The sequence below is a fragment of the Schistocerca nitens genome, chromosome 11 (assembly GCF_023898315.1).
Source record: "Schistocerca nitens isolate TAMUIC-IGC-003100 chromosome 11, iqSchNite1.1, whole genome shotgun sequence".
NCBI classification, from domain to species: domain Eukaryota; kingdom Metazoa; phylum Arthropoda; class Insecta; order Orthoptera; family Acrididae; genus Schistocerca; species Schistocerca nitens.
In genome coordinates, this window is record NC_064624.1 from 141222073 (window position 1) to 141343968 (window position 121896).

At 42.8% G+C, this 121896-nt stretch overlaps 1 protein-coding gene across 2 annotated transcripts; it reads right to left on the reverse strand.

Annotated features, from left to right (window-relative positions):
- Nucleotides 1-55406: 55406 nt before the first annotated feature.
- Nucleotides 55407-109064, reverse strand: LOC126212803 (ankyrin-3-like). Of its 2 annotated transcripts, none has more exons than XM_049940210.1 (6): nucleotides 108918-109064; nucleotides 95085-95219; nucleotides 94915-94962; nucleotides 79122-79683; nucleotides 73736-73885; nucleotides 55407-56069 (listed from the first exon to the last, which is right to left on the reverse strand). In XM_049940210.1, the coding sequence occupies exons 2-6, from the start codon at nucleotides 95170-95172 to the stop codon at nucleotides 55583-55585; spliced, it is 1335 nt and encodes a 444-aa protein (XP_049796167.1). In that variant the 5' UTR covers nucleotides 95173-95219; nucleotides 108918-109064; the 3' UTR covers nucleotides 55407-55582. The 2 variants fall into 2 exon arrangements, with proteins under 2 accessions (XP_049796167.1, XP_049796168.1); XM_049940211.1 differs by lacking the exon at nucleotides 108918-109064 and adding an exon at nucleotides 107019-107126.
- Between the last annotated feature and the right edge of the window lie 12832 nt (nucleotides 109065-121896).

Below are 121896 nucleotides of genomic sequence, written 5' to 3' on the forward strand. Positions count from 1 at the left end.
ATGTGAAAATTAATCAAGTTCTGTTTAAAGTTGGTCACCATCAATCTGCTACTCTAAGCGTGCAAGTGACATTTCTATCGTCTAACCTAACGGCAGAGGATAAACACGCCACGATAAGACCATGAGACATATTGCTGACACTCTCCATCTTCGTTAGAGCGACAAGTCAAATAATCTGATGGTGTGTGTACCGGAGGTCTTACAGTACGCACACCACACTAACTGACAATAGCAACTCCTGTTGGCTTTGAAACTGACTGCCAATTGACAACGTGTGGCCCTCTTATTGGGTCCCTGTCAATTAGGACCTTGTTACGAGCACTGTCCTTGCGCCGCAATGCGTGGCTGCGTGTAGTGTACCATTCCCCTTGGATATCTATGTACAAATGAACCAGCTTCATTCAACATACGGACAGAGGCAAGTACAAACACGATAGGACCTTTTTGCCAATTTATCACATCCCGACACGACCTACCGCCTTGTGCTCATTCCATACAAACGGCTGCCTCTACTGAAGTTACGTTTTCCAGCATTTCTCAGCAATCCAGACTGATATTTCCCGACGTGGCCTTCTCGTCAGGAGATAATTCATGTCATATCTTGGAGCCGTGCTGATGGTTCCATAGTATTCACACCATCACCTGCTTTCTTTAGTATTGCATTTACTGCATTATTTCCGAAGTCTGAGGTAGAGTAATTTGGTCATACCTGGCTCTCCCACGCGCCTCAATAATTCAGAAGCAATGTACGTCTACGCCATGGTCATTCTTTCGATTTAGGACTTCCACAGAACTGCCAAATTGTTATCCCAGTATAATATCTCTTATCAAATCTCCTCCTACTTCTCCTAGTCTTTCTGAAATTTTTTTCCCATTATATTCATTTGCTTATCCGCCATCTTTTTACCAAGCTACGTGTTAATCTACCTCCACTACAAACTCTGTGCACTCGTAATTCCACCTTCCACGTACGCCTGTACTCAGGTACATTTATAAACGTAGGCTTTCGCGGCCATGGTCACATTCAACAAAATTTTTTGGTGGGTTCGTGACCGCATTGTCAATATATATAAAACTACCGACGTTTCCGTTCCTGTTGCAAGCCACCTTCTTCAGGGTGTTTAAGTTTACTGCTGAATCAGAAAACATTGTTTGTTATATACCAGCAGACATCGTTGTTATATAATTCTGATAGGCTGTCCGGTTTCCACCAATGAAAAGAAATAATAAAAACATCAATGGTGACTTCTAACATCCCTCCCCTTCATCCTAAAACTGTGGGAAAAGAAAGTTCTGAAGCGTATCGAGATATGTGCTTCAGTTAACAGTGTTCTCGGCAAAGAAAGATGGACGGTACACATTTTCCTGTGAAACAACACAAAACACATCAAATTTTGGAGAATTACTCTCATGTTGTACAATACAACTTCATGTGGTTGTTCCGTACCCCATATTCAGACGACTCCATTTACCAACAGGATGGGGCACTGCCACACTGGCATCTTGATGTGCGGGAATTTTTAAATCAAAGAATCACCGAACGATGGATTGGTAGCGATGGACCGTATAATTCAGCCATACATTACAGCCCTCCAAGGTCACCGAACCTGATTGTATGTGATATTTCTCCGGCGGGCTTATAAAAGACTCTATGTGCCTCGGTTATCAGCAACAATATACTGAGACATCGCATAACAGCATCTGTGGAAGCTGTAATTCATGACTTGCTCACTTTAGTGTGGAAGAATTTGAATACCCGATTGACTATGCCATTCACCTAAGGGGTGTATAATGAACACCTAAGAAAAGGCATGAAAAAAGACTTTCTGAGTTTCCTGTTAATCAAAAAAGAATATTCATTGTAACAGTGTAGCTCAGTAAGTAACGCCGCACATTATTTTAATAAGCCATTAATATACACAAACAAATGTCCTTGTTCCTGCATTACATTTTATGTTTGTTCAGTGTGCGAAGAAGTAGCGGCAGATGTCACACCCTTAGTACAGCGTTTAAATTGCGTCTACATACGACTCACGTTACAAGCAGCATGCTTTTATTGAATTCTTGTGTGCAGAAAAACAAACCGTTGTTAACATCCATAAACGTTTGTGTGCAGTGTATGGCGATGCTGCAGTTGATAGGAGTACAGCTGGGCGATGTGTAAATAAAGTTACAGCCCCAGGAAATGCAGAAACAGAGCTCCACGGTCAGCCACGCTCGGCACGTCCTGTCACAGCCACTGCTCCAGACATGCTGAATCGTGAGGATGCCATTATTCGTGCCGACCGGCGCAACACAACTCGACAATTGGCTCTACAGTTGTTCGTCAGCATTGGAAGTGCGTCTGCAGTGATCGACGCTCTGCGATATTGAAATGGGCGCTCACGATGGGTTCCACGAGTGCTCACAGCGGACCACAAGATTCAAACCAAGGTCGTTTCACCTGCATTGTTGGAGCGTTTTGAGACAGACGGAGAGGCCTTCGGATCGTTACTGGGGTCGAAGGCTGGGTGCGCCAGAAACAAGAAGGCAGTCCATGGAGTGGCATCATGCTCGTTCACCGCAAAAGGAGAAATTGAGGACAACGCCATCTTCCAGAAAAGTCATGGTGACACTCTTCAGGAATTGTAATGGCGTCATGCTCATGGATGAGATGCCTAGAGGGTCAACCATCAATTCAGGGGCGTACGTAAAGACTCTGAATAAGCTCGCGAACCGTTTCCGACGTGTTCGATCAGACAAGAAGCCAGCAGAAACCTTGCACCAACACGATAATGCACACCGACACAAAAGGCAGAGAACCTGGGAACACATGGCAGAATTAGATTGGACATCATTGTATCATCCAGACTACAGTCCAGACGTGACACCCTCTGACTTCCACCTCTTTGGGCCACTTGAAGATTCTCTATGGGGAACACACTTCGAAGATGACGAGAGTGTCAATGATGCAGTGAAAACATGGATTCGTCTACAGGTCAAGAGCTTTTACCAGCAGGGATTACATGCTCTTCCACAACGTTGGCGTGTGGCCATTAATCGGCATGGAGGCTACGTAGAAACATAGGACATGGACAATATTGATGTATTGTGTCACCTAAATGTTCAAATGTATGTGAAATCTTATGGGACTTAACTGCTAAGGTCATCAGTCCTTAAGCTTACACACTACTTAACCTAAATTATCCTAAGGACAAACACACACACCCATGCCCGAGGGCGGACTCAAACCTCCGCCGGCACCAGCCGCACAGTCTATGACTTCAGCGCCCGAGACCGCTCGGCTAATCCCGCGCTGCTTGTCACCTAATTCTGGCTCTTAACAATAAGTATGTTCGGAGGCAAAAAATGTAGGGCATTATTTATTGAACGACTCTCGTATATGTATATTAGTTTCGAAAATGTTGTTCTTGTTGTGGTCTTCAGTCCAGAGACTGGTTGGATGCAGTCCTCCATTCTACTATATACTGCACAAGCTTCTTCAAGTAACTACTGCAAAATACATTCTTATGAATCTGATTAGTGTATTTATGTCTTTGTTATTCTCTATGGTTTTTGTCCTCCACGCTGCCTTCCGACACTACACTCGTGATTCCTTGATGCTTCAGAACATGTCCCATTGACCGATCCCTTGTTTTAGTCGAGTTGTGCCACAAATTCCTCTTCTCCCCAGTTGTGTTCAGTACTTCCTCATTACGTAGGTGATCTACCCATCTAATCTTCAGCATTCTTCTGTGGCACCACATTTCCAAAGCTTCTGTTCTCTTCTTGTCTAAAATAGTTATCGTCCATATTTCACTTCCATACATGGCTACACTCCATACAAATACTCTCAGAAACGACTTCCTGACACTTAAATCTATACTCGATGTTAACAAATCTCTCTTCTTCAGAAACGCTTTCCTTGCCAGATCCAGTATGCATTTTACATGCTCTGTAATTCTACCATCATGAGTTTTTTACTGCCCAAATAGCAGTACATATCTATCACATTGTGTCTCATTCATAGTCTAATTCCCTCAACATTATCTGATTCAATTCGACAACATTCCATTATCCTCGTTTTGCTGTTCCTCCTTTCAAGACACTGTCCATTTCGTTAAACTACTGTTCCTCATCCTTTGCTGCCTCTGACAGAATTACAGTGTCATCGGAAAACCGAGAGGTTTTTATCTCTGCTCTATGGATTTTAATTCCAACTCCAAATTTTTCGTTTGCTTCCCAACCTGTTCCTCAATATACAGATTGAATAACATCGGGGACAGGCTACAAGCCTGTCTCACTCCCTTCTCAAACCTTTGCTTTCCTTTTATGCCACTTAACTCTTATAGTTGCCATCTGGTTTCTGTAAAAATTGTAAATAGCCTTTCGCTCCCTGTATTTGGCCCCTGCCACCTTCAGAATTTGAAGGAGAGAATTACAGCAATACTGTCAAAAGCTTTCTCTAAGTCTACAAATGCTAGAAATGTGGATTTGCCTGTCCTTGACCTACCTTCTAAGGTAAGTCATAGGGTCAGTAATCAAAAATGTAGAGTTACCAAATCGGATTATTCTTTCTGATACAGCTTGTATAAGTAAAACGGTGAAATACGAGGGCTATTCGGAAAGTAAGGTCCGATCGGTCGCGAAATGGAAACGACTATGAAAATCCGATAAAGCTTTGCACAGATGTGTTGGGTAGTGTCTCTAGTATAACCCCAGTTAGCATCACGTCGCTCTTCTCATTTCTGAGCTCGCAGTGAGTGCGTAAAGATGTCTAGAAAATAGTGTCTGCCGCCAAGTACGAGGGCCTGGTGAGAAATTTCGCCTGAAGCTATGCAGCTAACATTACATAACTGTCGTGCTGTTTCTTCTTCAAGACAATTCTCAGCCTCATTCTGCAGGGGCAATGAAGATGCTCCTGCATCGTTTCAATTGGAAATGTTTGGTTACCCACAATACAGCCCGTAATTGTCTCCCTCTGAGTTTCATCTCTGCTCACACGAACCGCTGGCTATGAAGACAAGATTTTGGCACAAGACAACGAGCCGTAGGCCAGCGTAGAGAATAGGCGGAGAGCACTGGCGGCTGCCTTCTATAGCGAGGGTATTGGAAAGGTGGTACAACGCTACGATACACGTCTAAGTCGGATCGGCGACTATGGAGATAAGTAGCTGTAAGGTGTATCTAACTGTTGCAAATAAAACATTTTTGATTTTTACCGTGGTTTCCATTTCGCAACCTATCGGACCTTACTTTCCGAATAGCCCTCGTAATTTTATGTGAACCTGTGTATTGAACATATCATAAATTATGCAAACAAAGGGCCTCTTTACTTCCTTTTCCTCCTCCGCAGACCCGTTGGAAGAACAGTCAACAAATCATTGGGCCGCAGTTACGCTGTTTGTTGCTCAACTGTGCTGGTGGGTAATTACTTCTCACGAAAAAATAAATAAATAAACGTTGATAGCGACTGTTAGCGGTCTGAGGCGCTGGTTCGCTAGCGATATGGGGCGCCTCGGCTTCCTTAAATCGACGGCTTCCTACGTCACACCGATAAGGCGGACGCGTCCGCAGTGCACCGGAGAGGCTGCTCCAGTTCGCAGAGGCGCAGCATGTCGAGCGCGGCAGGAACGTAGCGGCTCCTTCGTCTCGTACTGTACTCGTTTCTTCTTTTTGTTTGCCAGCCCCAGGTCGACGATATTTCCCAACTGGTGCAAAAACTTGATAGTGGCATCTACCCTCCCCTCAACCCATCGTCTGTTTGCGATAGGACACAAAAAATTAAAAAAAAAACGATTTTTAAACATTGTAAGACGTTTATATTTCTATTGTCTATTGTCAAATCACAATTTATGAAAGATGTTTATATTTTATTAATAGAATTAAGTAGGAATAATTATTATTTGTCATGTTGGAAATAATTGTGGTAGCAGGTAATATCTGCACTAAAGTATTATTGATATAATTTGAAAAAGGGAGGGAGAAACCGCGTATGGATACATTTTAAGAAAAGAGCGGGAAAGACCGTGCATTGATACCTTTTGTAATGGTAGCAGGGATTGCACCTGAAAGCATTGTTGGCAGGAGAGACCGCACTTTAGCGTTCATAGGAAGTCAGTAGTAAGTGAGATGTGAAGCGAGTCGGTAGCAGGTCTGAAGCGAGAGGTTGAGAGGAGCGGTGTGCCTGCCAGCCACCAGCTATGATTTACAAGAGATCATAAACAGATGCACAGAGACATCAGCTAACTATTATAATAAGAGGAACTAATATTATTGAATTAATTCTTTGCGAAACTCAAGACTAGTGAAGGTATGTTTGCGCAATGCTAGTTGTAAGATTATTGTAAAAAGTATGTCCCATTTGAACGTTTGTAAAATCATTTCATTACCAACAGTAAATATTAGGAGCGTTTCCATAATATAATTAATTTTTGCCAGCAATGTTGCATTACTGATTACAATCCATCCCAAAAACCATCGACATAAAACTTTGCAATAATTTTATTGGTGTCAAGAAAAAGTGTAACTATGAATTACGTAACTTCAGTCAAATTAATTAAAGAATAACGTCAGCTTTGCTATTAAATAATAACGTCAGCTTTGGTAATAAACACAGCCACTTATTATGACAGCCTACCAGCAGCTAATAGAGTATAGTAAACCAGAGTAAGTATATTCATGTCGCAGTTCGATGTAGCAGTCAGGTAGCGGTCCAGTAACAGTAAAAAAGGTAAGGAACAGTTTTGGGTTATTGCAGATAACGACTGAGGGCCACGACGACGACACATTCTATGTTTCGTCGAAATAATCAGAAAATCACTTTTAATAAGCAACAATTAAATTTGTATGCGAAGATTGAGAAAGAGAATAAATTTCATAGGGAAGATTTCATTTGTTATTATTAAGCAAGAGATAGAAATCCTAAGGGAAGGTTACATAGGTTATTGTAAAAGGGAAGGTTATCATTAACAAAAGAGGTATAGAGGAGACGGGAAGGTTTCAACATGTGTTCATTTTTCAGCGCGCATCTTTCTGATGAGTTCGAAATATGAAAGATATACGTTCGAGGATATGTAAGACATGTTATTCGGTCTTAAGTCTGCCAAAGTGCAGTCTCCTCCCGCACGACGCTGTATTCCGCTCTATGCTATTCAAATTTGTATATTTTGTATTGGAAGCCATGAAGCGTATATTCAGGACAGTGGAAGTTGAAAAGTCCTGTGGTGCCTCTCCTGCCCACAGTCGACCTATATGACATCCTAACCCTCTTGGAAAATAAATCCCAATTAATACTTGGTTGCGTTATTTGTGACGTGGAGAATAAGAACTCTGTTGGCCGGAGTGACCGTGCGGTTCTAGGCGCTGCTGTCTGGAGCCGAGAGACCGCTACGGTCGCAGGTTCGAATCCTGCCTCGTGGATATGTGTGCTGTCCATAGGTTAGTTAGGTTTAATTCGTTCTAAGTTCTAGCCGACTGATGACCTCAGAAGTTAAGTCGCATAGTGCTCAGAGCCATTTGAACCAATAAGAACTCTTCAGAAAATCTGCACTCTTTATTGCCTAAATCTACATCTTCGTGATTAGTCTGCTAATCTCACTACATTGCCTGGCAGAAGGTGCCACCTTCAAGCTGTCTCTCTATCGTTCCACTCTCGAACAGCGCGCGAGAAAAACGAGATTTTTCCGTACGAGCCCTGATTTATCTTATTTTATCGTGATGACCATTTTTCCCTTTGTAGGTGGGCGCCAACAGAATGTTTTGTATCGGGGGGAGAAAACTGGTGATTGAAATTTCAGGAGAAGGTCCCGTAGCAAGAGAAACGCCTTTGTTTTAATGATTAATATTCCCATTCACGTATCATGTCTGTGACACAATCTCCCCTATTTCACGGTAGTACAAAACGAGTTGACGTTCTTTGTACTTTTTCGATGTCGTCCGTCAGTCCCACCTCATGCGGATCCCACATCGCAAAGCAATATTCCCGAATATGGCGGACAAGTGTAAGCAGTCTCTTCAGTACACCTGTTTCCCCTTCTGAGCGTTCCGTCAATGAATCGCAGTCTTTGGTTTGCTCTACCTACAACATTTGTAAGTAGGCTGTTTATGTTTTCTTATTGGCAACTTTACGTAGCGCTCTGTATAAAAATCACTGGCTGTGCTGTGTGCAGTATGTGGCTAGTTTGCATTGTTGTCTGCCATTGTAGTGTTGGGCAGCTGGATGTTAACAGCGCGTAGCGTTGCGCAGTTGAAGGTGAGCCGCCAGCAGTGGTGGATGTGGGGAGATAAATGGCGGAGTTTTGAAATTTGTAAGACTGGATGTCATGAACTGCTATGTATATTATGATTTTTCAACATTATTAAGGTAAATCCATTGTTTGTTCTCTATTAAAATCTTTCATTGGCTAACTATGCCTATCAGTAGTTAGTGCCTTCCGTAGTTTGAATCTTTTATTTAGCTAGCAGTAGTGGCGCTCGCTGAATTGCAGTAGTTAGAGTAACGAAGATTTTGTGAGGTAAGTGATTTGTGAAAAGTATAGGTTAATGTTAGTCAGGGCAATTCTTTTGTAGGGATTTTTGAAAGTCAGATTGCGTTGCGCTAAAAATATTGTGTGTCGGTTTAAGCAGTCATGTGCAATTGTTCAAAGGGGACGTTTCACATTATCTACATGATCGGTCCTATTTAGGTTATTTGTTATTCTAATTCCTCGGTATTTAGTTGAATTTAAAATCTTCAGATTTGAGTGACTTATCGCCCACGGAATTTAGCAGATTTCCTTTAGTACTCATGTGAGTAACTACACATTTTTCTTTACTCAGGATCAATTGCCACTTTTCGCACCATACGGATATCTTATCTAAATCATTTTACAATTCGTTTGGGTCCTCTGATGACTTTACAAGACGGTAAATGCCAGCATTCATCTCCAAACAATCTACTAGTTAATAACTTTCACATTTGTGTTACACAAAGTTACATATAGGAAACGTAAAACCAGTAAAAACAAGAAGCAATCGAGACAGTACACATTTCTTCGAATGTCCTAGCACTTCTTTTTTTGACTCCAATCTCGCTACAGCTTTACACGGCGTGATTGCATTTCTGCGAAACAATCCATTACCTCACCAAAGTCCGTCAAACGTTTTGCTACATGAAAAATCAAAATGTTCCTGTCTGATACTGAAAAAGCTGTGTTAACACAAATAGTACCCAAGACCGGTGTGGTTTCTCGATTTGATTACGTCTATTTCGCCACTGTCTACTAGATAAAAGGAAATGTACCTTTCTAATATTGCAACATTTGTAACACACACCAGATAAGTGACACTGTTTTTGCATAAATGGTCATTTCTGTGTACTTCATTTAAATAAATAACACAGCAGAAGATAACTCATGAATTACTAATATAAAATGCCTATTGTGGGCTACTACAAGCAAAAAGTCTTATATTAAGAAATAGTTTCACATTTCGTTCATAGACTCCATCTCCTCAAGCATGAGATCGACAAGTAGTAGTACGGAATTTTTGATGCAATTATGGAATCGTCAAATTCTTCCTTATAATTTGTGAGGTCTCCCCGTTTCTTCTCCTTCCTCGTTCTAACACACAATCTTTTCATCACAACTATTGCTGCCATTGCCAAAACTTATTCTCTGGTTAATTTCAGTAACCCTGCCAGCAGCGCAGGTTCAGTTATCCCGCTTTTAGTCAAGGATTAGGCGTCATTACGTGTTCGTACGGCGCGTTTTCCGCACTTTACCGAGTACAGAACTTAATGTGGCTACTAACTGGACAATAACAACTGGTATTGTAGCGCTTTCGCAAACACTTTCTGTCAAAATTTCCTTTTCTTGGATACACCCACAACATAATATGTGATCTTTCTTACCTGGTAGTCCGACTTTATGGATTTCGCTAGTAATAACAACAACGCTGCTCATTCGCACACCCAATCAACCACATAAACTCAGAAATTGTTCAAAAATGTTCAAGAAACAACTCGTATGCGTTTCAGAATCATATGAATGATCGATAAACAACATGCGGTGGATGATTTTTTTCAAGAATATGGCTGGGCGCCCAGTGAAATTGCGATCTCTCCTAGATCCAGGCCTGAAATTTTCTCGTCCAGCCGTTTTAAACTGCGTGCAACATTATGTTGATAATTTTCACGTTAGATCGATCATATTCAAGTGAAACAACGAGTTTTATCAGGTCATACGCCATTATCCTGTTTTAAACGGCGTTGTCGTTGGTAGGGTTTGGGGAAGATGTTCCAAATGTCTTCCTGTTTTAGGTTTGGATATGTCCTTCTCCTTCCTTACATTCGAATTTTTTCGCTAGATCAGAACTGACTATCTGAAGGTTCCCTTGCCTCATGTTATCTTTTGAAGTTAACACGGAGCAAACGAGTGTTCATACTGTCAGTGGCGTGCTGTTGAAAGTTCCAATGGCAGGAAGATGAAAAACAGCGCTGAAACCTGAACAAGGACGAGCTGTTTATCGTAGGTCGCATGGAGCAACGAAGAGTAGCAAGCGACTGAAAAGAAGCGCAGGGCATTTTCATTTCGAAGAAGGATCATGAGACCGAGGTAAATATGATACGCCTGTATCGTTGACATCAACCAAGAATTATGGAATATGTATTACGCTCACAGAAACCTGCTATATAAAAATCAACATGGATTCCATATATAGAGATCCTGCAATACTCAGCTCGCTGTGTTCTTCCGTGAGGCCCAGGACGGTGTATACACCGGTGGCCAGGTTGCTGACGTTTTCCTTGACTTCAGGGAGGCATCCGACACAGCCCCACACTGTCGTCAGTGGAAAAGCAAAATCGAGGCTGTTATGGAGGGAGACCAAAGACTTCCTATTTGAAACTCTGCACGAGCGTCTTCATAGCAGCTGTAGTGTGCTGATGAGCATTCTCATGAAAAGGAACATTGCCTAAAGACAGCGTTCCTCTTCGCTTCTTCTGAACTGTCCCTTACGGACAATTTTCTCGAACCGCCTTATCCAATCAGTGAACAAGAGCATCAGCTGACATTCGCTTCTTTCCCTGACCACCTGCATCATGAACATCCTGCTTCAAATATCTCGCATGACTGCCACTCCTTGATATCACACGTCACGGCTGTTTCTCATGGGCCGCATGAAATCAGGCTGAATCCCTCAGCATAATGAAATCAAATTACAGCACACACTCCTCACTTGGAGCGTGTGTCTGTTGTTTTAGCCATCAGTACGTGTTCGTTTTGTGCTCGGAACTGGAAAGCGCGACGAGGCGCGATATATCGGGATACGAGAGACACTGCACAACACGTCTGAGCAAACTTTTCATAAGTCCATTTGACGATAAAATCCAAGAAATCACCACCATTTCTCCGGAAATATGTGCAACCACCGGCTGTGCAGAGAACGATAAAAAGGATAAAAAGAAGCAGGTGCAGAAAAATCGTCCAAATCAACCTTAAAGTGATTGTGTCCAAGTTTCAATTAATACTGTTTACATTGATCAAAATTATGTGCATTTAAACGTTGCGCAATTAATAGAACGCAAGTACAGAATCTGATATCTGTCCCATCACTATGTCCAGATATTACCAATAGATTCTTGCAGCCTTTTCTTCTAGATTTACGGCAGCATAAGGCCTAGAATGTCTGGTTGCTGTTTCGTCCGCACATTGGCCGTGAAACACGCTCTCCCACATTCGTTCACACTTGTCACATTTCTTTTCAATACATCTCGGAACGCACAAATTGTTATTATACTTTTGCCAGTGTGATCAAATCTGCCTCAGTTGCGCTTTCAGTGAGGGAGAAAATATCTGCGAAAGTACAAGGAACGAGGCAAACTGGTATCTTGAATCCTGATTTCAAATCCATGAGCAGAAGTACAGGGCTGTTCGTCCCGCGCATCTGCTGCTATTCTGTCCTTGAAAAGTGACACCAACTGACTGCCATATGAGGATTCCACCAAAGGATATGCCGAACTGTACGACGTGGCCGATGCTCGAGGCAGTCGTTTGTTTGCTTTCTCCAGTAGAGCCCATGTGATTTTGGTTCAGGTGGAATGAAAGTAACAAGATGATTTAGTGTAATGATTATTAAAAAAATTGATCCTGTTGTCACTTATATTGGTGTAATGAGCTGTTTTCAATCACACTAAACCTGTAGCTTATAATTTGTTTGTATGAAATTATATTTGTAGAAATTAAGCCTACCATAAGTCTGCTGGACAAATGTGTGTATTTTGTAACATGGAGACAATTCCACGGAAAATATTCAAAATCGCTATAAAATAACAGATTTGTGTAATATAAATTTAAGTACTAAAAATTGAATGGACTTAATAAAATGAAAGCGGGGAGAATTGCTAGCCTTGTAATACAGATGCTGGAGAAGTGATTTTTTTAAAGATTTTCTCCTCGTTCAGGGATTCTTTGCTTTTCGTAGAAGAGGGAAAATCTTTCACCCGCAGATGCAGAGTCTGAGTCAAAGCAATTCGCGAACTTCATTGGTGAGTGACTTCCTCTGAGGAAAAGATAAAGACGCTGATTTTCCGGGTCACGGATCGGGGACGCTGGGTCGCCAGTGATAGGACGGGCTTCGCCTGCAGTGAAGCGGCGTTTTGAAATACAGCACTGCGTGAAGTAAGCGATGGCTCTGGAAGGCAGTCTCAGCCCGCGAGCACAGCAGGGGTGTCTGGCGACAGGTGGCTGCCTTGCACGAGGCGGCCCTGTGCGTCCTGTACTGATCTCGTTTTCTCTTTAATTTCAGATGCTATGTTTCCCTCATTGGCGTGTGATATTATGTTGGCAATTTTCACATTACGGAACCGAATAAAACTAATTTTACCAAGATATTCTCATTTCGCCATTACAGGGTGTTTCAAAAAGAATATATTTACTTCGAGTGCATGTATTTATTAAACCTTACGAAATACAAATATGAAATTTACACTCATATTTACAAACCTCTCAAGTTCAGATTAAATAAGTTCAATATGTCCTCCATGAGTGACACGAACAGTAACACATCGATACTCAAATTCCTCCCATATTTGGGCAAGCATGTCCTTCGTCACTGATGTTACAGCAGTACGGATTCGGTTCTTCAACTTTTCCATGATCTGTTGGAGTGGTCGTAGATACACGTTGTCTTTAACGAAACCCCACAGGAAGAGGTCAGAGGGTGTCGAGTGCAGTCACCGTGGAGCCCAGCTGAGGCATGCCAACTCGCCCGCTCCTTGATGTCCAATCCGACGGTTCGGTAGAATTTCATTCAGATATTCACGTACTTGGCGACTCCAGCCAGTGGATGCCCTGTGTTGTTGAAAAGTGAAGTTGTCCTCGTGCAGTCTCAGAAACAACCAGTTTTGTAACATAGTGACATACTACTGACCGTTAACCGTGTTTCCATCACAGAAGAACTGGCCGTAAACAGATGATCGGCATATCACATGAAACACATTGACTTTGGGCGAATCTCGTTCAGTGGCTGCATGCGGGTTCTATGGCCGCAATTTCGAACACTCTCTTTGTTTACCTGACCACTAACATGGAAGGTCGCTTAATCTCTGAACACGATTCGTTGTGCGAAAGTGTTATCATTGTCAATAGTGTCGAGAATCTCGTTACAAAATGCCACACGTTTGCGTTAGTCAACAGGACGCAGAGCTTGTAACAGCTGTAACTTGTACCGCTTCATAACCAACTGAAGTCTCAAAACACGCCAAATTGTTATTGTACGCAGTTGTAGCTTCCGACTGGCACGACGAGTTGATTTTGAGAGACTGCGTTGGAAAACAGATTGAATTCGTGCAACATTTTCTTCAGGAACACGAGGCCGGACGGGACTCTTTCCTTCACACACACATCCCGTATCTAGAAACTGTCGATACCATCTGCATCAATTTGTTACCTCAACCTGAAACGTCTTTGCACTGTAACCACGGAACTGCAATTCGCAAACTCTAGAACTCAAAATGATTTCAGCTGTGGGGTAGCCATTTAAACATATCACGCTTACCAAAGAAAACAGGAGACCACTGACATGTAGCGGCTATTAATATGAACTAGACTATGTATTCGTTTCTGCAATAGCTGAACCAAGGCGCAGTGATCGATAGTTTGGACAACATAATACTTTGTAATACATATATTCTTTTCGGAAAATCCTGTACTTTTTAAAACGCTTCGTCAGTGGCGATGTTCATGGATGCTGCTATTCTTGTGTCCGGGCTTGGGGCATATTTGCTTTCTCCCGTTAGAATTTTGAGTAGCAAAGGACTGATAATATGAACAATCGTTTACTCCGTGCTATGTTTCCCAACAGGGTAGCTCTTATTTCAACACACTTTCCGCAAACGTGACGTCATGTTGAGGTCACACGCAATATCGACGAACGCATGATCGGCTATCAGCTTTCGGTAGCCTTCGGTACGGGCCACTGACAAGAGTTAATGTGCAAGCACTGAAGAATTTCAAAACCACGTCATTCTTGGATAGATATATTATAATTACTGCAATCATAAAATGTTACGTAATGATTTATCGATGGTTAATGCCTTCATATAAAAGTGCTCTCTCAGATGTGAGTTATTATCGTCAATAATTTCCAGTTTAAGTATGAAACACGTTTGTTTTATAATTTGTAGTATGTAGTTCTAAGTTAGCAGAGCGCTCATAATTTATTACAAACACGTCATCATTATCGTATAATGCAACTTAAGAACGCACCAACGATGTATACATTCAGGAGAAAATATGATTACCTGGGACAAACTTCACATGATTAACTGTTAGTGTAATAGATAACGGAGGGGTCCCTGGAGTCGAAAATTGTGGGTTCCCATCACATGACATGCAAATATTTTTGTCATGTTATCTTTGGTAGCACATTCTCCGACTCTCTTGCCAATGTAATAGAAGTAACTTGCGCAATAAAAGATGTTATTTACATTTTGTGTGAAGACGAAATAAATAGCAATTTCCGAGTGCGTGGCTATGCAGGAACATGTGCGAGCTCAAATTGCTGCGAGTGAAGCAAGTAACCATAACAATCATATTCCTTCTTCTCGTAAATATTTTTGACTCTCTGTTTCCGAATAAGTGCCGTGTTTCGAGTATGAGGTTAGGCTGGAACCTAAGAGGAAAGTTTAAACTGCTGCGAGGGAATCGACGTGCAATACCATTCATATCCTTCCTTGTCACAAAATCGATAGCCGATCATGTGGTCGTCCATATAGTGACTGACTTCAAACTGAGGTCACGTTTGCGGGAAATTCGTGAAACGAGTTTTACCCTTTCAAACATGCACATAAAGCACACACAAATCTTGCCACCGATTATTCCTTTCAAAAAATAAAAATGATATGTGTATAGCCTGACAAAGTGCATTTCTTTCGTTACCTAATGCTCCATTTGGAAATCTCCACGACCAATGGTAATTTAAATTTATCAAACACCCATATGCGAAAAGCCACACCTCCCTGGAATTTCTTCAGTATTACTAAATGTTACCAACGATGAAACTATGATCACTGCAAAAACCCGCCATGCCAGTCCTCGTTCTCCTACCATTTTTCTTCCTCTTCCTCTAATAGAATTCCACTCCTGCATCACAACTAAATTTTCGTCGCCATTAACCACTTCAATAATTTATTTCAACATACACTGTCTCACTCTCTCCACCAACTGCTGAGCTAGCAGGCTTATGAACTTGTACTCCTTTGAGGAGTGTTACATTCGTACATACCTTTTCCTCAGATGATTCATTTGCTATGCTTCTGGTAGTAGGTTACATACATTCAAATCCTCTTATTGATTATTAGACCTGTTCTTGCATTAGCTCTATTTCATTTAGTGCTGGTAATCCCATACTGAGCAAGCATCTCGTGGTCGTGCGGTAGCGTTCTCGCTTCCCACGCCCGGGTTCCCGGGTTCGATTCCCGGCGGGGTCAGGGATTTTCTCTGCCTCGTGATGGCTGGGTGTTGTGTGCTGTCCTTAGGATAGTTAGGTTTAAGTAGTTCCAAGTTCTAGGGGACTTATGACCACAGCAGTTGAGTCCCATAGTGCTCAGAGCCATTTGAACCATTTTTTTGAATCCCATACTGACCTGACTAGAAGTCTTGATCTTCATGCTACCGAATTTCACTTCTATCACTATATCTAACTTGAACGTATCCATCTCTCTTCTTAAATTATCTAACCTACCTACCTACTTGAGGGCACTAACGCTTCGTACTCCAACCTGTAGAATTCCAGTTTCGTTCTTCTGATTACGTCACACTTTAGAGTAGTCCCAGCCTGGAGATCGGTATGGGCTATTATTTTACGTCCGTAATATTTGGTCTGAGACCGTACCATCACCATTTAACGATGCAGCAGATTTACATCTTCTTGGGAAAATATAGCGGTTGTAGTTTCCTCTCGTTTTGAGACATTCGCAGTAGCAACACAACAAGGCCCTGTTGGCTGATATTACAAATACGAGCAAGACATTCCACCTTGGGAAACCGACGGCCCATATCACCTACAGATTTAATCATTTATGTTTCGTACCATGCTGTATACGGACAGTAAGTAATATTTTGTTAAATGCCATTCTTCGTTGTGTTTCCATTTTAGTGGACAGCAGCATATTTAGCAAAGGAGCAGCCGCGTGAGATGTGACGAACCTCGTTAGGTAGGGGTGCATCTTACTGCTATGCCTCGAGCATGTGTTCCACTTATAAGGCTAAAAGTACACTAAAGCAGGAACAAGATACTGATAAGTCCTAGAGCTAAAGAGGGAGCTCTGTCTAATTCCGTGGGCAGGCTGTTGGGTAGAAATTCAGTAATCGTGCTGGGCTGCAAAACCCTCGAGTCCCCAATAGCAAGTCGAACGACGCGCGAGTATCAGATCAGGCACAGTTTACGCCTGCGACAGTCATTCGTGCAAAAATTACTGTCTTCGTTTAATGCGGGAGGTTAATTTTTCTGAAGTACTGTAGAATTTTTCAGATTGTAAAGGTGATTCTTGTGAACGAAGTTTGAACTGGATGCGTCGGGCAGTTAACTGATGACTGCGATGTGAAGTTGCCACTGTATCAGTTGCTTCGGTAAATGAGCAGAAAAAGAGTCGCACTGTTTTTAAACATTTTAGTTTGAAGGATTTGGCATCCGAACAGATGAAATCTGAATGACGTCAAGTCCGAGGGACTCAGCACAGCGTGTACTGCCAGGAGCAGAGCTGCAGGCGGAGCGCGCTTTGGACACTTAGCGACCTCAGCAGAGCAGGAGACGGCGACGACACCCGTCATGTCGCAACACACAGTGGCTGACACGGGGTGATTTTCGACCGAGAATACAATGCAGTGTCGGGTAATGTTCAAAAATATCAACGCGCAGGAATTTTTCCCCACATCAAAGACGAAAAAGCTCTCAAAACATAGGACATGGGCCTTTCAAGTGTGCAACTGGAGGCTGAAACCATTGTGTTAGCTGATACTAAGTTGAGCAATATACATAAAAGGCAGTGGCAGATCAATTGCTTTGCCAGTCATAGTTTTCTCTTTTCACTTCTTTTGCTGGGCACTAAGGATTGACCATTTAGTGAATGAAACTATGTTCTGTTGCGCTGAAACATACGAAACTGAGTCACATGCGACGTCAAAATATTTTAGCGTAACGGAATATAATTTCATTTACCGCAAGATCAATCGGTAGGGCCCACAGAAAAGCGAAAACTACAGTTCGCAATAAAATTACTTTAATACATTTTAACCACAAGTGCATATCGCACAATGATTCGGATGGGACATGTGGAACCAACTCAGATTACCACCACTACATGAAATACAAGAAATTCAGGGACAGGTCTAATGATAAATAAAAAAATTCGAATGTGGGTAAGCTACTAGCAGGAGCACAGCGAATTAATCACCATGGATAAGGTATGTACGAATGTAACACTCACCAAATGAAAACAACTTCATAAGCCCGATATCTCAACAGTTGTTGAAGAGACTTAGGCGGTGTATGTTGAGATAAATTATTCAAGTGGTTAATGGGGACCAAAGTGTAATTCTCATGCAGGACTGGAATTCTATTAGAGGAAGAGAAAGAAAAATATTAGGAGAACATGGAGTGGCCTGGTGGGTTTTTCCTGTGAGCATAGTTTAATCATTGGTAACACTTACTAATACTGAAGAAATTGTAGGAAGGTGTGGATTTTCACATATGGGTGTTTGATAAATTTTAAGTACCATTGGTCGTGGAAATTTTTAAATGGAGCGTTAGGTAACGGTTGACTGAAACGAGAAGAAATGAACTTTTATTTTCTGAAACGAATAATCGGTGGCAAGATTTGAGGATGGTGCATGTGGATGTTTGAAAGGGTAAATCTCGTTCGCGAACTTCTCGCAATCGTGACGTCATTTTGACGTTACTCCCAATAGCAACAGCTACATGATCGGCTATCGATTTGGTGACAAGGGAGGATATGAATTTCATAGCACCTAGATTCACTAGCAGCAGTTTAAGCTGTCTTTTTTACAAAGATTCCAGCTTCGCCTAATACTCGAAACACGGCACTTATTCGAAAATAGAGAGTCAAATATTTACGAGAAGGAAGAATATGGATTTTATTGTTAGTTGCTTCAGTCGCTGAAATTTAAGCTGTCCTCTTAATTTCCGACCTAACCACGCACTCGCAAATCGCTATTTAATCCATCCTCCGTTCACAAATCTGACACTATGTAAATAACATCGTTTATTGCGCAACATACTTGTATTACATTGATAAGATGGTCGCAGAACGTGTTAGCAACGATAACATGACACAATTATTTGCATGTCATGGGATGGGATGGAAACCCACAACTTTCGACTCGACAAACACCACAGTTATCTATTACGCTAACACTTAATCATGTAAAGTTCGTCTCGTTTCCCGATCTCCATATTCTCTCTTGAATGTATACATGTGTAAGGGTCTACGGGTTGCACGCAGCTGTACGGTACGTAACACGTGCTCGCCAGCCGACCTATGAGGAGTGCCGACAATCTGCTCGGTCAGTGCTGGTGCGTCCGGCCGCCGTGCGACGCAGGGAGTAAGCCACTGGCCGCCGACTGCAGCGCGCCCTATTAAGTAGCGCGGCCTCGGGTGTAAATATGTCTCTCTTTCTTAGCTCACCATGGAGACTTGCAATACAACCATAATTATGTCAGACACAGTGATGTGGTGCGCCTAGAGTGCGCGTTTTATAATCAGCCTTTGTTAATAAAACTGTTTAAACTTACTTCTCGGCGTTCGCGTATTGCCGCAACTCAAGGACCCACTGCTCACAAACCCTGACAAATATTTCGTCTAATTATCATCTGGAACAACAACACAAACAACCCCCTTATGGAAGCGGTGCCAGAAGTGGGATTATTACGGAAAATCCACTGTCCTGAAGAGGTGCAAAATGGTTCAAATGGCTCTGAGCACTATGGGACTTAACATCTATGGTCATCAGTCCCCTAGAACTTAGAACTACTTAAACCTAACTAACCTAAGGACATCACACAACACCCAGTCATCACGAGGCAGAGAAAATCCCTGACCCCGCCGGGAATCGAACCCGGGACCCCGTGCTCGGGAAGCGAGAACGCTACCGCGAGACCACGAGTTGCGGACAAAGAGGTGGAGCACAACGTGAACTTCGACCAGTGGCAGCAGCATGAACATCTTCCGACTACGCGGGGACATCCAACGCTGGAATTCAGGTTGGTCTACTCCAGTTTGGCTACAATACGAAAGGCAGTGTTGGATTTTTATTTTACATTTCAGTGACTCATTGGCGTTAAAATAGCCGAACTGACGCAGCCAGAGTAACGTCGTCGATCTAAAACTGTTATTACTGAACTGCAAGAAGAGATTCGGCAGTTAAAAGCAGAAAAAAAAACAAGCGTAACATTCCGAGAGACTTGTCAAATGATAGTTCATGCAGTACAAGTACAACTACAATAAATAATTTTTCATTATCGCCATCAGGACCAGTTTTTAGCGGGAAACCTGAAGATGATGTGAAGCTGTTTTTTCGTAAACTTGAAGGTGCCGCCCTGTTAGGATCATGGACAGATTCCGAGAAGCTAGTGGTTGCCAAATTAAGAATGCAGGGAGCAGCACAAGATTTCATTAGTGCAGAACCTACTTGCGTGAAAACAGAAGATTACAACGAGTTTAGAACGATTGTTGTTCAGAGACGCGATCGGATTTAACGGAGAGCAGCTTTACAGTTTGCGAATGTGACGAGGCGAATCTATCGAGCAGTTTGCCGAAAGAATTCGAAACATCAACGCTCAAACGTACAAGTTAGTAGAAGATGAAAATCGCGTTCAGTTGTTCAAAGCCGACCAGAGAGCCATGGACACATTCATTCATGGGTTGCACAGAGAGGAAGTAAGCAAAGCTGTTAGATTGGCATGATGTAAAACGTTTCAGGAAGCAGTAGAATCAGCTGTTGGTTTCGTTGAAGCACTAAGACGACCGAATGGGATGCAGAAACAAGAACGCAGAGTTTACAACACAACAGTACAATGCTGCAAAATCACGGTCACAAGCGTTAGGATTGTAAAAAGAATCGAATCTGCTATCATTGCGGTATGCAGGATTATGTTTCGAGAGATTGACGCAACAAGAGGAAAGGTAATGCGAACAACAGACAATCGGCCAGATCTTTAAACGAGTAGTCGGCCCCCTGCTAGAGACAGTGATTCCTGTTAGTTCCAGCGAAAATCAGACCGAAAATGACTTCGTGATAGGTGCCGTATATCGTGGGAGAAACAGACCTCATTAATGTGGTGTGACATAGATAAAGAGGATAAATTGAAACCACCGCTATTAAAAGTGCGAGGGTTAAACAGAGGAAAACTACGTAACTATGGAGAAGTTGGCGTTGGATTAATTCTAGGCCAAGGCTAAGATGAAGGTGAAAATAAAGATAAAGATAATTACACAGCAATGGTGCAAGTAGTTTCAAATAACGAATCGCGTTACGACGGTGATTTTCTGTCCGCTAAAGAGGCAGAGATATTTGTCACAGAAAGAAAGATCAGACAAGGCGGTAACAACTACAATCTAGAAAATCGTTCTTCAGATCTTACTCAAATTAGCAGCTATATTGACGCTTTGGTAATGCACCACCCAAACGATGCATCATTTCAAACCGTCCAAGTCAATGTTCAAACTGATCAGGCTCAGCTAATTCCCAAGGGAACAGGAAAGACAATCTGTGGTGTCACCGCCAGACACCACACTTGCTAGGTGGTAGCTTTAAATAGCCGCGGTCCATTAGTACATGTCGGACCCGCGTGTCGCCACTGTCAGTGATCGTAGACCGAGCGCCACCACACGGCAGGTCTCGAGAGACTGACTAGCACTCGCCCCAGTTGTACGGACGACGTCGCTAGCGATGCACACTGATGAAGCCTCGCTCAGTTGCGGAGCAGATAGTTAGAATAGCCTTCAGCTAAGTCAATGGCTTCGACCTAGCAAGGCGCCATTTGTAACATTGCATGTATCTAAAGAGTCTCACTTGTATCGTCAAGAGCGATGTACCACAAGGATGGATTAAAGTATTACAGAAGCTACGTACTTTTCTTTATAGCATTCATTACGTATCCTGTTTCAGACTTCACGCCATCCTTCGTGAGCTTATAGCGTGCATTTCGGCCCCCTCAAACACACTGTGTCGGCACTCTTGTCGACACATCACAATCTACGTTGATCTACGTTGAAGTTAAGTCACTCTGAGGCAAGGAAGGAACTTTGTAATTAATTGAGCGATCCGAGAAAAGTGAGTTACTGGATAAAATACATTGTTATGTTGCTAGAAGTGTAGGTGTCGGTACTATGGTGAGACAGGATGTCGCAAAAGTCCCGGTTACAATAACGAATATGAGCAATGGGGATGTTGTTTTGCCACGAGGAACAAAAGTTGCTGAAGTGTCGAGTGTAAGGAAAAGTGACGTAATACAGATTCCAGATGAGGTAACAAGTGCTGCAGTTATAAACATAGATGTTTGTAGCAGTACCGTAAAATTATAATAAGGAGGCAAAGTTAATAATGAACTGAAGCCCAAGATTTGGAAGAAGATAGAACATTTGACACCTGATAAAGAGAATATTTTGGCGCCTGTTTTGTTGGAGTATGCAGATTTATTCCGAGAACGTGCAAATTTACCTGTCACTCATGCAGTTCAGCATCGTATTCATACAGGGAATGCAGCCCCAATCACACAGAAATCTTACCGAATACCATTCAGTCAATGAGAGTCGGTAGAAGACATGGTTGAAGAACAATTAGAAGCTGGAATTATAAAACCACGAGATCACCCACCGTAGTGTTCACCTGTTGTAATTGTAAATAAGAAATCAATTTCTGGAGAACCACAGTTCCGTTTTTCTGTTGATTACCGATCTTTGAATGCTGTGACCACAACCGATATTTACCCCTTACCAAATTTAGTGGAAACCTTGAATTACTTGGGCAGATGTCAAATTTTTTCAGTATGTGATTTGACAAATGGTTATCACCAATTATCAGTGCATCCAGATGTTCACACAAATACTTCATTTGTAACAGCAATAGGAGTATGCAAGTATCTTCATATGACATTTCGACTTCGTAATGCTCCAGCTAAATTTCAAAGCCTGATATATTCAATTTTACCAGGGCTCACCCCAACACAAGCACTTGTTTACTGTGATGATGTAATAATTTTTGGTGAAAACATGAAGCAGTGTACTTAGAGACTACAAGCTGTTTTGAGCCTATAAGAATCGCAAACCTGTCTTTATCAGTAGATAAATGGCATTTTGCACAAAGTAAAGTTAACTATCTTGGTCATGTTATAACCAGTGAAAGTGTTCAACCTGATGAAAAATTAATTGAAGATGTAAAGAATTTTCCTGAATCACAGAATTTGAGAGAACTACAATCTTTCTTGGGATTGTCAAATTTCTACAGACAATTTATTGCCAGTTATGCGAATACAGCACGTCCAATGACACAGCGACTGAAGAAAAGAGCCACATTTAATTGGTCATCAGAGTGCAAAAAGGCAATGGATGAACTTAAAATTGCTCTAACCACAGCCCCAGTGTTAGCCTATCAAGATATCAGTAAACCTTATATTCTTTTAACTGATGCATCCAATTTTGTCCTAGGTGCAATTTTGTCTCAAGACGCTCATGGTCATGAACACCCAACAAAGCAGAATGTAATTATACTACTACTGAGAAGGAGCCTTGTGCTTTGTTTTTTGGTACAACACATAACAGATGTTTCTTAACGGGAAGAGAATTTACAGTTATTGCAGATCATGCCGCACTGAAATGGTTATTGACCTTAAAGGGTCCAAGTTCCACATTAACAAGATGAGCATTAAGACTAAGTGAGTACCAATTTAAGGTTATATGCCGACCTGTGAATGCTGATGCAATGAGTGGAAAAGTCAATGTTTGTGTTACAATAAGTCGAGAAGAAGAGTTAAAGGCAGCTCAAGAATTTTGTCGAAATAGATAGATTATTGTAGAAAACCACTAGTCAAGGAAACGTAGATATTCCAGAAAGCATTAAAGAGCAGATCATGAGAGAACAACATGATTATTTATTACCACGACATTGTGGTAAAAAAGCAACAAACATTAAAATAGTTAAAATGTTTTGGTGGCTGAGCCGCAAAAGCTGACTTTTCAGGTTTGTTTCACAATGTGATTCCTGTAACAAACGGAATAATGTAGTAAAAAGTAGAGCACCGTGCAAGAAGTGCGAGAGACAAGCAAACCATTTGAATGAGTAGGACTAGACGTCATAGGACCATTGCCTATGACTAAAGATGGAAACAAATACTTATTGTCAATGTTAGATCATTTCTCTAGATACCTTCTCACTATACCAATACCTCATCAGAGCGCTGAGACTATAGCTACAGTTTTTGTAAGCAAATGGATTCTTAACTTTGGATCACCATTAAGTAAATCTAGTGACCAAGGAACGAATTTTATGAGTGGATTACTTAAACAGATTTGTAAGCTCATGCAAATAACTGAGTTAAGGACTACACAGCCTGAAGGAAATGGAAGAGTTGAGCGAGCCCACAGAACAATCATTAAAATGGTTAGCCATTGTGTGATCAGCAAACACTACAACTGGCATGTCTGGTAAGTTGTTACAATGGCAAAATGCACAGCTCAACTGGTCTAAGTGCATGTGAGATCGTCTGTGGAAGAAGAATGCATCCACCCTTGGACATTGCGAGATAGACTGCCGGAATCAGCAATAAACATGTAAGGGATCTAGCATGCAAGCTAAAGAAGCATGGAGGGGAGTGAAACAGCAAAATCATCAATCCTTTCTTCAGCAAGCAAGACAACGACCACCAAGCAGCAGTGCCACAGTATCGAGTTGGAGATCTTGTGTATCTGAGCAATGTGGTGTTAAAGAAAAGTCAAATAAAAAAGTTAAGAAGTTCTGGAAAGGACCATATCCAATCTTGGAGGAGTTGTCGCCAGTCACTCTTAAGCCCCAACAGCCCTTTGGTTCGATTGTCGTTCATGTCAATCGTGTAAAGCAATTTCTGGGTAGATTTCTTGTAGTATTTCAAGATGACGAGGACAGGCCGAGAGGCAGATCTGCTCTTCTTAAACCCAGGAAACGAGAATCGCGGGGTAACGGTCTAGAATTCGAGACCGAGGCATCACCAAGTCCCGAGCGATCCTGTTCCAGAGACCTCTGCAATCTGCATAAACGTGTGTAGGTGTGAGAGTGCAATGCATATGTTGATTTCAGCCATGTGCTTATGTGAATATGTTGTGAAAATTTTGTACTGAAGCTATTACAACAGTGCACAAGTGAAACTAAACCTTTTATTCCACCGGTTACCACAAGAAACTCATTTAATTTATGTTCATTGTTTAGTATTTAGACTTAATTAACCATTGTTCATTTTTATTCTAATGTTTCCTATGATAGTGTATTCTACTTATGCTGTAGTCGTAGTACCACAGAGTGCAGGTGTTTTGTTTGAAGCACTATCAAACATGGTAGTTTCAACAAGTAATTCAAAAGTTGTCGTCAAGTACAGTCTGAGTGAAATCCAGCAACAGTTCAGTTCTGTAAAGAAGCAAATTGATCTAATTCGTTCTGTTAAGGGTAATGATACAATTTTGGAAATGGGTACATCTTCGTATAATAACTGGGTCACAGCCAGAATGCAGGCAGAGTCTACATTTACTAATTATGAACAAGAGTTTTACTGTTTTTTAAAGCCTTTGTCACACAAAACTTTAATTAGACATAAACGTGTCTGGTTTGATTTTGGAGGGAGTATTCTTCATACCATCATTGGTACTTTAACTAGTCGAGATCTACTGGAAGCTAAAAGCAAAGTATTAGCTCTTGCACAACAGTCCAGTACAAATTCAACTAACATCTCTAATGAAATTACCTAATTAAAGAATATGCAAAGAACTATTACTAACTACACAGTTTTCATTGAACAGATTGTAAAGCATTTTATCTCACATTTCCACGTAGTTCCTAATGAAATGAAAGCAAAAATCCTAGAACTATTCCAAGGATTAAATTCTGTGAGTGCACACTTAAATTTAAACACACTTTTGTTAAGGATTACAAATATTTTATCAAATGCTAGAACTGATGCCCTTAACTTAAGAACAGCCTTAGAAAGTAGTTGAAATGATTGTTTGAGCAGTGTACTACTGCATCCGGAACAATTTTTACAGATCCTACTATCAATTGAGCGAGAGGTAGATGTAACCTATACTATGATTTACCCTGTTAACTATTACAATTTATACAATTACTATAAGTAAACCAGTTCACACTCTTTAAAGATTGAATATGAATTAACTGTCATTGCTTCTATACCCACTGCTAGATCAAAGAATAATTTTGAAATGTATAAGATTTATACTTACCTTGTGAAATGGAGACAGGCAGGGATTCAAGTAAGATATGTACTGAATAAATTATCTACTGATCAGCGTGCGTCGAAGATATTTTGTCAGTAAATGAAAATGATTTGCGTATGTGTAAACGTAGTCATAAGTTAATTTGCGCTGAATCAGAAGTATTCTTAGATAGTAGAGTGTATAGCTGTTAGAAAGATGTGTTTATGAATCATTCTCCAAGAGATGATTGCCCTAGAATTTTAACGCATCTTTATCATCCATTTCTTAAATGATGTTTGGAAGGTGTAATTGTCTCATTTAACTCCAACCTTGATGTCACATTTACATGTAAAAGTTATGATACAACTGAGCTACCCTTTACACTCAAATTGAATAATAGTGGATTAATCTTGAATGCGACACATTGTGATTTATCATGTGAACTATTTTATATGCCTAGTATATTGCCTACTACATTTCATTCAACTGGGCATTTGCCATTAATGAGAATGTTATCTGCTTATTACGATGATTCATACATATTAACACATGGAAAGCATTTCTTATCAAGGTTTTCCAACTGCAGTAATTTAATTAAGGATATCCATGGAAATGTGATTTCTTCCAATAATGAGTTAAGCTTCATTGAAGCAGCAAACAGAATTAAGTCTTTCGATTCATTCAGTAATGTTAATGTATACTTGCTTGTCAGTATTGTGTTTTTATTGCTTTTATTAAATTGTTTTTTTGTCAACAGCATTTGTCATGTATGAAATTGTCATCCTGAAGGCACGCTTCTCTGTACCGAAAGTTACTGTGTCTGCAAATGAAATACATGTTGCAATGCCTTCTGATGCCACAAATGGCGAAATAGATTCATAACGCCCAGGAAGTCGTTTTGAGCCACCTATGGTTGCTCTTCTTCTCTGGGGAGAGTGATGTACGGGTCAACCGGTTGCACGCAGACATACGGTACGTAACACGCGCTCGCCAGCCGACCTATCTGGAGTGCTCACATCTGCTCGGTCAGTACACGTGCATCCGGCCGCAGTGCGACGCAGGGAGTAAGCCACTGGCCGCCATCCGCAGCGTGGCCTCAGGTGCAAATATGTCTCTTTTTCTTAGCTCACCATGGAACCTTTCGACACGACCATAATTACGATGTCAGACACAGTGGTGATGGGTGCACGTAGGATGCATGTTTTATGATCAGCCTTTGTCAATAAAACTGTTTAAACTTTCTTCTCGGCGTTCACATAGTGCCACACCTAAAGGACCCACTGGTAACAAATCCTAACAACTATTTCGTCTAATTATCACCCAGGGCAACAAGGCAAACAAACCCTTATACACTGTTGATGCATTACTAAGTGACATTTAACGATAATGATCACACTTCTGTAATAAATTTTCAGTACTCTGATGGCTTGAAACGGCATACTACTAATTATAAAACAAACGTGTTTCATGTTTAATTTGCAAATTATTGATGATAATAACTCACTTCTGAGAGAGCACTCTTATGTGAAGCCATTAACCATCGATAAATCATTATATAACATTTTATTATTGCAGTAAGTATAAGGCACAGGTTCCGAGTTCGAGTCTCGGTCGGGCACACAGTTTTAATCTGCCAGGAAGTTTCATAATATATCATTCCAAGAACGTCGTGTTTTTGTAAATATCCAGTGTGTGCGCATTAAGTCTTGTCAGGGGTCTGTATCGAAAGCTAACGAAAGTCGATAGCCGATCATGCGGTCGTAGATGTTTCATGTGACGTCAAGATGACGTCACGTTTGTGGAGAGTGTGGTGAAACGAGCGTTAATCTGTTTGGAAACATAGCCATAGTAAATGAATGTTCATATCCTCAGTGCTTTGCTACTGAAAATTCGACTGGCTATTAGCAAAACTACTCTAGCAGCATTCCTAAACCTTGTCACTGGCGGAGCGTTTTAAAAAATAATAGCGAATTGAGAATGGCTTGGTAAAATTAGTTGTAATGGGTTCCGTGATGTGAAAATTACCAACATAATATTACACGCAACTGAGGAAAACAGGCCATCTAAAATTTAATAAGAAAGGAGATCAGTCACAGACGAACAGAGCTGCCTCGTGGGAGGCCATCACCTGCCATTAAAGCCTCCTGCTGTGCCCGCTACGTTGCACTTTTGCTGGCTGAGACTGCCTTTCAAATGCATCGCTTACTTCACGCGATGCTGTATTTCAAAACACGCCGCTTCAACGTAGCCCGTCTTATCACTGGCGACCCAGCGTCCACGATCCGTGACCCGGAAAATCAGCGTCTTTGTTTTTTCCTCAGAGTAAATCACTCACCAATGGAGCTCGAGAATGATTTTGATACAGACCCTGCGTCTGCGGGTGAAAGATTGTCGTTCTTCTTCGAAAGGAAAGATTGTCGTTCTTCTTCGAAAGGAAAGAAGCTCTGAACGAGGATAAAATCGTAAAAAAAAACACATCTCCTGTATATGTATTACAATGGTATCAATTCTCGCCTCTTTCATTCTACGAAGGTCACTCCAAAAGAAATGCACACTATTTTTGTAAAAATACAGTTTTCATTCTGCATGTGTGAAAGTTTTACAGTGTGTATAAACATCCTTCCTGCTTGTGTTCAAACTTAGTTCCACCTGTTCCAGTGCGTAGCACCGTCACAGCGTGTCTACAAGATGGCTGCTACACTTGACGTTCGTCAGAAGTGACGTGATGTCATAGAATTCCTGTGCTGTGAAAACGAGACAGTGGGAAACATCCACAAGAGGTTGGAAAAGGTGTACGGAGGTGCTGCTGTCGACCGCAGTACAGTTAGTCGGTGGGCGAGCAGGTTGCGTAAAGAAAGCGGGCACGGCAATATTGAGGATTGTGCTCGCAGCGGCAGGCCTCGTACTGCACACACTCCAGACAATGTGCAGGGAGTTAACGAATTGGTGACTGCTGACAGACGCATCACAGTGAACGAATTGTCACGCTACGTTGCGCTGTGGAAAGAAAGGGTTTGCAGAATGCTGAAAGTGTTGGCGTTAAAAAAGGTTTGTGCCAGGTGGCTACCCAGGATGTTGACAGTGGCTCACAAAGAAACAAGGAAAACGGTATACAGCGAACTTTTGGAACAGTATGAGAATGGTGGAGATGAATATTTTGGAAGAATTGTGACAGGTGATGAAACATGGCTCCATCATTTTTCACCAGAGACGAAGAGGAAATCAATGGAGAGGCATCATGCAAATTCACCCAAGGAAAAAAAAAAAATCAAAACGACACCTTCTGCTGAAAAAGTTACAGCTACTGAGTTTATCGATTCCGAAGGACTCTTGCTTGGGCACATCGCGCCAAGTGGAACCACCATACATTCTGATGTATATGTGACGACACTGAAGATACTTCAAGCTCGACTGAGTCATGTTCGACCACATCGGCAAAAGCAGGATGTTTTGCTGTTGCACGACAATCCACAGCCACGTGTCAGTCAAAAAACCGTGGAAGCGATCACAAAACTCGGATGAACAATACTGAAACACCCGCCTTACAGTCCTGACCTGGCTCCATGTGACTATCATCTCTTTGGGAAACTGAAAGACTCTCTTCGTGGAACAAGGTTTGAAGATGATGACTCCCTTGTGCACGCTGCCAAACAGTGGCTCCAACAGGTTGGTCCTGAATTTTACCGTGCGGGTATACAGGCGCTGGTTCCAAGATGGCGTAAGGCAGTTGAGAGGGATGGAAATTATGTGGAGAAACGAAAATATTATTCCTAAAGGATGTATCTACACACTGTAAAACTTTCAAACATGTAGAATAAAATATGGATTTAAAAAAAAATAGTGTGCATTTCTTTTGGAGTAACCCTCGTATTAAGTCCATTCATTTCGTAAAAATTAAATTCATATTACTTAAAAGTGGTATATTACAGTGATTTTGCATATTGTCTCTCGAACTTTCTCCATATATTGGAATGTTCAGCTTTTCATGTTACTAAATATACAATTCCTGCAAAATTATGAAAATCTTAATTTCTACAAGTATAATTTCATACAAACGAATTATGAGCGTGATTGGAAACTGATGACTACATGGATATAAGCGACAAGAGACTCAATTTTTTTAATAATGATTATATAACATATACTGAACTATTTAACAAACGTACATAAGCGAGCATACAGTGTTGAGTCCTGCCTGGTCGTCTAAGAAACCTGCTTTCTCGTATCGCCAGACAACAATTACGGCAAATCGTATTACTGTGTTTTATTAAAAAAGGAAAAAAGACAATACTTAACTTTATGTTACACAGATGTGTGGCATGCAAAGGGCGGCATCCAAAATAAGGAATGTTCTTCGGTATAACAGTTCCCATGTCCGTGTTACATAGACTGCACGTGGAAAGTAACTAGCGTCCATGCTGCTACAGACCCCGCTCATCTTGAAGCTACTGTCCAGTTGGGCCGTGGCCAGTCGGGCGTGGCGTGCATAGAGGCCGCTGCTGTCGCGTTGTCGTCCTGGAGAGGGGTCGGCCAGGCTGCGGTTCGCTGACGTCTTTTCCACAAAGCTCTCTGCTCCGTCGTTCCCGACTCTCGTGCCGGCGCTTGACTTCAAGTCGACGAGCGATCTCGCGTCGCGCCCACCGCCGTCTGCTGCCGCTAAAGAAACCCTGAGAAACACAGGCAGCACCGAGTGGCGTGAAGCGCTGCCTGCGGCCTTCCTGCGGCGCCGGCTGCCGAGGAGGGCGGAGCAGGTGGAGGGCGTGGCAAGCAGTGCCCTTAGGAGCGGTGTCCCTCACACATGATCTGCAAACAAAATCTGATGATCATAGAACAACATTAAGTGTATTTACGTAATTTGATTAGTTTAAGTAATATTTGAACAAACAGTGAGAAATCAGTTGCACGTGGGGCAGAACGTGGCAAACAGGTTGTGAAAAGCAGCTAAAAATGACACCATTAGCTGACAGTAAGCTACTAATCGAGCTTCTCTGACTGACACCTGCGTGGAACGGAAAGAAACTTCTTAGCGTAGCAGGGGTCCACATGGCCGCTCTGAGAGGACCAATACACGGAATTTGCATTTGCGAGAAATATTAAATCGCAAAAATGAAGTGAAGAGTGGGGCACAGACGACGGGAGAACACATATAGAAAGAAAAAACCGGAGGCCGCCGACAGCTTCTCGGAAAGGAATGCTTTCAGAATGACAACGGGAGGTCTTTGACAAGCACGAAAAACATTGTCCCTGTGTTTCTTTTTTTCAGGATGGAAAACAGACCGGAGGAGAGCACCGCTATTTTTAACAAGTACTCGCATATCACGTGATGAAGGAGTGGACAACACGAGGTTCGATGTGAACAGGTCGTTTATGGGCGGATTCTGAGAGGACAGGAACGAAACATGAATCCTATAGGCCAGAAGGAAAGTAGTTTCCACCCTCCAATACGCTTCTCAAGCTTCATTCCGCCAAGAAACGACGCAAGTCGGCACCACAGTCAGCACTGGCCGCTACTACCTGTGGTAGGGGATGAACACAGGGTACAGTGGGGGAGAACGAAGTAGGTATACAGATCGGGACCCTGGGTAGGAGGAGAGCGCTCTTCAGATCAGGGCCACGTGTAGACGGAACACTTACTGTTCTGTAAGCCTAAAAAAGTTTTTTAGTGAACACTTGTGTTCCCAGGGTTCGAAAATCTCGTAACATGTCCGGAGTCGAGATTACAGATTTCGACCCGAGTTAGTCACGTTCTGCGGAACAGTTAAGAGGGCAGAGCTGTACACGCCGCTAAGCCAGGGCGAGTGGACATTGCCATTGGTTTAGCCTCACGAAAACTCGGGGTAGGTTTCGGACTGCTGACACAACTGGGGCCAGAACAGTGTCGAGGTTCAGACGTCCGCACAGCGGCGACGCGCCGCCGCCATCAGACGCGACTGCCGGCCACAGCAGCCGCCGACAGAGCGCGCTGGATGTCGTCTTTCTCTGGCGCTCAGTAAGGCAGTCACTAACGTGTGCGTGCACGGCCGTTCTACTGGAGATTCGAGTTGTGTTACGTATTTTCTTCTCGTTCCCCTGCGTCGATGTTAGCCACGTATCGTGTGTGTCTTCATAGGGCTTAAAAGTCGAGAAAGGTATCGGTAAATATATGTTATTGCCCAGCTAAAATAGCATAGACAATAGGGCAATAATGAAGTGTTGTGACTGTAATACTTTGAAGGGTTTATTGTTTTGTGATCCTTGTATTTTAAGTTACGCTAGGGGTTCTTTTCTCATGCAGAAACGCTTTTGAAAGGTGGCTATGTGTTCATGTATCACGATTAATTTCATTCGTGAATTCGTTGTCAGAATCTTCCTAATTATGGAGGATTTACCAATGCCACCAAGTACATACCTGAACCCAATGTTTATGCTGATTCTATAATAAAAATATTTAGTAAAGGTAACAGTTGTTTGTGTGTTCTACAGCAGAAAGTAACCCTTCCTCACTGAAATATTTTAGGACATGTATGATGTCTGTTATTCTGATGTTTAATCGCGATCCAGATCTCCTTACCTTGCAGGGCCTGTGTTCACAGTCACATTAGTTCTGTCACATATCTCCGTGTGTAGCAAGTGGCAAGGACCGGGGAAGTACGTTAGAACACAACACGTTTCTAGGCACTCTAGCACACTCTATGTGAATCCGGACAAGTGGGCAGCAAGAGGCTATCGTTGTAGGCGGAATTACTGTGGAAGGTAACGACAGGGTAGTAGCAGCTTTCCCAAAACCAACAAATATGTTAGATCATCAAATATTCTACAGAACTAGAGAAGCTACCGTTGGTGGTATATCTCTGGATGCTTTTGAACAGTTATTAGGAATTATTGGCAGAGAGTTCGCTATGTACATACAATGAAATACTCGGATCAATATTTCCTAGAGATTGTATTGACATTCTGGCAGTTCTTATCCCAAAGTACTACAACAGCTACTGCAAGATTGTAGGTTGATAATATGACTTAATACTGATTGTAAATGCTGTTACAAAAAGATTCAGTGTATGTTGACTCTGATGCTATATATTATGCTTCTCTTGCTGCACTTGTGACGACGTTGAGCACAGTGCTACAGTTCATGTCACCACACCAAATCCATTTGGAATATCTCATCGAAATACATAGAAGGACAACAGAGCGTGGTCTGTAATAATGCTTCAGACATAATAAAGATAGTTCTGACTCTATAAATGATCATTTTGCTCAACATTATTACAACACAAAACTATGTATGCTTCTACATTTATATACGAAGCTAGTATGGGATTCAATCAGATGGTTTCCTTGCCTGAAATGCTTGTCAATAATATAGTAGAAAATCTTGTACTCTTTCAGTCACTATAAGCAAGAATTATACGAGGTTCACGTCACCCTATACAGGGTGTTTTTGTAAGAGCATGCAAAGATATAACAGGGCATAGAGAATGTTCCACTGAACAATTTGAGGTATGGAACCTGGGGTGGAGCAAGCCATCTCAAGGACGTATGGAAGCAAACCTGTGTACAGCTTTGTACAGCAATACTGTCTTTCAGCTTATTTAAATCTGACATACCTACCAGTTTACACGTACTGTGCTCCTTATATACATGTACATTCTTTCGCTCTTGCAAGGAAACAAGGACGACGAAGCTGATTACTAGGAAGTCATGATGCAGGTTTCGTTTACTTTACCTGCCCATAAGGTGTCTGTTGTACCGTACATACGTTGTCCCATGACAGAATGTGCGCCGGCCGGTGTGGCCGAGCCGTTCTAGGCGCTTCAGTCTGGAACCGCGCGACCGCTATGGTCGCAGGCTCGAATCCTGCCTCGGGCATGGATGTGGGTGATGTCCTTAGGTTAGTTAGGTTTAAGTAGTTCTAAGTTCTAGGGGACTGATGACCTCAGAACAGAATGTGCTATGAATCAACGACACAACCATTCATTACTCAGTGATATTCAGAGACGTACTGACGAGCACCTCGTGTATGGGGAAGTAGGTTGCAATGCTATCGCTGCTGAATGATTGTAAGCGGAACGATTCCCTAATAGGCATCATCCGTCACGATGACTGTTTGTTTCTCTCCATCGACGAATACTGGAGACAGGTTCATTGGAAATCAGGAATGAGGGATCTGGCAACATGAGGATCACACCAAGGATATTTGCCAGGGTGCGTCATAAGTTCGTCCCCCGATGTCATGCTTGCGTTGATGTTGATAGCCGTCAGTTTCAGCACATTTTGTAAGGTACAGTAAAAACGGTACGTTCATTGTGTCAGCAACGGAATTTGCAGTTAACAGTAACTAATCTAAATAAAAAAGTACGCAGTAATGTGATTTTATGCGTATTATCTCCTTAAGCTGACTTTCCAGATCCCAGCTTCGCTACATCTAATTGTTCTGTGGAGCATCCTCTATGTCCTGTTAAATTCTTGCACGCTCGTACGGAAACACGCTGCATAATAGACTGAATATTTTATGGAGTTTCTGTCACTAAATCAAAATGAATACACAAAGAATTGAAGCACGTTGTTCAACTGGTTTAGACTGGTCATAGTAAGTCACTATTTTAAGAGATAGGAAGAATAATGACAGTCATACTTCAGAAATAAAGAACTGGTTTGACGTCTAAAGGCGTTATGTCGAGTGACCCTGGAGGGCAGGCAGGTGGATCATGACGCCAAATTCACCTGTCAGGGAATGTCTCGTTAGCAAATTTACTAACATGCAATCCTCAATGCGGTGGAGCACCATATCGTTGGAAAACGTCAGGCGCAAGTCTCTGAGAAGCGATTTAGCAAACTGATCTAGCAATTCGGGGTGGATCGTAGCTGTTACTTTTGGACAAAACAGGTAGGACCGGTAACTTTGTTGTGGATTCAACCATGCCAAACATTAATTTTAATGGAATCCCTAACATGATATAAGGCAATGTGTGGAATTTCAGAACCGCATATCCTCACTCTATGGTTGTTAACTCCACTTAATATGTGGAAAGTAGTCTCACCCAAAAAAAAAAGAATTCATTGAAGATTATCATTGCTAGTGTCGATTCGGTCCAAAATCTTAGTTGCAAATGTTTCTCGACAAGTTCCATCCTCTGGTGTAAGTCGTGTCTAATATGGACCTTATATGCCTGAAGGTGTAATCTGCTGTATAGAATTGTTCACACTGTGCTGCTAGGAAAGTCTGATACATGGGATGTGCATCGAATTGATCTGGAAGGGCTTCTCACTGACAGAAGGCTGCCCTCTTCACAGAAAATCCAATACACTGCTCTTCTGTTTAAACTTAATGTACCATTCATCAATACTCGTTCCATTCGGTGCTTCTCTTTCGTATTGTTTTCGAGAATATTGCTGCTCAGTAATTGGATATTTCGCTCGTGATACCACAGAATACACTGTGCCTTCTCTTCATGTGTCGTCATTTAATTACAACAGCTCTCCACTTAGTTTCTGCCTGCAGTAAAGGTATGCGAACAATATATTATATTCTTTCACCACAAGCTACAAATTTCTATGTTCTATATTTTTCTAAAACAAATGTTGATAACTGTATAAAGATTTCTGACCGACTATCTGTGTTAAGTATAACAAATTTGTTTGTCGATTTGACATTTCTCTGATAAAACCGTAAGTTTCATGTGTCACTTGTTCGTAGATACAGCAATGCAAAAACGTCAGCGCAACGCGTAATATGTGCAGGCAGGTCGCTCACATCGGCCGTTCGATACGCACAGTTCATGACAGGTGCGTGGATCATCGCCGTTATACGGGGCTACAACTGTCGGAAAAATCGGCCGTAGCATAACATTCCATAAACGAGGGGCAATGTATGAAATCTGACGAAACTGTAATGGTTGCCAAAGCTTTTATTGGTTTTTGGAGCAGTGTCTATAAGGAGGCCATAGAAATTAGGCCTGCGGATAATTTGATTAATAGAGACAATGGGTTTCCTCTTAGCAGGACGTGGAACCCTGTACTATCCCATTTACATCTACGAGGTTACTCTGCTAATCACAATAAAGTGCCTCGCAGAAGGTTCAATGAACCACCTTCAAGCTGTCTCTCTACAGTTCCATTCTCGAACGGCACGCGAGAAAAACTAGCACTTACATTCTTTCTGTGCGAGCCCTGATTTCTCTTATTTTATGGTATTGATCATTTCTCCCTATCTAGGTGGGTGCCAACAGAATGTTTTCGCAATTGGAGGAGAAAACTGGCGATTGAAATTTAATAAGAAGGTGCCGTCGCAACGAAAAACGCCTTTGTTTTAATCATTGCCACTCCAATTCTCATATCGTATCTGTGGCACTATCTCCACTATTTCACGATAATAAAAAAACGAGCTGCCATTCTTTGAATCTTTTCGATGTCATTCGTCAGTCTCACCTGATGTGGATCCCACACCACACAGAAATACTCCAGAATAGGGCGGACAGTCGTGGTGTAAGCAGTGTCTTCAGTAGACCTGTTGCACCTTCTGCCAGTGAATCACAGTCTTTGGTTTACTCTACCCACAACATTATCTACGTGATCGTTCCAAATTAGGTTATTTGTAGTTGTAATACCTAAATATTTAGTTGCATTTGCAGCCTTCAAGATTGTGTGACTTATCGCGTAATCGAAATTTAGTGGATTTCTTTTTGTAATCACGTGAATAACTTCGCACTTTTCTTTATTTAGGGTCAATCGCCACTTTTCGCACCATACAGCTTTCTTATCGAAATCATTTTGGAATTCGTTTTGGTCATCTGGTAACTTCACAAGATGGTAAATGACAGCATCATCTGCAAACAATGTAATACGGCAAGAGGGCTAAATTCAGATTGACTCCTATGTCGTTAATATACACTCCTGGAAATTGAAATAAGAACACCGTGAATTCATTGTCCCAGGAAGGGGAAACTTTATTGACACATTCCTGGGGTCAGATACATCACATGATCACACTGACAGAACCACAGGCACATAGACACAGGCAACAGAGCATGCACAATGTCGGCACTAGTACAGTGTATATCCACCTTTCGCAGCAATGCAGGCTGCTATTCTCCCATGGAGACGATCGTAGAGATGCTGGATGTAGTCCTGTGGAACGGCTTGCCATGCCATTTCCACCTGGCGCCTCAGTTGGACCAGCGTTCGTGCTGGACGTGCAGACCGCGTGAGACGACGCTTCATCCAGTCCCAAACATACTCAATGGGGGACAGATCCGGAGATCTTGCTGGCCAGGGTAGTTGACTTACACCTTCTAGAGCACGTTGGGTGGCACGGGATACATGCGGACGTGCATTGTCCTGTTGGAACAGCACGTTCCCTTGCCGGTCTAGGAATGGTAGAACGATGGGTTCGATGACGGTTTGGATGTACCGTGCACTATTCAGTGTCCCCTCGACGATCACCAGTGGTGTACGGCCAGTGTAGGAGATCGCTCCCCACACCATGATGCCGGGTGTTGGCCCTGTGTGCCTCGGTCGTATGCAGTCCTGATTGTGGCGCTCACCTGCACGGCGCCAAACGCGCATACGACCATCATTGGCACCAAGGCAGAAGCGACTCTCATCGCTGAAGACGACACGTCTCCATTCGTCCCTCCATTCACGCCTGTCGCGACACCACTGGAGGCGGGCTGCACGATGTTGAGGCGTGAGCGGAAGACGGCCTAACGGTGTGCGGGACCGTAGCCCAGCTTCATGGAGACGGTTGCGAATGGTCCTCGCCGATACCCCAGGAGCAACAGTGTCCCTAATTTGCTGGGAAGTGGCGGTGCGGTCCCCTACGGCACTGCGTAGGATCCTACGGTCTTGGCGTGCATCCGTGCGTCGCTGCGGTCCGGTCCCAGGTCGACGGGCACGTGCACCTTCCGCCGACCACTGGCGACAACATCGATGTACTGTGGAGACCTCACGCCCCACGTGTTGATCAATTCGGCGGTACGTCCACCCGGCCTCCCGCATGCCCACTATACGCCCTCGCTCAAAGTCCGTCAACTGCACATACGGTTCACGTCCACGCTGTCGCGGTATGCTACCAGTGTTAAAGACTGCGATGGAGCTCCGTATGCCACGGCAAACTGGCTGACACTGACGGCGGCGGTGCACAAATGCTGCGCAGCTAGCGCCATTCGACGGCCAACACCGCGGTTCCTGGTGTGTCCGCTGTGCCTTGCGTGTGATCATTGCTTGTACAGCCCTCTCGCAGTGTCCGGAGCAAGTATGGTGGATCTGACACACCGGTGTCAATGTGTTCTTTTTTCCATTTCCAGGAGTGTAGATCAGGAACTATAGGGGGCCTATAACACTTCCTTGGGGAACGCCGGATATTATTTCTGTTTTACTACTACGAATTGTGACCTTTCTGACAAGAAAACACGAATCCAGCGGCACAACTGAGGCGATGTTCCTTACGCATCCAGTTTGGGTAGAAGACGCTTGTGATGAAATGTGTCGAAAGCATTCTGAAAATCTAAAAATATGGAATCAATTTGATATCCCCTGTCTATACCACTCATTACTTCATGAGTATAGAGAGCTACTTGTGTTTCACAAGAACGATATTTTCTGAGTCCGCTATGGAGTATGAACGCACGAGGATTCTGGTACAGACGTCGAGATACGGGGACAGCGTTATTAGAGAGGCCATCGAAATTCGCACCGATGACGACCTCATAAACCGTGACTGTGGCTAAAATCTTAGCAAGGCTTGGGAACCAGCGATTGGGTTAATCAAGAGTAAATCGAGCAAATGTAGTGACGACCACGGCGGACAGAGCCATCACACCGACCTCATCTCAGACGCCGTCGCAATCTGTTCCACCGCGCGACCGTGGCGCGGGAGCGGACGGCGGAGTGAGCGCGCCGCGGGCGGAGGGTATTTAAATCGGCCGCCGCCGCGACCCAACCCAGTTCCCCCTGAGCAGCCATAGTGTACGGATCTCCGTGCCGGCACGTTCACAGGAGCTCAGTCCGTCAGTTCACCTGATGATGGCGACATGTATGATCGCCGAAATATTGTGCCCGTTGGACACTGTAGACCGGCAGTACACCCGTGGATATTTTGATAGCCGTGGGGAAAGTCTACACCCCTGTCTTACATCCGTTTCGGTTAGAACGCTTCGCTCTTGTTCGTCCACTCTTATTTTTCCCTCTTGGCTCTATTGTATATTACCCGTCTCTCCCTATACCTTACCCCAAGTTTTCTCAGAATTTCGAACATCTTGCACCATTTTACATTGTCGAACGCTTTTTATAGGTCGACAAATCCTGTGAATGTGTCTTGATATTCCTTTAATCTTCCTTCCAGAATCAATCGCAATGTCAGAATTGCGTGTCATTTGCCTTTACCTTTTCCAAGGCCAGATAGATCGTTATTTAGCACATGCTCAGTTTTATTTTCCATTCTTCTATGTACTATCCTTGTTAGCAACTTGGATGCATGAGCTGTTAGGCTGATCGTGCGATAATTCTCACACTTTTCAGCTCTTGCTGCCTTCGAAATTATGTGCATGATGTTTTTCCGAAAGTCAGATGGCATGTTCCCACAATCATACGTTCTGCACCCCAACGTCAAGAGCTGAAACATCCCTGTATCACACATTCTTTTCCAAGTATACCGTCTCCTCCTGTGGTTCCTGGACATAATATTCGCTATTACTACCTGAAATTTAATACGGAACGCAGTTAGTCTTCCCACTCGCTCATTTTTTGTCCCAAGTCCGTATTCTCCTGTAACCTTTCCTTCTACTCCTTCCCCTACGACCGCGTTCCAGTCCCTCATGACTATTAGATTCTCATCGCTTTTTAAATACTGTATTACAATTTAAGTATCTTCATATCTTTCTCTATCTTTATCTTCAGCTTGTGATGTCGGCATGTATACCTCAACTATCGTTGTCATTGTTCGTTTGCTATCGATTCTGGTAAGAACAGCCCTATCACTGATATGTTGATCATAACACACTCTTTCCCATACCTTCCTACTCATAACGGATCCTACTCCCGTTATACCATTCCCTGCTGCTGGTAATATTACTCTTTACCCATCTGACCAGATATCCTTGTCTTCTTTCCACTTAACTTCACTGATACCTTCTATATCTACATTGAGACTTTATATTTCCCTTTTCTGATTTTCTAGCTTTCTACCACATTAAAGCTCCTGGCATTCCTTTCCCAGCCTCGTGGAACGTTATCGTTTACTTGCTTATTCAGTATTTCCCTCATAGTCACCTCCCCCTTGGCAGTCCGCCCCCCCTCCCCTCCATTTTGCCAATGGAGAGATCATCACGACACTTTTTCAATTACAGTTCACAAGTTCTATACCTTCTGCATCCTCATGCCGTTGATCATTGCTGACTGTTCCACCTTTAGGGACAGTTTCCCATATCCTGCGCCCTCTTTGACAAGGCCGTTGGCAGAATGAGGTTGACTTCTTATGCCAGAAGTCTTCGGCCGCCAATGCTGATTATTAATCAAAACTAGAGTGATGGCGTGTTTCTAACCAGGGACCGAGGACGTTTTGATTACTAATCATAGATGCTATCCCAAGAGCACTGGTGCATCAGTATAAATACTGAATCTCTTTCCATAACTTGTCTGATATCCTCATCACATGGTCTGTTCTCTTTTTCTGTCGACAGCAATACCTCATCAAACATATCATTTGTACTCAGCGGACCCTTTCTTTTATTCACATTGTCAGTGTCCATTCTTCTGCCTCGTGTGTCACAATATTTTGTACAATAAATGGTACAGCCACTTCCTTGAAATTTTGGATGTATTTTCACTTCCCACCTTTCAAATTTTTACAGTCATCAAAACTGTGACACTACTGTGGGCTGGAAATTAATGTCACACTATCTGTTATCAACTTCGTCATTGCATACACACCATGGGGCGTGGGTCGATTACATTTGTTTGGAAGGTTCCTTCAAAGTGTTGTGCATAGCAATAATAATTCGCATACAACAGACTATTGCAACCTATCCGGCCGATGTGGCCGAGCGGTTCTAGGCGCTTCAGTGTGGAACCGCACTGCTGCTATGGTCGCAGGTTCGAATCCAGCCTCAAGCATGGATGTGTGTGACGTCCTTAGGTTAGTTAGATTCAAGTAGTTCTAAGTCTAGGGGACTGATGACCTCAGATGTTATGTCCCATAGTGCTTAGAGCCATTTGAACTATTTGAACTACAACTTACTCGTATTCTAGAGCAGTGAACCACTGTTTGCAGTCATTATCAGGCAGACGTGTCGGTATGCAGGAAACGAGTTGTAGGGAAGTTCGACGGGACTATTTGTAAAAAAAAAAAAAAAAAAAAAAAAAAAAAAAAAAAAAAAAAAAACCGCAGTTCTTGGTGTTAACGTTGCTGTCTTTGGATCACGGAGCCTTGGGTTCGGTTCCCAGCCAGGTCGGGGATTTTCTTTGGGCCGGGACTGGGTGTTTGTGTAGTCCTCATCATTCCATCATCATCCGGGAAATAGCGAGACCAAACAGTAAAAAGATTGGGCGCTCATAACTACGCCGTTGAGAATCTCACAACACAAATTTTCTGTAAACCCAATTTGGATAAATATAAAAACCGGTATTGAAGGTAAATTGTGCTACACTTCATGTGGCTGCTTTCTTTATCAGTGCAAAGATCTCTGGAATACGATAGTGGGACTATTTTCTTTTTGCTGTCCACTCATGATACCAGTAGTAAAGGCTACTGCAGTTACTGTTGTGGTTGGCAGGAGAGCCAACACCGTGTTACTAGAGGAGGCCGAAAGGCACGCGTTTTAGCTCACGCAGGCTGGCGTGAGGTCTGGAACAGGACAAGGAAATTAGCTGGTGGAATACTTAACTTTAATCCATTAATGACAAACGTCGCTCTTGACGGTACATGATTCATAATATCAAAAGTAAGTGATAATGGCGCCTTGCTAGGTCGTAGCAAATGACGTAGCTGAAGGCTATGCTAACTATCGTCTCGGCAAATGAGAGCGTATGTTGTCAGTGAACCATCGCTAGCAAAGTCTGTTGTACAACTGGGGCGAGTGCTAGGAAGTCTCTCTAGACCTGCCGTGTGGCGGCGCTCGGTCTGCAATCACTGATAGTGGCGACACGCGGGTCCGACGTATACTACCGGACCGCGGCCGATTTAAAGGCTACAGCCTAGCAAGTGTGGTGTCTGGCGGTGACACCACAGTTACAGCATTATAAACTGATTCTAACCATACAATAGCGCTGGTACGTCTGCTAAATATGCTGTCAGATAATTGTTACTCAGAAGAAATGGAAGAGGCTCTGAGCACAATGGGACTCAACTGCTGAGGTCATTAGTCCCCTAGAACTAGTTAAACCTAACTAACCTAAGGACATCACAAACATCCATGCCCGAGGCAGGATTCGAACCTGCGACCGTAGCGGTCTTGCGGTTCCAGACTGCCGCGCCTTTAACCACACGGCCACTTCGGCCGGCTATGGAAGACAATTTGAAAATTACGTCAGATAATAATTCATATCTAGTACAACCGACCGGTATTACTCCAAGAGCACTAATGGAATATAATTAAAACCAAGAGACAGTGATAGATATACGATAACTTATGGTTGTCAAACCTATCTGATGTATGTAAAAAAATAATAATGTATTCTAGTTAATATTTACCTGTTATTCTAGGAGCATTGTACCAAAATTATGTACCAAGTACTTGCAGATAACGACAGCTATTTATCATAGCAGACCTATTGTAACAAATAAAACGATTTTCTGTAGCATCGCTTTTAGAAATGTAATTACATATTGTCCTTGAATGACATACTCAATGCAGCAGGTACAAAAGACTATAAATTGAATCAGTACTTGTATGGAGTATACTCGGTGTTTTACTATACATTGTGCATTTGGGCTTATCAACATTTCTCCAGCAATATCCGCACTCTAAAAAGTGTTGAACCACATGGCAGTATATGCTTCCCATTGTACGACGTTGTGCGGCCGTTAATCCATTGCTGTCGGGGTATTCTGGGAGAAATGCGTGATGGAAATCCGTTCTGGTTGCCATGTATGAGGTCTTAATTCGTTGATAATCATTCAATGAGAATACACTGAGGCGACAAGTGTCATGGGATAGCGATATGCACATATACAGGTGGCGGTAGTATCGCGTACACAAAGTACACTATGTGATCAAAAGTATCCGGACACCTAGCTGCAAATGACTTAAAAGTTCGTGGATCCCTCCATCGGTAATGCTGGAATTCAATATTGTATTACCCCAACCTTAGCCTTGATGACACCTTCCACTGTCGCAGGCATACGTTCAATCAGGTACTCGAAGGTTACTTCGGGAATGGTAGCCTATTCTTCATGGAGTGCTGCACTGAGCAGAGGTCGGTGGGTGAGGGCTGGCACGAAGTCGGCTTTCCAAACCATCCCAATGGTGTTCTATAGGGTTCAGGTCAGGACTCTGTGCAGGCCACTCAATTACAGGGATGTTTCGTGGTGTAATCACTCCGACACAGGCCGTGCGTTATGAACAGGTGCTCGATCGTGTTGAAAGCTGCAGTCACCATCCCCGAATTTCTCTTTAACAGTGGGAAGCAAGAAGGTACTTAAAACACCAATGTGGAAAAGTGCTATGGTAGTGCCACGCAAAATAAGAAGGTGTGCAAACGCCATCCATGAAATACACGACCACACTATATCAGCACCACCTACAAATTTTACTGTTGGCACTACAGATGATGCAGATGTTTACCGGGGCATCCGCCATACCCACACCTTGCCATCGGACCGCGACATTGTGTAACATGATTCGTCACTGCACACAATGTTTTTCCACTGTTCAATCATCCAATGTTTTGGCTCCTTGCACCAAGCGAGGCGTCGTTTTTTATATACTGGCGTGATGTATGGCTTATGAGTAGCCGCTCGACCATGAAATCCAAGTTTTCTCACCTCCCCCCTAACTGTCATAGTACTTGCAGTGGATCCTGATACAGTTTGGAATTCCTGTGTGATGGTCTGGACCGATGTCTGCCTTTTACACATTACGACCCTCTTCAACTGTTGGCAGTCTCTGTCAGTCAAGAGCTTGGTCGGCCTGTACGCTTTTGTGCTGCATGTGTCCCTCCACGTTTCCACGTCACTATCACATCGGAAAAAGTGGACCTAGGGATAATTGGGAATGTGAAAATCCAGCTTACAGACGTATGACACAAGTGACAGCCAATCACCTGGCCAAGTTCGAAGTCTGTGAGTTTCGCGGAGCGCCCCATTCTGCTCTCTCACGATATCTATTGACTATTGAGGTCGCTGATATGGAATACCTGGCAGCAGGTGGCAGCACAATGCACCTAATATGAAAAACGATTGGTTTTGGGGGTGTCCGGACACATATGATCACACAGTGTATGACAGGACAGCGCATTGTCAGAGCTGTCTTTTATACTCAGGTGATTCATGTGAAAAGGTTATTGTCGCGATTGGCCCCACGGCGTTAATTAACAGACTTTGAATGCGGAATAGTAGTTGCAGCTAGAGTCGTGGCACATTATATTTCGGAAATCGTTAGGGGATTCAATATGGCGAAATCCAAATCGTCAAGACTGGGCCGAGAACACCAAATTTTAGGCATCATCTCTCACCACGGACAACGCAGTGGTCGCGGCCTTCACTTAACAACCAAGAACAACAGCGTTTGCGTAGAGTTGTCAGTATTATCAGACAAGCTAACCTGCGTTAAACGACTGCAGAAATCATTGTGAGACGTACGATGAACGTATCTGTTAGGGACGGCTCCACAATGTTGTGGGTTGTGTTTGCATAGAGCGTATTGGCTGCTCTCGTCCAACTGAGCCGATCGTTGCCTGGAAACTGCTATGTTGTGCTGTTTGGAGACCATTTACAGCCATTCACGAACTTCATGTTGCCAAACAACAACGGAATTTTTATGGATGACGGTGTACCATGTCACCGGGGCACAAAAGTTCACGACTGGTTTTAAGAATTTTCTGCACAGTTCGCGCGAATAACTGCCCTCCCAAATCGGCCGACATGAATGGAAAAATATGGGACATAATCGAGACGTCACTTTGTCATAAAACCTTCCAATGGCAACATTTCCGCTGTTTGTAACGTATATTCAACAAATATATGTAACGTAGCTACAGCCAAAATTGCCTATCTCGTCTGTGAAACTGGACTTGGTAAGCAACGTGAGCTGTCAGTAAGCGGAATCTAACCTTCATTACGCTGTGTGCGTGTTGTATGAGTGTCATATTCACTGTCATTTCAGCCCTCAGCAGATCGTTACATGAAAACCTTAAAACTAACATTTGGATAAGCTATCTGTATGCGTATTTTAATATGAAAAACTACAGAAACAAATGAATCTGAAACAGTACCCAAATTATCTGATTGCGTTTTTGAACCAGAATTTACAGGTGATACAGAGTCTGACTTGTGCAACGGAACTCACTGGATTAGAGTACATGACATGTTGTGGTGAGTCAGTGTCTCTGTTTTGGCCCTAAGTTCGGCACTCACCTCTTTAGACTCTTTAGATGACTGCCTTTTTCCATGTAGTTTACAGCAATTCGCAGCAGTATGGAGCAGCAGCGGCTAAAGCTTATTGTGGCTAAGAGTAAATTTAATAAGAAGTAGTTTGCTCGGGCCCTGTTAACTACTAAATAACTTGTGAGAACGGATTTTATCAATTAAGTCTATTGTAAACTTCAGAATCATCATGAACAAGTATTAATAATGACAATGACAAATGACGTATGTGTCAATAATGGCTGAGTGCCAGATTAACAAATTATTTCAGTTTCAGAATTGCGTTAACATTTAGTAACCACATCATACTATTTAGATGTGGAGAATATTTATTATTATTTGGAAGATAAGGAGCCTTCTCTCACTGACAAGCGAAACATGGGATTATTGCAAACTCGGACTACCAATCACGAGTCTAACCTTGCAATTGCTTTTGCGCTATGCTTGCGAATTTTACCTGGAATTCCATCTCCAAGCGTAGTTAAGCCATCTAAATCTCTCCTGGCTGTATAAATGACATCAGGCCTCGAGTGTGGTGAGATCTGCCGCCACAGCCGTGAGGGCAGCGCGACACGTCTTCTGTCTCAGAGCTCTCGATCGACATCACTGCTTCCACTCACGCAGACACACCGCGTCTCACAACAATGCGCTCCCATTATTCGCCCTCATGTTGTTACTACCGATATCTGAGTGCTTACACAATGGAAAGAATAGCGTTGAGTTGGATATATTGTTTCATGTAGTGGAGAGTTCTGACACACTCTTTACAAGTCAGTGGCGGCTGTAGAGGGAGCATGGTTCAGTATTTCGGCAGGGGCCTTCCAGCGACTTGTTGAGTCAATGCGACGTCGAGTTGCTACGCGCCGGCGAGCAAATGGTGGTCTCACACGGTATTAGGAGGTATCTCAAGACTTTTGTCACCTCATTGTGTTAAATGGTGAAAAAGTGTACGTTCTGTCCTAGTGACATATCACCTGTACACTGTACATACAAAATATGGGATGTAGAACGTAAGCCATTAAGAGGTTAAGCCTTAGGTCTGTTCAGTCCGGGCAACTTATGCCTACATATCAGACTGATGAGCTGTCTATGACCGTGGCCCTTGTGATCGGCATACAGCCAATAACTCCATCTGCTACTGCCACAGATGAATCCTGATGGTATCACCAGTTCTTTATTCGAGGAGCTACTCCACTGGCCTCAAGGACTGGGTGGACCCTTTTCCAGACTTCCTGGCCTCACAGAAACACTGAGGTGGTTCCAGGATTCGAACTCTCTTCCCTCTGCACTGAAGGCAATGACGATAACCATTCGGCTATGCTGGCAGCAAGAAAATAGTAACTCATATATATATTATTATTATTATTGGTGTTTTGCCCTTAAAGAGCGCATTTGGACTAAACTACATGGCCAGTTCCTTTTGCTGCCTTCCTTACTGCCCAAACTTCCCTCATTCGCTCGCTGTGTTTCTGTTTCCGGTCCTATGTCCATGCTTCTCGTCGGCTTTGTGTCTTCGGCTTCATCTTGATTGCCTTTTTGGTTGCCCATATTTCTTTCATCTTCTGGCTGTGATCTTGCTTGCGTTCTTCGGTCCATTTTATGCCTGTTCGTTTGTCGCATTGTATCTCATGTAGTTTACTTTTCTTAATGATGTTTCTGAACTTTATTCTGTCATTTATTGTGTCTGCTGTTATGTTGAGCTGGTTCAGGTCTTTTTCTACCTCTGCCACCCATTTGTTGTTTCTAGTGGTTACCCAGTCAAAGATCTGTTTGGTCAGCCTGTGTGATGGCATTCTGTATAGGTGTCCATAGAATTGTAGTCTGCGTTTTCTAATCTTTTCTGTGATTGACTCCGTATGTTTGTACAGTTCCTCTGTAGGTTTCTTGATCCATATTCCATTGTTGTTAGTTGCGCCAAATATTTTCCTAAGTATTTTCCGTTCTACTTTTTCTAATTGTCTGATACGTGTATGCCCTAGGATTAGTGTGGTCTCTGCTGCATATAGTGCCTCGGGGAGCACCACCGTGTCGTAATGGCGTAATTTGGCTTTTTGTGAGATAGACTTCTTGTTGTAATGATTCCACACTACTTTGTATGCCTTGTCCAGTTTAGTCTTTCTTTCTTCGTTTGAGTCTCTGTTATGTCCACTCATTTGTAGTGTTTCACCGAGGTATTTGAAGTTTGCTGTTTTGTAAATCGTGCCATACTTTGTGTTCAGAGATGAGAGTTTCTTTGTGCTCATAAACTGTGTCTTTTCGTAAGAGATCTGTAGTCCAGTTTTGGCAGCGATTTCGTGCAGTTTTTCAATAGCGTCTTTTGTTTCCTTTATACCTTTCGTGACAATCGCCAAATCGTCTGCAAAAGCCAGGCATTTAATCTGTAGGTTTCCTAAGGTTATCCCCTGTTGTGATGTTTCCCATTCTTTTATGACCTTATCTAACACCAGATTGAAAAGGAGAGGTGAGAGGCCATCGCCTTGTCGGACACCTGTGCGAATTTCAAAGGACTCTGATAGTTCCCCACAGAACTTTACTTTGGAGGTCGTGTTGGTTAAAGTTTGCTCTATGATAGCCCGTGTTTTGTTGTCTACTTTGTATTCTGCTAGAATTTTGTAGAGAGTTTTCCGGTCGATAGAGTCGTACGCCTTCTTGAAGTCAACAAAGGTAATGATCAGGTTCTGTTTGTGTTGTAAAATCATTTTCAGGTTCCAAATTTGTTCCGCACAAGACCGCCCTTTACGGAAGCCTGCTTGGTATTCCCCAATCAAGTGGTCGGTTTGGCATTCTAGTCTGTTCAGTAAAGCTTTAGAGAGGATCTTGTATGTGACCGGTAGTAAGGATATTCCTCTGTAGTTGTTCGGGTTAGTCTTGTCACCTTTTTTGTGTAGTGGGTGTATCAGGGCAGTTTTCCAGTCGTCAGGAATTTTGATGGTCTTCCAGATGTCTTCCAAGATCCTGTGGATGTCTTTGGTGAGTTCTGGGTCTTGTAACTTCCAGATTTCCGCGATGATGCCATCTTCTCCTGGTGCTCTACGATTCTTGAGTGACTTTATTATTTCTTTAACTTCTTCTAGAGTTGGAGGTTCACTATCTGGATTGTATGTGCTCGTTTCTGTCATCATTTCTTTCATGGGGGGGTCCGTGTTGAGCAGTTTTTCAAAGTACTTTGCCAGAATGTCACAATTGTTTTTGGCATTGGTTTCTAGGGTTCCATCCGGTCTTCTGAATATATATATATATATATATATATATATATATATATATATATATATATATATATATATACATATATATATATATATATGTTTTAAATGAAAACGCACTGAGGATTGAATATGCAGCAGGATTTTGGAACATGTATTGTATTCGAGCATTATGAATTACCTCGAAGCAAAGAGTCTATTGACACACAGTCAACAATGATTTACAAAACATCGTTCTTGTGAAACACAACTAGCCCTTTATAGGCATGAAGAGTTGAGTGCTATTCACAAGGGATTTGAGATTGATTCCCTATTTCTGGATTTCCGGAAGGATTTTGACAATGTACCACGCAAGCGGCTCGTAGTGAAATTGCGTGCTTATGGAATATCGTCTCAGTAATGTGACTGTATTTGTGATTTCCTGTCATAGAGGTCACAGTTCGCAGTAATTTGATGAAAAGTCATCGAGGAAAATAGATGCTATTTCTGGCGTTCCCCAAGGTAGTGTTATAGACCCTTCGCTGTTCCTTATCTATATAGACAATTTGGGAGATAATCAGAGCAGGCATCTTAGGTTGTTTGCAGATGACGCTGTCGTTTATCGACTAATAAAGTCATCCGAAGATAAACACAAATCGCAAAGCGGTTTAGAAGAAATATCTGAATGCTTCGAAAATTGGCAGTTGACCCTAAATAACGAAAAGTGGGAAGTTATCCACATGAGTGCTAGAAGAAATCCGATAAACTTAGGTTACACGATAAATCAGTGAAATCTAAAGGCCGTAAATTCAGCTAAATATCTAGGAATTACAATTACGAAAAACTTAAATTGGAAGGAACACACAGAAATTATTGTGGGGAAGGCTAACCGAAGACTGCGTTTTATTGGCAGGACACTTAGAAAATGTAACAGATCTACTAAGGAGACGGTCTACACTACACTTGTCCGTCCCCTTTTAGAACACTGCTGCACGGTGTTGGATCCTTACCAGATAGGATTGACGGAGTACATCGAAACAATTGAAAGAAGGACAGCACGTATTATATTATCTCGAGATATGGGAGAGAGTGTCACTGAAATGATACAGGATTTGGGCTGGACATCATTGAAACAAGGGCGTTTTTCTATGCGACGGAATATTCTAACAAAATTTCAGTCACCAACTTTTCCTCCGAATGCGAAAATATTTTGTTGAGACAGACCTGCATAGGGAGAAACGATGATCTCGACAAAATAAGGGAACGGAGAGCTCGTACAGAGAGATACAGGCGCTTGTTCGTTGCACGTTATACGAGGTTGGAATAATAGAGAATTGTGAAGGTGGCTCGATGAACCCTCTGCCAGGCACTTAAATGTGATTTGCAGAGAATCCGTGTAGATGTATATGTTGTTGATACTCCCCAAGTGAAGGTCAATAGCTGTGCAGCTGAAGTATGAATTCCTCATTATCTATAGGTATTGATAGCTTAACTTTTACAAACGTTTGATAGACATATTACGCTTTATCATTCACTGAGATTCAAAGAAGCTGTTTAATTTCCATCAATATGGATATCAGCAACTCAGCTGACGGATCACTAACTTAATCACAATTATTTACTTGAATTATGGAAAAAGTATCAAATTATTCCCTGTACTTCTGTTATTACCGCCTCAGTTGCACCATTCTGCCTAGGGTGGTTCAATTTCATGTCTATCTTTGTGAAATTTGTTTGACTGTCTTGTGTTCATAGGTCACAGTTTCACTTTTGCCTGAATGGGAACTTCTACCGTTTAGACAACTTTATTTGGATGATGAAATGTGTGCATGATGAAATGAAGATGGTATCAGTTTCATTTTTGATGTGTAATATATTCCATTTCCCATCCACGGACCATAGACCTTGCCGTTGGCGCGGAGGTTTGCTTGCCTCAGCGATACAGATAGCTGTACCGTAGTTGCCACCACGATGGAGGGGTATCTGTTGAGAGGCCAGACAAACGTGTGGTTCCTGAAGACGGGCAGCAGCTTTTTCAGTAGTTGCACGGGCAGCAGTCTGGATGATTGACTGACCTGGCCTTTTAACATTAACCACAACGGCCTTGTTGCTCTGGCACTACGAACAGCTGGAAGCAAGGGGAAACTACAGCCGTAATTTTTCCGAGGGCACCGCTTTACTGTATGGTTAAATGATTATGGCGCCCTCTTGGGTAAAATATTCTGTAGGTAAAAAAGTCCTCAGTTCGGATCTCTAGGTAGGAACTACTTAGGAGGACATAATTATGGCCTGATGTAGTGGGAATTAGCGACGTTCTTTGGCAGGAGAAGCAAAACTTCTGGTAAGGTGAATACAGGGTTATAGAGGTAATGCAGGAGTAGGATTAATGATGATTTAAAAAATAGGAGTGCGGGTAAGCAACTACGAAAAGCATATTGAATTCATTATTGTAGCCAAGATATACACAAAGCCCTCGCAGTGGTTGAGAAGGGAGTGAGACAGGGTTGTAGCCTATCCCAAATGTTATTCAATCTGCATATTGAACAAGCGGTACATTTTCTGCAGTTCATCACACTGCTGACTAGGGCAGCTGCACCCGCCCTGCCAGAGTTGCGGCACCTGCAGGCGCTCTGCCGATGTGACGCCTGGTGCAGGGAGATGCACAGACGACGGATGGAAGGCAAAAATTGAAAAAGGGAAAATATGCTGCAGCACCCTGCAATGTCACCGTGAAGGTCTATTTTACCCCACACATCGTAATGTGTTGTGGAACTACAGTTTTACAGCTCTGTTGGGACACGTGTTACTAACGGTTTTCTACAATTCGTTGTAAATAAACGTAAACCTATTATATTGTTTCATATCATGCGCAAACGATATGGTGCAAATATTGGTACTAACGCCATGCTATGAACACACTAGCTTTCAAACCATCTCTACTGCTGACACATGAGTAAATTTAGTCTGGGATCAGAACTAAGTGGTGTGAATATTGCTATTAATGTCATATTATAACAGAGGTCACCAATTAATGCATCGTCTGCACACACAGAAGCAGTCTTAGATTTGAAGTGAAAATGCATTCTAACCATAGAGTGCATATGCCAGTAATATGGATGTGCCACACACGTGTTCTGTTTTCTTGGTACCAGTGTGTATCAGTAGCTCACGCGCACTCTTTGGTTCCAGCGAAGCTAAGAGTTCCTAGCTCCGCTGGTCAGCTGTAGGTGCCCGAGCACAGGGTATTTTGGGCACATGAAGGACAATTTTACATGACCGACGGAGAATTTCGTGGTCAGAGTCATGGACACTGAGGGGGACCTATTATTGCTGTATTTGCTGTTGTTGGACTTTGCAGAGTCTTGGATTGTAGATGACCAATGGAGCTGTGTGATTAATACATCAGGCCTTAGGCGGAATGAAAATGGTTTGGACTGCCCGATACTGCGATTCTTCTAATTAACTGTGACACTTGATATGTCTCACCAAGTACTGGTTTCACATCGCAGTAATCCATCGCATTCTGGTTCCACCTCTATCTTTGTTCAGTTAATGTTCTCCTCTATGATTTTGCTGGCGCCTTTACCTGGTCAATTTGTACAAAGTTTAGCAGTTATATATTGCATGCAGTGGTGGAACTTCAGATACATTTCTGTGTGGTCAATTCATGGGCTGTGAGAGTAACTGATCTTCGGTGTTAACTGCAGATTTCGTTAGTTGTGATTGATTTGTGTTAGTATTCCGCGCTTCTCTTACAGACCTATGCTCTGGTTTACAATATGTTTTAGAGTGAGCCAACTGATGGACTGTTCTGAGAAAACTACTGATTTGGCTGCTTGTTATTTATTTTTGTTGTTGTGTACTAATTCCTACTATTCTTGCCAGTGACTTAAGATCTAGTATAAATGTCCATTATTAAATAAAAATACGAATAGTACAGGCCTAAGCCAGGTTTTATGACCAAGGTTATTACTTGTCTTAAAGAGGAGTCTGGCTAACTTCAGAATTGTACTAATCCACGTAACACTGTTTATCCACCGTCACTCATTCTTTGTTGGTATCGTAATTGAGGTATTTGGATATGTTACGTTTCCTTTAATAGTAACCGTAGGCCAGTGTGTATTAATTGCATAGTGAGCTTATTTACTCTTCCTCGTCAGCCTCCTACAGGTATCCAGCGTAGTGTTAACTTTACTCTGTTTGTAACCTGTGGAACGCTGTTGGCTGTTGGGCACTACTCTGCCCAACAAGACTTCTGCTAAGTCGTTCCAGTTAGAGCAATTGGTTACTTAAGTTTATTCTCGTCTTCTTTTTATATACTAGTTTCACACAATAGGTAGAAGTTTATGTCAAATTATATGTATGGTCACATTTGACCGACATATATGAAGTTCCTTTTCATACATTCATTTATTTACAGAGAGAAGTTAAGCAAGAGCGCCTTATCTGATGCCTCTTGACCAGCTAAAACGCACACATCAAGAAAAGCTTTGCATCAACTCGGTTTCGGAGAGTTTCGGAATATGTACAGAATGTGGAATAGAGCTCAACATAAACATCATTTCCTCCCTTTTTATTGCCCATAAAAACCACACACTGCATGTTGAACCACCATAGAGCGAAACGTTCAGAGATGGTGATCCAGATTGCTGTACACACCGGTACCTCTCACCCCCAGTAGCACGTCCTCTTGCATTGATGCGTGCCTGTATTCGTCGTGGCACACTACCCACAAGTTCATCAAGGCACTGTTGCTCCAGATTGTCCCACTCCTCAATGGCGATTCGGCGTAGATGCCTCAGAGTGGTTGAAGGGTCACGTCGTCCATAAACCGCACTACCTATCCCAGGCATGAGCGATTGGGTTCATGTCTGGAGAACATGCTGGCCACTCTAGTCAAGCGATGTCGTTATGCTGAAGGAAATCGTTACAAGAGGTGCACGATGGGAGCGCAAATTATGGTCCATGAAGACGAATGCCTCGCTAATATGCTGCCAATATAGTTGCACTATCGATTGGAGGATGGAATTCACGTATCGTGCAGCCATTATGGCCCCTTCCAAGACCACCAGTGGCGTACGTCGGCCCCACGTAATGCCACCCCAAAAGAGGAGGGAACTTCCATCTTGCTGCTCTCGCTGGGCAGTGTATCTAATGCATTCATCCTGACTGGGTCACCTCCAAACACATCTCTGACAGTTGTCTGACTGAAGGCATATACGACTGTTATCAGTGAAGAGAACGTGATGCCAGTCCTGAGGGATGCATTCACATATTGTTGGGCCAAACTGTACCGCACTGCATGGTGTCGTGGTTGCAAAGATGGACCTCACCATCGACATCTGGAGTGGAGTTGTGCATCATGCAGCCTATTCCACACAGTTTGAGTTGTAACACGACGTCCTGTGGCTGCACGAAAAGCATTATGCAACATGGTGGCGTTGCTGTCAGGGTTACTCCGAGCCATAATCCGTGGGAAGCGATCATCCACTGCAATACTAGCCCTTGGGCAGCCTGAGCGAGGGATGTCATCGACAGTTCCTCTCTCTCTTTATATCCTCCATGTCTGAACAACATCACTTTCATTCACTCTGAGACGCATGGACACTTCCCTTCTTGAGAGCCATTCGTGACACAAAGAAAAAATGCGAACGCAATCAGACCGCAGTACTGACCGTCTAGGCAGGGTTGAACTACAGACAACACTAGCCATGTACCTCCTTCTTGGTGGAATGACTGGAACTGATCAGCTGTCGGACTCCGTCCGTCTAATAGGCGCTGCTCATACATGGTTGTTTACATCTTTGGGCGGGTATAGACAACTCTGAACAGTAAAATAGACTGTGTCTGTGATACAGTAGCCGAAATTAACATCTATCTTCACGAGTTCTGGAAACTGGGGTGATGCAAAACTGTTTTTCATGTATGTAATTGGCTTAGAATAACATGTAAACATAATCTTAAATTACTCTAGATGGGATACAGCTCTGAGCATTGTTTGATATATTGTTACATTGTCTCTTAAGGTCAGATTAATAATATTTTACCTTTTATTTCTTACGGTTTGCACTTTGTGCAGCATACTACATGGAAGAACCAATCAGTAATTGTTTTACCAAAGATGATTTATTTTCATGATGTGGACTCCTTCAATGAAAATTTCTGTGGGTGTATGCCTTATCATGAATTTTGGAAATTGTTGCATTGTGAACACATTTTCATCTCCACAAGACATGGATATAATTAGTGAGTGTGTTTTTCTCTTGTAAATGCTTGTCTTGGCAAATAAGAAAATTCTTGATGTTTTTAAGAAGTGCTGTAATATCTTTATGGTATTGTAAGAGCAATGGTTTGTTTTGAGTAATCATTGTTATTTTTTCCACAGCAACTGTGATACTGTATTACAGTATTCTGAGGCACAAACTAAGCCTCTGGGGTTTCCTTGGGGATGACTGATGTTCCTGCTCAATACAACATGCTCTTTTTCTGTTCAGACGACTGTCTTTGGACTTTCATCATAACTGTTTACTTAAAGTCATACTTGGCCGACCTGCACTGGCAGTGTTTACAAACTGCACAGTTGGCTCAATAAATGAATTGTTCTTGATTAAATTAAAGATTTATTGTTACTGTGGTCCAACAACTTACCGCAACAGTACAGCGCCTTACTGCCACACTGGAGGTGGTGTTATTTGTAATAGCATATTCTTACCAATTACTTTACAATAATGAATTTAGTTAAAAACATGTTTATTATTAATGATATACGTTTCGATTATTGTTGAGTTTTCATGGAAGGAAACTCGCTTCTTGCTACACACATTAGTTTATATGAATGTCACATTGTCGCTACTGTTGTGATTTTGGTAGACTAGCGTTGTTTTTACTTCAGAGGTGTGTATTGTACTGCTAGCCTCGTCTTATCCTGTCTATCCAGTGTTGGTGGTTGAACTGCCTGGCGCGGTCCACTGGGGTTTTCCCCTTGTGATTCCTGGCCCCGCTGTCAGCCCCTGCATCGAGTAGTGCAATCGCCTCCTCTGTGCGGCCATGCTCTGCCGCGAAGTGCAGCGGCGTGTCCCCGTCCACATTCCTGGCATTGGGGTCTGCAGAGGCCTCCTCCAGCAGCCGCACCACGGCCGGCCGGCCGCCCCATGCAGCCCAGTGCAGCGGCGTGTTCTGGACCCAGTTCCCGGCGTCCACCTCCGCGCCAGCCCCCACCAGACAGCTCGCCGCTTCCACGTGACCCTGCCAGGCTGCCCAGTGCAGCGCAGTATTCTTGTTCCCATCCGTCGCGCCCACATCAGCCCCAGCTGCCAGCAGCATCTGCAGCTCTTGCACTGCCCCATCGCTAGCTGCCTTCATCAGCCTCCTTCCTTTCTCCGCTGCCGAGAGGGTCCTACACAAAACACAGAAATTCTCGTACTTTTGTTCAAACACACACTTCTGATGAAGAAACGTATCAGAGTGGTACAACTGTAACCAATTCTGTAACTCAACCCTCTGACAACTGATAAATCTCCCTTCTGTGATACAGAACACTGAGAAAGTTGTTTTATATTAACATACAGATGCACAGTTACGTCATCCTCTCAAATTCTTCATGCACTCTCCACAAAAAATTCCTACACTCCAACTCTCAAGATACAAAGTTATCACATTTTGTCACTTTAATTCGTGATCGTTAGTTTTTTGACCTTAGAATTCAGTCGTTATAGAAGTTGTTGCCTTCCACTTCGTTCAGCCATTACTACGTCTCTGTGTGCAGCAGTCCTCTCTGACACTTGCAAATGTGACAAATAATGCTAATGACGTCTCCTGCTATTTAAAGAGAAGTTTCTGTTATTACAGGAACAAAAGTAAACCCAATTATCAACAAGTTTCTTGACACAAACTCGTCAAACAGAGAAAGCTACTGTTAACCAGGAAACCATTTAGTAGTTAGGTTTCGGATACAGCAATAATACCAAACTGGACTCCTCTACCACTACACACAATCACACTCATTGACAGATGCAAATACACACAGGAACTAACAGAAACAAACAAACACACACACACACACACACACACACACAGAAACATACACATAGAGAGAGAAAGAGAGAGAGAGACAAAGAGAGAGAGAGAGAGAGAAACTTTCGTCTTATATTCCTCTGGCTGTGATGCGCCTTAAGGCGACAGCGAGATCATGAGAGTAAATTAAAGTTTAATGAACTTGTCTCGATATGACAACCGTTGGAAAGTAAACCTTGTTTCCTGGAAAGTGCTGAAGTATGTAATTTACATGCGACAATCTCGCTAGGACGGGTCTAAACGAAAATACCTACATGCTGATACTACGCACTGTGCGGCATGTGCTCAGGGGAAGAATTTAGTAACATTTTTTGAAACTAAAGTCAATTAAGAAGTAATTATTTCCATTATTCTGGTAAATGATGTATTAAAATAATGAATCCAATATCCGCTGATCGATAAAATACATAATTCCTTTTTCTAGAAATATTTTGGGCAGACAGATTTGCAAATGTTGCTGATTCTATTGAAAATCATACAGTTGACATACTCAAAACTCATTTTATAGTTCTGATAACTGCATCAGATAATAATGGATGTTTTCTATATAGAGAGAAACAGACGTGAATCCTGAATGACTGTACAGGAACGAACAGCTCTGAAGCCCTTTTGACTCCCACAGTGCTTAACTTGGTGTGGTCCTGGTGAAGGCAGTGTATTTATGTTTGCCTCGCACACATGTTTGAGTGTGTGTGTGTGTGTGTGTGTGTGTGTGTGTGTGTGTGTATGTGTGTGTGTAGTCTGGTGAAGGTGTACCCACGGTGTGACACTGAATGTTTGAAGTAGTGCTACTTTGTTTTTAAATGCACAGATCACTGACAGACGTCAAAGTCACATCTCCAGATTCAAAAAACTCCTACAGATGAGAGCCAGACTCTGAGCTGTTTGGGCAATTTAATACGGAGCTGTGGAAGCTGCTTCACAAACAGGCGTTAATCTATCATTACTGGTACTTTAATGGTAATCATTTATAACCTGACTAGAATCAGTGACGATTTAAGACACTTAATCTACTACGGTTTCTCATTACTACAGAACATTTTATGGAACCCCCACTTTAATTACAGCTCGTTGCCTCATGAGTACACCCAGTGCATGATCCCCTCTCCTCCAATCCAACAGATTTTCTGGGTGGACAAGATGCTGCAATTCTATATTCTGTTAGATCAGTCTTGTCTTTGCCTTTCATATGTGTGGTTATTGGGGCTGGTAGTGGTACCACGCAGCATGGGCGTGCCTCAGCTATGAACCGATGATAGCCACCTATACTCGAGTGATCTCTGATGGGGTGTGGTGTAGCAGGCAATTTGTTGAGTGGTGTTTCTAGCACTGATGTACAATGGATATGGTGGAGACCTGCCAACCATGCCCAAAATTGCATGCATGAAAATGACAACTACACGTCATAAGCTTTCCTAGCATTTTCTCTCACATTTTTGACAAATATTACATACATATAAACTTTGTTAGTAATAATGAGTCACTCCCAATTCTTTCAGTATTTAGCAGCGGTCCTTCCACTGCCCAAAAAATTTCCTAACAGAACACAGCCAGTGGTGTGTCACTTTCTATGTAATGACAGCATCTTCAAGACTGCCTTTAGTGTCACAATGCTACAGTACATGCAGATGTAGGATCTCAAACCATGGGACTGACTGTGCTCCCATAAATTAAAAGTTTGCTCTCTGCATACGGATTACTGTACATAGAATACTAACAGGAAATGGGTTAACTTATGATCCACTCTGAAATGTATGAATGACTTTATAAAAAATTTGTTATACTTAACGGACTTTTAGCTGAATGATTCTCAAAACAGTGTTTTTCATTTATAATTTTGGCACACAGTTTTTCCTCTCTAGTGATGAAAAATAATGTTTCGCCTCATGAAAGTAGCAGGAACACAAACCTACTATAAAAGTATAATTCAGTTATAGTAAGTAGTTTTGAGAGGCACCTGGCTGGGGCGGCCGAGCGGTTCTAGGCGCTACAGTCTGGAACCGCGCGACCGCTACTGTCGCAGGTTCGAATCCTGCCATGGGCATGGATATGTGTGATGTCCTTAGGTTAGATTGGTTTAAGTAGTTCTAAGTTATAGGGGACTGATGACCTTAGAAGTTAAGTCCCATAGTGCTCCAAGCCACTTGAACCATTTGAGAGACAGTATGTGCCATAAGCAATAATTGAAGTGAAATTAATCTAATGCACTAAGAAAGAAGAAGCCAATCACACTGAAAACAATGAACATGCACTGAAGTGAAATGATATCCTGGAAAACCACTCAGAAAAGTTGAACTTGCAAAGTAATGTAATGAACATTAGTGACAGTTTAAATTTTGTTTCACATCACGACCTTAAGTTAGATTTCCTGCTTAGCATGAACAGACACTTTAACAGATTTTTTAATCTTTCACTTTGAGAGACAGTTAATAGGATTTCTTTTCTTTAAAACAGTGATTTAGTGCATTAGTGATCAGTATATTTCGGTTTAGGAATGCACTTGAATTCCGTGTGTTTGTAAGTTGCTCTGTTGGTGAACATGTTTTTTCCACCATGCAGCTCCATTCATCGTTTGTCTACTATTCAGAATTGCAGGCAAAGTAAACTTGGAGGGATAGGAAACTGTATAATTTATCTGTGACGGGAACATTATCACAAATTACCTCCTACCTGCTGGCTCTGAGTTTTGTGGTCAGCAAGGGATAATTTAGATTATTCCCTTAAAAAAAAAAAAAAAAAAAAAAAAAAAAAAAACCTGTGTCCAACTAATACTCAGAAACAGAATCTAGCTTGTGATTTATTAGGTCTACATTGATCGAAGTGTATCTGCTAGATGCTTCATATGGAATGAGAATGCATTTGGACATAGCAATAATTTCTTGTCTTTCGTGACGTTCAGTTCCATGGCTTGAAATCCAACATTTGCATGTCCTGTAGCATTGTGACACTAAAGATGGTCTTGAAGGTGCTGTCATTACACATGAAAGGATACACCACTGCCTTTGTTCTGTTTGGAAATATTGTGGACAGTAGAAATACTACTGCTAAATACTTTTACCAATGGTATAAGTCTTCATGAAAGTTACCACTTATATCTTATAAGTAATTTTTGTGTCACAGACGTCTACCCTTTCAAGCACTGACATACGGTTATGTTCCTAACTAACTCAAAGCATATTGTAAATTGTGGGAAAATACATAAGATCCGCAAGCATCCTCTCGTCTGTTACATTTATGAAGATGATATTTTGGCTAGTTTTATGAGCTGGAACTGTTTCGTAGTCAGTTACTGGTCTTGCTGTTCAACGTGTGCAGTTTTCTGCAAATTTTAGTTCCTGTTGAACTGCAAACTGATTTATGAGCATTTTCCTTACATATCTTCTTCATCTTGGAAACCTGAAGTCCTTGTCATATTACGAGATGTGATTTAAAATCAGTAGCATGTGATGTTGCTGGCAGCAGACATCCCATACTAATCTGGGTATAGTGGTGTCACAAGATGCTGACTAACGATGACTGTGGATGCCTCGTTAATTATAACACTGTATATCATGTTACTCACTCATCTGTTAAATCGCATTTTGCCCACAGTCATATTAAAAATTGTTTTTCACTCAGTCATATGCATTGTCAAACCCAACTATCATTTTCGCTGGATGTGATTTACAAGCTGAGGTCTGATATAAAATATATATGTACATTCTGGCAATAGATCTGACATGTTCCTAGCTATAGTACTACGAAAACTGCATTGAGCTCGATTCTTTATGAGAAGCAGTTTTAGTTGGTTGGTTGGTGTGGGGAGTAAAGGGGTCAAACTACGCTGTCATCTGTCCCTTTCCCAACATTCAAACAGCTCTCGGGTTAAAAACATTACCAAAACGATTTCGGGAAAGTAAAAGGAGAAAGACTGACTCGAAACTACACTGAAGAAGAAAACAAAAAAGGCTAACAAAAGGGGAAAACGTAAACTAAAAGAAAAAACAGTGGATGGTATCAGAATAACATAGCAGATGGCCAGGACTGGGTGATCACGACAGAAATAAAGGATGAGCGAGCCACTCTGCAACACACTAAAACCTCCAGCCTTAAAGACAAGGCTAGACGAACTTGGACAGGGAAAATACGAACACCAAGGCTAAAAAACAGCAAAGAAAGAGTGGGGAAGAGTTAAAATAAAGGTAGATTGTGTGATAAAAATTCCCCTCACAAATAAAACGTAAAACGATGTCAACCGTTAAGACATTGTCTCCCAACACCGTTAACAGTGTGATGGGAAGGTTAAAAGTCCACTGCAGAGCAACTAAACTAGGGCAGTCCAGTGAGGTGAGGACGACAGTCAAGTGGGACCTACAGCAACACTGAGGTACGTCCTAGCGACGGAGGAGGTGTCTATGAGTCAGCCAGGTGCGGCCGATGTGGGGTTAGCAAAGGACAACAGACTCCCTGCGAGTAGCTTGCATGGATGATTATCACAGATTCGTATTCTCCTTGACAACACATAGTTTATTTGGTGTACTGACCGTGTGTCATTCAGCATCCCAGATCCTGAAAACTTAACAGCATAAGACCAACTGGAGATCAGTCTCCAGTGGGAAGATCTCCAGAGTTGGTTTACTGGTAGCATGTTTGGTCAACCTGACAGCAAGTTCACTGCCCAGGATCCCAGCATGTCCTGGGGTCCTAATGTAGGTCACTGAACGTCCGCTGTCGCCGAGGGCACAAAGAGACTGCTGGATAGTTAACAGCAAAGGGTGGTGAGGGAAGCACTGATTGAGAGCTTGTATGCTACTTAAAAAGTCACTACAGATGACGAAGGACTCACCTGTGCAGGAATGGATATGCTGAAGAGTGCAAGAGATAGCTACCAACTGTGCAGTGAAAACACTGAAGCAATCCAGCTAGGAGCTCTGTTCAGCATGTCCAACGTGAGCATAAACGAAGCCAACAAGAGCCATTGAGCCATCTGTGTAGACTGTTTCTGATTCCTGGAACTCACCAAGAATAGAGAAAAACTGCCATGGAGGCCATAGGTGGAACTGAGCCTTTTGGGCTTTGCGATAGGTCCAGACGAACCAGTGGCTGTAGTACGGACCACGAAGTGAACACATAGAAAAGTGATAGAAGGAAAGTGTCGAGATCAGTAAGAAGCAAACACAAACTGCAACTGGCATCCCCAATCTGCGCTGCTGTTGTCAGGGATGGGTAGCCATATTAGGGAAAGGAGATCATAATTTGAATGGTAAGGCGAATAACGAATATGGGCAGTATAGTTCGCAAGCAACTGCTGTCACCTAATTCGCAATGGAGGAACACCAGCCTTTATTAGGACGCTGGTTTAGGAAGCTCCTGTCGCACAGTGGTGTATAGAGTCCAGCAGTTGGAATGCTGAGGGCAAAGCAGAACCACACACCAGGCATCCATAGGAAAGAAGGGACTGCAAAGTGCTTTGCACAGCTGCAGCAGTGTAGGGCGATCAGCACCCAATTCGTTGTGGTGCAGGCATTGAATAACATTAACATGCTGCCACCACATTTTCTTAAGCTGACGAAGATGGGGAAGCCAAGTTAAAAAAGTATCAAAGACCAGTCCCAAAAAGCAGAACGTCTCCACTACATTAAGTAGTTTGTCATCAAAAACAGAAGGGCATGACACAAGTCTTGGCAGCTGAAAACTGAAACCTGTGAGTGAGGACCCACTGCTACACCTTTTGTATGACTTCCAGCAGTCGACGTTCAGCCACCAACAGAAGAGGAGCAAAGGGAAATACAAAAATCATCAGCATATAGGTGGGGAGATATTGAGGACCATTAACGATGATTAAAAAGATTGGAACGCTCAGGAGAGAGCCATTTGGGACCCCATTCTCTTGGATGTGAGGCGAACAGTGTGAGGCACCAGCTCGAGCTCTGAAATGCGTAGCGATAAAAAGTTCCGTATAAAAATCGGGAGCGGGCCCCAAAGACACCACTCATGCAGAGTAGAGAGGATGTGGTGTCGCCAAGTGATATTGTAAGCTTTCGTCAGACCAAAAAAGGCGGAAATCAGGTGCTGACGCCAGGAGAAGGCCATTCAGATGGCAGTCTCCGGGTAGAGTAAGTTGTCAGTGGTGGAGCGAACTCGCCAAAAACCGCCCTGGGAGGGAGCCAGAAGACGCTGAGACTTGAGGAGCCAACACAACGGCCAGCTCACCATACATTCAAGCAGCTTGCACAGAACGTTGGTGAGGCTGATAGGACGATAACAGTCCAAATCTAGCAGGTTCTTACCAGGCTTTAGCACTGGGATGATCATACTTAACTGGCACTGCGATGGGGAGTCGCCATCGCTCAAGATTCAGTTGATGATGGCAAGGAAGTGGCGCTGATAATCCACTCACAGACATTTAAGCTTTCAGGAATGGATATAGTCTGCCCCAAGGGGTTGAGTCAGGAGAATCGGCAAGGGCCCTGAGCAATTCCCACTCACTGAAGGGAGCACTATATGTCTCGGATTGGTGTGGAGCGAGAGATAGGAATTGTCGTTTCACCACGATTTAATTGTCAGATGCAGAGATGCGAAGATAATGATCCACAAGACATTCTGCAATTACATGTGGATCGGCATATACAGCTCCATCTGTCGAAATTCCATGTATACCTGAAGGAGTCTCATATCCGTAAAGGCATCTGAGCTTGGTCCAGACCTGGGAAGGAGAGGTTTTTGTGCCAGTGGTGGAGATGTATCGTTCCCAATAGTCCCATCATTCAATGAGCCGACAGACCTGGACACAATGCAGTTTGAGGGCAATGAGGTGCTCTAGAATGGCGCTTATGATGTTGAAGGGCCCACCTACAGTCTCTAATGGCCACAGCGATTTTGAGTGACCACCAAGGCACTGACTACCACTGGGACAACCTGAGGAACTAGGGATTCAAGATTCAGCTTGGGCAACAATGGTAGTAATGGTAGTCCCATGCAAAGGAGATTCAACAGTTGTAGTGCCCTTGAAAGCATCCCATTCAGCCTTGGTAAGAGTCCATATGGGCAAGTGTCCAGGCGATGCTGGGGTAGGGACAGAAAGAGTGGAAAGTGGTCACTACCACACAAGTTGCCATGAGATCTCCAGTGGATATAAAGGAGCGGACCAGGACTGCAATCCAAGGGATCAATGGCTCAGTATCTGTCAGATGCCACACTAAAGTGAATGGGGGCACCTGTAATGAGGAGGCAAAAGCCGAGGTGAGTTGGTAGATCCTCGACAGCCTTACCACAGCAGCAATCTTGGTTCCACCCCAAACAAGGTTGTTGTTGTTGTGGTCTTCAGTCCTGAGACTGGTTTGATGCAGCTCTCCATGCTACTCTATCCTGTGCAAGCTTCTTCATCTCCCAGTACCTACTGCAACCTACATCCTTCTGAATCTGCTTAGTGTATTCATCTCTTGGTCTCCCTGTACGATTTTTACCCTCCACGCTGCCTTCCAATGCTAAATTTGTGATCCCTTGATGCCTCAAAACATGTCCTACCAACCGATCCCTTCTTCTAGTTGTGCCACAAACTTCTCTTCTCCCCAATCCTATTCAATACCTCCTCATTAGTTATGTGATCTACCCACCTTCTCTTCAGCATTCTTCTGTAGCACCACATTTCGAAAGCTTCTATTCTCTTCTTGTCCAAAATAGTTATCGTCCATGTTTCACTTCCATACATGGCTACACTCCATACAAATACTTTCAGAAACGACTTCCTGACAGATCTATACACGATGTTAACAAATTTCTCTTCTTCAGAAACGATTTCCTTGCCATTGCCAGTCTACATTTTATATCCTCTCTACTTCGACCATCATCAGTTATTTTACTCCCTAAATAGCAAAACTCGTTTACTACTTTAAGTGTCTCATTTCCTAATCTAATTCCCTCAGCCTCACCCGATTTAATTTGACTACATTCCATTATCCTCGTTTTGCTTTTGTTGATGTTCATCTTATATCCTCCTTTCAAGACACTGTCAATTCCGTTCAACTGCATTTCCAAGTCCTCTGCTGTCTCTGACAGAATTACAATGTCATCGGCGAACCTCAAAGTTTTTACTTCTTCTCCATGAATTTTAATACCTACTCCGAATTTTTCTTTTGTTTCCTTTACTGCTTGCTCAATATACAGATTGAATAACATCGGGGAGAGGCTACAACCCTGTCTCACTCATTTCCCAACCATCTGGTTTCTGTATATATTGTAAATAGCCTTTCGCTCCTTGTATTTTACCCCTGTCACCTTCAGAATTTGAAAGAGTATTCCAGTTAACTTTGTCAAAAGCTTTCTCTAAGTCTACAAATGCTAGAAACGTAGGTTTGCCTTTTCTTAATCTTTCTCCTAAGATAAGTCTTAAGGTTAGTATTCCCTCACGTGTTCCAACATTTCTACGGAATCCAAACTGATCTTCCCCGAGGTCGGCTTCTACCAGTTTTTCCATTCGTCTGTAAAGAATTCGCGTTAGTATTTTGCAGCTGTGACTTATTAAACTGATAGTTCGGTAATTTTCACATCTGTCAACACCTGCTTTCTTTGGGATTGGAATTATTATAATCTTCTTGAAATCTGAGGGTATTTCACCTGTCTCATACATCTTGCTCACCAGATGGTAGAGTTTTGTCATGACTGGCTCTCCCAAGGCCATCAGTAGTTCTAATGGAATGTTATCTACTTCCGGGGCCTTGTTTCGACTCAGGTCCTTCAGTGCTCTGTCAAACTCTTCACGCAGTATCTTATCTCCCATTTCGTCTTCATCTACATCCTCTTCCATTTCCATAATATTGTCCTCAAGTACATCGTCCTTGTATAAACCCTCTATATACTCCTTCCACCTTTCTGCCTTCCCTTCTTTGCTTAGAACTGGGTTGCCGTCTGAGCTCTTGATATTCATACAAGTGGCTCTCTTCTCTCCAACGGTCTCTTTAATTTTCCTGTAGGCAGTATCTATCTTACCCCTAGTGAGACAGGCCTCTACATCCTTACATTTGTCCTCTAGCCATCCCTGCTTAGCCATTTTGCACTTCCTGTCGATCTCATTTTTGATACGTTTGTATTTATTTTTGCCTGCTTCATTTACTGCATTTTTATATTTTCTCCTTTCATCAATTAAATTCAATATCTCTTCTGTTACCCAAGGATTTCTATTAGCCCACGTCTTTTTACCTACTTGATCGTCTGCTGCCTTCACTACTTCATCCCTCAGAGCTACCCATTCTTCTTCTACTGTATTTCTTTCCCCCATTCCTGTCAATTGTTCCCTTATGCTCTCCCTGAAACTCTGTACAACCTCTGGTTCTTTCAGTTTATCCAGGTCCCATCTCCTTAAATTCCCACCTTTTTGCAGTTTCTTCAGTTTCAATCTGCAGTTCATAACCAATAGATTGTGGTCAGAATCCACATGTGCCCCTGGAAATGTCTTACAATTTAAAACCTGGTTCCTAAATCTCTGTCTTACCATTATATAATCTATCTGATACCTTTTAGTATCTCCAGGATTCTTCCAGGTATACAACCTTCTTTTATGATTCTTGAACCAAGTGTTAGCTATGATTAAGTTGTGCTCTGTGCAAAATTCTACAAGGCGGCTTCCTCTTTCATTTCTTCCCCCCAATCCATATTCACCTACTATGTTTCCTTCTCTCCCTTTTCCTACTGACGAGTTCCAGTCACCCATGACTATTAAATTTTCGTCTCCCTTCACTACCTGAATAATTTCTTTTATCTCGTCATACATTTCATCAATTTCTTCACCATCTGCAGAGCTAGTTGGCAGATAAACTTGTACTACTGTAGTAGGCATGGGCTTTGTGTCTATCTTGGCCACAATAATGCGTTCACTATGCTGTTTGTAGTAGCTAACCCGCACTCCTATTTTTTATTCATTATTAAACCTACTCCTGCATTACCCCTATTTGATTTTGTATTTATAACCCTGTAATCACCTGACCAAAAGTCTTGTTCCTCCTACCACCGAACTTCACTAATTCCCACTATATATAACTTTAACCTATCCATTTCCCTTTTTAAATTTTCTAATCTACCTGCCCGATTAAGGGATCTGACTTTCCACACTCCGATCCGTAGAACGCCAGTTTTCTTCCTCCTGATAACGACGTCCTCTTGAGTAGTCCCTGCCCGGAGATCCGAATTGGGGACTATTTTACCTCCGGAATATTTTACCCAAGAGGACGCCATCATCAAACAAAGTTAGGGGCATTAAAATCACCCAGAAGTAGGAAAAGTGGGGGTGGAGGCGAGAGATGAGAAATTAGTGCAGCTAATACATGGTGCAACACTTCACCGTCTGGAGGGACTTATATCTTGCTGATGGTAATTTCCTGCATTGTCCTCACAGTTTCCAAAAGTGTTTCAAGGGGGAATAGGTTCGCTACAGACATAGACATAGATGCAGACTCCACCTCGCAGTCTGTCACAGTCAGTACAATTTTTGTAGTACCCCTGTCAGGCACAAAGAGCTGGGGTCCACATCACAGGAAACAACGTTTCTTGAAAAGCAATGCAAAACGCAAGTCTAGTGCTTAAAAGTTGTCATAATTCAGCGAGGTGGGAGAAAAAACCGCCACAGTTCCACTGGAGCAATAGGTTGTCAGTCATTTGGGAACACATGAAGGGATCAAGGAGACAGTTTATGCCTCAGTGTGACCATGAGTGCTGGTATCCAGGACTTGCGTCTGAAGCGTCAGCACGATATAGGACCTTGAGCGATTCTACAATCTGCACCTCGTCCTCAGACCTGGAACTGCTAGGGACTGGTGGTGTTAGGACCACTGGTGACCTATGGTAAAGTTAGCTTTGAAAAGCGCGCCACAGCACGTAGCGTCAAGCAGTTCCCCTCCGTTTTCTGGCGGTGGCGCCGTTGTCGCAATTGAAGGCTTCGGTGTCTCCCTCTAGAGGGAAAGGGGAAAAGTGGGCTGTTCGCGTGGGTTTAAGATGTGGCTGTATGGGCTCTTGTGGAGAGTTGGCAGTTGTGGCATGAAGAAGCACTGTGAGACTTAACATCTGAGATCAATCCCCTAGAACGTAGAACTACTTAAACCTAACTAAGGACATCACACACATCCATGCCCGAGGCAGGATTCGAGCCTGCGATCATAGCAGTCGCGCGGTTCCGGACTGAAGTGCCAAGTACCGTTCGGCCACCGCGGCCGGCCACCTGCGGGTTTATTCGACTGTTAGCCTCTGCTATGTGTGAAAGTCTAAGGCACCAATGGTTGTACTGTTTAAAATGCAGGGCACTAAGACCTGATTCATTTTCTCGCCTGCCATAACTGGTATTACTAGACTGACATGTAAAAGGTACTCTAAGAAAGAAGAAAAAATTCCTTTTTCCTCGTGGTAAGAACTAGTTAATTGCATAAGGAATTCCTGCTCATCTGGAAGCTCTGACTTACGTAAATTTGTGTTTTTATATAGATATATGGCTATAATCAATCAAGGTTGTTAATGAAACTTCCTGGCAGATTAAAACTGTGTGCCGGACCGAGACTCGAACTCGGGACCTTTGCCTTTCGCGGGCAAGTGCTCTACCAACTGAACTACCCGAGCATGACTCACGCCCCGTCCTCAAAGCTTTGCTTCTACCAGTACCTCGTCTCCTACCTTCCAAACTTTACAGAAGCTCTTCTGCGAACCTTGCAGAAGATTCAGTATAACTGTCACCCTTATTTAGCCTTCCTGTGCATAATTCTGATTAAATTTATGTGTGTGTTATCTCTACATTTACACAACACTGTGCTCTCGAAAATTATGGACTATTGTTTTGTAAGAGTGGAAGTGCCGTCTGATAGCGGGCCAGATGTGTTCCATCAGGTTGACACCATGCAAATTATGTGGACGAGACAAGTCGAGTTCAGTATCATTCTCCTCCAGTCACTGTACCACAATCCTGTCTTCGTGACAGGGTCATCGTCATTGAGGAAGACACAAAGCGTGAAAATGTACAGGTTATCTGCATTAGTGTACAGGTAATCCTCAGCTGTCATGGTGGCATCGGTTACAGATGCCATGTAAGCCCAGATGATTACACCCACCACATAGTCCAGCTCTCACTGTCCAGCATATATGTTGTGCATCTTTTGGGTAACTATTCACCTGGATGATGGCATGTCTGGAGATTGCCATCAGCATAATGTAACCAAAAGAACATGATTCATCCTACTAGACCATACGTTTCTAGTGATCCACTGTCCAGTCTCGATGAGCCTGCTCCCACTACAGTGGTAATGACTGTTCTGGTGTAACCACTGGCGCCAGAACGAAGACAAAGAACGCAAGACCAGAGAAGGCAGTGAAACGACATGGGCCAATGGTGCACAGATTAGGACCGCACCATGACTGGAGTGACAACTGCAAGAAATGAATATAGGCGCCGCTCCTGCCAGCCTCGGCCAGACATTAGTGGACAGCATTAGCATGGCCTAGCAGAGACTGCTACGAGAACTGATATTTGTGATCAACAAACTGAGAGACATACTTGCCTGAACATTGCATATCGCACTAGACTAATTTATATTGCATTCCGCCCATCGCTTGCGACTCCTTTTTACATTAAAGTTAAGTATTGTCAATCTGCTTTAACGAAGTAAAACTATTAAAGTTATTTGCTTGAATTGTTGTATAGCATTCTGAGAACGAAGCATCCATTAGGCACCCTACACAAGACGAGAGGACAAGATCCAACAATGATGCTTTAATTCTGTCCACATGCAAACTTGTTTCAGGTCATGTAGTATGAATATTCACATTCAACAACTTGTGTCAAACTTTGTCCTGCGAACCACTTGTACCGGCACCAGAATTATACTGTGTCGCCAGATCTGCAACAAATCACCACTCGCCCTGCTGTACAAACCTCTGACCTCAGTGTTCTGAGATGAGTTGTGGGCGCTCAACACACCAATATCTGCTCGTGGTTTCACTGGTCTCCAGCCACTTTCTCTAGATGCCGACAACGCTGGCACGTTCGAAGCCGCTCCGTTTCTGAGGTTATCATTCGTAGGCACTTAGTCTTTCATAGCTTGTGATCTTTTATGTAAGGTGTTTTACGCGTTCGCACAGCTGTCAGCGAGAAAGGTCTTAACTTTCTTCTACCTGTACATTATTGGAACCATGCATAACAAAAGTCTTTCTCGACACACGTTCTGCTCTCTTCTTGATATACTTACTAACACAATTCTCGACCATTCTTTTAAATTCTGTCGTAATTTGCTTTGTGTTCTGTTTTAACATTTGTTTCCTTCTCCAGTAGTTCCCTCATCGCTTTTTGATATTTTATTGGGACTGCGTCCCTCAAGTTTTCGTAACTCTATAAATTGGTATAATTCCTTTTCTGTTACGTACTTTACCGAGATTCCACTAATTTTGAATATACTACATACAATATATTTTTAAGTATTTCCTCGACAGTATGTACACTGTGTTTAACAATATCGTATGTTTTGCGGTGTGCATGTTTGCTTGTCATCTCAAGCAGAGAGGTACGTGGCATTTCTACAGATTCTCGCTGTGGTCTGTCTCTTTAATAATTTTTTCGATTCTTTCTTCTCGTTGGCTGTTAGCATGCACCTCTTTTTGTGTTACATCACCTGCATTATTTTTATGCACGACATTTGGCAAATGCTTGTCAGTTTCCAGTTCGTGATGTAACTTCAGAATAAGTGTTCTGTCTTCCATGATTAGGTATTACTGTTTGTGAATTGTATAGTCCACCTATGGTGTACGAGGCTTTTAAATGTAAATTGGATCCACAGTTTATGCATGCCCATGGCTGACCGTCCTGGTTCACCAAAGCACGAAGTACTGGAATCTCTGTGGAGCAGGCGTTGTGTTTCCTTAAATTCACTTATGGACTTTGTACCGAAATATAAACTTTACGATACTTCTTTCGCTCCCATATATTCCCTTGAGTAATAAAGAAATTCTTATGTCACACAATACCTTATTGTATTACACCTTAATTATATTAAGAAGGCATGTTGAACACTGTCATTGTTGCTAATTGTGGGCATGTATACGCATTGTTCACGTGCAAAATACATTGTCTTTGACTTTAACAGTAAGTGCATTGGCAATGAAATCAGTATATGGCCCTGTGCATGCGCTACAAACATGACACAGCTCTCTTGGAAGCCTTATTATGCTTCGCAACAGGTGCATAAACACACTGCCTGTGTCCAGTGGCCTATGGAAGCACAGTGAGGCTACGACAGAGGAGCATGCTACTCAGAATGCTGCGTGCTTTTGGCACCACGTCAGTAGAAGCCTTGTGTGTGGATCTGGGGTCTTGCCGCATTGACGTCATTATCTACCACAGAGCGGTGGTGTGCTGGGTCAAGAGGGGTACACACTACAAGATTCCAGTAATAACAGGGGAAAACATTGTAGACATGAGTCAATTAAATAACTGCCACCTTGACACCTGAAAAGTGAACTGGGAGATGACCGACAAAGGCCATCGTATTTTCTCCTTCTTCCACAATTTACAGGTACAGGTTCATCACAAGCATACGGACCCAAGCCGTGCCATTGCTCACATTGCGACTGGGCTTAAATGGAGTGGGCCTTAGCTACAGAACTACACGCACGTGTGGGGCATATGGGTCTCCTGAACATTACATTCAACACCCTCACACATATAAGATCTGTAACAGAGCATAACGACATCAAAGAAATGCTACGAGACCCAAATAGTGTGATCTAAGCAACACAACTGTTAATGTTTCAAGAACACTGCACGAAATCTACAGACGAGGAAACTCATATGGCAGATCTCAGACAAGCACATAACAACCACAACAACACGATCCTTGCGAGAACACAAACTCAGACACACCACAGACATTGTTGTAGATGCAGGCACAGAAAATGACACAAGCACAGCAACAACATCAGACAAAGACTCATATTATAAGAGGTTCAATACCTAAAATAGACAAAAAAATATAACTATAAGAAAGGAGGCATCACATGCGATTTTTTCATTTACCTGATGTGCATTTTCAATACAACAGTTAAAAATGGGAAGGAAAACGACTAACTGAAGAACTGAGACACTCATTACATCTAAGGAATATGCTATATGGTGAGGCGAATCTTAAAGTTTAAGTTCTGTGGTTCCACTCCAGCCTATGACACTGCTTAAAGATAAAAACATCATGCTCAGAGACATACAAGATAACAGCACACATACGACATGTATATGGGTAACTACATCAAGCCATTGCAACACAAATAGTGCAATAGTGTGCCCTAGATAAGATATAATAAGTATCACTAGTCCATAGACAGTATAAACAAATACACTCGGAGTCACTCATGATGTATTTCATTTAGTAACGTTTCTGCCAAGGCCCTCCGACATGGAATGGCATCACACAAATCATAATTTATATGTTATATTTTGTTTTAACAGTAAAATAATATTTGGAGATCATTCCTTTCCTAAGTTTCTATTTTCTGTTCTAAATTACTATCATTTATTAATACTCTATTTCCTGCAACTAATTCATTGTTATTGCCATCCTTTTATAGCTCAAAACTAACTTTACTAGTGATGTAGAACAATGCAGTATTATATGTAAAATTGCATAATGCAAAACATGCTTTTTAAAATGTCAGGTAACAGGTCTTTAAATATGCAACAAATGTAATGCAATGTGCACTCACAGTTTTTCGTGAAGTCAACTACCATTATCTGCTACCATCGACAATCGATTTACATAAATATAAGTCGATATCAGGATCCATTTACGCTGAAATTTCCCCATGCTGAGTCAAGATCTGTACCCACAACACCTGTGACACACTGTCAATTGCAGGGATTTGTTTACAGAAGACGCCGCACGCCAATACACACGACTCGACCTGACCACACGTGCAGCAGGATTGCCTGATTAACGTGAGCAGCCATCTTGACCATTATGTAGTGACCACCGAAAATTTGTCCCATACTGGGTGTCGAATACGTATTTCTCGCTCATCACAAGCAGTCGCCTTTACTACTAGGCTGCCTCACCACACGACTGCACATGTGACTTCCAGTTTCATTTAGGCTGATGTTCCAACAAATGATTTCCAACAGCTACTGCCAGACGACCTCATATTCAGCTCTCGTGGCAGACTGAACCTCCGTCTCTTACAGACGCCATACATTCAATGGAGCTATTTCGGCTCATCCTGTGAAACGCAATTAGAGTGTCTGCAAAACAAACATGGAAATAAAACTGACAGCTGAAAGTTTGAGCCAAGTGAGGTCGTTTGATAGGATGACCTACTAGTTAAGGCTACTGCTTGTTGCAAATGTTAAACAGGTATTTTACACCCAGTATGGTGCAAATTTGCAGTTGTTACTAAATACTGACACGTCAAAAAATAATTTGAAGGAAAAAATACAGGAAATCACATAAAAATTAAACTTCATTCTACAACAGTCCATAACTGTATTCTGCTAATGGATATTATTTTTACGTCTTTTCCTTCATAATGACCCATCATCATTTCCTTTTGACGACCATAACGAACTTGCAGATAATTATTTATTCTCATTAAAGTAATATTTGTAGTTACAATGCATAAATGTAGCTGTAACACCAATTTTATACAAATTTACTTTAGGAGATGGGAAACCACCACTGAAACGATAACTTTCACCCGACACACCTATTCATTCACTACATTTGGAGAGTAAAAGTTGTTTATAGTACCTTTGCCAAATAACTGTGGTCTGAACGGGTTGTAATTCACACTCTGTTGCCAGAGAAATATCTCGAGATACACTATGATACATGCTTACACAAACATCAAAAATTAACAAATAAAATACCGTTTCTTGACAATTATAACTTCTATTTTATCGAAAAATACAATTGAAATTCTGTTTTTGGAAAAGATCACTTGGCTAACGCACTCATAAGTGGTAAGGTGAATGTGGAAATGGTGCATAGCGACAGTACTCACCGCAGGAAAGAGACGGAAGCATCATCAAATGTGGGTGTGGGGCAGGTAGCTGTGTGCTTTGCAACTGGAACAGGAGCCCTGCTGCAGTTTTTGTGGCCCATGTGCAGCTGACTGGTGGGGGTGACCTCGCTGTCTCCAGTGGCTGGAGTGCTGTGCAGAGACACAGGGTGTAGTCACACGGAGGACAGAGGGCAGCAATGCTGCTGAGAACTTGTCCAGACACAACTAATAGAACACACACTTTCAACATCAGTAGTGGGTCCTCTGAGATGAAGGACTTACCCCTGTGCTAATCGGTTTAGCCCCCACACTAGTAGCATCGCTTAGCAAACAACAGGCTGAATAAATTAAAGTACAAATAAAAGGTACATGCTAAGGTCAACATTTAGGTTGAACTGATACGACAACTAGTCATCAGCGTAGTTTAAATACATAAAAACAACATTCCCACAGAAATAAAAATGGAAATAATCTTTACATGTACAACTTGTACCATTATCATCAGATTGTATCGGTAGCTGTTAGGGACTTGGCTGTAGGATGCACAGCTGGTAAATTACAGAAGAGCAGATTCTGAACTGTGCACCAAAAGAAATTTAGAGAAGCAAGGGATACAGATGTGTGATACTGTGCAGCTATTCCCTTAATACGTTTAACTGTCACCAAAATAGGCAAGTAAATATATTTGTTTCACATTGGCCAACGAGCACTCTCAATAAACTAGCGAACAATGAGCAATGAGTAAGATAAAAAAGGCAAACAGAAGCATTCTACACATACACTTATGCGTGATATGTAGTCAGAAGTTGTTATTCGAATGAAAATAGAAATTATGTTTAACTCTTATATTCTATATATACAGTTCTATCAGACTGTGATAAGATTTCCTGTAGAACGAAGGAAAGAGTTGGATTTAAATTAAGGAGACATCGGTTACATAACACAGGAGACATTGTAATGTTGTGTAAATACACATTAAATCATTGTTGTTGTTGTTGTGGTCTTCAGTCCTGAGACTGGTTTGATGCAGCTCTCCATGCTACTCTATCCTGTGCAAGCTCCTTCATCTCCCAGTACCTACTGCAACCCACATCCTTCTGAATCTGCTTAGTGTATTCATCTCTTGGTCTACCTCTACGATTTATACCCTCCACACTGCCCTCCAATGCTAAATTTGTGATCCCTTGATGCCTCAAAACATGTCCTACCAACCGATCCCTTCTTCTAGTCAAGTTGTGCCACAAACTTCTCTTCTCCCCAATCCTATTCAATACCTCCTCATTAGTTATGTGATCTACCCACCTTATCTTCAGCATTCTTCTGTAGCACCACATTTCGAAAGCTTCTATTCTCTTCTTGTCCAAACTAGTTATCGTCCATGTTTCACTTCCATACATGGCTACACTCCATACAAATACTTTCAGAAACGACTTCCTGACACTTAAATCTATACCCGATGTTAACAAATTTCTCTTCTTCAGAAACGATTTCCTTGCCATTGCCAGTCTACATTTTATATCCTCTCTACTTCGACCATCATCAGTTATTTTACTCCCTAAATAGCAAAACTCCTTTACTACTTTAAGTGTCTCATTTCCTAATCTAATTCCCTCAGCATCACCCGATTTAATTTGACTACATTCCATTATCCTCGTTTTGCTTTTGTTGATGTTCATCTTATATCCTCCTTTCAAGACACTGTCCATTCCGTTCAACTGCTCTTCCAAGTCCTTTGCTGTCTCTGACAGAATTACAATGTCATCGGCGAACCTCAAAGTTTTTACTTCTTCTCCATGAATTTTAATACCTACTCCGAATTTTTCTTTTGTTTCCTTTACTGCTTGTTCAATATACAGATTGAATAACATCATTATCAGTCATTAAATGTGACTAAAGTAAGCTGTGGTTGCTACAAGTGAGGAGAAGATACAGGTCGATGAGTGGAAACTCTATCAGTGATGGAAGCATACATAGGGTGTTTGGAAATTCTCTTTACAAACTACTAGGACTTGTAGAGGGTGGAGAGAACGTAATATGTTGAACAGGAACTCCGTCTGGAAATGTACTGTATGCATTCTACGACAGTTTGAGTTCACGTGTTTAAATCATTCACTTCTGCTTCAAGAAGTGAATTAGGCATGATGTAATACAGTTATTAGGTAACAGTCCGAAAGTAAACACAGCTAAGCATCCATTTATCAGTTCCACACATCTGTTTGCATTAACACTTAAACATTACCTTCTGCATGTACAGTATGCTAGCTTGATCTTTTGTTTTGGAGTAATGTGAACACGTAATGTTTAAGTGATAATACAAACAAGGAGGCTTAGCTGATAAAGGAATCTTTCGTTGTGTTTCTTTCGAATTGTTATCTAGTAACTGTACTGCATCACACCTAACTCAGCTGCTCAAGCAGAAGTGGATGAGTTAAACATCTGAACTGAAACCGTCGTAGGAGGGAAACGGTTTGTTTCTGGACATGGATTCCAGTACTCACTCCCCTCTACAAATCATATAAGTCTCTAAAGGAAATTTCTGAACCTACTGTACACACACACACACACACACACACACACACACACACACACACACACACACACACACACAAAACATCTGCAAAAAGCAAATATGTGTGAACTATTGGGCATTAGGATTTTATGGTGCATTTGTTAAGTGATACAGCATATAGAAAATGATAGTGAGACAAAAGGTCTTATGAATACTCATATTGTGGGAGATGTATCAGTAATTGCAATGTATAGGGTAGGGAATGTCCTAACACTGTGAAGTTCTTTGGGCAGAATTTAGAAACAGCATAGAGAACCACAAACAAGGTTGCCAGGTTGGTAGACAACTGACAGATGTTCCACCAAGAAGCACATACAGTGTTTTGACTAATAAAACCACCTCTCCTAATGTGCTAGAGAATGGGAATGTCCAAATTACAGCACATATACTTTGGAACAACGGAACACAAGGCGAAAGGAAATGGGAAGCGTTGTGTGGATGTGCGCATTTTGTGGATCTTTCAGGGTTGCGGAGACTGGCCTGTTGTCTCCTGAAGTGGCCGCAGACTGTTTGAGGAGTAAGTACCTACAGCTTCCTGCAGACGTACTTGTGTCACGTCCTGAAACGGATGTCTTCCTCATGATTCGATTCAGCACCGCACCCGTCTTCTTGGATTCTAGCATACATCTTAAGACCTGTATCTAATAACACTCTACTAATTGGGGAGAATAAACAAAGTTTGTTCTGTGAACCGTAGGTATATTTCAGAAATGAACATAGAAAGTGAAGGAGAAACATAGAAATCAAACTGCAGTAGTGATGTGGAAATAGCGATCAGTGTGACCGTCTTCTGTACAGCACCTATTTTTTTCCAAGGTTTAATTTTTATGTCATGACAACATCAGAGATGGAAAGTTTTAAATTCTTTTCTGATCTCTTTGAACTGCGCTGCAGAGTTCCTGGTGTTAACGCCGGACTACACGCTTGTTGATCAACGCCATCCTTCCTTTATGCAGCATATGTCGGTTGTAAGTATCTCATCGTGAACACCAGAAGAGACAGCAGACAACAATATATGTAATATTGAGTAAAGAGATTTTGGTGAATTGCACAGCACACAGAATAAAGCCTGCAGGTCGCTGCCATGGCTGCTGACACTACACATCGTTGTGTCTGGTGTACATCTGTTGTGAGCAGCACATCACTGTGTCCACCCCACTGCTGATACAGCTCCTACCCTCTTCACAGCAATATACCGCTTATTTAGATACTTTACACCAGAACCTATAAGGCAGCACATCTAATGGCCGCAAATAATGATAAAACCATTTATAAATCTACGAATAATTAAGTTCTCCAGTGATTTTTTAAACCTAACCTATCCGGTAATAAACCCAGTTTGATCTAGTACTTCTTTAATTCTAACAGGTGTGAATATTACTGAACTATCAGTTTAACAGGTAACAGCAGAATAATAATAAACACGAATTCTTTACAGACGAATGGAAATGGTAGAAAGCGAGCATGGGGAAGACCAGTTTGGATTCAATAGAAATGTTGCAAGATGTGAGGCAATACTGACCCTACAACTTATAAGATAGATTAACGGTAGGTAAACCTACGTTTGTAACATTAGCGGACATAGAGAAAGCTATTGAGAATGTTGACTGGAATACTCTTTTTCTAATTTTGAAGGTGGCAGGGGTCAAATAGAGGGAGCGAAAGGCTATTTACAATTAGTACAGAAACCAGATGGCAGCTATAACAATAGTCAGGCTTGACAGGAAAGCAGTGTTTGGGAAGGGACTGAGACAGGGCCGTAGCGTATCCCTGATGTTATTCAGTCTATATATAGAGCAAGCAGTAAAGGAAAAAAAAAAGAAAAATTAAGAGTAGGAATTAAAATCCATGGAGATGAAATAAAGACTCTGAGGTTTGGCGACGACATTGCAATTCTGTCACAGACAGCAAAGGACCTGGAAGAGCAGTTGAAAGAAAAGGACAGTGTCTTGAAAGGAGGATATAAGATGGACATCAACAAAAGCAAAAGGCGGATAATGAAATGTAGTTCAATTAAATCAGGTGATGCTGAGGGAATTAGATCAGGAAATGACGAACTTAAAGTAGTAGATGAGTTTTGCTATTTGGGGAGCAAAGTAGCTGATGATGGTCGAAGTAGAGGGCATATAAAATGTAGACCAGCAGCGGCAAGGAAAGCGTTTCTGAAGAAGAGATATTTGTTAACATCGAGTATAGATTCAAGCGTCAGGAAGCCTTTTCTGAACGTATTTGTATGGAGTGTAGCCATGTATGGAAGTGAAAGATGGGTGATAAATAGTTTATACAAGAAAAGAATAGAAGCTTTCGAAATGTGGTGCTACAGAAAAATGCTGGAGATTAGATTGGTAGATCACAGAAATAATGAGGATATACTGAATAGAATTGGGGAGAAGAGGAATTTGTAGCACTTGACTGAAGGAAGGGATCCGTTGGTTGGACATATTCTGAGGCATCAAGGGGTCACTGATTTAGTATTGCAGGGCAGCGTGGGGGGTTAAAACTGTGGAGGGAGACCCAGACATGAATATATTAAGCTGGTTCAGAAGGATGTTGGTTGCAGTAGGTACTGGGAGATGAAAAAGTTTGCACAGGATAGAGTAGCATGGAGAGCTCCTTCGAACCAGTCTCTGGACTGAAGACCACAACAACAACATTAAACTGAGAAATCAATGAAAGCATCGCGAGATATCAGAAAATGTCTGTCAGTGATGATGTATTTTGCTGCACAGATACACGTAAATGAGCTGGAAATACACGCACACACACAGAACTACACAGGACTGGTCAACATAGACATGTAGCTTCTCTTGTATTTACCTGGTTTCTGCCGGTGGCTCAGACAGCAGCTTCAGCACTTCAATCAGATCTTCAGGCTGACAATGTAGCGCATCTGCCCAGCCCTTCGTGGCCATCACGTGTAAAATATGAGTCTTTATGAAGGCGGCGGCGGCCTTCTTAAGGGTGCTATAGGAGTTCCGAATAGCGAGAACAGCTGTGGCCACCGCAGTCTCAACAGACAGCTGTGCAGCCAACTGCTGCTCGCACTGTGCCTTCAGGCCTGACAAGCCGTACATATCAGCCGCGACCAGCAGCTGGGGGTCCATTCTGGCCAGCTGCGGGGCCTGCAGGGTATACATGTAGGCCACGAGGTGGCGCAGCAGCGGGCCCCCCACGTCTGGGACTGCGGCCTCCAGCGTGCCGTGGCTGAAAATAGCGGCGAACACGGGACTCCTGGCGGCCAGGACGGCCCTGTGCGCTGCCAGACGGGTGTCGCCCGCCACCAGAGTCACCACGGCGCTGCCTCCAGCGTCCAGCAGGGTGCCCAGGTCCACAACTGCAGCCTCTTTCACCTCCTGGACCTGTCCTGCTGTGGGCGATTCTGAAACACAGCGTCACTGAGTAGACCCTCCCCCTTGCACAGCACCCTCCGTGTGAGAACATGCTTGAGCCACAACTGGATCTGCGTCAACCATCACTTCCTAACACTAAAAGAACCAGACTTCGCCAAACCCCTGGTGGGTCATTTTTGACCCGCAGTAGAAAACCACCATTTTGTTCGTATTTGGGTGGTATTTTAAGCGTCTTCATGTTGACAATACGTCTCTAAAATGAACAGTACATGGTCAAATATAAATTTTCTCTAAGTAAACTTTTTTTTTTATTTTAAATGTTACAGAAGAAATTCCACAATCTTTCGTAAATTTGGTAAAGCAATGTTGTAATGTTTTTCTTTATAAAAAGATTGAAACAGAATCAAAACATATTGTTTATGTGAGTATTAATAGTATTTTTCCTTTTATAGAAGAATAAGATAAGCACCAAATATTTGTGAAACATTCTGAAAAGCAGTAGGTGACTAAAATGCTCTGCATTTTTTGTAGTTATTGCAATGAAGGAAATAAAACATAAGAACAAATAACTTCAGCCTATAATTATAGATATTTAAGTATATTTAAGAAAAAGGACGTGACAGAATTGCCTACTCAGCGATTCAGAAAGCCGACAACAGTTTTTGCTCGGCATCTTTTGCACACGTACTTGTTGCACTTGACGTTTTATTTCCCTTTGTTGTTTTGTTGTCTGCAGGAAACCTGAATTTGAGAAGACCTTCTAATTCCTTATTGGCCATTGGCAGTATCGAGTGGCTGTAAGGGGAGACTGCAGTGTGTAAGAGGCAGCGAGGTCATCTGCTACTCTGAGGATAAGGTCCCGACCTGAAATCTTCTGAGAGGTACATAACTTAAAAATTGTGCGAGCGTTAATCATGGCGAGGTCAAGGAAAAGACACTTACAGAGCATCGTTGTGTAACAACTCGGAGACTGTAGTATCTAGCGATTTGGTCAAAAACATCGACTCCATCCTTAGTGTCATTATAAAACTTCACTGTTTCTGGAAGTTACTTCTCAGAATTCTCATTCTTCTGACATCCAGCATGCATGTTACTCAGGACACGGATATCTTTTACGTTTTCCCATCGTAATCTGTGAGAAGATGGTCGCCTGACTTGTGAGTGTGTTGCATACAGTGTGTCGTCTCCACTTCAGCGCTCATCTGCCTGTTTAATGGAGGTGAGGAAGCTGTCAGTCGTGACGTTCCATAAGGGCGACGCGACTGACATCTGCTGTAGTGTAAGAGAACTGTTAGCAGTGCTCCAGACAGTAGTGTAGGAGGGGCGTTGGGATTCTGCACTGTATAATATGTTGTCTCGAATGAAAAACAGCCCACAGTTGCACTAAATTTTGTTTCTTTTAAATCTGGACCGTGGTTTCTGCTATAATAATATAGCCTTCTTCAGAACTCATACACACAAATAAATGAATAATCTCTTAGACCAGCAGCTGTGTCAAGACCAATAAAATAGTTTCAAGAGGCATAAGCCTGTTTCGAATATAAATAAAATTACATATGGCAACGTATGTCCTCCGCCACTACCTCTGTTATACTGTCACTGCCACGATGAAAATAATGAAGTATAATATGTCACATGTTATTTTGTAGTTTTGCAGTGTTACTTCGCGTAGGTCTGCACGTCGCCAGTCCATAGAAAACGGAAAGCCTCGCTGATATAAAGTATCATTCGACAACCGAATAATTTGTATTTAACGTTCTTTTTGGCCCAAAGTATAATGTACCCTAACAGCTCGCGAATAACGTCGAGGCGTGCCCAGATCATATTTAGTGACAGAAAACCGGTATTACTGATATCAAACTGTGCGTTAAATAGGTATGGGTCAAAAATGACCCACATCGTACTACTGGTATAATAGATAAATTTTTCGTACTTCTAGGTGAGTGAGCTAGGGGGGATGAAATTTTGGTAAGTTGTACAATCCCATAAATGATTGAAAGTCACGGGAGCGTTTGGTCGTGCGATGATTATAGAGGCGGGTAACGTGGGTCAAAAATGACCCACATAGTACTCCTAGTAGGAATATTGCTCTTCACAAGTCAGCACAACAATACGACATTCTTCCTGTGTCAAAATAATGAGTCACGTGAATACCCACATATCCTTAACGACACCATTTGATCCAGCACATCTTAGATTCCACCTTAAATGAGGTGGACAAAGTCATGACGAAACTGTATTACTAATGGTTTGTGACAAAACGACGACAAATCAGCGTCCGAGTACCTGTCGTGGGTGGTCACGTACTCTGACACCTTGTTGCTTATTTAGGAAATAAAATCGCTGGAGGTGTAACGAGCGAGGAAAAAGTAAGAATCAGAACAAAACCTGGAAAAAAGATGTTAGCCTCTAAAACTGACTGGTAACACACCAGAAAAATGCTTCCAAAAGCGTGTTTGTAGTGTTTCATCTTGTAAATGTGAGACCTGGACTCCTTGATGTAAGGAACTGTAAAACGTAATACTTTTGAAATGTGCTGTTAAAGGCACACCGTGAAAAGTCAAAGGGACTAATAAGATAACAAACAACGAAATCAATAAAATAATGCTGGCTAGAAGGGGTTTGTTGATTATCTGTTTAGGTGCAATGGACATTTATATATCATCAGAAAAATACCAGAGGAAGTCCACGGTTGAAGTTCGAGAATCAAAGTACGAGAGATGCCTGCTGCCACATCCACACAGAGGTAGGAAAATCATGGGATAGCGGTATGCACTTTCACATATGGCGGTAGTCCGGCATACAAAAGGTATGAAGCGGCAGTTTATTGGCCGAGCTGTCGATTGTATTCAGGTGATTCACATGAAAAGGTTTCCAGCTTGATTATAGCCGCACTACGGGTATAAATAAACTTTGAACGCTGATTAGAAGGTGGAGGTAGACAAATGGGACATTCCATTTCGGAAATCGTCAGACAATTCAACATTTGGAGATCCACGGCGTCAAGAGTATGCCGAGAGTACCTCTCACCACAAACAAGGCAGTGGCCGACGGCGTTCATTTAGGGGCCGAGAGCAGCGGCGTTTGTCAGAGGCAAGGAACACTACGCGAAACAACCGCAAAAATCAATGTGAGACATACGATAAACGCATCTCTTAGGACAGTGCAGCGAAATTACGTTAATGGGCTATGACAACAGGTGACCAACGTGAGTGCATTTGCATAACAGCACGACTTTCTCTGTAGCCCCTCTCCTGTGCTCGTGATCACATTGGTTGGACCCTAGACGACTGGAAGACGGTGGTCTGATTGGATGAGTCCCGTTTAAAGTTGGTAAGATCTGATTGTAGAGTTCGAGGATGGTGCAGACCCCGACGAAGTCAACAAGACATTGTGCAAGCTGGTGCTAGCTCTATACTGGTCTGGACTGTGTTTACATGGAGTAGATTGGGTCCTCTGGTCCAATTGAGCCGATCATTGACTGGAAATAGTAATGTTTGGCTGCGTGGAGACAATACACGATTGGGCTCTAACTATGAGATAAGTATTTGATCGCTAAGTATCAAAACATTTGATTACCACATGAAGCTACAACAATTCCAAAACTTTTCTGTGCCTAAGGCAATTTATATATTACCCCTCACTTTGCAAATTTGCCAATATTGTACATTCAACTTTATTTAGTATACTCTGCCAAAGAGGACGGTGTCTTCTGTAAGTACTGTTTGTTTTTCGCTATGACAAATCTGGTTACAAATCTGTTACAGCCCTGGAAAACTCCAAGTTTCTGGTGTGGAAGCATGATCAATATTTCAACATCCAGGCGTGCAGTACTTACTATATAGCTACTCTAATCCATGGTCAAAATTTTGTTCACATGATGATGAACAAGGCAAAAGATATGAAACATCGCCAGGACCAAGGCTTGGTGGAGCAGGTGGGAAGGAAACAGAAAAGGGCTAGACCCTCTCATCGATGTGGTGATTATCTGTGGATGTCAGGAGGTTGCATTAAGGCCCCCTTAATGACTTAGATCCTACTGAAGTTGACAAACAAGATGACAAGTACAAGGGTAACTTTCGTGCAATTATAAAGCATGTTTCAGAGGACAGGCCTATGACTGTGCTGCATCTACGTGGGGGAATTCCTGTGGGGTTTATGCATTCATACAACAGAACTACCCTTTAGCTGTTTATTCTCACTGTGGAGCTCATAATTTCTGCAAAATCCATCTCTTTTTCGTTATTGAGTATCCCAGTTGAAGCAAAAAATTTTCTTAGTTTCATTATTGTCCGTTCGAAAGGCAAATTAACTGTTTGTCACAATTTATAATTACAATCTGACTATACCTCCTCTGCGTTTCCGAACAAAATTCAACTCTGTGGATTTGGCTCCACCTAAATCCCTGGAGCCGGAACTAAACATTGAAATGACCAACACTCGGTGAGAGCTGTTTTCCAAATCAGAAGCCTACTTCTCGCCGCTGCATTGTCGTCATCGATGGCGTATAGACAATAGCATGAATCAGCCAACTCCCGTCGATGGGTACTGTCCACAGTGATCCCTGGGTTTCCTTAAATAGTTATTCTCCAGGAAGAACCGTGCTGTCCCGTTCTAACTCGTGACCGGATACGGGCACGGTCTTGCGATAAGGCCAGCGACCTCTTACTTTTGCCTGTCGAGATATCTATTGGTCTGTAGTTCTTAGTGCGCCTTCTGAAAATCTTGCGTGGCAGCTATGGACTGTATGAGCGTTACATTCTGTGACATACATGGTACAACCGTAATTCATGTTGCCGCTGCCCGCCCTTCTCCCCCAAAAGTGCATCTAGGCCACAGCAGGCCCTGGAGGCCTCGACCGTGTTGGAGCATTCACCATTCTGGGGAAGGGGGGGGGGGACTGGATCCACTTCTATTCATATGGGATGAGAGCGTGACGAATTGTGGCTGCACACAGGAGGTCTTGGGTGGGGGAAATGGTAGATGGCGCAAAGAGAGTCGCATTACAGGCGTCTGGAGTGCAAGAAGGAGTTATGGCACCCATTAGTGGTTTGGATCCATGATGGGCCCATACTTCATGGATATGCCAGCAGCGACAGCCTCTTCGCAGCAACTGAAATTCAAACATTGCCTGCCCAATCAAATGGAGAATAAAGGGAGGGTGTCCACAGCTGCACTGGATCCTGCAAATAAAACCTACACCATCCATTGATCCAAGAAGGTATGGGGCTGTTCTGATTCTAGGGAAAATGGTGATTTATGAGGTTGACCATGTGGACTGATGAAACTAAATTGAACAGCAAGAAACAGAATTCTGCTGATGATAATTGGGGCCATTGTCAGTGACCAAGGCTTGTGGGACACCTTTAAGGGCGAACAACCATGCAACAATTTGGATCGTCTTCACTGAGGTTGTGAATGGCATGAAAAACACAAAGGAGAACCCACTGCTCACATTCAAATTCAGACGCCACACAGATCCAAGGAATGGGCCAGCAAAGTCCAAATGAAGACAGGACCAATGAGTCACCATAGGAGGCGATGGAAAATACTGACAGGGGGGCACAGCTTGCTTGTTTTGACATGTGAGGCACTCTTTCACCATTCTCGCATTGTCTCCATACCCTTCCAGTGGATGTATTGCTAGGAGAGTAAAAATGACTTCCCAATGCGATAGGGTTCTGGGAATGAGGACCTGAGCGTGGCCCATCGCGACCTTTATCAGCGCAACGTGATGCAAGGATAAAGACTTTTGCAGCGTGCTACAGAAGGCTTGGAGGTCTGGGTACATGAGACATTACTTTGTCTGCAGGCTGTCTTTCTGTTGTATAATGCAAAACCTCCTGGAGGACATGGCCTGTCACTGTGTGTTATCCCACAAGGCGTGCATCAATTGGAAGATAGGTCTTTGGTGATGGCAGTCTCACTGTCCTCATGAAAACAGACTTCTGGACCCTCATGAAATTCTGGGTTCTGGCTGACATGAAATCGCGATAGGATATTGGCATTGGCGGCATTACGGTGATACTGGATACCATAGGCATATCCTGAGAGAAACAGAGCCCACAGTGGAAAGTTGCTGAATACTTGAAGAGTCTCATTAGAGGCTTATGATCTGTCATGAGTGTGAAACGGCGGCTATAGATGTAGGCATGGAAGCGTTTGCTGCCAAAGATGATGACCAAAGCCCCCTTTTCTATGTGGTTCCTCTGTCCTGCTGTAAGTGTCTTGGATACAAATGCTGTGGGTCGCTCCATGCCATTCTCAATATGGGACAAAAGTGTGCCAGTCAGCATCAGCCACTAATACCAATGCTTTCGTTGGATTGTATACCATGAGACAAGTCGGTCGAAGAGGGCCTTCTTCAGGTTTTGCAACACCTTATTACATTAGGATGGCCACTTCCAGGGAACTCTGTTACAGAGTGATTGGTGCCAGAATCGCTGAAGCATGAGGCATGAATGGTCTATAGCAGTTTGGCTGACTTAGACTTCGGCTGGAATGCATCTATCGAGGCCAGTAATTTTTCGATGGCAGGCACACAATGTGGTGTAAGCCATATGCCTGATGTCCTGAAGATGTGTCCTAAATATTCGACCTGGTGGATGGAAAAAGAACATTTGCCAAGATAACAACGAAGGTAAGCTTCTGTGAATGGGGAGAAGACCAACATCAGCTGTATACTTTCCAACAACCAGAAAATTGTCAAGGTAGCTCACGGTCCCTGAGACGTCCTTTAAGTGTTGCTCATCCCCGCCCCCCTGTAAACCATGGACCTTGCTGTTGGTAGGGAGGCTTGCGGGCCTCAGCAATACAGATGGCCATACCATACGTGCAAACACAATGGAGGGGTATCTGTTGAGAGGCCAGACAAATGTGTAGTTCCTGAAGAGGGGCAGCAGCCTTTTCAGTACTTGCAGGGGCAACAGTCTGGATGACTGACTGATCTGGCCTTGTAACACTAACCAAAACGGCCTTGCTGTGCTGGTACCGTGAACAGCTGAAAGCAATGGGAAACTAGAGCTGTAATTTTGCCCGAGGGCATGCAGCTTTACTGTATGGTTAACTGATGATGGCGTCCTCTTGGGTAAAATATTCCAGAGGTAAAATAGTCCCCCATTCAGATCTCCGAGCAGGGACTACTCAAGAGGACGTCGTTATCAGAAGAAGGAAAATTGGCGTTCTACAGATCGGAGTGCGGAATGTCAGATCCCTTAATAGGGCAGGCTGATTAGAGAATTTAAACAGGGAAATGGATAGGTTAAAGTTAGATATAGTGGGAATTAGTGAAGTTAGGTGGCAGGAGGATCAAGACTTTTGGTCAGGTGAATTCAGGGTTATAAGTACAAAATCAAAGAGGGGTAATGCAGGAGTTGGTTTAATAATGAATAAAAAAAATAGAAGTGCAGGTAAGCTACTACAAACAGCGTAGTGAAAGCATTATTGTGGCCAAGATAGACATGCAGCCCATGCCTACTACAGTAGTACAAGTTTATATGCCAACTAGCTCTGCAGATGATGGAGATATTGATGAAATGTATGATGAGATAAAAGAAATTATTGAGGTAGTGAAGGGAGACTAAAATTTAATAGTCACAGGTGAATGGTATTCGAGAATAGGAAAAGGGAGAGAAGGTAACATAGAAGGTGAATGTGAATTGGGGATTGGAAATGAAAGAGGAAGCTGTCTGGTAGAATTTTGCACAGAGCACAACTTAATCATAGCTAACACTTGGTTCAAGAATCATAAAAGAAGGTTAGATACATGGAATAATCCTGGAGGTGCTAGGAGGTATCAGATAGGTTATATAATGGCAAGACAGAGATTTAGGAACCAGGTTTTAAATTGTAATACATTTCCAGGGGAGGATATGGACTGACTACAATCTATACGTTATAAACTGTAGATTGAAACTGAAGAAACTGCAAAAAGGAGGGAATTTAAGGAGATGGGACCTGGATAAACCGACTAAACCAGAGTTTGTACAGAACTTCAGGGACGGCATAAGGGAATAATTGACGGAAATGGGGGAAAGAAATACAGTAGAAGAAGAATGGGCAGCTCTGAGGGACGAAGTAGTGAAGCCAGCAGAGAATCAAGTAGGTAAAAAGACGAGGGCTAGTAGAAATCCTTGGGCAACAGAAGACATATTCAATTTAATAGATGAAAGGAGAAAATATAAAAATGCAGTAAATGCAGCAGGCAAAAAGGAATACAAACGTCTCAAAAATGAGATCGACAGGAAGCGCAAAATGGCTAAGCAGGGATGGCTAGAGGACAAACGTAAGGATGTAGAGGCTTATCTCACTAGGGGTAAGACAGATACTGCCTACAGGAAAATTAAAGAGACCTTTGGAGAAAAGAGAGCCACTTGTATGAATATCAAGAGCTCAGATGGAAATCCAGTTCTAGGCAGAGAAGAGAAAGCAGAAAGGTGGAAGGAGTATATAGAGGGTCTATATAAGGGCGATGTACTTGAGGACAATATTATGGAAATGGAAGAGGATGTAGATGAAGATGAAATGAGAGGCACGATACTGCGTGAAGAGTTTCACAGAGCACTGAAAGACCTGGGGTCGAAACAAGGCCCCCTGAGTAGACAACATTCCATTAGAACTACTGACAGCCTTGGGAGAGCCAGTCCTTACAAAACTCTACCATCTGGTGAGCAAGATGTATGAGACAGGCTAAATACCCTCAGACTTCAAGAAGAATATAATAATTCCAATCCCAAAGAAAGCAGGTGTTGACAGATGTGAAAATTACCGAACTATCAGTTTAATAAGTCACAGCTGCAAAATACTAACACGAATTCTTTACAGGCGAATGGGAAAACTGGTAGAAGCCGATCTCGGGGAAGATCAGTTGGGATTCCATAGAAATGTTGGAACATGTGAGGCAATACTGACCTTATGACTTATCTTAGAAGAAAGGCAAACCTACGTTTCTAGCATTTGTGGACTTACAGAAAGCTTTTGACAATGTTAACTGGAATACTCTCTATCAAATTCTAAAGGTGGCAGGGGTAAAATACAGGGAGCGAAAGGCTGTACAATTTGTACAGGAACCAGAAGGCTGTTATAAGAGTCGAGGGGCACAAAAGGGAAGCAGTTGTTGGGAAGGGAGTGAGACATGTTTGTAGCCTCTTCGTGATGTTATTAAATCTGTATATTGAGCAAGCAGTAAAGGAAACAAAAGAAAAATTCGGAGTAGGTATTAAAATCCATGGAGAAGAAATAAAAACTTCGAGGTTCGCCGATGACGTTGTAATTCTGTCAGAGACAGCAAAGGATTTGGAAGAGCAGTTGAACGGAATGGACAGTGTCTTGAAAGGAGGATATAAGATGAACATCAACAAAAGCAAATCGAGGATAATTGAATTTAGTCGAATTCAGTCGGGTGATGCTGAGGGAATTAGAATAGGAAATGAGACGCTTAAAGTAGTAAAGGAGTTTTACTATTTGGGGAGAAAAATAACTGATGATGGTCGAAGTAGAGAGGATATAAAATGTAGACTGGCAATGGCAAGGAAAGCGTTTGTGAAGAAGAGAAATTTGTTAACATCGATAATTGATATAAGTGTCAGGAAGTCGTTTCTGAAAGTATTTGTATGGAGTGTAGCCATGTATGGAATTGAAACATGGACGATAAATAGTTTGGACAAGAAGAGAATAGAAGTTTTCGATATGTAGTGCTACAGAAGAATGCTGAACATGGGAAGATCACATAACTAATGAGAAAGTATTGAACAGAATTGGGGAGAAGACGAGTTTGTGGCACAACTTGACAAGAAGAAAGGACTGGTTGGTAGGACATGTTCTGTGGCATCAGGAGATCACAAATTTAGCATTGGAGGGCAGTGTGGAGGGTAAAAATCGTAGAGGGAGACGAAGAGATGAATACACGAAGCAGATTCAGAAGGATGGAGGTTGCAGTAAGTACTGGGAGATGAAGAAGCTTGCACATGGTAGAGTAGCATGGAGAGATGCATCAAACCAGTCTCAGGACTGAAGACCACAACAACGACATAGTACCTCCAAAAAATTGATGTAACTTCGGCGATGTCAAACGGAAGGTATGTGTATTGGAGCAATCCAAAAGGAGTGGCTATGATGGTTATGATTACAGTCTCCTGGGAGCCGTTACGCAGTGTGAGGTGGAGATAAGCATCATGATGTTAATTTTTGGCAAATAAGCATAATGAAGGTCATTTTTGGCAAATACCATAGACCCAGCGAGATGTAAACAGTGTCCTGAAGCATGGGAGTGGTATATCTGACGACTACAGACTGGGCATTCACAGTGTCCTGGAAGTCACCACAAATGCAGCCAGCGCCTGATGGTTTCTCCACAGTGAAATTGGAAGGGCCCATTGGCTGTGTGTTACTGGGATGAAGATGCCCTCATCCTGAAGATGTTGCAAGTCCTGTTGATGCTTATCCTGGTATGCAAACTCGACGCTACAGACCTTAAATAATTTTGGAGCTGCAGTAGGTGTAAGGTATATATGGAATCCCAGGATGCTCACTGGCAGAACACTGGTCCTAATTTAACCAATATGTAGGTGGTGTAGGAAGAGGCCCAGGGCTTGGACTGCATCAGAGGTGGCGCAGAACTCAAGCCCCAAGGCATGGAATAAGTCTATGCTGGATAGGTTTGAGATATAAGGGGCCACAACCTTCAGAATCCAAGCTGGAGCTACTGAGGCGCCACAGTAGCGTTTGCTATAGAAAAGGCCTCTAACAGATATGTCCTGTAACAGAAATGGTGTTGTTACTATAACTTTGTTGTGAAGCGGTGCCTGGAGGAGACTTAATGGCTTGTGTAGCCCAGTCGATTACTGTAGCTGATGACCCAGTGTCAGTCTGGAATCTGACTGGCTTCCATTACAACTTAGCTTGTATAGAAAGCAACTGAGTAGACTACAAGAGTATAGCCTGTACCAGTGTCGCTTCTGTAAAATATGGCTGGGAAGAATATTCCTTGGTGTCGCCCAGTCACCAGTCCACAGACATAGAAGTGGAGGTGTGGCAAATTTCAGCTTTGTGGGCACACTAACACCTAGTAACACAATTCACCTTGTGGAAATGGCATTGAGGACTTTTCCAGACTTGGGCTACAACCAATGTTGCATAGCTTCCAATTTGGGTTATGTGGCAAATACCAGAGTTGGGTCTTCGATAAAAGCTGCTGCTGTGGCAGCCTGCTCAGAAGCCCGACTGATAGGAAGTCATGAGATGAGCAATGGATCTTTGAGGTTCAGAAGATTCTATTGGAGGTTTTCATCAGGAATGTCAGCTAAAATCTTGTCACAGATGAGAGCTGGTGCACAAGGGATGCATTGTGGCACATGGGGACCAGCATTCCTGGGAGAGACCCCGGACCCTAGCTATTGATTTAGGAATGTAGATTCTGACAGCTAAAGAACTTGCATTGATCCGCAGCAATGTGTATCTGAGCATTGAAGTTTTACACAGCTTTCATGCGTTCATGGGTGGACTATGGGTGCATGGTTTATGCATTGGCGAGGCCTTTCGATTTGAATTGACACTGTCCACCTTGAGGGGCTCCAGTTGGCCACAGGTCGCTATAGGGCCAGTCCCATACCCAGCCTATGTGCTGAGGCTGGGGGGTCACCAGCAGCTCCACCTAGTGCATCAGGCATGCAAGTTCCTCACAGCTCCAACTTCACCCACACTCTATATGTTGTTCATCCCCCTTATTTCGAACCGTTGAAGAGCCACAATGCCATTTGCGATCCACGTGCACCATGTGCTGGAGTCCCTCAGTGTGGAGCCAGTACTGCCCCAAATCCAGGGTTTTAACTGCCTTGGTTACTGGAGAGACCCAGAGTGATTTTAGATTTGGGGCGCTACAAGAGAGATTACACTCCTGCTTCCGCTTTTAATGACATATTTTCTGACATTTTACCTGGGCACCACAACAATATAGCTGTTTTTATGCATGTATCGCTACGGAGGGATCCTGTTGGTTGCTCTGTTTTTTTTTTTTACAGATCTTGCCCTCAAGATCATACTGCGTTAAGCGTTTACTGTCTTTTATGCAGAATTTTATGCGATCTTGCGGTCATTGGCGTAGGTGAGACGTTCTTCCAGTGATAAATTTCTTGTCTCATCCGATTTTCTAAGTTCCCTTCACTCTGTGAAACTTTTGTACTCAGCAGGAAAGCTAGTCCCCCCTCCATCTACAACGACTGGGGATTTAGGTGTCCTTTTGCTGGGTACCAGGACACATCGGAATTGCGAGGAACGAAAGGACAGATCTGGCAGCCAAGAGGATTGTCTCGATTCTCAAGTATTACAGTGTGCCATCCTCCTGTATGCTATCACCTCGATGTTGAGCTTAAGAGTCTTGCATCTGTGGGAGGGTGAGTGGCTGGAGGAGACTTTGGTCCACAGAGAAAGCTCTGTTCTGGAGAACAGATGTAGCGTAGGTGCATAGGAAACACGACAGAACCCAGACGACAAGTGCTGCATTCCACTTGGTAATGTATGCAAGAGTTAAGAAGAATCAGGATACTTGTATAGAATTCTTCGGCCTAGGAAAAGCGTTCTACAGCGTGATATGACTAGAAATACTCGGAAATTTGGGTATACAATAATATGTATAGGAACACAAAAGAAGCTATAAGAACGGAAGACTATGAGAAAAGAGATGTGCTTAATGAGGGTGTAAGGTAGTGAAACGGTGTTTCTCCCCCACTGTCTAATCTGTACATTTAGGAAACCGTAATGAACATAAAAGACAAATGTAGGAGTTGGATTAACAGTCATGGTTATAAAGTGCCATGGGGAAGGTTCGCTTAAAACATTACTGTCAGTGAAGACCAGGAAGAATTATAATGTCTGTTGTATGGAATGGGGAGTCAAATGAATGCAAATATGTACTTAGTGTGAACAAATGAAAGATTAACGTAATGAAGAATACCAGAAATGAGATTAGCGTTAAATTAACGTCAAAGTCTGGGATCACAAAATAGATGAAGGAAATTTGCTTCCTTGAAAGCAAAATTACAGATGAAGGACAAAGTAAGGCGGATTTAAGAGGCAGACATACAGGGGGAAAGATGGCTTTCCTCCGTCGAAGGTGTCTACTACAACCAAACATAAGGAAAATATTTCTAAGATATTACGTCCTGGTATGAATTTTCAACATGGAACGTGATATAACCCATTCTACTCTGAAGGTAAGAGGTTGGTACAGGGAGGAAGTCGCGACAGTGCATCAGACTAGGCAGAAGGTAAATGACACAAACTGACCAGGTACATGAGATGCTCAAATGTCACTGACATTAGACTTGCAGTGTATTCCTACAACAACTAACTCCCAATATTTTACATGAAAGTTATGAGTCACCTGTCTGTAACCACTGGGTAACTCAACCAAATCATCCTTTCTTCAGAAATAAGCATCACATGATGTGGCAGTACATCATGTAAACAGCTGAAAACCTACTCTGGGGAACTAGATGGAATACATAGATTTCACTCATGTTTTAATGCAACACTTCACCACAGTATTTGTCTTATCAAAATGAAATACACCATCATATGAACTCATTAGAAAAACGTGCCCTACACAACTCTAATTGGATGTTATAAATGTGGAGAACCTCAAATTATTAAAATAATTAATTCATACAATCAAATGTATTGAATGCTGTGCAATTAGGAATAAAAATAATTTGGCTTTCAGAGGAATATTCCTATCTTTGTATTTGTGTATACCTTAGAGCGTTGACACAGAAATTGTTTTTCTGTAAATACCTTGTGTGATTTGACTAAAGCCTTTGTGCTGTTCAGCCTGCTATTAGCAATTATAAAATCAGTAACTCATCAGTTAACCGGCTAAAACCTTGTCTCATCACAGGAAGTTTTTGTGGCATCAGGACAAGGAGTTACATTTTTGTATAGCCCAGCGTCCCCTTATGCTTCGAATTTCTGGTAACAATCTGCACACAGCAGGCGTTAATTAGGTGTGAAATTAAATTAATGCTTACAGACGACACCAACGTGGTTACTTAAAATTTATGATCTACAGACATCAATTACGTCCCATTCTTGAATGACATTTTGTTTACCATGTGGTTCCTTTGAAACAGTGTACATATCAACTACATACTGCTACGAAAATGTAGACCAACTTGTAGTTACTTTCTGTAACGTACTGTTACAGAAAGTAAATAGCAATAATTTGATGGACATTCACTCAGATGACAATCGTAATAGGGAACATTACATATCTCACACTGTGAAGAGGTAACTCGACGGGTTTTGGTTTATTATTGATTTAGTAATGTTACTAACAAGAGAATCATAATGCTACTGGTATAGTTGTAGCATGTGCCACGTAACTGGTTCTTACAGGCATACCTGTCTTCCTAAAATAACCATTATTTCCAAGAAAATAGAAACTAGTATGTTGTTCAAAATAAATTGAAGGAGTAAGTGCTACAAGTCATCTATATAGATGGGAATACTTAACACTCCTTTAAAATTTACTGTTTGTGCCCATGTGAAGGTTCTATGGAACTCTGTTTTACATGAAAGCAAATGTTCAGCTGAACCACAATGATGACATCCACTATTAATTTAAAAATTCTGCCACTGATGAAGGGACACGTTGGAAGCAAACGTACCATAATTTTGAACCCATACCTCAATGAATTTAAACAGATAAGAAACAGGGATATAACGTAGTCAGCACAAGCATTACAGTTTCTGATGGGTACCTCCTGAGATGATTACCATTATCAGATTCGTGTTTTTAATTGGTTACATAAATATTGTGAACGTGAGAAGGTTTTTCTGTAGTCAATATAAATTTATGCAAGGCGGTGTACAATGTACTACCGTAATCCTGGAAGACATGTCAAATACCTGTATACCACGACTACTTATGTGAAATGATGCTGTTTAGCTTCGTCTATTCATGTGTTATATTGATCTAGATGGGACCACTAAACTTTTATGAAAATAATTCAGAAAAAGGGTATGATTACCACTCTCAAGGCCTACCAACACGTATGTAACACATATGTAAACTGTATTCCAACTCATACCGACTATAAAAGCAAAAGTAATAATATAGAAACTCAGTGAAGTTAGAGATTTTACACATAATAATCAAATCAGTTATTAAATCATCAAATAAGCCTAGCATTGAGATAAGTTTGTACTGCATGAATTTCTTGAACCATGAAAAGTTTCTGGAAGTAATGGAAAATAATGACACTTACCCTGATTGTCAGTTCCAAAGTGGTAGACTGTGAGTACAGGATCGAATCCTGAAACACAAATATACGAAATACGTAATGAACATATTGAATATGTTTTTCATTACCTACTAAAACTGGTTATTCATTATCATATACAGACTTACGTCAATTTACACAAGTAAAATCTTTACCTGTACTGGGATGAGAGTCGCTATAGTCGGCAGCTGTGAGTACTGCGACAAAAATAAAGATGAACCAACTAACGCTTCTGCAGAACATGACGTAAGGACAATGCTGTCAGGCCAAATAAACAACTGCTGGAGAATCTGTAAATTTATGAGTAAATATATCTCCACAGTTCATTTACTTTCAACAAACTGGATTGAAAATCTAAATTAATATAATAACCTAATTTGGATTACGATGGTTAATGGGGAGACCACACTAGGAGGTTCGAAAAATCCAGTTTTTATAATATAAATCGTTAAGCTACCTATCCAAGAATACTCTGTCAAAATTTCAAAGCAAAATTCGCATTCGTACAGAAGGAAATTCTTCCGATATAAGATTTATCAGGCGATGAATTACTGGAGAAATGTGTAGATGGCCACACACAAAATGCCAATGAAACTTTTAATTCCAGTATTTGGTGATTAGCTCCCAAACACTTGCACTCCGGACTAAAAGTGGTTGATTTGGCGTCGTATTTAGCAGCTGGCTTATTCAATGAAGGAAATTCATCCCTTCTGATGGCCATGAATGAGGCAGGAATTGTAGGAGACACGTAAAGCTTCAGTTATGCCGAACAAATGGGTAACCAGCGTGTATGCCGGCAGAATCGACGTAGTTCATTGAATCGAAGGAAAGTCGGAAAGCTAGGAAAGCACTGCAGCAAGCGCAAAATGAAGCCTGTGAGGAAGAAGAATGATTACGATATGGCGCTGGAATCGCAGATCAATTGGTAAGCATTTTACACTATTGTTGACTTCCATGAATTTCCAGTTTCCAAGAACTGATTTCTCAAACGCGTTCATCTCTAAATGACTTTGTTCACATTTGCGTGCAGTCTAACTCAAAAAGTATTCAATCGATCATTATTAAATGTGATAGTATGATTGTGTATAAAACTACTAATTATATGAACCAACTTATGAGGAGATGTCATGATTTCACGGGTATTTTTCTTCGCCTAAATGGAGAAAAAAACGTGAAAATCACAGTAAATTGTTCCAACGCCTGCACAGTTTTTAATTTTCATTATTTTCACCTGCATTGAGGCTCATATTCTTAGAAAATAAGTTAGTAATGTAAAATCAAATCCTTTCTGATTTCAGATGAAAATCGGAATGGCTACACTGCACGTAATTGGAGAACTATACTCACAATCTTCAGCAGATATCACAGAGCAACTTTGTTATTTTGGCTGAAATTAATCAAAAAATTCACAAACACTCACGGACTTCGAACATCGTCTGGCGATTAGACGTCACTTTTATAATACGTCTGTATGCGAGATTTCCACACTCCTACACATCCCTAGATCCACTATTTGAAATGTGATAGTGTAGTGGAAACGTAAAGCGCCAAATACAGCACAAAAGCGTACAGGCCGACCTCGTCTGTTGACTGACAGAGACTGCCGACAGTTGGAGAAGGTCGTAATGTGTAACAAGCAGACATCTATCCAGACGATCACACAGGAATTCCGAACTGCATCAGGATCCACTGTAACTACTATGACAGTTAGGCAGGAGGTGAGAAAACTTGGATTTCACGGTCGAGCGGCTGCTCGTAAGCCACACATCACGCAGGTAAATGTCAAACAAAGCCGCGCTTGCTGTAAGGGGCATAAACATTGGACGACTGAACAGTGGGAAAACGTTGCGTGGAGTGACGAATCACGGTACACAATGTGGCCAGCCGATGGCAGGTGTGGTTATCGAGAATGTCCAGTGATCGTCATCTGCCAGCGTGTATAGTGGCAACAGTAAAACTCGGAGGCGGTGGTGTTATGGTGTGGTCGTGTTTTTCATGGAGGGAACTTGCACCCCTTGTTTTTTGCGTGGTACTATCACAGCACAGGCCTATATTGATATTTTAAGCATCTCATTGCTTCTCACTGTTGGAGAGCAATTCGGGGATGGCTATTGCATCTTTCAAAACGATCGAGCACCTGTTCATAATGCAGAGTCTAAGGCGGCAGTAGAAGACAATAACATCCCTGTAACGGACTGTCCTGCACAGAGTCCTGATATGAGTCCTATGGAACACCTTTGGGATGTTTTGGAGCACCGACATCATGCCAGGTATCACCCAAAAACATCGATATCTCTCTTCAGTGCAGCACTCCATGAAGAATGTGCTGCCATTCCCCAAGAAACCTTCCACCACCTGATTGAACGTATGCCTGCGAGTGTGCAAGCTGTCATCAAGGCAAAGGGTGAGCCAACACCACATTATATTCCAGCATTAGTGATGGAGAGGCCACGAACTTGTAAGTTATTTTCAGCCAGGTGTCCGAATACTTTTGATCACATTGTGTATTTTCAAGGTCAAAATCTTACATGAGTCATCTCGCATATATTAAGAGAAAATGAGGCACTCCCTCATACATTACTCACTCACTGTCTTTATGTACAACAAAGCATTTGCACAGCATTACACAGAATGTTACCAGTTTCCTGTATAGTGCTAAAGTCGAAACCAGTTCACAATAATTGTACAAATCGCACCAGTTGTGGAAGTGCACTGTGTCAAGAATGCGAGAGAAGAGCACTGGCAGAGATACCAACATTCTGGTACATTTTGAAAATTACGGAGTACACGAGGTCTTGTCCAGGCTGGATTTGAGGGACGTTCATCAGTCTGTTAGTGAAGTACTGGTGCAGGAAAGAGAGAAGAAGGTAGCGCGCGTTTAGAGAAAGCTGGTTTCAGGTACCAGAGAGCAGAGAAGGGAACAGTCGTCAAAGTGCGGTCAGCTACGACAGAAGGCTGCAAATACAGGAGGGTCTGCTCTGCGTGGCGACTGCGTCACAAGAGGGCGACTTCAGTGTCCTCTGCTCCACAGGACGCGCCCAGTGGCAACATGTGACCCCTTTCTCAAGCTTCCCAAATGGCTGTGGGGTACATTCAGCAGAGGAATGAAATCGTACCCTGTCAACGGATTTTTCTAGATAGAGCCCCATATGCTATGCAGGGTTTTACATCTACATCTACATCTACGTGATTACTCAGCTACTCACAATAAAGTGCCTGGCAGAGGGTTCAATGAATCACCTTCAAGATGTCTCTCTACCGTTCCACTCTCGAATGGTGCGCGGGAAAAACTAGTACTTAAATTTTTCTGTTGGAGCCCTAATTTCTCTTGTTTTATAGTCATGATCGTTTCTCCCTAGGTAGATGGGTGCCAACAGAATGTTTTCGTAATCGGAGGAAAAAACTGATGATTGAAATTTCATAAGAAGATCCCATTGCGACGAAAAACATTTTTGTTTTAATGATTCTCACTCCAATTCACATATCATTTCTGTGGCACTATCTCCCCTATTTCGCGATAATATAAAACGAGCAGCCCTTCTTTGAACTTTTCAGGTGTCATCCGTCAGTACCACATGATGGGGATCCCACACCGCACAGCAATACTCCAGAATAGGGCGGACAAGCGTGGTGTAAGCAGTCTCTTTAGAAGACCTGTTGCGCCTTCTAAGTGTTCTGCCAACGAATCGCAGTCTATGGTTTGCTCTACCCACAACCTTATCTATGTGCTCGTTCCAATTTAGGTTATTTGTAATTGTAATCCCTAAGCATTTAATTGAATTTGCAGCCTTCAGATTTGTGTGAGTCATCGCGTAATCGAAATTTAGCGGATTTCTTTTAGTACTCACGAGAATAACTTCACAGTTTTGTTTATTCAGTGTCGATTCCCATTTTCCGCACCACACGGATATCTTATCTAAATCATTTTGCAATTCGGTATGGTCATCTGATGACATTGTAAGACAATAAATGACAGCATCTTCTTCAAAGATCCTAAGACGGCTACTCAATTTGTCTCCTATGTCGTTAATACAGATCAGAAACAATAGGGTTGTAGCCTCTCCCCGATGTTGTTCAATCTGTATATTGAGCAAGCAGTAAAGGAAACAAAAGAAAAATTCGGAGTAGGTATTAAAATTCATGGAGAAGAAGTAAAAACTTTGATGTTCGCCGATGACATTGTAATTCTGTCAGAGACAGCAAAGGACTTGGAAGAGCAGTTGAACGGAATGGACAGTGTCTTGAAAGGAGGATATAAGATGAACATCAACAAAAGCAAAACGAGGATAATGGAATGTAGCCAAATTAAATCGGGTGATCCTGAGGGGATTAGATTAGGAAATGAGACACTTAAAGTAGTAAAGGAGTTTTGCTATTTAGGGAGTAAAATAACTGATGATGGTCGAAGTAGAGAGGATATAAAATGTAGACTGGCAATGGCAAGGAAATCGTTTCTGAAGAAGAGAAATTTGTTAACATCGAGTATAGATTTAAGTGTCAGGAAGTCGTTTCTGAAAGTATTTGTATGGAGTGTAGCCATGTATGGAAGTGAAACATGGACGATAACCAGTTTGGACAAGAAGAGAATAGAAGCTTTCGAAATGTGGTGTTACAGAAGAATGCTGAAGATAAGGTGGGTAGATCACGTAACTAATGAGGAGGTATTGAATAGGATTGGGGAGAAGAGAAGTTTGTGGCATAACTTGACTAGAAGAAGGGATCGGTTGGTAGGACATGTTTTGAGGCATCAAGGGATCACAAATTTAGCATTGGAGGGCAGCGTGGAGGGTAAAAATCGTAGAGGGAGACCAAGAGATCAATACACTAAGCAGATTCAGAAGGATGTAGGTTGCAGTAGGTACTGGGAGATGAAGAAGCTTGCACAGGATAGAGTAGCATGGAGAGCTGCATCAAACCAGTCTCAGGACTGAAGACCACAACAACAACAACAACACTTCCTTGGGGAACGCCGGATATTACTTCTGTTTTACTCGATGTCTTTCCGTCTGTTACTACAAACTGTGACCTTTCTGACAGTAAATCACGAATCAAGTCGCACAACTAAGGAGATATTACATAGGCATGGTTGGAAGAAGCTTGTGAGGAACAGTGTCGAAAGCCTTCTGTAAATCTAAAAATAGGAATTCCCCGTCGACAGCGCTTATTACTTCCTGAGTAAAACGACCTAGTTGTGTTTAAAAGAACGATATTTTCTGAGTCCATGCTGATTATGTGTCAATAGATAGTTTTCTTCTCGGTGCTTCATAATGTTCGGATGTACTGGTTGGTCACATAGGAACTGCAAGAACTCATGCTAGTTTCCAGGCCAGCAGCTTGGATGTAGCTATATGTGTAAAAGAAAATTTAAAGTATACATACACGGTGACTAACATAAAATTTGCGGATATGGAAAGTGCTGTTGATGCGCAGTTATCACATAATGTGCAGGTAGTCAGGGGCCCGTATTGTTGGCCCATAAAAAGTTTGTAATAATATTTATAGAATGTATTTTTTGTGCAAAAGTACACTTTTTGAATGGAACAATTCTTATTGACATTAAGAAACTAAAAATAGCGTAAATTATAATGTTAGTTGGTTTGTTGCAGGATTCTGGTGCAAGCTGCTTACAATATAAATACTTTGTAAAGTTGCCACACTGTCACTTGTACAATACCTGTGGTAGTACACACTAAAGGACAACGTAAATGCATGCACTAGTTATGTGCATTCTGGGCAGTAACGAGGTAACTGTCCATCACAGGTTGTGTTCAAAATGATCACCAGCAGTGGCAGAACACGTTTCCTACCTGGTATGAAGCGACTGCTGCACACATGCTAGCGTTTCGTCGAACATCTCCGAGCAGGCTGCTGTTATGACTCGTTGCGTATCATCTGGTGTAGTCGGTATGTCCTTGCAGACAGCGTCATTCAGCTTTCCCCACAGAAAAAAGTCTACAGGCATCAAATCTGGAAAATGGGGCAGCTAACGTACTGGTCCTCGCCATCCAATCCAACGTTTTGGAAACAATTTGTGAAGGCACGCTGTAATACTCCACCCACTATGTAGTGCACAGCGGCCATATTGGTAACACAGGTTCCTCCTTGTGCGCAGAGGAAAGCCTTCTAGTATCTGTGGGAGATGGTTTGTTAGGAGGCTGTGATAGTTGTGCGCATTCATTGTTCTATCTATGAAACTCATCCTATGATTTGATGGTTTACTATCCCACAGCAAATGTTTACACTCCATGGGCACTGATGTTCCACCCAAGGAAGCCAATGCGGATTGTCAACATACCAATAGTGCACGTTTTCACCGTTTACCTGGCTTCACCACGAAAGAAGACACATGAAATATCTGGAGTACTAGTCGTAATGCTTATGTACAGAAGTTAACACGATTCTTATAATTGTTTCCATGGAGCTCTTGACTGAGGTAGATGTAATGGGGATGGAATTTACGCTGATGGAGAATGTGTAGGGCACTTGCCTGACTCATGAAACTTCCACAGTCGATTGCACAGGAGGTACTGTGTTGATCAACTGCAACAACAGCAAGAAAATTAATTTCCCCCCATCTGTCATCACTTGTTTCATTCTGTTGCGTTCCATAGTTGTTACACTATCATTTTCACACAACTGATTGAGAAGATGGCCGAGATTGGGCTCCTGCCGCATGCACTGCATTCTTCCTACACTCTCCATACACCATGAACATGTCAGCTTTTTCTGCACCGATAAATCCTATTGTACACACATGAGATACTGCTTAGTCACTTAGTAACTCATAGCAGTGCACTCAAGGAACACACAAGTACACTGTAAACCAACGTAACAACATCGATCTAACAACTATGCAGGTTGAATGGCACAAAGAAGTGTCAGTGTGGAAACTTTTCACAATGTCATATCCCATAAGTGGCTCGCACTAGACTTCTGCAGCAAACTGCACTGAAATTCTAGTTTACCCCATTTTAGTTTGTTACTGGCAGTAAGATTTGTTTCATTTGAAAAATTACAGGTACAGAAAATACAGTTTCTAAGTATTATTACAATCTGTGTATTGACTAACAGTACGAGACTCTGGCTTCCAATTCATTCTGTGAAAACTGCACGTCAATATCACATCCCATTTCCATAATATTTGCAGTGCAAGTTTGAGATGGTTCACCCTGCAGTCGCCATACAGAGCACCACAACATACAAATCAAGAGAAGAAAATGGTTTCAAGCCCTTGACATGTAGGCCACACAGTATTATATGTGTGTTGTGGGAGTATTATCAGCTTGTTTTGTCATCACGTTTAATAGGGGCTACATGTCTGGGGAGGTTGAAATACATAGAGAAGGGAATGCTAGAGAAAGGGGCAGATGGGGATGGATGGAGATAAAGAGGGATGGAAAGAGAGATGGAGCACCAAGAGATGAATAATGAGAGCTTTATAGCGTAAACTCACGAATCCAGTCACAGATGATACTCCACAGGTATGTAATTTTATTAGAAGCTGGTTGTGAGGAACAGTGTCAAAAGCTATCTGTAGGCCTAGAATTATGGAATCAACTACAGGTCCTCTGTCGATAGCAGTAATTACTTTGTGTGGACAAAAAGCCAGTAGGTTTCCATAAGAAAGATATTTCCTGACTCAGTGTTGTCCATGTGCCGATGATTCAAGGTACTTTATAAAGTTGGATCAGCCTGTATATTCCAAAATCTTACTGACTATAATGTCTGTGATATGGGTGTACAGTTTAGAGGATCAGTTGTATGTCACTGTTCCCACAATTTCACTTGCAAACCTGTATGGCACATATATTGCATACATCTCTGCCTGCACACTGCCTTCATCCATCTCCTCCTCACCCCTCTGTCTGTCTGTCCAGTCCTATGCCCTCATCATTTTCCATCTTACAACTACTCACCTACACTATCCATCTGGCTCCTGCAACCCCTGTCTCAGTTCATCTCATTCTCCCTCTACCTCTGATTATCTCCTCTATTTTCTCTCTCTACATTTCCTCCTCCTCCCTCTCACTCTGTCCATCTTCTCCATCCCCTCTCTCCATTTTCTCCTTTCCCTTTTCTCACTGTCCACATCCTCCTCCCCACTTTGTCCATAGCCTTTCCATCACTCTCCCTCTCCATCTCTTCCTGCCTCCAATCTGTTATTCCATCTAAATCTGCCCCCTCTATATATCCATTTCCTCTTGCACCCTCTCCCTTTGCATCTCCCATCCTTCCCTATCCACTTCCTCCTGGCCTCTTTCACTTATCAATCTCCTCCTGCCACCGTTTCTCTTTCCATTATCTCCTACACCTCTCTACCTTTCTGTCCTCCAAACCCATCTCTTCTTCACTGACCTATGTGGCCGAGCGGTTCTAGGCGCTTCAGTCTGGAATCATGCAGCTGATACAGTCGCAGGTTCGAATCATGCCTTGGGCATTGATGGGTGTGATGTTCTTAGGTTAGTTAGGTTTAAGTAGTGCTAAGTCTACAGGACTGATAACCTCAGATATTAAGTCCCATAGTGCTTAGAGCCATTTTGAACCATCTCTTCTTCCCTACATTTTTTCCTCTCCTCCTGCCCATCTCTCCTACCCATCTCCTCCTATCCCCCACTCATCTACCCCAGCCACCTCTCCTCATTCATCTTCTACTCCCGGCCACTCAGTGTTCACCTCCTCCCACTCCCATCTCTCTTTATGTCTTCTCCTACTCCTTCTCTCTCGGTCCATCGCCTCCTATCATCTCCCCCTGCCTCCACTTACCGTCCATCATTTCCTGGTCCCTCCCTCAGTCCATCCCCTCCTCTATCCATTTACAAATTCCCCAGCCATGCCCACCCACATATGTAGCCATTACTAAACATGTCGATAAAGCAGGCTGATAATATTCCCACAACAAACATATTGTGGATTGCAGCTTACACATCAGGGACTTGAAACCAATCAGTGCCCCTGATGTCATGCAAAGAAAATCGATAAACCAGGTCAGTTCAACTTGATCCCAACACGCTGTTGTTCAGTACAGCCTACCCATTGTAAAACCATTTTGTACAGTCGATTAGTAGGCATCACAGCAAAGCAGGTTCCTAAGACCAGCCACCTCTATATGAACACAACATGCCTATTATATGGAGCAGCTGATATGGCATGAGCTGTCAAAATACGATATGGTCCGTATTCCCACTCCTATCGACCTGGAAGGCTACAAGACAAGCAGTGATGATGCTCATACAGTCATGTAGTTTGTTTGTTTGTCATATTTCGGTGAAATGGGTCCAGGGGTTTAATGGGAGATCATAGGCAAACACTACGAGAACAAAAGCATCCGGACACCCCCACAACAAAAGCATCCGGACACCCCCATAAACATAAGTTTTTCATATTAGGTGCATTGTTTGCTACCTACTGCCAGGAACTCCATATGACCGACATCTGCAGTCATTCGTCACCGTGAGACAGTAGAATGGGGCGCTCTGCGAAACTCACAGACTTCGAATGTGGCCAGGTCATTAGGTGTCACTTGTGTCATACGTCTGCACGCGAGATTTCCACAATCCTAAATATCACTAGGTCCACTATTTCCAATGTGATACAGCACAAAAGCGTACAGGCCGATCTCGTCTGTTGACTGACAGAGAGCGCCTACAGTTGAAGAGGGTCGTAATCTGCCCAGACCATCATACAGGAATTCCAAACTGCAATAGGATCCACGGCAAGTACTATGACTTAGGTGGGCGGTGAGAAAACCCGGGTCTCGTGGTCGAGCGGCTGCACATAAGCCAAGCATCACGCTCGCAAAACTGTACGAGGTTAAAGTAAAGCACGATTTCTATTTATCTTGTTGTTACTGGTCTGTTGAATCTAATAAAACATGACCCAGACGTCTATCTGCAGTGGAACGTCCAGAGAAGGCAAGGTTGTTGTACAAGTAAATTTGTTTACTTTTCATTAAGAATGTAGAAACGTTTATGTCATTGTTGGTTACCATTAATGAGTTGTTTCAGTCGTTCCCTAACCTTTACACTAGTTTTCTGTACTGTTCAATCAAAGAACACAATAAGAACAGTGTATTTAAGTAAAACCATATAGTAACTGTTGTAGTTTGTAGATTATTTCTGAAATAAGGATGCCTTTCAAATTTACGACGTATGAATACGCCGATATAGTGTTTATTTATGGAAAATTGATGGCAATGCTACGGCTGAAATTAACGAATATCGCGGACGTTATCAATCTCGGAGGATTCCGAATGGACGAATCATTAGTGGAGTATTTCGAATGTTACAGGAGACAGGTTCTCTACCTAGCGTTCATAATCAGTACGAGAGCTCGACACGTGAAGACGACGATGAAGATATTATGGATGCTGTTCAAGGTAGCCTGGGTACAGTACACGGCGTATCTCTCAACGACTAGGCATTTCACAATGTAAGGTATGGTGTAGACTGAAGTACAATAATGTGTGTCTCTACCATAAACAAAAAGTGCATCATTTACACCTGGGAGATCCTGCCCTTCGCTTGGAGTTTTGCAACTGGTTAAAAACTAATCGACAGTTACACAAATACGTTTTATTTATTGATGAGGCACTGTTTACTCGAGATAGTATAAACAATTTTTTTAACGAGTACGTATGGTCTGAAGGAAACCCACAAGCAACAGTGCAGCGCAATTTCCAGCAGCGATTTAGCATAAATTTGTTGTCTGGTATAATCAACAGACACTTTATTGGACCATTCATTTTCCCAGGACGTCTAACTGGCATGTCGTACTTACAATTCCTTCAAGAAGAAATGCCCCACTTGCCCGAAGATATTCCGCTTGCTACGCGACTGCAAATGTATTTTCAATATGACGGCGCGCCTCCACATTTCACCAGCGCAGATACTGCACATTTAAATGAACATTTTCCACAGAAATGGGTTGGTCGTGGTGCTACACGTCTGTGGCCACCCAGATTGCCCGATTTAACACCAATGGATTTTCGTTTATGGGGATGGATGAAAGGCATAGATTATGATGACAAAGTCAATAAACGTGAGGCACTACTTGGTTGCATTATGAATGCAATAGACGAAATTATGAACAAGTCTGTGAAACTGAAAGGAGCAACAAAATCTGTTCATACACGTGCAGCTAAATGCACTGAACTCGGTGGAGATGTTTTTGAACTTTTATTGTGATTGTGATTGTATTGCGAAATTTTATGTACTTTGTACAAGTTTCTTAACAGTGAGTTTCGGTTTTTTTTCGGTTTAACACGAATTCACGTGTGCTGTGGTATAAACAAAAGCAGATTATGTGACACATTCATACAGTTCCAGTTAACGCTTTTACCACAAATTTTCCAAAATTAAATTCTCTACAACTTCTGTTGAAAACTTTCTGTAATTGTCTAGAATTTAAAAAAACTAATTGGGCGAAGTAGTTAACAAATTTAAAATTTTACGAAATTACGCCTTTGCTTCTCTGGATAATCTGGAAAACTGGGACATGTTTTACTATATTGATCAGACCAATAACAACAAAATAAATGGGAATCGTGCTTTACTTTAACCTCGTACAGTTTTGCGACGGCCTCATGTTAACGAAGTTGCTAAATTTCAGGCAAAATTTTTATTAGCCGTAACCCCGTAACCAACAATTTGCATATCTTCGTGAATCCCCCTGTATATTAGGACTGTATGGCAGTATTCCAGCAGATCTCTACTGCTTCAGTTGTCGAATCTGACAAGTTTGCATCAAAAGTAGCAGCCCTTCGGGAACCTGTTTCTGTGGCACACAACATGTAACAATAATTAGTGTGGCCAGTGGCTCCATTACGTAGACTACGCCGTAAGAATCAGTAGCTGCTGAAATGCGTAGATGACGTGAACCGATACCGGAATGCATATCAAGAGCTATTGCGCTAGAGGTGGTAGAAACATTTGAGAAAATTGTATTAAAACTCGGTACCACCTCTAGCTACTCTCGTTTTCATAGATACCGATTTTAAGGAGGGTACCATTGAGAACAGGAGACCGTCAAGTCGAGGAAAGTGATACGCTCAGCACACCGCACAGTGCTGGAAGAAACACATAGAGACTTACCAGATGTGTGAGTTCTGCTCTGTGCCGCTGCAGCCAGTGTAGTCGGCTGTCGTGAAGACAGCCTTTTATCCATATCTTGGCCACTGCTGGACTGGGTTGACACCTCCCACCTTCTCTGTCCCCAGCCTGCCCTCTGCTACAGGACCCCTCCCCCTCTCACCCCTGCCCCCCGCCCCCCCCTCCACCAGCCCCTCATCAAACTTTCTCGGCGTCCGACGTTGGAAGTATACTTGCGCAACGCCTCGCAGCACTGCCCTCAAGGGCACGTGATGATCTTGGCAACCGCCCTGCTGCTCATTCTGACTTCGCGGCATCTTCCAGTACGACTCCGTGTTAGCCAGGTACCTGCTCACCGCGGGGTGCTCACATCAGAGCCTGCTCCAGTCCATCCCCTGACAAGCACGCCATGAGGATGCAAATACCGTCAACACTGCGTGTACCCTTGACAGTGGCCTCCATTCGGCTACGAAGGAAATACACGGATTTCGTATGGTATGCACCAAATGATGACTACATCTGTAGAGCTACTAGTCGGGGGTGAGCTGCGATCACACGCTGTTCCAGGAACTCGCAGACTCGCATTTCTATGGGACTAAGATCGATAGATTTAGTGGGGCTATTAAGATGTGATAGGGTTCCTGAGCGTTTGTCAAGAGGGGAACGTATCCATTCAGTCCCGTGAATGTGGCTGTTGTAATCTATCGAAATGGGAGTGTCTACAGCATGCTCATCAGGAAGTGCAGAAGTGAGTGGTAAGGTGGTAGAACAGTAAGCAGGGCACACGGGCTTCTGGAGTGGAATGTTGGCGTCATTTGTGGACACAAAAATTTATTCTCACGACGTTAATTAAAACAGAGCACTGTTAACAACACAATGCTTAATTAGCATTTGCAAATTGGGATGATCTACACCGGTTATTCAATTGAATAAAAGCAATGAGAATAATTCAAAACATAATTTTAAAGAGAAACAGCCTCATGGCCACAACTTTAAATTAATAAGAAATTACTTTACACAAATGTAACCGTATCATAACTACAGTTCTGAGCTCACTAATCACTTGTGAATATGAAAAATTACAATTTGTAAAAGCTATTTGCTTTCAAAACAAATACTCAAATAGCAAGGTCTCATAAACACGCGAATTAATTATTATGGAAAACATTCGCCAATATGATGTTACGGTAGCCCGAAAGATTTATACAGCAATCAGCACCCTCTCGACGTTTGGCGCTCACATCGGCCGCGCGTCTGAATTCCGTGCTCGAGAGCTAAAGTGACACCAGCAGGCAGGAGGGCCTGCACAAATCAATAACGGCTTCTAGATCACACTAACCCAGTATTAACACACACGTCACTAAAATACTAAAACCAACAGCCAAGTACTGGGTAGCGCCAAACGTTGGACGAGATGTTAAACGTTATAGTGTGCCAATCCCAGTTACTGTTAAAGCAATAGTTCATTACACAGTCTCCAATGACGTCAAATTTCACTTGATAAATTTATAAACCACAACTAGTTCAAGGTGATAATGATCAGACAATCCGCACACATCGTTAAAAAGCAAAGCGCCATTTGAAGATGTAAAGTTGTTACTATTACAGTTGCCAACGACAATGAAGTTGGCAATTCCGATTTAAATTGGCGGCTCGAGTTTTATACAGAGAATAAGCTTTGACTCATAAAATTGACGACTTAACGTATTAACAATAATAGTAATAAAAGGAATCGCCGAATATCGGCCACACTTGTAAAGCAACAGAACCAGTGCACAGTGCAGTTAGACGGACTTTCAATACCAAGTATCCCACATCCAAGTGGTTGAAGGAATGACTAGCGGAAATCAAAGAGGCTACACGGAGCAATGACATCCAAAAGTTCTACAACAAATGGCTCACCATTTACAGTTAGTCCAGGAGCTCGCCGTTAAGTTGCACGCCAGGGTAAATTCCCGCGCTCTGCTCAGGATTCCAGACAGACCCGACTCCTTCAACAGAGCCCGTGTTGGCCGGTGACTGCTTCCGCCAGACCCAGGCGCCGGAGTGTCAACACGGCGCGTCCCCGCAGTACACGGAGCGCCGGCCGGCTGCTCGCGGCGCCCCGCGCGCTGCCTCCTTCCCCCTGTCACTGCCGCCTCTCCTCCAGAGCCGCGGCCGTCCTACTTAGAGGACGCTGGCCAACCTGGACGCCTCAAAGTGCGTAACATCGACAGAGAAACTATCCAGCCGAGAGCATGGCAGGAAGCCACGGCTCAGTAACGGCAACAACTGGACACCGACAATGTACCAAAGTACACACGGTGGTCCACGTTCACGGTAACCTGAATGAACGGGCCTGAGTAACGGTAGACGAAACACCGCGAAAGCTGACTGAGCCGCTTCCAGCGTGAACTGCAGCCTCCACACGTACCGGGCAGAACGCCTCGTTGCTTCTTCGGTGCTCTCAGGGCCTCGCGTCACTTGACGAGGGAGCAGACCTGTGATACGTCGGGCCAAACTGCACACCTCCTACCGGCCACTGCCCAGTTCCCGTGCTGTCTGGCACAGCTGAAGACCAGCTGTCTCATGTGCTGCTGGCTACCAACGCAAAATGTCCATTGTATACGGTTCTCTTAGCAAAGTTCACTCGCAAACTTGTTGAAATGGCCAGACTCACAGTGACAGCAGCAATTAATAATAGGTTTGATGCCTGCTGTCATTAACGAGGTGTGACACTCCTCTTGCTTCTTACGATCTCTGTCCCCATGTCGCAATACATGGAGGTGAGTGTTAAGACACGTTGGGCAGTCCGCTTTCGTATACACTCATATCAGACACCTTTATTCAAGTTGTAGTCCTACCTCATTATACAACTTCCCTTGATTGTTTCTGATGAGGTCGTCAGTCTTTTAATTTTTGTATAACTACAGCAATCTATATCCATTTCAACGTACCTACTTTATTCAAGCCTCTGTCTCCTTCCACAACTATTACCCCCATTGTCCACGTATCTTTCCACAATGGAATCGACAATTCATTATTGTATCAAGACGTTTCCTATCAACCAGCTTCTTCCTTTACTCAAGTTGCGTCATAAATTTCCTTTCCCTCAATTCAGTTAAGTACTTCGTCACCTAATCAAATGAAAGTATATGGTTCCAGAGATCTCTTCAAGTCTGAAACATCTGTGTTATATATATATATATATATATATATATATATATATATATATATATATACGAGGGCCGTTCAGAAAGTAACCTCCGGTTGATTTAAAAAAATACACCAAGTTAAATAAAAATATTTTAATATATACATCTTACAACTACATCTTTGCACTATTTTTCTACATAGTCTCCATAGCGATTGAGGCACTTATCGTATCTCTTCACAAGCTTTGAAATTCCTTCTGCTTAAAAATCACCCGCTTGTGCCTGGAGCCAGCCTGTGACCGCATCTTTGAGCTCTTCGTCGTCATCAAACCGCTGTGACCCGAGCCATTTCTTCAAATGCATGAAGAGGTGATAATCACTTGGCGCCAGGTCTGGGCTGTAAGGTGGATGGTTGATAACGTCCCACTTGAAGGACTCAAGAAGGGCCGTTGTTCTGCGAGCAGAGTGAGGACGGGCGTTATCGTGCAAAAAAACGATACCGGAAGTCAGCATACCACGGCGTTTGTTCTGTATAGCCCGTCGTAACTTTTTTATTGTTTCACAGTACACGTCTTAATTAATGGTCGTACCACGTTCCATGAATTCAACCAACAACACCCCTTTGGCATCCCAAAACACCGTTGCCATCAGTTTTCTGGCAGAAAAATCTTGCGAGGCTTTTCTTGGTTTGGTAGGCGAATTTGAATGTGCCCACATCTTTGATTGTTCTTTTGTCTCAGGGTTCACGTACTTAATCCAGGTTTCGTCACCGGTCACGATTCTGTTTAACAATGGTTCTCCTTCGTCCTCATAACGTGACAGAAAGTCTAATGCAGAGGCCATTCTTTGAGTTTTGTGGTGGTCGGTAAGAATTTTGGGCACCCATCGTGCACAGAACTTACGGTAACCCAATCTTGCTGTCACTATCTCGTACAAGAGAGTCTTAGAAATCTGTGGAAAACCAGTAGACAACTCCGACATTGAGAAACGTCGATTTTCACGAACTTTTGCATCAACTGTCTGAACGAGTTCGTCAGTCACCAATGATGGTCTACCACTCCTCTCTTCATCACGAACGTTTTCTCGTCCACTTTTAAATAAACGTACCCATTCACGGACAACTCCTTCACTCATAACTCTTGGTCCGTACACGGCACAAAGCTCACGATGAATAGCTGCTGCAGAATATCCTTTGGCTGTAAAAAACCTTATGACAGCACGCACTTCACATTTGGCGGGGTTTTCTATTGCAGCACACATTTCAAACTGCCACAAAAACTAAACTAGCGCAGGTACGACGTTCACTCGACCACGGCTTGATGCCGACTGACCTGTTGAGTGCGTGAACGCACAGATGGCGTCGCTACTCCCCCCACAACCCGCACTGTGACCAATCGGAGGTTACTTTCTGAACCACCCTCGTATATATATATATATATATATATATATATATATATATATATATATATATATATATATATATATATATATATATATATGTGTGTGTGTGTGTGTGTGTGTGTGTGTGTGTGTGTGTGTGTGTAGACTGGAGCGAGAAATGAAAATTCATACCAAGGCCAGGATTTGAACCTGTGTGTCCTGCAGCCTAGGCAGCTGTGCTGGTTAGTACGCCACCGTGCTACAGTGGGTTTGCAGAACAGTGTACACTACACTTGCATGCCTCAATGTTCAATTAAAATTCCCATTCCTACCAAACGGCCTCAGGTGTGAATATGGATTTGGTTTGGGGAGGGAGGTGCTCTAGGATAGTCTGTGGAGTTGTGCAAAGCCATTGTGCCAGCGTGGCGCAGTGGTTACTGCTTCTCCAAAGTGCGCAGGATCCTCATTTCAAATCCCTGCCTTGGTACAAATTTTTGTCTGTCTCTTCTATCTTCTTCATTTGTTATTCAGTACATCATACCTTCAACGTTTTTTAAAATAGAACCATGCTGTTGTCTGATCTGATAATCATCCACGATTTACTGCCAAACAAATACCTACATGTCATACTCCATAACACTTAAACTGATGTTACACCTTAACAAACACTTCTTCAGTATAGCTTTCCCTGCTATTGTCACTCTACACTCTATATCCTCTGCACTACAATCTTCATCAGTTATTTTGCTGTCCAAACAGTAAAAGTCATCTACTACTTTTAGTGTATCATTTCCTAATCGAATTAGCATGGCACTGCCTCATGTAATTCTGCCACACTTAATTGTCGTTGATTACTAATCTCGATGTTCATCTTATAATATATCATCAAGTCGCTATCCATTTATTCAAAGTGCTCTTCCAAGTCCTTCGCAAGCCTTATAACATTAGGATGTCGTAACCATACTTAAATGTTTTTATTTTTTTACACTTAACTTTAATTACCTTCCAAAATATCTCCTGATTTTACTTCAAAGCTTGCTCCACGTACAGACTCAATAGAAGCGGCGATTGTTTACAATCCCGTCTCTCTCCATTCTCGACACTTACAACCACCTTCTTGTTTCTGTACTTAATGTGAATAACCTTTCACTACGTACGGTATCTGATCAAAACTATCCAGACACCCGGTTCATAATGACTTACAAGTTCGCGGCGCCTTCCATCGGTAATGCTGGAATTCCTTTTGGTGTTGCCCCCCCCCCACCCACCCTTAGCCATGATGACAGCCTACACTTTCGCGGGCATACCTTCAATTAGGTGCTAGAAGGTTTCTTGGGGAACAGCAGTTCATCCTTCACAGAGTGCTGCACCGAGGAGAGGGGTCGATGTCGATCGCTGAGGCCTCATACGAAGTCGCGTTCCAAAACATCTCGACGGTGTTCCATAGGATTCAGGACAGGGCTATGTGCTAGCCAGTTCATCCCGGTTCTTGTCGTGTAACCAATCCGCCACAGGGCGTCAATTATGAACGGGTACTCGATCTTGTTCAAGGATGCAATCACCATCCCGAATTGGTCTTCAACAATGGGAAGCAAGACGGTGCTTAAAACATCAGTTTAGTCCTGTGCTGTGATAGTGCCACGCAAAACAACTAGGGGTGCAAGCCCCCTCCAAGAAAAACACCACCACACCGCAACACCACCGCACTACACACGCTGGCAGATGTCGTTCACTGGGCATTCGCCATTCCCACACCCTGCCATCGGATCTTCACATTGTGTACGGTGATTCGTCACTCCACACAGCGTTTTCCCACTATTCAATATTTACGCTCCTTAAACCAAGCGAGGCGTCGTTAGTCATTTACCGGCGTGATGTGTGTCTTATGAGCAGCCGCTCGACCATGAAATCCAAGTTTTTTCATCTCCCGGCCAACTGTCATAGTACTTGAAGTGGATCCTGATGGAATTGGGAATCCCTGTGTGATGGTCTGGATAGATGTCTGCCTATTACACATTACGACCCTCTTAAACTGTCGTCAGTCTTTGTAACTCAACAGACGAGGTCGGCCTGTACGCTTTTGTGCTTTACGAGTCCCTTCACTTTTCCACTTCAGTATCACATGGGAAACAGTGGACCTAGGGATGTTTAGGGGTGTGGAAATTTCGCGTACAGACATATGACACAAGTGACACCTAATCACCTGACCACATTCGAAGTTCGTAAGTTCCGCGGAGCTCCCCAGTCTGCTCTCTCACGATGTCTGACTACTGAGGTCGAAGGTATGGAGTACCTGGCAGTAGGTGACAGCACAATGCACCTAATATGAAAAACGCACGTTTTTGGGGACGTCCGGATATGTTGGATCACAGAGTGTATATTTCATCTCAGTGTCTTTGAGAACTCGAAGTGGTATTTCAATCAACATTGTCAAAAAATTTCCCTAAATCTACAAACGCTATAACAAAATGTTTGCCTTTCTGTTCTAGAGAAAGTTGCAGGGTAAGTTCAGCCTGGTGTATGCTTGCATTTCCTTGGAGCATATGCTTACCTCCCCTGACATGGGTTTTTTGTCACTTTTTCCATTCTTCCATAAATAATTCGTCTGAACATATGGCGACTGTACCTCACTAAATTTGTGGGTCTGTAGAATTTTCACTTGTCAGCACCTGCATTATGTGAAATAGGAACGATCACATTCTTCCAGTGGCCTGAGGATATTTCGCCTGTGCCTGTCAACACTGATATTGACTGTTGATGACTGGAAACATGTTGACTTGTCGGACGAGTCACGTTTGAAATTGTATCTAGTGTCTAGACGCCGCCTCATGGCCATGGGCCCTACATGTCAGCAGAGGTCTGTTCACTGTTCTATAATGGTGTGGGGCGTGTGCTGTTGGAATGATATGGGACTCCTGATACGTATAGATACGACTCTGACAGGTGACACGTATGTAAGCATCTTGTATGATCACCTGCATTCATTTCTGTCCATTGTGCATTCCGACGCACTTGGGCATTTCTAGCAGGACAATGCGACACCACCACACGTCCAGAATTGCTACAGAGTGGCTGCAGGAACACTCTTCTGAGTTTAAACACTTTCGTTGGCCACAAAACTCCCCAGACATGAACATTACTGAGCAAATGTGGGATGCCTTGCAGTGTGCTGTTCAGAAAAACTTTCCACCCGTTCGTACCCTTACGGATTTATGGACAGCTCTGCAGGATTCATTGGGGTCAGTTCCCTCTAGCACTACTTCAGACAATAGTGGAGTCCATGACTCGTCGAGTTGCGGCACTTCTGCGTGTTCGCTGGGGCCCTCTATGAAAATAGGCAGGTGTACCAGTATCTTCAGCTCCTTCAGTATATATGATGCAATTAAGACTTTTCGTAATTTTGCGATAAATGCTGTAGATATGCTAATGTTAATAGCTGATCTTCCCAAAATCCATATATATTTGCAATCAATATGAGAGAAATAAATGTAATATATCATATTTGAGTAAAATAAATTATCTGAAATGAATGGACTTATCAGAATGAGAGAGATGAAATGTAACAACGTGAAACCATACCATTGCAATGAACACACCATCAGACATTAAGATACAATTATTTTTGAAAGTTTTGTGGCCGGTCGCGGTGGTCTAGCGGTTCTAGGCGCTCAGTCAGGAACCGCGCGACTGCTACGGTCGCAGGTTCGAATCCTGCCTCGGGCGTGGATGTGTGTGATGTCCTTAGGTTAGTTAGGTTTAAGTAGTTCTAAGTTCTAGGGGACTTATGACCACAGATGTTGAGTCACATAGTGCTCAGAGCCATTTGAACCATTTTGAAGGTTTTGTGGAACTCCTTTCGTCGTGGAATGACAGTCGAATTATTTAGTTGTGGTTTCGCAGCTTGCTTGAAACCACTGGCCAGCTGCACTGATGAGTGACTTTCCACCAGGAAAACACTCAGACGCTCCCTTGACGCGTCGCGGGTCAACAGCGTAGGGGTCGCCAGCGATAGCGCGGGCCTCGCCTTCACCAGAGCGTGCCGTTTTGCGACCAGATAACACGAAGTAAAGGAGAGTTCATTTCTTGTTGCCGTTCTAATGAAAATTCGAATGGCAAAAACCAAAAGAACAGCTTTAAAACAAGAACAAGTGGAGCAACGAAGTAAATGAAAAAAGCACAAGTCTTGACATTTTCCAAGAAGGAAATTAGAAGCAATCATTGCTGACGTCAAGCTGCTGTTGAGTTATGGAACAAGTTTTATGCTCACGTATCACGTACTCTCCTTGAGTGTCACAGCGCTGTAGACATCGGCGGCCAGCTTGATTCCTCCTAGTTCAGTGACTTCAGAAAGTCACTTGGGGCAGTGCCGGCAGTCCGTCTGCTGAGGAAACAAGACGTCGCCGGTCAGGGGACCAGGCTCAAGCCTTCCCTGCGGACAGAATTCAGCACGCTGCTCTTAAAGGAACAACATCGTCAGGTGGAAAGGTGATTCCAGTCGCATCAGAAGGACGTGTCAAAGGACCGATACTGTTAACATTACATACCGTGTGTTTCCGTAAGGTCGAACAAAAATTCAACAGGACATAGAGATTGCTCCACTGAACAATTTGAGGTATGGAACCTGGGGTCTGAGAAACCAGCTTAACAAGATATGGGAGTATACTCGTCCACCGCTCTGTCTAGTGTTACTGTTTTCCAGCCTATTTGCAACTAACATGTGTAGATGTTTACTGTTGGCCCTCTGAATTTTACTGTTGGCACGACAAACGCTGGCAAAAGACGTTCACTTCGCATTCGACATACCACACCCTGCCATCGGATTGCCAAACTGTGTACTGTGATTCGTCACTCCACACAGCGTTTTTCCATTGTTCAATCCTCGAGTGTTTACGCTCCTTACAGGGAGCGAGGCGTCGTTTGGTATTTACCGGTGTGATGTGTGGCTTATGAGCAGCCGCTCGAACACGAAATCCAAGTTTCACTCACCTTTCACATACCTGTCGTAGTACTTTCAGTCGATCTTGATGCAGTTTGGAATATCTGTGTGATGGTCTGGATAAATGTCTGCCTATTACACATTACGACCCTCTTCAACTGTTGGCGCTCTCTTTCAGTCAACAGACGAGGCCGGCCTGTACGCTCTTGTGCTGTACGTCTCCCTCCTCGTTTCCACTTCACTATCAAATCTGTAACAGTGAACCTAGGGATGTTTAGGTATGGGGAAATCTAGCGTACAGACGTATGACACGTGACACCCCAATCACCTGACCACACTCGTAGTCTGTGAGTCCTGCAGAACGCCCCATTCTGCTCTCTCACGATGGTTAATGACTACTGTGATCGCTGGTATGGAGGACCTGGTAGTACGTTGCAGCACAATGCACCTAATTCCAAAAACGTACTTTTGATAACATTGTGATTTTTTTTCTCTTCCTTTTCCTACACTCGAATACCAGTCCACTACCAAAATTAAATTTTGCTGTCCATTAACTTAAGAATAATTTCTTTTATTTCATATTAAATTATTTTATTTTATGTATCATTTGCGAAGTTCTGGATATTTTTGAACACATTCTAAGTTGGTATCTGAAAGAATCATAAGTTGTTTTCGCATGTATACATAATCTAAGTGATATCTCTACCAGGGAATTTCCTCGCGTCTAGAAATAAAAACAGAGGACGGTGCTATACGAGCTGAGCCGAATAAACCCGAATTGGTGAATGCTATTTGCAGTTTGTTTATGTGGTTGATTGGAAGTGCGAATTATCAGCGTTATTTTATTAGTTAAATCCATAAATTCAGACTATCAGAGTGGAAATAACTGGTAAGACGGATTACATATTATACTTCTGCGCTTATCCAATAAAAGGAAATTTTGAGAGAAAATTTTTGCCAGATCGCTACATTACCAGTTGTACACTCCCCGGTTAGCAGTCGCATTAAGTTCTGCTCTCGGTAGAGAGCGGAAAACGAGTCGTACGAATACGTAATGACGCCTGAACGGGGAACAAACGCACGATAATTGAACCTGTGGTGCTGGCAGGGTTACTGAAATTAACCAGAGAATAAGCTTTCACAATGGAAGGAATACTTACAGAATTTTTGATGAAAAGATTCTTTTTAGAACGAGAAAGGAGAGGAAACGGCGCCACCACACAAATTATGTGGAAGAATATGACGACTGCAAATTTATATAATAGATTTGGTAGTACTATTTTTCGATCTCATGAACGAAACATGATACTATTTCTTAATATAAAACTTTCTGCTTGTAGTAGGCCTAATAGGCATTTGCTATTGATACTTCGTGAATTATGCTGTCATGTTACTTACGTAAGCGAGGTAAATAAAAATGATCATTTGTGCGAAAACAGTCTCACTTATTTGGTGTGTGTTACAATTGCAGCAATATTAGGAAGGGCAGTTCATTTTATCTAGCAGACAGTGGAAAAATAGACATAATCAAGTCGAAAAACCACACAAGTCTTGAGTACTACGCGTATTAACAGCTTTTACAGTATTAGAAGACGATATCTTGATTTTGCATATAGCAGACCGTTTGACGGACTTTTATGAGGTAATAGATTCTTTCACAGGAAGGAAGGCACGCCATGGAAATCTGTAGCAAGATTAGAGACAAAAAAATTCTGGGACCTAAGGATTAAAGAGATGTGTATTGTTTTGATGGTCTCTTATTTTCACTGTTTTTTTTTTTTTCTTCCTTAGGAGGAGGCAGGATGTGAAACCGAATGACTAGAAGCAAGAAAGGCACTAGAGGACATTTTATTTTCCACTGTCCTGAATATACGTTTGATGGCTTCCACTGCAAAATATACACGATCGAATTCCACAGAGCAAAATACAGTGACGTGTGATAGAAGAATGCTGTATGAAGAAGCGTGGCACTCCAGTTCAGTTTGGCATACTTAAGACCGAATAAGTTGTCTTACAAATCCTCGAACATATATATTTTATTCATCAAACCCTCGAGAAAGATGCGCATTTCAAAATGAACATATGTTTGAATAATTTAATCTTTTTAAATTTTTTACGTTATATCACAAACACTCGAGGTGGGGAGGGGGGGAGGGGAGGACGGGTTCCACTACGTTCCTGCCTCGCTCGCCATGTTGTAACTCTGGGAACTGAAACAGCCTCTCCAGTGCACCGCGCTTTGTCGGAGTGACGTAGGGAGCCGCCGACTTAGCGAAGGCGAGGCGCCGCATATCGCTTGTGAACCTGTGCCCTCGACCGCCAGCAGTCGCTATCAAAGTTTATTTTTTCTTTTCTGAGAAGTAATTACTCACCAGTGCAGCTGAGCAACAAACAAACTGCGAAGAAGGGCGCTGCTCATGAGGAAAAAGACGTAAAGTCACTCTCTGTATGCAAATTTTATGATATGTTTAATATACAGTTCACGTCAAATTATATCGCCGTTTTCATTATACAGGGTGTATGAAAAAGAATCATCCGATTTGGCACGTCTACATTTTTGAAAGTAACAAAGATATAGGAGGTTGGTTCAGTAAGTAATGCCCCACATTTTTTCCTCAGAACGTATATATTGTTAAGACTCAGAATTTTGTGACAATATAATTCAACATGTCTTGTTCATGTCCTATTTTTCTGCGTAGTCTCCATCACGATCTTTGGCTGTACCCCAATGTTGTGGAAGAGCATGTACTCCCCGCTGGTAAAAGCTCTTGTCCTGCGGGCGTAGCCAAGTTTTCACTGCATGATGACACTCTCGCCATCTTCAAAGTGTGTTCCCCGTAGAGAATCTTCAAGCGGCCCAAAGAGATGGAAGTTGGGGGGGGAGGGGGGGAGGGGGGTGAGGTCTGGACGGTAGGATGGATGCCACAGTGATGTACAACCCAGTTTGGCGATGTGTTCCCGGGTACTCATACTTATGTGCGGGCGTGCATTATCGTGTAGGACCAAGATTTCTGCTGGTTTCTTGTCCGATCGGACATGTCGGAAACGGTTCTTTATTCAGAGTCTTCAGGTATGTCAATGAATTGATGGTTGACTCCCTTGGCATCACATCTACCAGAATGACGCCATCACAATCCCAAAATACTGTCATCATGACTTTTCCGGCAGAGGGGGTTGTCTTGAATTTCTTCTTTTGTGGTGAATGAGGATGATGCCACTCCATCGACAGCCTTTTGTTTCCGGCGCCAAGTGGCGCACCCTGCTTTCGTCACTGGTAACGATCCGTGACAGAAAGGACCCTCCGTCGGTCTCAAAACTTCAGATGAAATGGCTTTTCTTTTAATCTTGTGGTCCGCTGAGAGCATTCGTGCAACCAGTCGTGAGCACCTCTTTTCATATCCGAGAGTCTCGATCATTGCAGACGCACTTCCAGTGGTGACCGACAACTGTAGAGCCAATTGTCGAGTTGCGTTGCGCCGGCCGGCACGAATAATGGCTTCCCCACCACTCAGCATGTCTGGAGCAGTGGCTGTGACAGGACGTACCGAGCATGGCTGATCATGGAGTTCTGTTTCTGAATTTCCTGAGGCTGTAACTTACTTTACCCATCGACCAACTGTACTCCTATCAACTGCATCATCGCCAGAGACTGGACGCAAAATTTTATGGATGTTCACTGTGGTGTCACCGCTAGACACCACACTTGCTAGGTGGTAACTTAAATCGGCCGCGGTCCTGTAGTACATGTCGGACCCGCGTGTCGCCACTGTGTATTCGCTAACGTAGCGCCACCACAGGGCAGGTCACAAGACACGGACTTGACCTCGCCCCAGTTGTACGGACGACATAGCTTGCGACAAGACGTATCACGTCTTCCTCTCATTTGCCGAGAGACAGATTAAATAGCCTTCAGCTAGTCCATCGCTACTACCTAGCAAGGCGCCCTTAGTATCAGTGCTAATTGCTTACTACTACTCACGAGATGTATTTCAACAAGAAGAACATCATTAAAAGTTAAGTAATCTACCCAATACGTTCTTTTCTTTATAGTTTTCATCCAGTCTCCTGTTTCAGAATTTACGCCCGTCTGCGTTAGTTTCGCGTGCACCTAGCCACTCATTGTGTCGAGACCTTAGGGAATCGACACAACAAATATTTTGGCGCCGAGGAGTGGTGCCGCGCCCACGTTGCAGTCTTTGTGTTATACTTGCTCTAATTTGCTTGTGTCATGGCTTCGCCGCATTCTCCAGATGTACTGTCCGAATTTTTTCGCTTGCAGAATCAGCAGACGCAGGCGTTATTGGAAGCCCTTGGACAGCTCGTCCAGGGTCAACGTGCGCTGCAAACCGATGCGGCAGCAGCCGCTTCATCGCTACCGCAGCCACACAACGCTGTCGCACCGCCATTTCGGCCCTTTGAGGCCACAACCGAACGTTGGACTGAGTGGGCCGATCAGTTCAACTTCCACCTCACTGCTTATGGAATTCAAGGTAAAGAGCGGCAGCCGTTTTTGCTTTCTTGTGTCGGTGTGTCTACCTACCGTGTGATAGTGAAATTGTTTCCCCGACGAGACGTAGCAACTCTGTCCTACGAGGAAATTTTGTCGGCTTTAGATGCCTATTTCAAAGAAACAGTAAATGTAGTTGCCAAACGGTATACGTTTTTTCGTACAAAACGTACGGCCGGTCAGACTAATAGGGAGTGGGTAGCAACTTTGCAAGGACTTACTAGAGACTGCGCGTTTGCCTGTGAATGTGGCCTCCCATATTCAGATACTATGGTGCGTGATGCAATTGCACAGAACGTTTCTGATGTTCGCATAAGGGAACAGATTTTGAAACTAATTAATCCCTCCCTGCAACAAGTGATAGACATATTGGACAGGCAAGACACACTTGACTTTGCTCAGGAATCATTTGAAACTTCGCCAGCAGTGTGTCACGTTAATCGGCCCGCCCGGCCCGCTGCACGGGACGCTGAGCGGCCCTCGCGCCCGACTTCGCAGCGGCCGCCTAGCTTGCAACCACGTGCGCCGCGTAAGCAAGCAAATGCAGTGAAATCTTGCCCGCGGTGTGCAACTAGACATTCGCGTGAAAATTGCCCGTCACGCCAAGCTATTTGCTTTTACTGTCAAAAGAAAGGACATGTACAAAGTGTTTGCCAGAAAAAGTTAAGATCAGACAATCACACCAATTCCAGGCCCTTTGCTTCGCGCCGGAATCGAACCCAGGACAATCAGGCTCGTGGACCTTCGCCCATGGACATCCATGTAGTACATTCCCACCCGTCCAGTGACACTTTAGCTAACAGTGACTGTGTTCGTCCCACCCACAGAGTGCGTCGACGTCGCCGGAAATCCCGTAAAGTTGCAAGTGCTTCTGGACCTGTATCAGTTCAAATTGCACGAGACAGTCGCTCTTGTCGTCAACAA

Bases quoted from the DNA above. Each gene is read 5' to 3' on its own strand.
- LOC126212803 (XM_049940210.1), bottom strand. From the start codon at position 95,172: ATGTTCTGCAGAAGCGTTAGTTGGTTCATCTTTATTTTTGTCGCAGTA. The intron at 79,684-94,914 runs GTAAGTGTCATT...GCTGTGTTTCAG, and splicing joins CTTTGGAACTGACAATCAGG to AATCGCCCACAGCAGGACAG. The intron at 73,886-79,121 runs GTAAATACAAGA...GTCTCTGCACAG, and splicing joins GAGCCACCGGCAGAAACCAG to CACTCCAGCCACTGGAGACA.